Here is a 144,179-nt window from a genome sequence, read left to right as displayed (position 1 = left end):
GCCTTCCTCAAACACGATGGAATCGCCTTGACTTTCTCGCAAGAGGCTGTACGCCGATTGCCACTCTTTGTCCAGCAATGAGCATGTTAAAGGGATGGCGAAGATACAAAGCCTCCCAACTGGCACGATCTAAGTGTTCGTCGATGACTTTGACAGTGGAGGAAGAGGGAGCAGAGACAGCAGAGGTAGCCACAGTGTTAGGGATGTCACTTGTGACACGAAAACGGACAAGACGAGAGTTTATATTCAGGACACGTTTATTGACTGTTTCAAATATGAACAACACGAAAGACAAAAATACATAAAAGCCAAATAGTTATGTACAGCAATAAAAAACAAATCAAAACGATCAAAGTGGAATATAAACAAGTCTCTGTACAACATGTTTTGGGTAACCAAGATGTCCTAGGGACAGTGTGCAATGTTCTTACAGTCTCTACGTGAGGTATTGTCACACAAGTGTCCTCCCGGAATGACCTTCAGCAATGTCCATGACAGTCCTGTCCTGAAGCGAGTGGTTGTTCTCGGTGACGGGTTCTTCTGGCACTGTCACTAACACAGGTTGAAAAGTAACTTTTTTCCTTGAACAACTCTTGTGCATACTGGGCCATTTCTTGGGTCCAAGCCTCAAAACCCCCCTTTTTCCAGTCACGAACATCTGTCCAATGGGGGTGTAAGTCACTAGCTACACACACATCGTCATACACGTCTTCGGTAGCTAAAAGTTGATGAATCTTTTTTTCCTGTTGAGGCCGAGAAGTATCCAGATGAAAACACAAGGCTTTGAGCAAAAGGAGTCTTTCGTGACCATTTAAGGACATTTGGGTGGTAAGTACTGTTCGTAAAGAGTCCACAAAGAATCGGCTGGTAAACGAAATCCCAGAAAACAAGTCATTAAGACACACACTATGCGTCGTCCCAAATTGAACGGATACAGTTCTTGCAATAATTGATGGTAATGACCCACGGTTTGAATATGGTCATTGAGTTCCTTCCACGGAATCTGTTCAATCACATGTGATAAAAGTCGTGCCATGGATTCCTGTTTTTATAGTCTCTTTGTTTCGGAAGCAATACACGTACTTTCTAGCCAGAGATCTTCGTTCTCCAGTGGGGAATCTAAATCTTGCATACTGTAACCTAAACTTCAGAGTTCGTTTAGAAGTTTCCTCTTCCTCTAAGTAGATTCCACGTAATAGACCTTTGTAATCCTTTGTAATATTCGTCTTTCACAGGTTCGTTTCGATGCGGTTTGGGTGACATGGACAGGAGTTTGCTCAGGGCTGGATGACATCCGTAGGGAGGTAGACGCGAAGGTGGACATCCACATTTAAAACGAAACCCAGTAAAGTGTCCAAGAGGACGACCGGCATCGCTTTCGCATCCCTCAGGTTTGACACGCACAGCATCACTTTCCATGATAGGGGTAGTGAGAACAAAGTTCCCATGATGCTTTACGGCATCGCTAAGGTCACAACGTACAGCATCGTTCCCATCGCAAGGCTCACAATCGCATTCCACTTCAGAGGCCCCAAACTTGAATTGTGCCTGTCTGAACTTGTTTTGTGTTTCTCTGAAAGTATTCATCTTGTTCGCTTGGTCTTGGTAGTCACAATGAACTATCGATCTTGACCATAGTCCCTTTTTATACTAGTCGCAATGCAGTCTCAAGCTTGTACATCGTTCCTTTTTTATGTCTAGTTTTGGAAGGTACTGTCTCTAAGGTACCGTCATAATTGTAACGTAGTGTAATGGGTGGAAAGGCCATAGAAAGGTAAGGGCAGTGCGGAGACCATCGAGTATGTTCCAGAATAGCTGAATCTTTATAGATACATAGATCCATTCGTAACTTCAGTCCGCAAGCGAAACACTGTACTTCTTATCCCAATCCAGACTCAGGTCCCAAGTAGACAAATCCTGTTCTAGCTAAAACATTCGAAGAAGGTAATCCTTCCCTATTCGTAGGCCATGCATGAAACGTTTCCAATCGACGGGCACAATCACAATAGTCAGGTAAGAAGACCGGAAAATGGTAGGGTTTAAACTTTGAGTTCTCACTGGATTTCTCACTCGATTCTTGCTGTGGTGAAGTCATACTTCTGGTGGGTGGCTATCCTCTTACAGCCAATGTTTTATACCGACCTGTCCATACGGCAAAGTACAGTGATTGGGAAGCCGCACTAGCTTCTGGTACACGATTTGATAGACTTTTTCCAAGAGTCGACTGACGATGTGGTGAGTGGGTAAACGTACAATCTTGTTGGGATGATAGGTGGTCACTTTAAAGTGTTCATCCTCTCTAGACTGCAAGGCTTCTTTCAATACCCCAAAGTTGACCACTCGACTGGTGCGATAATTCAGAGTCAATCCTTTCACTTTACACTTCGTCAGCACTTCTCCTTGTTTGTCCCGATATTCTCACCCGTAATTTCTTGGACCACCACAGACGAAACTTAGAATCTTTTCGTCGGGGTGCTCGTCTGTCCAGGCTCCTAAACGGTCTCCTTCGATGTCAGGGTGCTGTTGACTCGGGTGATGGATGGTGATGGATGGAAATGCAACTGTCCGTGTCAAAGTACAGGACACGTTCCCCTAACAGTTCCAAAGCTTCGTACAGTTTTAAGCGAGCATGAGCTGTCACGTAAGCCGCAATGATGACATTTCCAAAGGGGTCGTCTTGTACAAAGTCCAGATCTTCTTCGTAATTGACCAAGATCAAATTCTCGCGAACGACGTCCACGTGTTTCATGAATTTGTTTTTGTCGTGAATCATCTGGAAATAGCGGGAAGGTTCAGTCAAATATTCCGTCTCGGGTAAACACGGTCGTTGTGCCATTTTGCCCCACAAGCAATTTAACATCACTTTGGCAAACGATCGCCTGCCTTCGTTTTTCTCGATGTAATCTAAAGTAATGCCTTCTTGTGCCCAGTATTTCCCTTTGAATTTTATTTGGTCTTCGGGAGTGTGACACCAGGACGGATAGCCACTGGCTTCTTGCTTCAGTTTCAAAAAGGCATCCACGTAGTCTGCGAAAATGCCTTTCTGACTGGGGTCACCCTTGTGGTATTGTTGTGTCTTGGGAAAGTGGCAAATCTCGTACACTTCTAACAGTTGGTAACCCATGTCCAAAGCTTTTAACAATTCTACGCTAACGCACGTCCCCGTCAAGGCCCGTTCTTCCTGGGTGTGCTGACAAGGTTGATCTTGGTTGCACGTTTCGCTACACGTACGGCACAAAGGAAACATCAGTTTGCCTTGGCAATGGTGAGGCAAGACGGGATGGAACAAGTCCGTGGGAGGCAAAACTTTGCACTTGATCAAGCCTTCGTATTGTCGAATGTTTTTCAGGTCGATGTGTTCCGTTAGCAATTGTGGGTGCCCTGCAGGAAAGCGACAATATTTGCACACGTAGGGATACAGCTAACACACGTCCAAGTATTTCATTTCTTCTCCTTTCTCTTTGTCGGCTTGGTACAGCAAGCAGGTGGCATTGGTCCTTCCTCCGTACAAACTATCCCTCGGGTTCAGGGGGTCCATGAACTGGTAACTTTCCACGAGGCGTTTAAACTCGGGATCGGTTTTCAAACGGTGATCGTATTCGTGTTCCCACATTTCCACCACTTGGTATCCTTCCTGTTCTAACTTTAGGCGTCGCTGACAAGTGTCCTGGTACAAGTCTTCCATGGTTCGTTGTAAAAACTGATTTTTAGTGCCACGGTCAGGATAACAGACGGGACATCCGTGAAATAAGCAGCCGTTAAACTCTACACGATCTTGGGGTTTTCTAAGTCCCAGCCATCGACCGAATGCGTTCCGATGGTCTTTTCGCCCCCTCCGTTGCGGGCATGCTGAATCCACTTTTCTTCCTAGTCGCACAAGTAATGTAACCAGCGTAGGGCTTTGACCGAGTATTGACGTTTGACATAGTTGGTCCTTTGAGGACTGATGACAGCCACGGTGTTTTCAGGCATGAATCGTTGGCGGTACACTAAGGAACATGCTTTGGCAATGGTGCAAGCGTCTTTCAAAGGATCGACCCCTCCGTGTTCCATGAACAGTTCTCGAAATTTTCCACAGCAACGCTGTAAAATGTCCACGTCGGAACGACAATACTTTAGCATTTCTTCCTGAAAGTCGAAAGGGTCTGAGGCGTGAGCCTGGTACCAAGCGTAGAAAGCTTCTCGTTGTTCGGTACGCATGTTGTCGGGGTCGTAATAGTAAGCCTCAGGCAAATGGGGTAGAACGGCTTGTTGATTGGCTTCCGTATTGAAAAAGTGTGGAAAGTACCCTTTAGCCATTTTTGTCATTCCAAACGTTTTAGGCATTCGACTCAAAGGCATGGCCAAGTAACTCATCGAATCTTTAAACTGCGCTTGTCCCACTTGCATGAAATTGATTTTGGCTCCGTTCAAAGTCACTTTAGGACGCTCGGTGCCATGTTCCGTATAGTATCTCAAAAGAAACTGTCCATCGTATCCGGAGAAATTGTGAGCCATCACCGTGGCATGGCGATGACAATCTCCGTAACGTTCGATGTCCTCTTGGCTCCACGTCTTGTCGATGGGGTCTAAGACCCATTGTGCGAAATCGGCTACCGTGTTCGGCCCTCGAAAGATTTTTTCACGCCCTCCAGGAATTTTGCTGCAGTGAGGGCAATGACTCACGATAGGTTCTTGAATGCACTTTTCGCACGCTCGATGAGCCACACAAAAATTAGGAATCTGAATGCCGGTCTCTTGCATGCATTCGAAATCGAAAAAGATGAAATTGCCTTTCTTCTTCTTCTTGTGACCATCCTCTTTCTCTGGTTGTGATTGGTACTTTTGCACGTAGCATTGGTGTTCCAAGTCCACGATGTGGTGGCAAATGTGACATTTTTGCTTTCCTGAACATACGTGTGCCTTGGTACTGTCGGTACGTAGACCTTGTCCACACGCGGGGCACAATCTCAGCAGTTATCAAGTGCATTTCTTCTGTGAACCATGTGTTTTCAAATGCTGTTGGTAACAGGCAGGGCTGACAAACGTACGCAGACAAGTTGAACAATGCACTGGTTCTTGCCCTTCGCTCAGACAGGGTGGAGAGGCCAAACATCCTGAGCATTTCGATCCACAATGCTTCTGTTGCTCTCGATTGTTATAACCATAGTCACATTTCTCACAGTAATAGCTGTATCCCAGGAATCCAGTGACAGTGGTAATGGTATCGAAATGGTCATCGTGATGATAAAGGTGAATGTATTTTCCATCCTTAAAGTCTTTCCCTCGAAACAACAAAGGCCCACGCACTTCTTGAGGGTGCACTTTCAAGGTGTAGCGTGGAGCTAGGATGTCTTGCAATTTTTGCATTTCAGGAATGCCACAGGGTTCGTCTTTGGGTAAACCGGCTTGTTGTAACAGAAGTTCTGCTTCACTTCGTTGTTTGGCTCGGTCCGATTGTTGAATAGTTTTCCAGGCTCTTTTCCATTCTACCGTGTCGTTTTTGTTGGCATAGGTTCGTCCCACCACAATAGCCCTGGCTAAACACATCTGGTCTTGAGAATTGTGAATTTGGACGAGGCTATGCTTAATGCTGCGAAGGTCGTTCACCAATAACATCTTTTTGCGTTGTCCGGTCCCTTGAGGAGGAGAGACGTGGGTCATGTCCAGTGTGGCTTTTCCATCGGTAATGTCAAACTGGTCATTAGATTGTTGCACGTGTTGAATCTTGTCCATAACTTTGGAAGCGGTCAATTCTGCAGGGGTGCTAAACTCAATCCAAACAGGGGATTTCAAACCGTCGTGTTGTATGGAAAGTCTCAAGCGATCGTCTTCTTTGGGTTCACATTGTCGCTTGAGTGTGGTGAGCACAAAATCCCACATCTCGGTGATGAACCCTTCTGCTTTCTCTAACGGTACTTCGGACTTGAAATCTTTAAACTTCACCGTGTATTTGTAAGCCGTGGTTCTAAATTTTCTAGAGGGACGCTTTTCCGTCTCTCGAATGTCATAGTACTTTTCAGGGTTGACTAAGGGTGGTGAACTTTGTTTACAGGGTTTGGATTCTGGTTCACTCATGTCCTCTTCAAAATCACTGGCATGAATTTGTGCCAAGACTTCAGCTCTGGTACGAGGCGATAGATCACGTTTCTGCCTCTTACTTTCTTCTTTCTTCTCAAATGAATTGGATCGTTTTATCCTGATAGCAAAATGTCAAATGACTAAAGTTTAAACACCATGGACTAATTTATAGTCATAGCAGACCAGCGTATATAAAAGGGTATGTGTCTTGTCCTTTCACTATTCATTTCACTCTCAAACCGAGCACAACGATGGAAGAGACCAGCCAGATTGAACGTTTCATCAGAGCTTTGCGAGGGGTCATCCGAAAATTCTCTTCAGACCAGTCGTCGGACTATTCACCTTCCTTGCGAGATAAAAGTCAAGATACTTGCTATATCTGTCAGAAGAAAGGGCATTGGTCTTCAGAGTGTCCAGACCGTCAAAAAAGAAAAAAAGGGGCTAGAAAAGACAAAAGTCAAGATACCTGTTATTATTGTCAAGAAAAAGGACACTGGTCTCCAGATTGCCCAAAAAAGAAACAAGAGGAGTCAGAAGAAGAGAGGGCTTCTTCAGAGGAGTCAGAAGAAGAGAGGGATTCTTCAGAGGAAGAAAGCAGCCAGGTAAAGAAAAAGAAACAGGAGAAGAAAAGAAGAAGGGAAGAAAGTGAGGAGGAAGAGGAGGAAAAGACTGTGACGGTGAAGAAATTTAAAAAACAGAGAGACTAAACAATGAAACAGAAGAAGTATATGAACTTTTTCAAGTGTTCTGTTGCGAATTGTGAATTGTGAATTGGATTTTAAATATTTATAAAAGAATAAATTAGGTATAAAAAGGTAAGTGTCTTTGGGTTTTGATTTTAAAATAAGAACGTACACTCACACACTCATACACACGTACTATAAGGGTAAAATGGGGCTTTTTTTAGTTTGAATGGATGTTGGCAATTGAAAGTCTATCTCTTTTCGAGAGACGTGGGTGGCCCTGAAAAGGGCCTTTTTGGTGCAGGGGTGAGTGTAAACAATCAACTTTAACTGTCTTAAGGCTTTGCCACGGCCAAGGCCTACTTTTGGACTGCGTACTGTTGATGATGATGATGATTTGGTTGAAATCACTAAGGGTGGTACGGTAGGCTTAGTCACAGGGTTGGAGTGTTTAGCTCGGGAAGGTCGTATTCTCTTCGGACGTAATAAAGAAGTCTGATACATTTGTTTCAGACTTCTTAACTCCGCTAAAATGTCTAACGGTACCGTGACCGTTTGATTTTCACACCCTTGTTTCTTTGCTGCTGCTTCTTCTTCTTCTTGTTTTTTTTCTTACATCTTCTTCTTGCTGTTGTTGCTGTAGGAGAAAAGCTTGTTCCGCTTCCTTTTGCTGTTGTATAAATTTCTCCAATTCTTCTTTCTGTCTCTGTCTCAAATTCTCCACGTGTGGTAATGAAGGAGAAGGTGACGAAGGTACAGTAACAAATTCCTGCGAGGTAAGAAAATCCACAAAATCCCAATTCACCTCTTCTGAAAGTAAGTCCGGGTTCCCTTGAGTGGTCTCCACTGCTGGTGCACCCAATTTATCGTTTTCTGAGTTTCCGTCATGTTGAAGAACTGTCGCATGAATTGACTGCGCACAGGCGCTAGCGAATCTATATAGACCACGTGACGTCACAGACTGCTATCTTCGGATTGGATGCGGGCTGACTGAATTATGTAACGCGTGTTTGGATTGGTCAACGAACTCAATCCGTTTCAATCCTTCCTCTCCTAATAAATAAGTGCAGTTCACTGCATTCCTTCACTTGTTCACGGCGCCTCAACATGTGGACCGACGTTCAATCTTCTACACTTGTGTCAACGATGATGTTCAGGACGGACATACCGATGTATGTCCGATCCGAGTGGACAATTGTCCATAGGACCGACACGAGCCTATGGATACGTATGATTTACGTGGAGAGGCAATGATGCCTCAAAAGAGTTTTAGTCTATAGACCTACAGTTAGACAAAGTTCAAGAAGAAGATGTCGCAGATGCCCTTTATGTTAAGGGCATATTAACATAAACCCAAAAGCCCTTTTCAGGGCCACTCCAATCTCTCGAAAAGACCTTGACTTTCATTGCCTACCCCATTTTTTTAAAAACAAAATAGAGACCCCTCCCTGTTTCAATTTTCTTCTGTTCCATTTCCATAGACCCATCAGATCGCGACCCTATTAAAATAGGGTCGCGACCCTGTTCCATTTCCCCGGTTGCTCAACAGGCCCAAGATTATTTTTTTTGCGTATGTTAAATTCCCTTGAGGCTCAACAGGCCCACGATTTTTTCCATGTTAATTTCCCTTGATGCTATATCCCCCCAGGGGTTTCCGTAATGTTAAATTTTCCATTGACGCTATATCCCCCCAGGGTGTTTTTAATGCTAATTCCCCTTGACGCTTTATCGCCCCCATACACTACTTACATTGAAATATGTACGGGGGGGGGGAACGAGTGGCCGAGTGGTCTAAAGCGCTCGCCGTTCCGGATCACTGCCATCTCACTGCTGTCTCCGGGGGTTCGAGTCTCAGGCTCGGCTAACGTTGGTACTTGAGAAAGCCTGCCAGTAGCTTCTCGTGAGTCGGTGGTTCTTCCCGTGGTTTTCCAGGGTTCTTCCTCCACCAGTTATACTGGCAGCCATGTATAGCCTATCTTGTGCTGAAATATGGCGTTAAACCCTACAACAACAACAACAACGTACCACCGGAAAAATACCGCTCTAAACTGGTATACCGGTAATACCGAGCACTCTGATAAGTAGTGTGCTGCCTGTTTACGTTGAGAGTTTCCTTTTGTTTTGAGCACCAACAAGCTGACAGTGTTGGTTACAAACAAACGGGATGGAGTGCGAATATGCTTTGAGAAGAACGGACTTTTTTCAAATGATAACTTTTGAAAAGAGTACTAGCAACAGGGAGTCTGGACAGACCTTTAGGTCTACAAATTAGAGAACCCAGTTAGAGTGGGAGACACAAATGGATATACAAGGTCGAGAAAGATAAATCGAGGCCTCTAACGTGTCAGGGAGGCTGTACCGTAGACTGTCCCTCCCTGCTGCTGTAGATGATCAGGGACCTACCGGTGGTAGATCGTCGTTGATTATCTGCGCTACTGTTTACAGAGGAGTGTTGGATCGTTAGCAAAAGAAACAGTAGCTGCCGGCGGCAGGTCTGTAATTATATCGTCGTTGTAATAATAATGAGTATTTCTGCGCTAACCACGGAATCTCGTACAGCTAAATTAGTTCGACAACGACAAGAAGCGATTGATAAATATCTCTCCGCCCGTGATTCTGTCCAACAGTAGCTGCAACAGCGTAAGGAGGCCAGTGAGGGATTTTCAGAAAGTGTAGCAGAGTTGTTTAAACCGGTCACGGAGGCTACTAAAGGTCTTCACACGTTAGAGCAAACTGGAAAAAATCACAGAAAGAACCAAGGCTACTAAAAAGATTCTACGAGAACTTCCAGCTGAATAGCTGCTGATCAGCCACAGTTACAAGAAGAACTACAAGTACTTGAGGGTACTGACAAAGTTCATGAGGAGATCGGCGACGCGAAGGATACTGCTGCATCAACACCAAAACCCAAACCATCAGCCCGATTCGCCGAAGAAGGTCCTAAACTACTTCCAGGTTTTCGACTAACGGTTTCTGGAATTTTTCAAGTTTAACAGTGCCACTATGAAATCGAAGTTAGCCGTATCCCTAATAGTCCGTCTCGCGGTTAAGTAAACGAATGCTTAATTAAAAATCTCTACCTCTATCGACCAGACATTAGAATCATTGCAGTATAGTGACTTAACAAGCGCCTGTCCCAATAAATCTAATTAATTGTTCTCTGGCCCAAACTAATGTGCTTTTCGTAGATCGACATAAATTTGCCCCCTCACGATCAGTAACGAGAAAATAATGGTCTTACATAATGCTCAACGTGGAGCTGGGATGGTCAGGGTGATAAATTCACGATTGCCAACATATAAAGTTTTCTACGGAGATGGACTCGGCGATGTTCTTCAAGGTCTATTCAGAAATGTAGCCCCAAATGCGATCCCGATTGCAAAGCAACTAGGAATGAAAGCCATTGACGTTATTCGTGACAAGGCTATGGGCACCATTGGTGATGTTGCTGGTAAAGCGTTCACAGCAAACAAACAAAGACTCGTACGATTCATACGCAGATCGCCAGCGGTCTGACTATAGCTAGTAAAACTGCAGGAAGTTAAACTTCCAAGAGCTAAAATGATGCCAGCAAGTGTCAGTAATATAATAAATCTGGCTGCAAATGAACTGTTAAAAGAATCAGTTGGTGTGTCGTCATAAAAAAAAACAAGCCGCGCTGAGAGAGAATAAAATATATTCTCAAGTCTAATAGCGGGAAGTGGTTTGACTTGACAATAATAACATGTTCAAACGTGTATCTGTTCCCGCATTTGACATAGGCGCGCTAGTCCTCAATGGTGAATCAGTACGTGATTATCATTATTTTTTCTTGTGATGCACGTGTATCCGACGCACTTGGACGGATAGAACTACAATTCCAAGATGCAAATAGATATTTCCTGCCCGCAAAGGCATTCATTGAGATCGAAGGTCAACTTTTAAAAGCAGATAATACAGCGTATGGAATTTGGAGATCGAGTTGGTTTTGTTAACAATGGAAGAAACATTGAATCATGTCTCGAGAATATTGATGTTGCCATAACAATACTGGATCTGACAAGATATTCCGATGATTATTTGCGGTCTGCTGGCCCATCGATGATGTTTACGATGGATACCGCATATAAGGTTGACCACAGACAATATATTGCAAGGCGACCAACGTGGGTTCGAGTCTCGGATTCAGCCAATGTCGGTATGTGAGAAAGCTTGCCAGTAGCTTCTCGTGGGTCGGTGGTTCTTTCCGGGGTTTTCCCGGGTTCTTTTTCCAACATTAATACTGGCCGCCACGTATAGCCTATCCTGTGCTGAAAAATGGCGTTAAACACTACAGCAACAACAACAAGGCTACCAACAAAAAAAAAAACACAAAAACAATGAGCCGCTGATGATGACGCCGATGTTGAATCGGTAGTTGTGTCTGTGAATAAAAAGTTCAACCTGGGATTCACAGCACGTCGATTGATGTTAAGCGTCGATAACTAATTTTCATGTGTAATTCCACTTTCTCACATCTTCGGATTCTGCAGACATGTTAAAAATGTCATCTTGGTGCTAGACACACTGTGGTATTTATGAGAAATGTCACCGACGACGATGCAACCTGGCGCTCAGTCGGAGATGCTGGTAAGGTGACAGTGACAAAACTTTCGTTATGGATGCCAATAATGACACCATCAATCGCTAAAGAACAACGACTGCTTTCTTTTATGAATGATGGATGTAAGTCAACACTGTCATGGTTGACAATGACTACATACAGTGTCCAGTACCACTAACGGTTTATTCACATGGCAAATATCATCACAACAAGGCGTCTCTGCGACACGACATATATTCATAGCGTTGCAGGATATCGCCCGAGTAGAGTCACAGACGGGAAACCCAATGGTGTTTGACAAGCTCGGGGTTAGTGAAGTTTCTCTGAGAAAACATGTACATCAAGAATCATCTGAAGAAGCGTTACTGGGTTTTGAGAATAATCAGGTTGCACGTATGTATCATCGTTTGATGAAATTTATGGGACGTTATCAGAATGTTGATTCTGGTTTGTATATATCTCAACTGGATTTCAAAACGCGATATCCATTCTATTACTTTTCGTTGGAACACTTGGGTCTGCTCATGCAGGCAGTCGTCGACGTCCACTCCCGAGCTCGTGTAACACGAAGAGCTATTGCTGAGTATAGAGTAATCGCTGTTATTCTGTCAGGCAAAATAATGTTGCTCGAAAGCGTTGGTGGACGAATGAGTCATTGATGTACCAGTAGAAAACATGTAACTGGATATGATCAGTAATTAAATCGTCCATGATATTATAAAGTCATATCATCACGTCAATGTTACTCTGACCACTTGTCAGATTAAAATAATGTAATCGGCATAGAAAAGAATTCTGGAATAATTTTTTTTGCTGAAATTAATGTCGTTACAAGGCCCAAATAAATTACCACTGACAGAAAGTCAACTCAGACACTCCAATGATGCTAAAAAATCAAAGACCGGCATCTGACTTGATTTTTCTGCGGGAGCCATTAAAGATTTAGAAAAAACAGGCGGTATATTTCCACTTCTTCCAGATATACCAGCGCTAATAGCCGCTGTAGCTCCAGTTATTAAAAAACAGATGCACTTGGTGTTGTTGGAACTGCTGCTGGAATGGCATTAAAGATAGAAACAGGACACGATCTAAGACCTCAAAAAAGACGGGGTCGAGGTCGACGACTACCAGGAACTCCAACATCATGGTACGGTCTATCCGCTCATGAATTGGGTCTAAGACTGCCAGGAACCCATCGTTTAACGATGGCGCTAAAACTGAAAGCAGATCGTTCCAATGTCTAATTTTGATTTGCTTGATGCTGCTCGTCGATTAAATATTAAAAACTTTAGAGGAGTTTCCATGCGTGATCATTTACCTGACAAACCAAATCGCGTTGAAACCGGTATCATTAACCTGGTTGGACTTTCTGGTCCAGGTACTCACTGGGTTGCATACACTGCTGATCCACGTGGTGTTGTTTATTTTGATTCATATGGATTTGCACCACCAAAGGAATTTTTAAAATATATCAGCAGAATCGCTAGCGATTCCGTCCGGTATTCATAGTTACCAACACAGACATTAACATATCCACCTATATGCGTTCCAGAAGCACTTCCTGTACTCGATTATATATCAAAGTCACCAGAACCACCGCATAAAGTCGTAAACGCATTCACTAGTGAACCGTATACCAGCACAGATCGCTACCGATCCATCGTTTAAGGATCTCTGATTTTGATAATGGTAGATAATTATGAAAGATCTTCTGTCGCTAGCTGTAGGGTTAAGAAATCTGGTTCCAGTGACGTTGATTTATCAAAATATGCAACTAAGGATGAGCTTGCCGAACTTATGAACGTCGTTGGGGTTGACCAGGTTGGGGTTGTTGTTTTTCAGGATCAGCATGGCCGGCTAAAGACGAAGAATCAAATGGGTTGACATTATCCTGCGAGTTTCAGGTAAGACCAATGATAACATCTTGGTATCTACTTGTGGCGGAAGAATCAAAGACTCAAGCGTATCAATCGGAGCGACCATAGGAGAAATCTTTGAACGTGTTGCTAATACCGGAAATACAATGACTGGTGAAGTCAACATGAACTGAAATAGAATTGCCAATTTGAGAGAACCAGAATCAAACGATGACGCAACAAAGAAGAAATACGTGGACAACAACATCGCGATAAGCTCCTCGTTAATAACAATCAGTGATGGATTGGCCATATTCGAATCTGAATATAATAATCATGTAACGGCGTTTACGAATTTCGCAGTAACATAAGCAGCGTCGCTACTGATTTCTTTGTAAATCGTATGGTCGCCGGCTCACAAAAATCAAAGAAAAAATAAATAAAAAGATTGAAGATAATGTCATTTATACGCATATCATTACCGAGGTGTACACAGTAGTGTCTGGATCATCAGCACGGTCACAACCAAACAACTCCATCAAACATAATGCTGTGCTCTCCGTGTTTAGGGCTGCGCGATTTAGCATATTTACGACGTATCCGTGGCGTCATTCCACTGATAACAGAGTAAGTAAAGGTTATTGACCGAGTATTTAAAAATATTGGTTCCGAGTTCATGTGGCAATGGATGCCCGGGCTTGCGACGCCACATGAATGAGGGACCAGCATGTTTCAATACTCGGTCAATACCCTTTTTGTTATATACTTAATAACAAGCAAAACAAACGTTCTTTTATATTAAAAGAATATCGCAATTGAAAAAAACAAAACCATTATTTTGATTTGGTTTATATTTTACATGATGTTCAATTTATTAATGAAACCCGAGCACCGCGCATTAATATACATTAATTCGGAACGTACGCGTCAGTAGTGAACAAAACATATCTTGCCAAACAGAATGTAATGTTATGTAGCCAAAGAAAAAAAACCACACGAATATTTTTATGAGGAATAATGACTAAATACATCAATGGAAACTGAAGGTACAATTATGAAAAGATTCGCCACAAAAATCCTCGAATGTGGTCTTTGTGGGCGACTTGGTCATCTTTCGATGATGCTGTCATAGCCGAAGTAGTACATGTGTGTGTGTGTGTGTGTGTGTGTGTGTGTGTTTGGAGTTTGGAACAGAGTGTGGTAAGGGGGCCAGGGTCGAACAACACTTTTTAATTATATACAAGAAAATGTTGTTTGAACAAGAACTAGGAGAGGCCCGGGTGTTTCTTACCACAGGACCCGTGATCGATATATACGGCCCTGGTCTTGGGCGATACCTCCAAATATGGACTGATATTCATTTTGAGGTCGCTGTGTTGCACGAGATTACAAGTATGGGATAAACAGTGTTATTCAGAGTGACTAAAAGTGCACCATTCATGCGAAACAGAACATCCGCATGCACCAGCTGATTGATACATTGTATCAAAGGTTAGTGTGACGTGCTCTACCCAACCCCCACCCCCCATGCTTTCTTCAATTTATTTTGGCGATGGCTACAGTAGGTATGTTTTTTCAAAGTTCATTTTCGATAAGAGCTATATCTAACCGTCACACCTGCAGATAGAAACAAAAGTTCACCAAGATGTTCATTCAATAAGTGTGGATGGGTGCTTTCTATTCTTCAAGGCTCTCTCTTCACATCCTATAAACATCACTGAACATTTTTTTTTACATCTCGTTGTGTCGCCGATTTGTCATTGTGTTCTTTTTCTGATTTTCAATGAACTTTTCCACGTAACCTGGATTTATGCATCGATCTCGTGCCTCTATATTTATTTATGTCCTCAAACAGATGAAGAAGCAATACGTTGGAAAGGTCAAACTTTTCGACGCGGTTAGCGTTCGTTGCCATTTTTATTTCGACGTTGACAAAATTAGTTCTTCAAACGCGGGCACGTAATTACCATATAATTAAGGAAGTGGTCAATAATTTTACTTAACTCTGGTCAATACCGCTGGGCATTGACCCGTAGAAAAAATGTTAAACTAACGGGACATTTTATGAAGTATATAATAAACATCCTTACTAGTTCCTGAAAACAAATAATCGCCGAGACGTATTGGTGGTGTCTGGAATTGGTCACAAAAAAGCCTCAGTTAATTACTTAGCATTAATATAATGAGCCCGGTCATCCCCTTGTGTGCTAACAAATCACTTATTAAAGAAATATTTGTATTATATAACGAATTACGAAAATATTAATGTGATTATTTATGCGATTGAAAAATTACGTAATATGGGTATACAAATGGCCGCTTTTGTCGACTTCGGACCGAATCAAAATAAATAAATGTTGGACAAAGTTTGCAACGCCAACGTGTGTTTCGGGACAGAACACAGGTCATGAATACTTTGTATGATCGAAGTTTTATGTTTAATTTCAAAATATCGCTTTCCAAGAGACATTTTTCTGCAGCTGACAGATTCTGTGTGATATGATAAACAGACCAACACTGAGAACTCATCTTATACCCGCACATATTTAGGTTTGTATTTTGCCTCATAATTTTTAATTTAAATATGTTACTGGCAAATACCCTGCTAAAAATAGTTTTACTTGCCCAATGAGAATCGATTAGGTGGCAGGGGGTTACGTGGGCTATTATTTTGGTGTTGAAAGAATACTCATTATGCATTGCGCGCGCGCGTGTGTGTGTGTATGTAATAAGAACAATAACTTAAAACTATTGAAACAACACAATTAGTAATATACAAAAAAAAAACATGTTTTTAATTAGCTTTTCATTTAACGTTGTATACAATTAAGTCTTTACAACTGTGCGTCTTGTGACTGGCAATGTATTGACTCCCCTACCAATATTCTTTCTTCAATGCACTAATTTAGTTGTACAACAATGGACCACATACATCTTCCCCTGCATTGCAAAACATAAATATGTGTCATTAAGGTGCATACAGATGTATCATAAATATCAAAGTAATAAATAGCAAGTTGAATTTTGTTGTATCTTTATTCATATGAACGTATAGCTTTGTTTCTTGTATTTATAGGTGTATCCATAAAAAAGGAAGGCACATACCCATCCAACCCAACCCCCCTTGTGAAGATTATCATAGCTGTCCTCAAACTGCACAACAAGGCCATTGATGAAAAGTTTCCTTATAGACTATGATAGTGATGACAATGAAGACAATGATGATGAAGTGATATTTAATAGAAATGGAAAGATTATCAGACCTATGCTAATGAGATGATTTTGAAACAATGTTTATAATTTGTGAATTACTTGCAAGGCAATGTTTAGTATAATAGTGATAATAGATTAATAGTGATCATAGAAAAATAAAATATATAAATTCCACACACAAATACACTTTATAATACAACTGATTTACAGAAAGCAAGTATCGAATTCCATTTGACTAATTATATCTTGCATAAAATATTGGGGGAGGGAGCACAGAGAAGTATTATGTCATGTCATCATACCTTTCTTTTTTTCATTTGGTACATTTTTTCAATAATTTACAATTGTCTTCCTTGTGAATGCAATTTCTCCACTTTAATCTCCATTAAGATGCTATGGTATGTACAAGTTGTCTGGGTATCTACACATGGCGCTAAATAATTTAATATTGATTGGTACAGTAATATAGAAGTGAACTAAATTCAAAAGAAAACTAACAATAAGATATTAATTATAAATTATATTAATCTAAATAAATCAAAGCACAAATATTATGTTTATATTCGATATTGGCATAAATGAACATAATTACAATGCTTATAACTTGGATGCTGATAAGGAAAAAGTGAACAATTGTTTTTCTTCAGACTATATATAAAATAAATTGTCTCTCATTTTGCTATTATTAATACATTGCTAACTGCATTTAATTCCCGCTGTTGTTAGTAACCTATTATATTTCTATGTCCATTGTTAGTTTTGTCTGTAATTTTCTCTGTAATTGTAGTGGTGTGGCTAGAATATAGCTTCTGATAGTTTGGCATAATTTCGTCTCTTTGGCACCAAATTTTCCCCTAAGATCATTTACTAGACCGTGAATCTGCCGCCGCTATTGTGGTCGTCAGATAAGATGGTTTTCTCGTCTGAGAAGCTGTCATTCGTGTCGGAAGTTTACATTACGAAGGACACATTTTTTGTCTCCTATCCCGAAAGAGTCAAATGATTAAATCTTGCGGCAGGTGCGCAAGTTGCGAAGATGTATCGGATTTACGTACTTTCGAGAAACGCTCACTTTGCATAAGTTACGGAGTGCGTAACTTCCTACGTTGTGCGTAAGTTATGCCAGTGTTAGTGAAACGATCCGCTGAGGACACGTGCCATGAAGGAACTTTGTATGCTAATTCTGTGTACCCGTGTACAGACACAATCAGAACAAGTTGGACTGCATGCATGCTTGATTTCTTTCTCATCAATTTCCTGGGATCCACATGCGTGGTTTGGAGATAATCGATGCCGTGCTGTTTAGTTTTAGCGGAGCTATTCCCCTTAAATACGCGATTTTGACTGCCTGTGATAATAGTGATAAATGGTGTCTTTGTAACATTTTAGCTTGATGAAAATTCTGCCTGCTTGTGAGTTTGTAATTAATATTCTGTACACAGAATCACGCTAAAATACAATATTTTTTTGTATTAAACTGCAATGATATATGATATATCGGCTAACAATGCTTATAGTCCCTACGTGGCGGCGAGATGTTGAAATCTTACTCGCTAATTATTCCTCGATCGTGTTGAATTAATTAAGCCTTCTGCGACACGTACTACTGAAGTTCATTAAATACCAAAATCTTTTCCAGCTATGTATAATGTTATGTATATTTGATTTAATTATATCTGATTTAATATATATTTATTTCGATTTATTTGTCAGTTAAAAAAATTAATATTTTTCATTATATGATTTTGTAATGTAAATTTATTCACTAGAGATGATACATATTTTCAGAAAATAATTTGACCTTGACTGTTTATAAATACCAGGTGTTGATCTAAATCCTGACCTTGTTTAAAAATTTGTAGCAACCATCGTAAACAAGTTCTGTTTTATTTTAAAATGATTGGTTGTTGTCGAGGTCATGATGGAACTTCGTCCTTAAGAAGTAAACAATTTTTTTTATTTTTTTATTTCTTAGAGTAAAATTATTGGTTTTTGTCAGGGTCACACTGAGTAGACGTGATCCTTAATAAGTACTTATTTTCTATAACCTTCAAGAAGATGATGACGTAACCCCTTGTTTACTTGTTGTTGTTGAGTTTAATTATAGTGGTGTGCGCACAATTGTGCATGTGCCACTTTTTTCTGACTGCACCGCAGTATGCTAGTTGTTCCTGGGGAAAGGGATGGTGCCACCTCCCCCAGGCTTTTATGGATTCAAGGAACCCTGATAATTTGGCCTCAATCTGTGGGTCCATAAAGGTCCCTACAGTTGAATGGTGGGCTGTTATTAGTGGAAAGGAGAGTTCGGGAACGGTCCTACTTGCTTTACATCGCTGGTTTCTTGTTGCATTTGCCTGGTGTTTCTTGCGATTTTTTTTTTTTTTTTTGATTTTTTTATTTTTTTTCGATTTTTTTTTTCTTCTTCAAAATGTTCTAAAAGGAGGGGGGATGTTCTATGCTGTTAATAGAGGTTCTTAGTAGAAATCACGTATGAAGAGAGATTTTCAAGGTTATTATGGTATTACTAGTCGAGGTGTTTAGGGTGTGTTTCCTACGTTATGTTATTTATAAGTTTTTAGATATTACCTCTTTAAGTTATTTATTAATTAATGTTTTTAGAGATTGAATGTTATTTATACTTTATTTAGCAAGAGACCGGAGTCCTAGCCGATTACACGGTTCGTTAAGGACATCTAGGACCGGAATCCTAGCTGATTACTCGGTTAAAGGACATCCGATTTTGCGGTTTCCTCAGTTTTTTATAGGTGCTTCGTAAGTGAATTATTTATTAATACTTTTATAAAATTGAATGATATGTTATGGGTTTTTATGTGGTGGCTTCTAAATTTATTTGGCTAGTTACTGGGTCTTTTGGTTTTGTGGGGACAGTAATTATATTTTGTTCCTAAGTCCTGCTGAGTCTATGAATTGATTTATATTTTTATATGCTGATTGTTTATTTTTATTACAGTCAATAAGTAACTCTGGGTATGTGTGTGGTGATCCAATCTCTTTTTGGTTTTTGATAAATATTTTCCGAGCGGGTTGATATTTTGGGCATATATTGAATACGTGGTGTAGATCTTCGGTGGTGTGGCAGTTAAAGCAGTTAATGGTTGCTGGTTTGGGTCCTATAAACCTTCCAAAACTGCTTGCTAGTTTAGTTTTTCCAGTTATTGTCCTGTTTATGGTTTTCTGTTCTAAATAGGTACCCTTAGGTAGCTGTATGTATCTAAACAAGACCATATAACCTCTGATTTGGAGAATTATTCTCAGTTGCAGCTGGGGCTTTTTCTTACACTAGAAGTTTTATGTTGTGCTGTTTGGAGTTGTTTCAAATTACTTATTTTCAAAAGGATTAATTCTGTTATTTTTCTGGAAAATACGTGTGCTCATGTAAAATTGTTCAACAAGGACAGTTTTTATATAAAAAAAATTATTCAGCTATCAGAAACCTGAATGATAATTCTTGTTTCTACACGGAACTGTATATTTCAACACTACAGATTTCACCATACGTAATCGCCTTCCATCCTGGATTCATCGTCGGGATTCGAACGTAAAATCAGTAGAACATTTTCTTATTAGGACTACTAAAATTTTATTCTTGGATTATTCTTGGAATATTTTTTGGATTTGATTCTATAAAACCGTTAGTTCATATTTTTTCATTTTTGCAGATTTTCTTTCAGGTAAATAAATTATTGTATTTTAGTAGCTTGATGTTTTCACTCTTGTGTTACTGTTTATTCGAGTCTAAACACGTGACATAATAAAACTGGGGGCTCGTCCGGGATTATTTTCAATTTTAGATAGAGTATTGCCGAAAACTTTGTTTTTTAAAATTAGAATTTGTCATGTTTTTGAAATCTTAGTGAAATTGGCAAGCTTTTTTTCTAAAATATCATCAAAAGTGGAAATCTTTCTTTCAAATCCTACCCAGGAACAATTAGATCTTTTCAAAAAAGATGTTTTGATTCAACTTGCCAGAAAGTACCATCTTTCTGAGGTAAAGTCTTCCTTAAAGAAACAGGAAATAAGAAATATTTTTGTTCAGTATTTGGTAGAAAAAAATGTTTTGGATAAAAATGCTTTGGTTTCGGTCACTAAGTCTGTATCAGACTCTGACACAAAAATGAAGGAATCAGAATTAAAATACAAGATGCATTTAGATATAAGGAAACTGGAGCTTCAGAAAGATAAAGAGGAAAAACAAATGCAAATGCAGTTGCAATTGGAAAAAGAAAAAGAACAAATGAAATTGGAGAAAGAAAAAGAACAAATGTTATTACAAAAAGAACAAACGAAATTGGAGAAAGAAAAAGAATAAATGTTATTACAAAGAGAACAAATAAAGTTGCAGTATGAGAAACAGAAGAGAGAGAGAGAGAGACAGGAAAGAGAGAAGGAAAAACAGATGCAAATAAGGAAGAAAGATAGAAAGAATACAACTGCAGTTACAAAAAGAACAAATGCATTTACAAAAGGGAGAAAGAGAGGGAGATGCAAACGCAAATGCAAAGAGAGAAGGAAGAGAGAGAATATCAATATAGAATGAAAGAAATGGAACTGGCAAGTGAAAAGCACAATAATACTTCAAATCCAAATTTAAGATTTTGATCTTGCAAAGAATAGTAGATTAGTGCCCCCTTTCAGAGAAAAAAAAGTCGACAAATATTTTCCTTATTTTGAAAAAGTTGCTGAATTTTGAAATGGCCAAGGGATCATTGGACTCAGTTATTACAACGTGAACTCACTGGTAAAGTTAGCGATATTTATCGTTCACTGTCATTTCAACAAAATGGTGACTATGATACGGTCAACGGGTGCATCTTACGGGATTATGAGTTAGTCCCTGAAGCTTATCGGCAAAAATAGAGAAACTATTGAAAAGAAGCTCGACAAACTCATGTCAAATTTGCTAGAGAAAAAGAGCAGTTATTGGATAGATGGTGCTTAGCCAAGAAAGTTGAACAAGATTATGAAAGTCTTGAACAACTTATATTACTTGAAGATTTCAAAAACTGTGTACATAGTGACATTAAGTCTTATCTTGGCGATCATCAGACTGAAACCTTGGAAAATGCTGCTCGTGCTGCTGATGAGTATTCTTTAACTCATAAAGTTCCTTTTCTAAATAAGACTCCTACACAACAGTCTTTTGGCAGAAAAGTATTTCAGCCTAATACAAGCACTTCTAAAACTCACACTGGCACAACTTCTAAAAAAATCAAACTTCAAAACTTGATTCAAGATCCTTGTCTCTCCTTACGTGTACCTACTGCAAGAAAAAAGGACACGTTGTTCGTGATTGCTACAAATTGAAAAATAGGCATCAGAATCAAGACAGACATATTCCAAATGTTCTTATTTCTAAGAGGTCAAGGTCACGGTTTTGTATTGAAAGCAATACATTTGTTGGGTCTAACAAAACCCAGTCTGATTTGATTATGTAGAATTATGAACCATTCATATCAAAGGGTTCTGTATCACTCTTGGGTGATTCGGTTAATCCTATCGCTATTAAAATTTTAGGGGACACATGAACTTCTCAGAGTCTTTTATTATCGGGTACTTTGCCTTTTTCTGAGAAGTCTTCTTCTAAAAATGAGAGTGTTCTTATTCAGGGAGTAGAGGGCGGCTTTGTTATGTTCCTCTCCATTATGTAAATTTGTCATCAGACTTAGTTTCAGGACTCGTGGCAGTCGGAATGGTCTCTGTTTTACCCGTTGAGGGCATTCATTTATTACTAGGCAATGACCTAGCTGGAGACAAGGTTGTGGCTAATCCACTTGTAACTGACAAACCTTGCTTGGATGAGAAAGTCGATCCAATTGAAAAAGAATTCCCTGATGTACTTACAGTCGTGCATTTACCAGAGCTATGTCAAAGAAAGCTCTTGAGAATGATGTTGATAAGGAAAGTATTCCTTTAGGTGACACATGTATTGGTCGCGCTCTTGATGAGGTCACGTTCATTCCTTATTTGGATCAGTCAGAAGGTATTGATCACAGTGATCCTCTTTTAACGACTCATTCTCTTTATTCTAATCAGGGTGATAAACGACAATCACTTGTCGTTGAATAGGAAAAAGATCCTGAGATCTCATGTTTGTTTCAGAAGGCCATTATTGAAACTGAAGCTACTGAAGTTCCTGTCTGTTATTTCATTAAAAATGGAATTCTTATGAGAAAATGGAGACCTCCCGAGGTACCTGCTGATGACAAATGATCAGTGAACTATCACATTATAGTTCCAATACCTTACAGACAGGAAATACTTAGTTTGGCCCATGAAACTTCATTGGCTGGTCAATTAGGGATCAATAAAACTTAATAGATCTTAACTCACTTCTGTTGGCCAAAACTCAAAAGTGATGTTGGTAAGTACTGTTGATCTTGTCATACCTGTCAAATGGCAGGAAAACCAAATCAGAAAATTCATAAGGCTTATCTACAACCTATTCCTGCCTTTGACGAAGTATTCAGTAGAATTATGGTAGATTGTGTTGGTCCCTTACCTGAGACCAAGTCAGGTAACCAATACATGTTGACCATTATGTGTGCGTCAACAAGGTTTCCAGAGGCAATTCCCTTGAGGAATATAAAATCCAAAACAATAGTTAAAGCTTTGATAAAGTGTTTTTAGACTCAGTTTGGCCTTCCCAAGTCCGTACAGTCTGATTAAGGCTCAAATTTCATGTCTGGAATTTTTTTCAGCAAGTTATGTACGAACTAGGCAGTCAACAATTCAAATATTCTGCCTATCACCCTGAGAGCCAAGGGGCATTAGAAAGATTCCATCAGACTGAAAAATATGATTCGATCATATTGTTTTGATACAGGTAAAGATTATGATGAAGGCATTCATTTACTATTGTTTGCTGTTTGGGAATCAGTTCAAGAATCGTTAGGTTTCAGTCCCTTTGAACTGGTTTTTGGACACTGTGCGTGGACCATTGAAGTTATTGAAAGAAAAACTTCTTCTTGATTATGTTCTAATTTTAAATACAAGTTGTGAAAGGCTTGTGAGGTCGCAAGAGCAAATCTGCGCTCTAATCATTTTCAAAATGAAGTTAAGATACGATAAAAACGCGAAGGAAATGAGCTTTCAGCTTGGTGATATAGTCCTGGCTCTCTTGTCAATACCACAAAATCCACTTCAGACCAAGTAGTATGGTCCCTACACAGTTGACAGGAAAATGAATGATTTAAATTACATCATAAATACTCCTGGGAGGCGTAAACAAAATCAACTCTGTCACATTAACATGCTAAAAGGGTATATTGAAAGAAATAGCCAAGTTAAACATGCAATTAATTTAGTTGTATCTTTCCCACTCAGTGAAGATTTAAGTGAAGGAATATCATCAGATTCTACTGACATTGGAGTGACAAATCTTCGGAATTCAAAAATTATGAAAGATCTGGACCTGAAACTTTCCCATTTTCAATAGCAAGAAAGAAATGGACTTAAACAGTTATTATTTGAATATGAGCACTTATTTCCAGATGTTCCTACAAGGACAAACAAAATTTTTCCATGACGTTGAAAATGTAAATTCCAAACCTGTCAAACAACACCCGTACAGGATGAACCCTCTCAAATAGGAATACTTGAAAAAGGAACTTCAATATTTGCTGCAGAATGATTTTATAGAGCCCAGTAAAAGTGACTGGAGTTCACCACACATACTTGTTTCAAACCCAGATAAAACTTTCCGTATATGTACTGATTATAGGAAGGTGAATAGTGTAACAAAAACAGATTCATTGCCATTACCAAGAATCGATGACTATTGATAAGATCGGGAATGCCAAGTATGTCACCAAATTTGACCTTCTGAAGGGATTTTGGCAGATTTCACTAACGGAAAGAGCGAAGGAAATTTCGGCATTCGTGACTCCAGATAGACTTTACCAATATAAAGTAATGTCGTTTGGGATGAAAGGGTCGCCAAGTACATTTCAACGCCTCTTGAATATGATTGCCTTTGGTCTAGACAATTGTGATGCTGATATCGATGATGTCATTATATACAACAACACCTGGAAAGAACATTTAGCAGCAATTCGGAAATTCTTTGACAGACTCACAGATGCATGTTTGACAATTAATTTATCTAAACGTGAGTTCTGCCGTGCTAGTGTTACATTTATGAGGCACATCGTGGGACATGGACAAGTTAAACCTATAGATGCTAAGGTCAAGGCTATCTCTGAATTTCCCGTGCCTGTTAATAAAAAGCAACTGATGCGATTTTAGGTATGGCCGGATACTATCGAAAAAAATTCCCAATTTTTCTATAATTGCTGAACCCCTGACAAATCTACTGAGTAAGAAAAACAAGTTCTTTTGGACTTAAAAATGTCAGGAGGCTTTTGACAAGTTGAAAGCCATACTTAAGAGTGCGCCGTTTTTTACAGCTCCAATTTTCAGCCAATCGTTTAAATTGTCTGTTGATGCAAGTGATGTTGGGGTTGGAGCAGTTTTGATTCAAGAAGATGAAAGTGGTATTGATCATCCAGTGTGCTATTTTTCCAAGAAATTAAATAAGCACTAACGGAATTATTCAACAATCGAGAAGGAATGTTTGGCTTTGATATTGGCATTACAACATTTTGAAGTTTACCTTGGTTCAGCATCGTCCTCGATTGTTGTATTTAGTGACCACAACCCCCTTACTTTCATCGGCAAGATGAAAAATAAAAATCAAAGACTACTAAGGTTGAGTTTTTTGTTACAGGAATATAATCTTGACATCAGGCACATCAAGGGAAAAGATAATTTAATAGCAGATGCACTTTCCCGTCTATAGAAATGTATTATTTCATGTACACTGTTTGTAATTCATAAGAGTACTGCTTATGTTTTTCTTAAAATTCATGTATGACTCTATGGTAAAAAGAAAGCTTTATCATATAAATCTTTCTTTTTTATTGGGGAAGTGTTTCATATATCGGATTTAATTTATATTTATTTTAATTTAGTTGTTTATCAGTTTTAAATTTGTTATTCTATTATAGTATAAATTTATTCACTGGAGATGATATTTTTCCAGAAAATTAGTTGACCTGAATCATCATTTCGTAAACATCAGGTGTTGATCTAAATCTTGACCTTGTTTCAGAGATTGTAGCAACCTTCATAAACAAATTCTATATTATTTTAAAGCGATTGGTTTTCGTCAGGGTCATTTTTTTGGTGTGCGTGACATAAACACAATCACGTGAATCCGCCCTTTTCGATTTCGCAATTCCGGTTTTTCCATTACTGCACATTTGTTAGTATTAATAGAGATGCTTAGATAGAGATTTCTCAGTTTTGTTTTATTTTACACTGATGTCAAGTTATTTTGTTGTAGCCAAATTTTAAGTTATAATTTTCTTCAGATCAGTTGGATTTCAAAAGGATTTATTCTTTCTTCTCTGGAAATATTTTGAGGAGTGCTCACACAGAAACTTTTGGAAAGACATTGTTTACAAATTCAATTTGGATTTCCAACACCGTAGTGCCATTATTTGTATTACTACAATGAACTGTAGATAAGCACAGTACTGACTATATCATACGTCATCGTCATCCATCTTGGATTTTCCATCAGGATTCGAACTTGAAATTATTAGAACATTTATTACTAGGACTTTTGCAATTTAATTCGTGGACTATTCTTAGATTATTTTTGGATTTGATTCTTGAAACCGTAAGTTCTTCTCCTTTTTTCATTTTTACAGAATTTTTCCAGGAAAATAAATTATTTGTAAAATTTTAAAAAGCTTGTTGTTTTCAATCTTTCTGTGTTACTGTTTATTCCAGCCTAAACACGTAATATTATTTTCTGGAAAAAAAGTATCATCTCCAGTGAATAAATTTACATTAAAATATCATTTAATAAAAAATATATAAAAAATTAAAAAGTTTAAAACTGACAAACAAACAATTAAATGGGAATAAATATATATTAAATCGGATATAATTAAATCAAATATACATAACAATTTAATTGTGAATAAGTTCTAGGTGTTCGCGGGAAGCTATAGCATCGTTGGCGGATTTCGTGATTGTATATGTTTATCGTGGTTGTTAACTTGCATTCACGTGAGGCACGTTCACGTTTAAGCCTACGCGATATTTGCTCGGCCCATCGGGCAAGCTCTTCTATGAAGACCCGAATACGTCAAAACATGGCTGATAGCTCGTGGATAGCAACGGATTCCAGACATAACAAAAACATTGGGGTTTTAATATATAACTGTACTGCTCTTTCACGAAGCTTTCTCACGGTCGAATGCGGCTTCTCTGGAGGAAGTCATAATAACGCAAGTATTCCTTCCTTTCCTGTACTTCTTTGTACCTCAAATTCCACGTTCTCAGCCGGAGTGTTGGACTTGATTTACAGTGTCTGCCTCATATCTAGCTGCGTTTCATCTGGGCGAAGTTTTCTGACAATCAGCCATGGCTAATCTGCGGGTCCTAATATTACAAGTATATCTGCCCTTGTCTTAAGCTTGATATCCCTATTCCACGGTCTCGTGCAAATTGCTTAAGTTGACCACAGCTGGACGTTTAGCTGTCTTCGCTCACCGGGGACTCGGTTATCGTTAGCGACTTAAAGATTTTTGTTCATTATCATACAATATCATACAACGAATTTGCTAGCGTTTTATTATATTCTTCTCCGAGTATCCGTCATTTTCACCCCAACTCAATTCCTAACATGATTAATTTATCAAGGTGCTCCGGGCATGTCTTTAAAGTTATTTGGCATCTTTTGGACCTCTTTGACTAATCGATATGTTGCATTCACGCTAAAAAAAAACGATTTGATTATTTTATGACGTTATAAGTGCACCATTGGTCCGGAATTTAATTCCTACATTAGCCGCAGAAGCGAAGTTTGTCTTAATACTATATGTGCCAAACTCGATGGTTCCTAATGGCATTATATAAAAGTTCACAGTAATTCTCTAATAGTAAATCCCTTATATATTGTTGGCCTATCTGTCTCAGTGAGTATAACATCATAATATGCTTGTATAAGCCCACATTTACCTAACACGGCTCCCAAACTCGTGAACAATTGATGGGACTTCCACGCTGACGCCATGTGTATAAAACAATCACCAGTGAGGAAAGGTCACTGAGAATTCCGAAGGGGTTCTGCGCTGACGAAATTGATCAGTCTGTCTCAAAGCCCCATTATCGCTCTACTGTTGCTGATGCAGTTATTTACTGTGAGTGATTTTGCCATCACGTGTTGATCGGAAGACCATTATTGATGGAAGCGGATGTGCTCTGTCAGAATAGCTAGTAAGAATTTTTATGAGGACTTACTGAATGGGGAAAAAAAAGAGCATGAGTGAAATGAAATGACAGGATTTTGGAAAGAAAAATAATCTTTCTATATGAATCGGTGTTGATCAGTATAAACAAACGTTGTGGTCCTGATGTCATTGAGAGATACGTTCTCTCGAGAGCTGGGAGTTTATGACACTGTGTTGAAACAGTACTATACTTCTCATCTTAGCTAGCCTATCTAAACCTTGGCATATTTTCATAGTTGCTTCCCTTGGTATATGTAATGTCAATCAACCAATAGCGTGTAATAGCGGTGCATTGTACATCAGCCGAAAATAGTGGAAGCAATTGACTTCAAAAGATACGTTGTACATTTAACATTGAAAATACGACTTCTTATCAGGGAGAAGCCATTGCAGGTTTATTTAAGGAAAACGATCTATTTGTACAAACATGGACCTGCAGTGAGTCCATTCCAGTTGTATGCTTCCCATCTCTCGATCATGTAGGAACAGTGTTCAAATTTGTTCAACTTGATTTTGATTGGATTCAGTGGCTTGCATCCATATCCAATGAAATGCACAGGCCAAAGCACTGAAATATCGTATCGATCCGCCAAGATGTAGATAGGGTAAACATATCGGAACCGCGGCTAGCAAAGATGCTTGTTCCTGTTAGGAAGTTATAACGAAATCGTGGCTAAAAATTTAAAAAATTTAAATGAGGAGTTGATTCTATATCTTGGATGGCGGAGTAGTTTTAAGTAGGACAAAATATGTAGCACAAATCCCTGCTTCTCTTCTTCAAATTTTTTGGAGATAACGATTTAGGAACGATAGATCTCAGAGTCATGACACATGAAACCAGAAGCATTTCTATCCTTTTCAAAATATTTTTTTATGTCCAGGAAAGTCTTTACCAGTTACAAAGATAGCATTACTCTCATGTACATGATTTGTGTGATACAAAATTTTCTTATTACATTTTATAGAGAATTAAAAAATGATATATAAAGATATAACTCTATACCAAACGCTTTCTACAGGGAAAAGAAAAATGATATATAAAGATTAACGGCATACCAAACGATTTCTACAGGGAAAATAAAAATGATATATAAAGATTAACGCTATACCAAACGCGTTCGAACTGTCAGAATACTTGATAGATATAATAAATGCATCAAATACATCAAATACGTAATAAAGAATCATTGTACCTCATTGTGTACATCATACACATAATGCAAAATCATTGTATCTCATTGTGTACATCGCACACAAAACACAAAATTATTGTATCTCATTGTGTTCATCATACACATAACACACAATTATTGCATCTCATTGTGTACATCATACACGTAATACAAAATCATTGTACCTCATTGTGTACATCACACACATAATGCAAAATTATTGCATCTCAGAAGAACATAGTACTGACAACATATTGCAGATCAATAGAATGAGATGGGGAAAACACGATAATTATTATACAACAATACATTTTGTTTCTTCCATAACAAAAAATTAGAATTGTTTTGCTTTTAAAATTACCGTCTACTTATACTTTACAGTGACTTTAATAGCAGAAGTTACAAAGTGAATTTGTTTGTGTTTTTTTAGTGTCTATCATAACAAAGAGTCACATGTATTACTTACGCCAACTGTCCTGCCTTGGATAGAATTAGATACTGCAAGATCACTAATATTTGCGTATCCAAATTGTTGCCAACTGGTAGGCAAAGACTTTTCTTGCATAACACTGACTGGACAGAATACAAACTATTAGTAAAAACATACATTTGGCGCACATGAGAAGATGTTAGTACAATATTTCCATAACTGACTGTTCTAGCTATTTTTATGGCCCATTCCTTCAATTTGTACACCTACACTTAGTAGTTTTCTTTGTCACCCAAGCAAACATCTGTATATAGATGTATGATGGGATTGTGGCCTATATTTCCCGTGTGAAACTGATAAGTTTTAACAGAGGATTCTTGCCAAGGAACATGAAATGTATGTTTAAGCAATCACTGCAGATATTTGTACCAAGATGATCTTTGACTGAAAAAAATATTGAAATTTTTCGTTTTTTGTGTATGCTTCTATTTCTTTTTCATGGGCAGCTAGTTTATACTGTAGATGTATTTAGTTTATATTATTGTTTGCATATGTATACGATTTAAAGTTTATTCCGAATCTCTGCAGATATCAATACCTGAATAACGAGCAAACTTGTAACTTGTAAACTTGTAAAGGGCAAATATGTATATTGCAAAATATGGGAGAAAAGATCAGTTACTCCGTCCGGTCTGTCTATATGCTCTTTTACAAGGCTGTATACAGGCCTATAAATTAGCCCCATGCCAGTGAAGACATTACCGGGAGTTTTAGGGACTGATATCGCCTATTAATTAAAACCTGCAAAAATCTGCAGAACATTTTGTCTGCACACATTGGTATACATTTTATATACTCACAGGTATTTCTCCGGCGGTTTAGCTACCGTGGGGTGAATGGTTCCTTTTGCGACATGTACATACTATTTCTGAATCAAATCGTATGTTTGGCAACTTGTAAATCCACGTGGAATAGCTCAACCCTCTGTCCCGTGGCCATTTTGAATTTTGCGCTAGATATGGATTGTACCAATACATTTAAGTGTCTAATCAGTATGTAGGTGTGTTCCGGAAAGATTTGCACATTTTAATAAATAGGTGAAATCATACCTACATATCGTCCATCAATATGAACACAGATTTGAGGGGTTGATCTATTGTACTAGGTTGTACGGCCCACTTAAATGCATTGTACTGATAGTCTAAATATTTTTTGTTATACTTTATTTGCATGAAGTGCGAGCTTTCGTTGTTCTTTTAACCTATTTCTATTATATTTAGAAATGTGTTGCAGTTGTCATGGGCAGATCATAAGGAGGGGTTTGTGGGTGTAGTAGAAAAAACCATAATGTTTCCTTAGAGTAAGTTTTTATTTACGTTTACGTGGTTAATATAATGCCCTGAAAACGATTTAAATGCAGGATCTTTAGATGGCTTCCACCCATGGGCCCTCACCAAGGGATCCATCCATCACACACACACACACACACACAGACACACACACACTCGCCAACTTGTTTATGTCCCATCCCCCGACGATATTTCTGGATCAGCCACTGGTTTTATATCATGTTGATTGCAAAAAAGCAGAATGTATGTTAGAATTAAAAATGTGACAGTTGTTGCAAGGGTACATATGAACAATATGACACAACCACCACACAGTAATACGTGCTTCACATAAAAAACCATGTCTCTCCCAGCCCCTCCTAAATGTAAGGGATCTTCCAATCTGATTAAAATTAGATCTCCACTGTTATGCATGAAGATCTGACACCGACCGCATAATGGTCATGTTCTGATAACCTATGTTATTACCATAATCGCAACTTTTATCAACCAATCAGATGAAGTCTTATATCTTCGAGTTCGGAGACTGAGCATTGTGAATAAAGAGCATGAATGTGTACCGAACGATTTGATTCACTTTCAGAGTTTTGAAAGCTGCATTTCCATTGGCTAATTCAAAGATCACCAGAACATGATCCTTAAGCGGTCGTCGTCAGATCCTCACGTTGGACAGTGGAGATCTGATTTGAATCAGACTGAAGGGTCTTCATAATTCAGTGAAAGATATAATCACCAAATTAGAGTTCGCGAACATAAATAGTACCATATATGGTATATCATTATGTGGTTGGAAAACCTTTAAAAGATACCAGGACCAGAACCATGCCACAATTTATAAAATACATGAAACACATAAAATATCTTCTATATTGACCACGATCCTGATGAAAAGAATGATGCAGGACTGATCCTAAACTGTAAGTTTTTTTTTTTATTGTATGCATCCATCCATTCATAAATCAGTCTATAGCTCTAATATGTTTGTATATTTCTTTTAAAACAATACGATTTAATAATGACTTTGAAATAGGTGTACGGTATGAGCATTTCAGATACTTGTGAAAACTGTAAATAATTTCTCAACTCTCCAGTAAAGCATGTAATGTATAGCTGTTACATGTTATGTCTGTTTACACCTATATTAGACCTGCATCATGCTTGATCTTAATATGTAACCTTCTCTTAACAAGTTTCGTTTATCTAATAGTTTTCCACCTTAATCATTTTTCAGGAAAATGTCCTTCTGGTAAATAAAAATATGGCGATATTTTACGTTATTTGTTCAAATGTTGTTACAAAAACTGCATCAAATTAAAGATATTTACGAATCTGGCACAATCCAGACCGTATGGGAGGTAACCCACAGTGAGACGTATCAATATGACTAGAGATTATTTCCCTTGTTTCATAAGCCAAAATTTTCATTGACACTTGTCAGTGTTTTGAACATATGACACAAATAATTGACAAGATAATCTGTGATTACTTGAATCCAAAAGAAAATATGATGATATTCATAATGTATAGTTCCTTGATTTTAATAACTCTCTTGTTGAAATTTTCGTTTATTTGGATTATTTTGTTTTCAGTCAGTCATCATGGCATGAAAATATTACTGCGTTCCTTCGAAAGAAGTTATCATTATGGGTCATACATTACCTTTTAACATAGTATGGTCAGGACATTGGAAACTGTTATTAGTGTGCATACAAATAAAGCATGCTTTTCCACAATGTGGGCATTCAGTAGATTAAATAAATATAGATCCGTTCACTTGTTATTTATTTTGAATAAATATATGCTCTTTCACACTATTATCATTCAGCAGGTCTAATTTATATATGCCTGCTGACAGTGTGATCATTCATTTGTTTTCATGAACTTTATTTAATGACAGTCAATCTATATCTTGTCCCCGATCATTATTTTGGTTAAATTAGCCTCCAACAGGCCTGGTGCCTAAGTCTATACTGCCTAGTGCTAAACAATTTGTGATGCCTCCTTTCCATTTCCCTTCATTTCATAACTTCCCCACACCCTTGTTTGACTTTCCATTCAGTATCAATGGAAGCCAAGACATGCTGGGCTATCCATGTTATTTTGTGGCCTGAGTCACGTGGCCTGACTCTGCTTTCATTGAAAGTCCAAAACAGGGCCTGGAGGAGAAAGAAACAAACATGAAAACAAGGGGCAAATTTGAGGCATTAGCATTGTGAGCATTAGCAAAGGAAAATTTTCAATTAAATTATATAAACAAAAAAGTCAGTTCACATCAAGGTTAAAAACAGTAAATTTATTTCAGGAAGAATAATGTAAAATTATTCATTTCAGGAAGAATAATGTAAAATTAACTTATTTATTGGCCAAATGTCATTTTTGATGTGATGTGCATTAAGACATCGTAGTGTTGATGTCAGCATACACCTAGGGGGTTAGATCAAAATATATCTTTTTGACATAAACGATTTGCATGGAGGTGCATATTTTTACCATATTTTCCTCAGACATCTGCACATTCACTCTCCTGATGTAGGCTGGAGAACCCCAGACTAACTATTTGTATATGTTGGATTTATCTCCCTTATACTAAATTTTTTTTAAGGAGTCAAGTTTAACATGGTCACATGTTTGTGCATAAACGGTGACTTGAACTAAAATATGAAATAAAACACCAAACACACCATGAAATTACAAGCTTAGTTGCAATTTTGCATAATTCTTTGTTTTAATCACCATCTTGATTATACTGTTTTTGTCTGTTCTTGAGAGTTTGGGGAGTATGTTCTTGATCTAGCCTGTATTTAGTCTAGTTGAGCTTGTTCATGTCAGTGTGTGCATAAACAGTTAATGAAACTAAACTGTTTAATAAAATGCCAATGACACAACATGATGAGCCGTTACATAGATCATTTCTCCTTCCATCTTGTTTAAATCACTTTCTTGTATGTTACAGAGAAAATGGCACATCTATGCAACCTGAGTGTTGCATTCTAGATTTTTAATTGGAAAACTTTTAACCCATTATTACAACTCTACATCAAATCAACTTTAACCTTGTGTTCCATTTCTGTCAAATCAACTTTAACCTAATATTACAACTCTGTCAAATCAACTGCAGTCCTTTAGTTTCTTGACATAGGATTCAATGGACAGTTTTAATGCACTAATTTAATACCACATCACCCTGCCTAATATGAAATTTTATATTAGACTATTTCAGTGAGGTAAAAAAATACCATAACTTGGATACTTACAATAAATGAAAGTGTAAGAATATAATTCATTTGAAATGACACGTCTGCACCAGCTCACGGTATAAAATGTGCTTGCATACCAGCTCAAAATTCACTTGTGCATTTTCATTCAAATGTTATTTTCTACACAAAGTGACCATCATGGTACAAATGCATGCCCTTTCCCCATATAATAATTGTGAAAAATGTTACCTGCCATAAATTTCAATACCCTGAATGATGAACAATGCAGCATTACCCAAGATTAACTTTAATATTTTTGTATAGCTTAAAAATATTCAAACTTTGGCACAGTTCACACCAGGAGAATTTATAGCTTATGTCTCTAGGTAAACAACACAGCTTTTCTTATATCACCCTCCCCCCAACCAAAAGAAATTGAGAAGTATAAAATGAAAATAAAAATAAAAAAACAGTCCAAGACTGATGTATGTGAAATTACTAATAGGTTTTGATGTTTCTCTCATGCACATGATATTCTTTTAGCATGGGGGATCACTCATTTATTGCACATGGCATTCTTTTAGCATGGGGGATCACTCATTTATTGCACATGGCATTCTTTTAGCATGGGGGATCACTCATTTATTGCACATGGTATTCTTTTAACATGGGGGATCACTCATTTATTGCACATGGCATTCTTTTAACATGGGGATCACTCATTTATTGCACATGGCATTCTTTTAACATGGGGGATCACTCATTTATTGCACATGGCATTCTTTTAGCATGGGGGATCACTCATTTATTGCACATGGCATTCTTTTAACATGGGGGATCACTCATTTAGATCCTATAGTAGATATTTCCTAATGTAAACTCTGCACACTTTAGATGGTCAGTGCCAGACTTTGAAGCATGGTGGTCATTTTCCTGCAGAAACTCATAGTCTGAATTAAAGGAAAATTTAAGCAACTCAGTTCATTGATGCTTTTGAATAGAAACTGAATGGGTGTCATCCATCTTTATTTTGTACAATATTACACAGTACAAAACTACCGTTTTGTAAAATATTACACAGTACAAAACTACCATTTTGTACAATATTACACAGTACAAAACTACCATTTTGTACAATATTACACAGTACAAAACTACCATTTCAGCATCAGACTGAAGTAGTTTTGCATTTCAGCCAAAATTTGGTATCTATATATCATGGTGCAGTACCATGTTCTGAAGGTAACCCTCAATGGTCCCTCTCAGCTTTAGCAACAACACGTTGACCAAGCTCAGTCAGCATAGATGTATCTCTGTCACGATTTCCTACACATTTACATGCAGTCTAATTTGTGGTAGCTTTGAAGATTAAAAATTTTATCAGAAAAAACGTATGAAACTATTGTGTGCTACCTTCAACTGCTGGCATTTAAACAATTAAATATGCTCAGACAAATCAGAAAATATCTACAATAAAAGAAAGACTGGCCATGTACAACTCTTTCATCATGGCAAACTTTAATTACTGTCCCGAAACTGGCATTTCAGCAGTGTCACCAATATGAACAAACATGAAAAACACCATGAAAGAGCTCTCAGATGGCTTTAGTAATTTAAGAAACCTTATTCTGAGCTCATTTATTTGGCAAATGTTTCAACTCTTCATATCCAAAGGATAAAGATCACGACACTTGAAGTATTCAAAACTTTAAACAAGAAATGGCTGGAATAATTAAATGATCTGATGGTCTTCAAAAATCTTCTTACTCTTTTTGGTATGTAAACAGTTTGGTATGAAAACAGTTTGGAGATCCCAAAAGTAAGTTGTTGTAGTTGTTGTAGGGTTTAATGCCATTTTTCAGCACAAGATAGGCTATACATGGTGGACAAAGAACCTGGGAAAACCCCGGAAAGAACCACCGACCCATGAGAAGCTACTGGCAAGCTTTCTCACATACCAACATAGGCCGAACTCGCGACTTGAACCCATGCAGACAGAGGTGAGAAGGCAGTGATCCGTAACAGTGAGCGCTTTAGACCACTCGGACACTCAAGCCCCCCCCTCCCCCAAGTAAGAACATCCACAAACGTTTTGTATGCAGCATTAAAACTGTGAAAAACTATGGAATTCACTACCCAGTAATATATGAACACCATTCAGATTTTATCATTTGAAATTCCTCTAAAAGACCTGGTCTGGGAGTTTATTGTATAAATGCTCCATATGTAAACACAATAAAGAAATTGCTGTTACTGTAACCTTAATTGGCTGCATGATTAGCATGTTAGTTTCTAGTCTCTCATTTATGCTTGTAACTATTGGTTTCCCTAAATGTTGGCTTGTGTCGCTTACACATAGTTTTAGAGTGATTTTCACCCCTTTGGATGATACCTTTAATAGCTACCATATATACTCCTCTAAAGGAAGACAAGTCCAACTGCAAACTGCACTGACCCTGATCTGCAGTTGCATAATGCTTTGGTAGATCATTGTCTGTACAGTTTGTAAGGAGTAGCCAGTTGAACAAACATCATGGATCCTGATCTGCAGGTGCATTATGCTATGGCAGATCAGGATCATTGTTGTTTGCAGTTTGACTTGACTTCTAAGTGAGTATATATGGTATTTGTTCCTGAGAAATTAAGAATATCATGTACCAGTATGTGTGCTTTTGTATGGTTTGCATATTCTTGTCCTTGTACATGTATATTTAAAACCAGTCTGCATGTAAAAGCTGTCTTAAGGTTGTAATTAAAAAGTCTGCATGTAAAAGCTGTCTTAAGGTTGTATTTAAAATCAGTCTGCGTGTAAAAGCTGTCTTAAAGTTGTGTTTAAAACCAGTCTGCATGTACAAAAAAGCTCTCTTAAGGTTGTATTTAAAATCAGTCTGTATGTAAAAGCTGTCTTAAAGTTGTGTTTAAAACCAGTCTGCATGTACAAAAAAACTGTCTTAAGGTTGTATTTAAAATCAGTCTGCATGTAAAAGCTGTCTTACTGTTGTATTTAAAATCAGTCTGCATGTAAAAAAAAAGCTGTCTTAAAGTTGTGTTTAAAACCAGTCTGCATGTAAAAGCTGTCTTAAGAATGTATTGTCCAGCTGTTATTTTAACAACTGAACAACTTTACAATTGAAGGAAGATGTATCGCTCTGTCACCATGGCAAACTTTTATTTCAACAGTCTCACTTAATATGAACAAAACTTGCATGTAAATGTAGAGTAATTCTATTCATGATAACTGACTTTGCTGCATTTAATTTTAAACAGAAATTTTAAATTGGGTGGAGGGGAGTACCTTAAGTCCTAATTCACAAATATATCCATATCTTTAATTATTAAACAATAGTCGCTTTATAAAAATCACAAAATAGCCTTAAATTAGGAATTTGACAAGAGGAAATTTTGTGTGAAAATACCCTCTGCAACTTGTAAGAGGTTCAGATATTGAAATTATTGAAATATCTTCAGTGATCTTCACAGTAAATCTTCTCATCTTTTTATAATTAGAAAATCTTCCATACTTTCAGAAGGGAAAACACAACAAAATTGCAAATCAGCAAAACATTACTTTAGAGGAATGACTAAACTGTCTAAAATGTGTTACATAATATTGAAAATAGCAGACCGTAGCCTTTATAGTGTTTGTCATCCTAAAACTACCAGTAAACTCACAAATTCTATGAAGTGAATGTCATCAAATGCTGATCTCATAACTGACAAAAAGTTACCTAACTACATCATTCTTTTAAATCAAATAATGCAAATATCTGGTCACAAAAACATTAATTCTATGAATCACTTAATCCCAATGAATGCAAACTAGCATCAGCCTACCACATTTAGAATTAGTACTGTAGAGGCATCCAGTGATGATCCTTTGACAGATATCAAACAAATTGAATGCTGTTTCTTCTGCCAAACCCAAACTGTGATGGGTGTCCATGGTGCAGCTGACACTCTTTCTGGTGGAAATGTTGCAGTCTGTCTCATTGACATCCATGTGTATGGTGCCTCAACATCTCCAGCTGACCTGAGTGAATGATGTGACATTGCACAGGAATTTCCATTGGAGATCCAGTGTTGTAAATTGATGATGTCCATGTTGAAAAAATTGTAATTTATATAAAAAAACATCTAAACATTATTGGTTACCAGTTTGTGCAATATTGCTTCACCTCATCTGGGACAAATTTATTTTCACTTAAAAGAATTGAAAAGTGCAGCATCTGAGCCTGAATTGCCAAAAGTCATTTATTGTTTTGTTTTTTTTTTTCTTCTGTCTAGACTCTTGTCTTTTTAAAAATGAAAATTATTTGATAAACAGAATATGAAATGGGGAATAATTCAATACCGAATTTATCAAAATCATTTAATTTTCAGCCTTTGCTCACAAAGTCTCACTAAAGATGGAAATTCAGCTCATTTCATAAATTCAGTATTAAATCAAAACTCCAATGAAGATCCTGTGTCTTGGGATGTTATACTCTTTAACTACCTTTGTAGGCATGAATGTTTTGATGTAAGTTGGAGAGAAAGAGAGACTGACAGAGAAAATACAATTTATTCCTGAATGCTGTAAAATCATTTATTTTCATATGTATCAATTTTTGCTATTTTCAAAAAATTACCTTTTCATTGGTACTTCATTCCACGGTTTTGTTAAGGGATTATGTATAGAAGGAGCAGTGTTTATTCGGTTGTTAAATTCATGGTTTGCAGAAACCATGAAATTTCACAAACATTGGTTCACCATGAAAATCAATGAATTCATAGCAGGTGCAAACAAGTTTTCATTCAACTAATGATATGGAAGAGCATTTATATGTCTGAAATAGTTTAAGTGGAATGTGATCAAAACTATTCCTAGGCAAGAGTGTTTATGTATGTGAAGTACATATGGGAATTATTGCAGAATGTGATCAACTATTCCTGTGGAAGAGTGTTTATGTGTGAATTAGGTTGGTAAGTTGTATGGAATGTGACCAAATATTTCTATGCAATAGTATTTATATGTGTGTAAATTAGATTTGGTAAGTTGTATGGAATGTGACCAAATATTCCTATGCAAGTGTATATATGTGTGTGAATTAGATTTGGGAAGTTGTATGGAATACAACCAAATATTCCTATGCAAGAGTATAAATGGGTGTGAATTAGATTTGGTAAGTTGTATGGAATGCAACCAAATATTTTTATGCAGTAGTATTTATATGTGTGTAAATTAGATTTGGGATGTTGTATGGAACGTGACCAAATATTCCTATGCAAGAGTATAAATGGGTGTGACATAGATTTGGGAAGTTGTGTGGAATGCAACCAAATATTATTATGCATTTATGTGTGAATTAGATTTGGGAAGTTGTATGGAATGTGACCAAATATTCCTATGCAAGACTTTAAATGTGTGTGAATTAGATTTGGTAAGTTGTATGGAATGTGACCAAATATTCCTATGCAAGACTTTAAATGTGTGTGAATTAGATTTGGTAAGTTCTATGGAATGTGACCAAATATTCTTATGCATTAATATGTGTAAATTAGATTTGGCAAGCTGTGTGGAATTCAATCAGCTATTCTTATACAAGAGTGTTTATGTGTATGAATTAGATTTAGGAAGCAGTGAAATGTGATCAACTATTACTTTGCAGTAGTGTTTTTATGTTTTAAATAGGTTTTTGAAGTTGTGTGGAATGTAATCAGCTGTTCCAGTATAAGAGTTTAAGTGTATGAATTAGATTTGGTGAGAAATGTGACAGCTATCTGCAAAAGTATTTATGTGTGTGAACTAGATTTGGGTATCAGTCTGGAACATGATCAACTATTCCTATGCAGTAGTGTTTGTGTGTGTGAAGTAGATTTTGTAAGTGGTGTGGAATGTAATCAACTGTCAATATGCAAGAGTGTTTATGAGTGTGAATTAGATTTGGGAAGAAGTGTGGAATGTGATCAACTCTCTGTGCAAGAGTATTTATGAGTGTGAATTAGATTTGGGAAGAAGTGTGGAATGTGATCAACTATCTGTGCAAGAGTGTTCTTGTCTGTGAAGTGGATTTGATTACTAATGTGGGATGTGATCAACTATTCATGTACAAGAGTATTTATATGGGTGAAAAAGACTTGGTATGTAGTGTGGAATATGATCAATGTTTCATATACATGAGTATTTATGTGTGTGAGTTAGATTTGGCAAGTAGTGTGGAATGTTATCAACCATTCCTATACAAAAGAGGTTATGTTTGTGAATGATATCTGGGAAGTAGTGTGGAATAGTATCAACTATTCATATACAAGACTGTTTGTGTGTGTGTGAAGTAGATTTGGCAACTAGTGCAGAATGTTGTCATCTGTTCCTATGCAAGACTGTTTATGTGTGTAAAGTAGATTTGGTAACTATTGTGGAATGTTGTCAACTGTCCCTTTGCAAGAGTATTTGTGTGTGTGAATTAGACTTGGGATGTAGTGTGGAATGTGATCAACTATTCCTATGCAAGAGTGTTTATGTGTGTAAATGTAGTGTGGAATGTGATCATCTGTTCCTATGCATGTAGAATGTGATCAGCTATTCCTATGCAAGAGTGTTTATGTGTGTAAATGTAGTGTGGAATGTGATCATCTGTTCCTATGCAAGAGTGTTTATGTGTGTAAATATAGTGTGGAATGTGATCAACTATTACTATGCAAGAACATTTATGTGTGTAAATGTAGTGTGGAATGTGATCATCTGTTCCTATGCAAGAATGTTTAAGTGTGCAAATGTAGTGTGGAACATGATCATCTGTTCCTATGCAAGAGTGTTTATGTGTGTAAATGTAGTGTGGAATGTGATCATTTAGTCTGATGATAAGTACTACAAATCATTTTAAAGTTTCACATTTTTATTACTTTTATCTTAAATCATAACATTATTTCATAACAATAAGGATTTCATGATCATTAAGTTATTTTCCATCTGAGAAGTCTGTAAATCTCTCAGAACATTTATAATAAAAAACACAACCAGGCTTTTTAACCGACACAACAAAACAGTAACATCAACAGATCTTTGCTAACTAACTTACACCTATATACCATAAATTTAACATGCCATACATACTTGCTTACAAGGATGGTCCAGCTATAAACTGGATAGACTCAGATCTGAGCTCACCAGCAGATCTGGGTCTATGCAGTTTGTTAGGAGTAATCTGTAGAACAAACAACATTGACCCTGATCTGCTGGTGCTTATGAGACAGCAGATTAAGGTCTGTGATGTATGTACTTGTAAGTGAGCATATATGGTTTACCATGCACTAAACAAATGGCAATGACGAAGTAATGATATTTAATATCACATTAAAATGCACATGTAATAATATTAACATATGCATTCATAATTATTTATATATGTAAGACTAACGAACCTGATGACCAGTACAAAGTTAAAAATAATATCAAGTATTATTATAATGGTTTTGTTGACAGGTGTTACATAGATGTACAAAGTGATTCTTGCATCAAGGTTTCAAAAGAATAATAAGATTGGCCAATGATAGTAGTATGTACACATACAAATAAAATATTAATAATTATTGGACTCAGTGAGAAATAAAGCTTCTGACTCATTATTGTTTGGTCTAGATCATAAACAGCGCATTTATTATAAAGTACATCCAACTATAAAAAGCAAAGACCCAAATCTACTACCACATGAAGCACCAGCAGTTCATGATCTATGCAGCATGATATTGTTGTTATATACTTATATATATCGCCACCATGGTGTATCATTCTTAGATTCAGCATCATGATGATATCGGCAAAATATAAAGATCAGTGACATCGTAAAGTGTTGAGATACCCCCTCCCACCATCTGTTCTCTACATGAAATACAGAGCAAAGAATACTATTTAGCATGTATCAGTTGATTTTTTCTGCAAGCTGTATAACCTTGGCCAGGGCATTTGGCCCAGCAGAGGTTTTAGTGCTATTTGTTGTTGTTGTTGTAGGGTTTAATGCCATTTTTCAGCACAAGATAGGCTATACATGGCGGCCAGTATTAATAGTGGAGGAAGAAACAGAGAAAACCCCGGAAAGAACAACTGACCCATGAGAAGCTACCGGCAAGCTTTCTCACATATCCACATTTTATTGCTATTTGAAGAGAATGGTGCATTGCTAATATAAACATCATACTGTCACAATGATATTGAAAAACAATTGTTGGTAATGTGAATCAACTTAAGGCTCATGACATCACCACTATGTAATCTGATTCAAACTGTAAGCAGGACCAACAGTGTAATTGCTGATGCATTATGGGATTTTATATCTGGGTCTACATTGTTCACAACTGGTACACAATAAACTAATAGAATAAACCCCAATGAAAACTATACGATCTTAAAAAATATAAATAGTTGGCCAGAGGAAGTGGGAAAAAAATGATAATGAACATTAGATTCACACATTATGCGTGCAATGTCTGTAATTTTTATCTTTAGAACTAGTTGAGATTGATAGTTTATTCGACTCATTTGTATTAGTCCTTTCCCAATTTTTCAGTGACGTTGATTAAAAAGTAAATGAATTTAAATCTAATTTAGTCTCATTTAATTTGAAAATGTCTCAATTACTTCAGTCTGTTCAGGGATTCCCAAACATGCAAACATCTGAGAATAACTGAAAACAATCAGAAGAAAATATATTAGTAATAACTCTGGGCTGTTTTGATCAACAAAGAAATGATTTCACCTCATTTTAAGGTATAATTTGTATCAAAGATAGAGTTGATAGTGATGCAAATATATGAATGTAGTAAGTTCATGTGAAAACACAACTTCACTAATTGGGCAGTCCCTGCCTTGTTAGCGGATAACCGGCTTCAGTATCAATACAGACTGCCAGCTTGTCACTGAAAATTTGTGAAACACTCTGTTTCATAGAATCCCAAGTAGCTGTATGAATTCAGCAAGAATATATAACAATAAAAAATACAGACATTGCAGTTTTAAGTTGAAAGGGTAATGTATTACATATAAGACATGTAAGAAAAGTTAAAAGGGCAATGCATTACATAAAGGGCAATGCATTACATAAAGGACACATAAGAAATGTTCCTTACCAAATATGAACAACAATATTGTTGAGGTAGTATGTGCTTTAACCACAGAGCAATCTGTCACCTGATTAAATATGTTTTGTATAAAACTAAGCAATTTTAAGTTATCCAAGATTCAAGCTTTTGCAACAAAAATGAAATTTACATCAAATGGCAATTTGTAGCATCATCTTAGTTCTGTAACTTAATGTGATATTTGAATTAGGTAAAATTTTAAATTAGCAAAATTTTAAATTAGCAAATTAGTTTTGCACATATTAGCTTATATATCTGTTGACTGCTTATTTCAAATAAAATAGAAGTGGATAATCATTGTGTATAAGAATACATTGTACATAGTTACACAAGTTTGTACATGACATATACTGACATAACAACCACTCCTACATAACATGGACACATCATATTGCCAATATTTTATTTTATAATTAAAAATGCACCATGACTTATCTGAGATTTTTTTCTCACAAATTTGTTTTTTTTATGTGAAAGAAAATGAAAAGAACTGGAAATTTGTTTATAGAACACAAATGCTCCCACCATAGTGCCTGAAACTGATATAAATGCAAAACTTATCCGCAGTGACCAATGGTCAGATAGACACAGGTAATGTTTTATGCCTCACCACTGTTAAGGTAAGTCAAGAAAACAATCTAGCAAAAGATTGTTGTATAAAGATGTTAATGGTAATATATACAACTAACTTTTGTGTGTGTGTGTGTGTGTGTGTGTGATTTGGATTTTTAATGTAGCTTTAACAATTTTTCAGACATATCACTACGATGTCTGCAGTGTGGCAGTTTATAGTGATGTCTAGCACTGGGGCATCATGCCGCAGACATGTGGCATGATGTCCCACCCAGTCACATTATCCTGACACTGGGCCGACCAGTCCTAACACTAACCTCTTAATGCTGAGTGCCAAGCGAGGCAGCTGTTAGTACCATGTTTTTTAAGTCTTTGGTATGACTCGGCCGGGGATCAAACCCACGACCTCCTGCATCCAAGATGGATGCTCTAACCACTTAGCATCCAACCATTAGTTAGAATGATCAGTTTACAAGCAACCATTTTTAACTAACTGATAGGTAAGTCTTTATTTCATAAAAGTTTCTATAAATCTAAACTTTATCGAAACATGATAACTTGATCTATTTTAGAAGAGAAATTTCCCCCTTCATATTAAAAAAGTGTGGAAATGATATAAATGGAGAATTTAATGATGAAAACCCAATGCATATTTTTCAACCATACTGATGATCTTTAGGGGCAAGATTCTTACTGACATGAATGAAAATCCATTAAGCATGCTTATCCAACTAGACCCTGTGCTAAAGAAATGTTCATCAGGCATCAATCTAGTATAATTTAATGCCCATTTTCACACCAGCATTCACAATAAACTGATATGTTATTATGTTTTTTTTTTGCTTTGTCTTCCTCAAGGAATGAAGAAACAATCAACTGATAAAGAACTGAGCACTAAAAAGTTGCTTGTAACTAGAAAAAGGAAGCTTAATCGGATACACTGCTTAATCTGACATACTGCCTGAAAAGAAACATGACAAGATTGTACATGTACACAACAGTTAGCACCTTTAACAAAACAGTTCATGCAAGAACAAGAAAAACTTGAGGAAAGCTTTAGTAAGGAAGAGGCTTACTGGAAGAGCTTTGTCCTTCAAGCAGTTAACTTTTTTTTCCATAAAACTAAAAATATTTTACAGGTCTTTTCTTTCATAAAACTAAATACCTCAATTATTTAAACATATTTTTCATGTAATCAATGTTTAGGATACTTTTCAAGATCAATTGCACATTTCAAATCTCTCTGATCATAGACTGGACCAATTTTATTTACAACACTGATTTCATGCCATATATACCCACTTATAAGCTGAGTTAAACTGCAAACAACAAAGATCCTGATCTGCCGTAACATAATGCACCTGCAGATAAGGGTCTATCTTGTTTGTTATACTGATTACTCCTAACAAACAGCTCAGACCTAGATATGTTGTGACAATATGCAATGGCAGATCTTGGTCTGTGCTGTTTGCAGTTGGACTTGTCTTATAATTGAGTCTATATGGTACATAATATAGTCTGGTAGCATTTGTTGGAACAAAAACATTCTTATGTATGATATGTCTTTTACATTTTTTTTAAAGAAAATGATTTAAAAAATTGTGTTCTCTTAAAATAACCTTTATATCAAACTGAAAATACCTTTATCTGTTTGTGGAATCTGATTCAGCAGAATATAAAATGTACATCAATAGTTACTGACTTGGTACACTTCATATACAAATATTTACAAATATACATATATACATAGCTTTATAAATACTTTCTATTTACACTGGCCATTCTAAACATCTATTTTGTTTTCTTTAAAAAAAGCTAAAACAGTATGTGTCCTGAAAAAACTATTGCAAATCTATTTAGTCTACCATATGCCACTTACAGATTGCTCAGACACACAATTTGTCCATGTAAACAAGGTAACCAGTCCTGGAATACATAACACCACAGACTAACCCAAACTGTCATTCTTTCATTGAATGAAAGATATTGGAACACATCCTCAGAGAGGGTCAAGTTCACAGTACTTGAACCAGTCAAGTAATAATGAAATATTATGCATATTCATATTTCAAGAAACATGTCTTCTATGAAAACATTTTCTCCTCTTGATGCATTCTTGGCACTGCTCAAACTACAGCGGCAGATTCCACTTTGAAAAAGTCCACTCCTGGTAAGCAAACTTTTCAGAGCTAATTGATTCCCCCACAAGGCGGTAAATTGTTGGCTGATCTGATTTGTACACAGAACTTATATAATATTTCAAATGCAGTGTTCTTTTCTTTCATCTGTATCCTAAGAACTCTGTTGCTATTTTTATAATAATTCAGCAACTCAACTGTTAATGAGAATGACATTTTTCCTCCTTTTATCTTCAGTGTTCTTCTCCCTCAGACCAAACCAGTCATTTTGGAGGATGTGAACACTGAAGGACATAGTCTGTTGTGGAAGTCAGGCTAACATGTATATTGTCTATTGAGCCGACACATGGCAGTGTTTGGCAGTTATATGAAGTGCTATGACCCTGTAATGGTCTAACCTATCTCTCTGTCCGGTTCAAATGTGTCAGAAGTATGTGTTGGTACACTGAAATGAAAAAAAAAAATACAGGTAGAATATTTATTTACTATGTCATGGAAGATGAGGTTTAAATTAACTTGCATTTATGAGTAGCCATTGGCTGCCACATCCTACAAAAAAATGTTTTGCAGGGGTCAATTGGTAGATGGTGGATTGGTTTTCTGCAGGAAAAGGTACCCATCTTAAAAACCCACCTCTGCAAAGAAGAAGAGGGGAGAGAGCTGCTTTCTAAACAGACCACATTCAAGATGTTAAACATATGATAAATTAACTTTAATGTAATGGATAATAAATCTTCAGTGATCATTTAAACTCAAGTTGGCTTGTAATAAAACAAACATAATTAAAAATAATGCTTACAGGTCATTCAATCAAACATTATGCATGTAAAAAAATTTGGTGTGCACAAAAAAATTTCAATATAAAGTTTGTTGTGTTCAAGAAAACAAAGAAATAATACCAGTCTGCTTGGTCATGGTAAAACAGGCAATAATAGAGGGTCTACTAACATAAGGTACATAAAATACACAGTCTTGTATTGATCTGAATTCCACTGCCTTCAGATTAACAAGGGAGATAATTCAGAATGAGACATGCATGACAACTTTGAACAAATTAAAGGAGTAATCAACTTACAGTGCTGACACGAAGATCCCCAGTGAGTAGGTGGGCATTTACACTTTCCTCGCCGACACCGCCCTCCATTTAAACAAGATTTGGTACAGATGTGCATCTCTTTTCGTCTGCAACCATCACCAGTATATCCAGGCAAACACTTGCACTTCCCGGGCTTTATGCACTGGGCTCGGTTCCCGCATGAAGGATTACATATTGCTGTTTAAAAAAACTTATAATATGAAGCTAGCTGAAGTACTAAAACTTAAGTAACACTGAATTATGAAACAATAATGACCTTACTTTTTCAGGATAATTTAATATTGACAGTTCTGTATTGATTTGTGAGCCATGGTCACAGGTTTTCATTGGTCACAGTATTGGACTTGTGACCAGAAGGGTGAAAGGTTACATTGGATCAGTCCCGACTGGCTTCTGTGGTGTGCGTTTGTTCAAATTACTTTACATTATATAACATTTATGTCTTACAGTGCAATAAAACATCAAGCCAATCTAAACTAAAACTGATAGGAAAAAGATGCATAATACTGCATTCAGTGAGTGCGGAAAATGTTCAATCTTGCCCCCAACCCAGTCACCAAAAACACTTTTTTAAAAGATTACAATATTTTGATTGGCTTTCTTTAAACTTATTACATAAAAAAGGTAGCCGAGTAAGATCATAGTGGTTTAGAATTATTAAACTTTCATCAATGTTTTCAGAAATTCACACAAATCTTCCCCAAAATATATGAAGAGAACTTACGATTCTGGCACATGGCACCCTTGTATCCTACAGAACAAAGACATTGGTTGTAACCAATACACACTCCTCCATTCTGACAGCCCTGCTCACACTGAGGTTTGCGTGCTGGATGCTCAAGACCTATCAGGTAGGAAAACATAAGAATCAATGGCCTGTCACTAAAACTGAATTCAATATTTGACTAGTTGGTGTTATACTTCAAATATTATCAAGAAGAGCAAAGTATTAAAACTTAAATGACAACTTTCAAGTCTTGTATTTCCTATTTTTATTATATTATACTTACATTACTCTTAAAATGAAATCATTATTCAAATATAATATATGCTACAAAAACTATAATGGGTTCCTTAAAGATTTGTTCTCTTTTAAAAGGAGTTCCCTGTCCACATACCATGTTTCTTCTTTTTATTTTTGCAGCAGAGAACCCCTGTGGTGAACCCTTCAGAGTAGTTGCATGCTTCCTCATCTGTTGGTTTCTTGCTTGGGCTGAAAACATCAATCCGTCCCTGTGACAGACAGGAAGAGCCAGAATAATGTACTCGTCCACATTCCCGGCCAATCCCGGCCAGATTACCCTTGTGACATCTGTAAAGTAGTGTAATAAAATCTAAGTAATTGACATTGGATATTTAAGTAACTGAGTGTTGTATCCTCTATGTTTTCAGCATAAACCTCAATTTCAAAATCCTTTATATGGATAAAATACTTAGGATGTACCTTCTTTGTTACAATTTTTTATGCTAGTAGAGGGACCAACATGCAGTGAGTGAAATTTATTTGGTGACTAAACAAGTTAGACAACTCTGTTGACCATGTTCTTATAGGCACAATCTGTGTTTCACTTCAAAAACTAGACAATTCTCTGCATAAGCACTTATCAAGGCTAGAGAATACTTTGTACATGAGGCAGTAAGATTTTTTAAAGGCCCAGATATATTATCTTATGGAGATGTTATCTTTACTGTAAACTACATTGTGTCCAAAAATTGTATTGACCATGCAACTTTTAAATTTTAAATAGAGTTAGTGATGGAAGTTTTAGTGTACAAGTTCAAAATTGTGAACAATAGGTCCAATGGCCAATTTCTGTTTGAAGAATATCAGTAAATATTACAATATGTATGTTATGCCATAGTATTTCTGTTTATAGCATTTACATTTACCTTTGTATGTTATGCCATAGTATTTCTGTTTATAGCATTTACATTTACCTTTGTATGTTATGCCATAGTATTTCTGTTTACAGCATTTACATTTACCTTTGTATGTTATGCCATAGTATTTCTGTTTATAGCATTTACATTTACCTTTGTATGTTATGCCATAGTATTTCTGTTTACAGCATTTACATTTACCTTTGACATTTTCCATTATGATTGGCTGCGTTATAAGCATAGCATCCCTTTAGATCAAAAATGTCCAGCCAGTTGAGTTCCTTCAAAGAACCTTCATCCTGTGTGCTGCAGACATGCCAGCCCTTTTGGCATAGTAGTTTTCCTCTCTTAACATGGCCCTTCCATACGCCACTACATGCATGGATGTCTGAATGTGAGTTGAGGCCTTCTGTTGACCCATCACGACATCCTGAGGATCGCTCTGCAAATAAATAAAAAGGTAAATATAAGAAATAAATGTTAGATTTTCATTCTAAAGATAATGGCAGTTGGTAGATGTATTGCAAACTGTATGTAGTTCTGACATAGTTATAAAACAAAATATCTGAAAAAATTTATCTTTTATATCTGTGGAAAGTTAGTCATAAATAGTAACTACTACAAGGAGCAAATAACATGAGAGGGAATTCTGGTTAGACATACTTAAGCATCATAATTAGTGTTAAAACCATTGCAAACTTGAATCAGCAAATAAAAAATATGATTTATAAATCTTTTTTAATTTCATCTTCATAACTTTTGTACTCTCTTTATAAAGTAAATTTAATTTAAATTTAAATATGAGGAACATGGTGTCAAATGGCTGCCTCTATTCATTTATCATTACATCTCCTTTTCTTGTTTGCAGACAGTAATGCAAAGAATAATTCAGTAATGTTTTCTCTCATTTTTTTAATAAACCATTTGAAGGGATACTAGTGAAGTTTGTCATTATGCTCTTTGATATACACAGGAACATTATCCAACTAATCAGATTTAAGTTTTCAAAGTCTGGGTAATCTTAGAATGTCCCAAGTTATGAAATTATCTTGAGATATGTCAATCAGATGCTAACCTTTAACAATGACATGTGAGCTGGCCATATCTATTCCCTCTTCATTAATGACTTCACAGCTGTAGAGTCCCGAGTCAGATTTGCGTGCTGAGGTAACTAACAGATCACCTGCAAAATAAATGAATAACCATTGATAATTTAAAAAAATAAATATTCTTGGCTAAAAGAGAAAGAATATGCATTATTGACATTTCCTATGAAGACAAATGCAAATGGTAATATGTAAGCTGTAAAAGCTTTAACAAATAGTTTAAATAAAGAACAAAAAGTGTCCATGATACTACCCATGGTATTGATTTTGTCATCTAGAAAACTCACTCATTACCAGGTCTAAAAGAAAAACTATCCTACAGTAAACTTTTACATGGAAAATGTTCTCATTTAAATTAAACAGTAAACTCTTATATGGAAAATGTTCTATTTTAAATCCTACTGTAAACTCTTATATGGAAAATGTTCTCATTTAAATCCTACAGTAAACTCTTATATGGAAAATGTTCTCATTTAAATCATATAGAAAACATTTTCTCCTTCAAACATTCTCAAATATAAACAAAATTTGTGATTGGATATATATATACAGGTTATCCATGTACAAATTTAGAGATTATATAGTGCAATAACCTGTTATGTGAGACCACCTGTCATGAGAGACCGTTATGTTTTGGCAGAAGGGGTGGTCTTTCAAGACAGGTTCCACTGTAGTAAGAATAAGGGATCAAAAGCTTGCCAAGATGACCAGAAGTCCAAATCTAGATGCCCCTGCTTCATTACAGTGAGAGCATATACAACTGATGAAAACTGATGGAAAAATACCTGAAGTGAGAACGGAGATTCTAGATTTACTGGTTGGTATTTTCCTGCCATCCTTGTACCACTGCTGGCGTGGTGGTGGGGATCCTATGGCTCCACAATTCAACATGAAGATGGAGCCACTGTACACCTCCATCCTTTCTCTAGGTGGTACAACAATTCTTGGTCTTTCAGCTGATGGGAATATATATATATATATATATATATATATATATATATATATGTATTGTAATAAATGTAATTACAGTGAGAGAAACCATTTATTAACTTTCATACTAAGATATGGCAACATAGAAAAATGGCAGCTGCAAAAAATCTCTTATGCATACTATACTTTCAAAAAAAATATAGAACACAGAAACATTTTGCTTCATACTCAACATAACAATATTCTCTATAGTTTGGAATGGCAGAAAATGTCTGTTCTTGTGATTATATCCAATAGTTGTTGTTTTCTATGGACAGGTAGCTTTTATGTAGAAGCTGCACATTATTATGAGATTCAGTAAGAAAAAGAGTTCCATAAATGCTGTTTTTCATGATAAGGTGTCCTTTTTATAGAGGTGTCAATTTAGGACAGGTTTCAGTGTACTAACCTGGCATTTTACAGCACATGACCCCGTCAATCCCAGGCTGCTGATGGCAGGCTCGTTGGAAGTGGGAATCTACGCAGCAACTGGCATCAATACGGCCCCCAGTAATACATGAAGTTTGACCCCAGTTCTGATGTGGACAGCCCCTTCCTATTCCAGCCATGTCATCCTGAAATTACACGTATTGTTGGTTGGTTGATTGGATGGTTGCACTGTTACGGCACTTTGAAGACATTATTAGTCATGTCATGGCCTGGAAATGAGAGCTAAGTACTTATCCCTGGAACACACTGAGGCAGCGTATTTGGACAGGTATCAAACCTGCAACCTTTGGTTTGCAATTCTGATGTGCTACCATCTGAGCTACTCACACAAAGACCAAAACAGTTAGTTATTACACATGACAAGTTAGGGAACTTTAAGGGCTTGTCAGGGGCCAAAATATAGGTTCCTAACCTGATGTAAATGAGCTCGTAATTCCAACCCAAAATGTTTTACATCATGCAGACTTCACAATTTCAGTGACTTGTTCTTGAAAATTATATCCCCAAGTGATCAAATTTTGTTGCCAAAATAAATCTCCCACTCTAATTTCTAATAACCATGATAGCCTTTATTCACTTCCGAGTTTGCTACAATGTACCAGGGAAGTCAAGTTTGCAGATTGCTGAAAAGGTTATTAGGTGTATGTTTATATTGACTTATTTTGCATTCTACTATGGCGACTGTTCGGTTGAAAGCAGATACATACTATTCAACTCCATGAAACAGCCAACAAAAACATGAATTATATATAAGCAGCAATTTTCATACACTATTGTAATAATTTATAACCACCAACAAAACAAAGCCAAGAGAAAAAGAATTTCCATTATTCTGAAACCTTATTATATACAATGTTGTTTAATTTCCAAATGTCTGTGTAGGATAAGCATGAATTGCAAAAACTAAATTGCACCGATATAATGTTGAACTGCAAAAGTTGTGTTTGAAGAGCAGGAGTAGTGTATCTTTGTATTGTTATTTAGTCATTCTTTGAAGTTTGTAAAAGGAAACATTTCAGCAAAGTCATGCTAAGGCATTGTACGAATTCTGATTGAATGCTTCTAACCTGAATAACCCACATAGTGCCACTGTATCCTCTAGTAAACTATATTCTTGTATTATAATATGCACCAGTTTCATTTATAGCATGTGCACTGCAACAAAAGCACGTCAAAAAATATTAAAAATAAAAGTACTGATTAGTTTTCATAATTACTCTCTTCTTCACTAGCCAAAATAACAAAAATTCACTGCCTCTAAGATTTATTTTGGCAACATTATTGGAATGAATAATAAACATATGGAGTTCCAAGGGACTGTGATGTATTTTGGTTCTTACTTTGAGAACAGGGTCTATAGCAAAAGTCATTATTTGCATTACGTAAGTATCCTATTTAAAGATAACTGGTAGCATTTGAGGCAGGACAAATATACAATATCAACAATGAGACAAATAAATGTAGACATCAAAAATATCATTTGATGAAAAAGCAGAATAAAAAATTCCTACTCAATAGGGCAATGAATACAAAGTGTGACAGGGTCACAGAGTACTCGGAACCAACGCCGCCCAGAATTACATTAAATAACTTAACTGAAGGCAATAACTTTGCAAACCCTGGAAGGTCAAAGAATCCATAAAGACACACCTATCTCATGATAATGATACATTTACTTATATATGATGACTGCTGGTATATGCTGGTTATGATAGAAAGAAAGAAAGAATGAATGAATGAATGAATGGACAAAAAAATTACAATAGCAGTTTGACAGAGAATTAATTGGTAACAACTTTGTGTTAGAGAAAGTTAAACAAAGAAACACCATATTTAAATTTATAAGAGAGTTCACATTCTCAATAAAGTAATATAATGTTCATTGTGGGGTATATACTATAGGTATCTATGCACAGGAAAGCTGATCACAGTTGAATGATCTTTAAGATATCATTTCCTTTTTCTAAAAATAATTCTTTAAAATGTTCATTATCAAACAGACAGCTGTAAATAGAGTCAGAAATAAATATGATAGCTAGATCTATGTGTAACAACTAGACATACAACCAGCTAGATGTACACCAGTTACAAACAAGTGATTATTGTACAGAATATTATGTATTGCATAAAATGGTACTTGTCATAACTGGCCTTTGTGGACAGGTAGTTGTTATAGGCAGGTGATGGCTATAGCAGTTTGGACTGCAGATAAAACTGTCAATGGGGACAAACAGTGACTTTTAACAATGCAAAGATATCAAATCATTCATAATTTTCTCACAAATGATCTGCAGGTGGAGGTAATACAGTTGTTATGTTAGTTATGTAGAATTTTTAAATTGGTGGATAAAATATGCTTTGTCACAGAGATTAGCTGAAGTTTGAGTGGATTATTGATGTATAAATACCTCATTTAACTTTTAAATTGGACAAATTGGTTGTTGGATTAACGATATTACTGACAGTGTCAATTGTGTTATGAAACAGATCCTCAGATTCATGGAATCATTTTCTATGAATGATATCCTGTATGTACTTGCTTATAAGTCATCAAACTGCAAACAATAAAGATCCTATTCTGCTGTAGCAGAATGTGTCTTCAGATCAGGGTCTATGCTGTTTATTCTACTGATTACTCCAATCAAACTGCACAGACCAGTGCATTATGTGACTGCAGATCTGGGTCTGTGCAGTTGACTGTTGGAGTTGACTTCTAAGTGAGTACATACAGTACTAAAAGCCCTGATTAAAATCAATTTGGTATTATCACTTTCCAATGTGTCAGCAATTATGTAATAATGCTCTACCAATTGGAAAGGTTGATAATCTTAGCTGACTTTAAGCCCAATATGACAAAATCTTATTTCAAGGACATTCCATAATAGTTCAAAACAGAAGAGAGGCGACTATACTCTGCGGGGTGCCGTAGATATCTGGCGCTTGGGTGAAGTGGTTAGCATGTTAAACAGATAGTATCAGTAAAATTAATAAGAGCTCAGTTACCACAAGTTTTCATTCCTGAATTTTGTGGCATAGTTTTGCTGATTGCTACCTGACCCATGTCAGTACACTTTACTTCTATACCTATACACTTTGATATGGCTCAAGTTTCAAGACACACGTGGAGACACAGTATCTCAATCACTTAATCCTTTGAAGGCAAAGTGTGGTCTAGCTATATGAACATCTTTACAGTGTATCTGGTATTTAACATGACATTACACTATACTGTTGAATCAAAAAACACTATCAAAAATCAGATTTTCCAGATGGTCTGAGAAAGAACAAAAGAACCATGGTGCAAATTGCTTATTTTTGGGGGAGGTTTATTATAGAAAAAACAATGAATTCTACATTTGTCCAATCAGGAAATAAGAATACAAACCAGAAGAACCAAAATGTACCTATACACAGGTATAATGATGTACCATACATACTCACTTATAAGTTGAGTCCAGCTGCAAAATGCACAGACAAAGATCTGCTGTTGCATAATGCACTGGCAGATCTAGGTCTATGCAGTTTGTTAGGAGTAATCAGTAGAACAAACAAAATAGATCCTGATCTGTAGGCACATTATGCTATGGCAGATCAGGATCTCTTCTTGTTTGCAGCTTGACTCAACTTATAAGCAAATATACTTAGTAGATAAACATACCTGATGACCCTTTTTTTAATATAAACAGTTATACTGTGTACATCAGGAAAATGATACCACTATGCTACCCACTAAAGTATTTCATAATCAACCAAGTACCTGAAGCCTCTCATTATTACCATTACTATTAATATAAATACTTAAGACAATATTGAGCAACCAATGAACAGGGGAATGTTATGTTTATGTACCTATTATCTTGTCAAGTTATAAAACAAAATGAGGGTTCTGTGCAATGTTGCTGCTGCTTATGAAGTGATGTAAAACCATTTTATCTGACTTAAGTAAACTTGAGACAAAAGTTCAATGACAAATCTTAGTGTTGAATAGGAAACTGTCACCTGAAAAATTAAACCTATGCTAATGTGACCATGACAAAAATCAACATATGTATTAAAGCTATACAATATGAGGATGTACTCAACTCAAAACTGTCTTTGACATATCTCTTATATTTCTGAAATACATTCATTGGAATCGGTCAGTTAAAATTGTTTGTGTGTTATTTATACAGAGGCAAATAGATCTGAGGAATATAAATGATTTCATCACACAGAAGCTTTTAATCACATCCTAGAACCATTTCAGAATCAAGACTCCATAAGATTTAAATACTAAAAGGATGCTAATTCATCCCTAATCGTTGATGGTTATCAATTTACATGTGAATCTTTGGTCCATTAATGTAAATATACTGGTTCAAAGCTATCTAGTTCTAGATAACACCAGCTAAAGGATGAATGGAGGATTTGTTTGAGAAATCTTAAAGAAATTTTAATAAAATAAGATTTCTTTGACCTGATAGGTACAGAAAGTTGAAGTAACAGCTATCCTGATCAGAGTTTTCAGAATGAATGCACATCGTGTAATCTTGCTCTATAAATGGCTTCTTGAAATAAAAATTCACTTAGCGTTGTCATAAGCAATGAGATAAGCTCACTTTGCAAATCTACAAAACCACTAAAATTTATGTTGATGATAAGCTGTAAATATCTCATTAACAAATATCATACACAACAGTAAAAGAAAAACACCTGACATTAGAAGCCTTGAATTGAAAGTATAAGCAGCCCATATCCATTAAAAATTGCAAATTGGGGTGGGGGGAAGGAGCAACCTGTTTATCTTCCAACAAAAATCCCATTTTCAACTGATGTGTCTCGGGCAACTGTGATGCAAAATTATAAGATTTTGAATGAACGGTTCCCAGTATTTAATTTTTTTTATACTTTTGAATTTGGCCCTTTGTGGATTAAATTGTTTTTTTCTCCCCTTAATATATTCATATTTTTATGTGTTTGACTAAATGATTGATTTCTTAATTTCCAAATGATCTCCATTTAAAATACTTTTCAGCCCTCACTAAAAGAAACCTTCCTTAAAAAAGGGATTTTCATCCATCAAATTAAAATTTCTTTGCATTTAAATCGACAAAACTGCTTGCACATAATTTATAATTTCATACAGAGTTACTTCTACATATTCTTGATACTCTTCAGGTTCAAAAGAGAAAGAATAGCATTACCCATGATACTGGTATCACCTGTTATTGCCATTCAAACTCTAATGAGATGGGTTTGAAAGTTCAGGGTCATAAATACAAAAAAACTAGATCAAACGTTTGATTATAGAAACCTTTCTACTAATATAATGCACTGTTAACAGCAGTCATGTCTTAAAATTCAATGAGTTGGTTTGTAAGGAAACATTGTTACTTAAACTCAATTTTAACTGCTCTGGTGGCCTAGTGGTTAGAGCATCTACCCTGGATGCGGGAGGTCATGGGTTCGAACCTCAGCTGAGTCATAACAAAGACTTACAAAAATGGTACTAACAGCTGCCTCTTGAGGCGCTCAGCATTAAGAGGTTAGTGTTAGGACTGGTTGGCCTGGTGTCAGGATAATGTGACTGGGTGGGACATCATGCTTCATGTCTGCAGCATGATGCCCCAGTGCTAGACATTACTTTAAACTGCCACACTGCAGACATCATAGCGATATGACTGGAAAATTGTTAAAGCTATGTTAGAAAACTAAATCACACACACACACAAACTTAATTTCATCTCATCCAAGTAATCCCAGCAATTACAATCTGTCTAAGTGATGCCATTGTTCTCAATCTGTCCCAGAGATCTATTTATAGGAAAGAGAGATTGAGACAAGAGAGGACTTTGAAAACAAAAAAGAACATTATGTTGTTTTTTTATAATAAACAAAACAGTTCACAAACATCTGCCTTGCTGTTATATTAAAATATCAGTGTAAACAAGTTTAAAGAAGGGCTAATTTATAAATGCTCTGAAAGAATTATTGTCAAAAATAGGGATAGATTTTACTACTCAGCATACGCCAGGATTGTGAATTTTAATTGTCAATAATTGTTTTATGGATGCTTTACATTATACTGTTGGGTTTCAAGTGATTTCACATTGTCTTCCCCTCTGCCAGTTCCACTTATTGAAGTTTTGCAAGAACATGCATGCTGTATCAGTGTTACCTTGAAACATCCCTCTCTGGGTAGCTTATATTAGTATATTTAAAATAGACTGCAGAACACAGTATATTTTTTGTACGGCAACTCACCTGCTCAAGATCATCTCTACACTCCCTGCATCTGCCACCATCATGTGCTGCATTGTAGGTGTAACATCCTTGTATAGAAAGGGCATCGTCCCAGGTGATTTTTCCAAGAAGGTCGTTATCATGCCACTGGCAGACTTGCCATCCTGGTGCACACAGTTGGCTTGCATTCCGTACATGCCCATACCAATTTCCTGTGCAGGCTGCAACTTGATTGTAGCTTAGCAAACCATTATGGGACCCATCTGCACAACCTGAACCTGGAAATAAAACACAGTGATAACCTATTGTAAAACTCATTCAACTTAAAGACCTTGATGTTGCTATAATGGTTCTCATAAAAGTCATTTTCTTCAGCAAGGTGTGAAATATTCTACAAACCCACCCACTTCAAAAAGATTAAAATATGACAGAAAAGGAAATTACAACACTGACTGAACTTTCCCTGACAGCTTATTAAACATTGTTATTAAATTTTGGTGTTGTTTTATAATGTCATTTTTTAAACCTTACTGGTTATATCATGCAGCAGAAATCAGAGTTAAGTGTCCCTCCTGAAGACAGACAGAGGCAGCTGACCTTGGCAGGAGTATTCAACCTGAGCTGGCCTGGGCAGGTATCAAACTCGTGACCATTAGATTACAAGTATTATGCTCCACCAAATGAGCTACCATGGTTCCAGAACATAGATATTAGGAGAATGAGGGGAAAAATGAACATTAAAACCTTGATGTATTGCCATCTGTGACTAAAATTACAGTTTACAAAATTCTTGCAACAAAATGTCCAACACTAAGCATATGCTAAGGTCTTGAAACATTACCATATGTACTCGCTTATTAGTCGGGTCAAACTGCAAACAACAAAAATCCTGATCCACCATAGCATAATGCACCTGCAGACTAGGGTACATGTTGTTTGCTCTGTTGATTACTCCTAACAAACTGCATAGACCCAAATCTGCTGGCACATTATGGGTCTGTGCATTGCAGTTGGACATGACTTGTAAGTGACAATATACAGTAAGTAAAATAAACTATTTGTCATGTGTCAAAACCAATCTCTTGGATATCTCGGATTAGCCAAGGGACTCTTCTCTTACTTGGGGGATTAAACCTTCCACATCTTGATACACATAATAAATTGACTCAAAAAGTAAGATGGTTTGTTTTTTGATGTTTTCTGATACCTGGTGTCATCATCTTATTTTAGGGCAGGAATGCCTATTATCTGTCTATAATTTGTGCCATAAAAATTAAAACTTAAGAAATAATATCTGTATGTTCGTAGAGAGATGCACCACTAAAAATCTCCCCTGCAATGAACCAGCAGTCTCCTGCATCGAAAACACTAATCTTCCTGCATTATCTTGAACTTGTCACATGTATGCATAAACATGTTGCCTGAAAGGTTAGCAGTGGTAATTTTAGTATATAGAGCGAATATTTGTTTTATGATAGAATTGCTGTAGTGCAAAGTGTATTCAAAAGTATGTGACAACCACTTATCCTTTGCACCACCTGAGCATAAATCACCTGACAGGTGTTTGAATATTTCATCTACACACCTGTGCTGAGGATAGACCTGTTGTGTGGGTCATAAGTCAACAGTAATTTTACATACTGTTCACAAGTTAACAAATCTCTTCAAAACCGTACCCATTCAAAAAGAGAAACATACAACGTTATTTTAAAACACCACATTTGTATGGTCACATATGCCTTTTGCAAGTATGTTCTTTTAATAAAATTGTGTACAAATTAAATACATTTTATAGGATCAGTTATTAGTGGAAAGGAAGAGTGGATTATCCATGAGTAGGCTGCAGATTTATATGTTGTATTCAGAAGAGGTACTCATTTTTAGAGGCACATAAGAGGGTAGATATGGTAGCCTAATGTCAATGAAATAAACTATCAGTTTGTAAACACTGAAATTTTCACCCCTACACTAAGCTCTTACCGCATTAATACCTGGTGCAACAGATATGAAATTCTGAGTCGAGTAGATACAAAAATGTTTGGATCCTCTTTCCCACTGCTGGCCAGGTGAATGGGAAAAGATTACCCCTGGCTTGTGTTTTATGGGGTAGTTTGTTATTAGGTCAATATCACTTACCTCTTAGGTCAAATTAATAAAATAGACTGGTGACCATCTGGGAGGTCACTGTTTATATGTGGTATAATTTAAACAAGTGCTATTCACAAATGATCTTATTTTTTTCCAATGTGGAAATGAATGAAACGCTCAACATTCCACTTTATTTTAAAGTTTTGGAATCTAAAATTATTTTGTGTAATTTAGATGCTAAGGCCTGACAGCCGAGAAAGCCAATACCCAAATGACACCATTACCAGGTCAGAGTATTCACAGCAATCCTGTACTACTGAAAGCGACTGAATTAAATTTCAGTAAATCTTACATCGCACCTTAACAGGTGCAAACTTATGTGTAAGTGGATGAAGACGACCTTAAAATAGATCAAGGTAACCAAGATTGCTAATTTAAATTATACAAGAAATTTCTGTGGAGCTGTAATGACAGTACAGTGTACTACAAATGACTTACATTGACTGGAAATTGCACAGACTGCAAAACCAATGTAAATAAGATGTAAAATCTACTCTTAATTATCAGGGAAACAATAGAAGTAATAACCACTAAATCTATCTGAAAAGGATTCATCTATGACAGGAGCTCAGGGATTATCTGATAAGGTAAGTTCATAATATTCAAGTGATTCATATAGTTACCTCACTGGGATGCCCTTACTATTCAACAATAATTTTCTTTAAAAAATATACATTTTTTTAATGAATGAAACGGAGAACAGGTAAATCTAAAATATCAGTATCTACAGTCAGTCAGATCATGGTAAAAATAGGAATGTCAAGAAAAGGTAAAAAAAAAGGTCAAATTCCATGTTGATTGGAAAAAATGACATAGATCTATGCCATATTTCACCTATTGAATTTCCACTATATTGTCACATAAACTAGTAACTGTTCAATATATATGTATGCATGTGTATGGCTAAATGGCACATAAGCACAATCCAGAGGTTATACAGTGCCAAGAGAGCTTGTGTATCCCAAAGAAACATACAGAACAAAGATAAAAACAAAAGAGGGAAAATCCTTCAAATACAATGTAATTTTTTTTATGTCAACTGCGCTCCTTTAAAATGTCCAAGACCATCTCAGCTAGAAACATATGACATTCTGCATCCCTGGGCAAAACAAATGCCTTTATAAGTAGCCTTTTACAACATGCATTAGGCACATCAGACCTATACTACACCCCTGAGCCTGCAGGGGTGGAGGAGTAACCCCGCAGAGACTTTTAAACATAGATACATTTTATCATTAAAGTATAATTTTCCAAAAAGAAAACAAAGCAAAGAGTTGTACCAAACTGCAAAGGCACAAATAACTTCAAAATTTGCACTTTATTTTTAACATTGTACATGTATTTAGAAAAATGAAATTGAAACCACAGTATCAATTTCTTGAAGAAACTTCAAGACCAAGTGCGAAACTTGAACTATATCTTACTGAATTGTCTTTGTCTTTAATTTAACGGTAACTGTAAACTGTTTACTTTCCTGTTTCTGACGTTATTAGTACTTCAACAGTATAAAGTAACCTCACTGGCAGACAAAGTCTACGTGAAAAAACATGATAAAAATTATCTTTTGTTCAAAGTACAAACTGTCAGCCACAATTCTAACATTGAAATTGATCTATATTTAACTTACCTGCAGATACTAATGAAATCCCAGTCAAGATAAAAAGAAGACAAAGTACATTACAAGAGTGAGACAATGCAGCTGCTTGCTGATTCTGTGATTCCATAGTGCTTCACAGTCACCTACAAAGAAAGGAATAGAAATTTAATAATATTAATGGCACCAGTTCCAAGATGGCTACCCACACAAAATAAATAAAATTCTTTACATAACTAATGGAAACAAAGATCATTTGTATATTACATTGAGGTTTTGGATAAATTCAACACAAAAGGATAACTTTCATAATTTACATTCATGCCAGGTCTTAATTACATTTAACATTAGTTGCAAGATTCTATTAAGAGGTAGCTTTTCAAAATCTATCATTTTTTTGTGCAGGTACAATTCATTTTTCCTGTCTCAAATGTCATACATTAACAATATATGACACAGGTGTTTTCAGCCTTACCCAACAGTCATCATTCAGGTTTTTGCTGACATTTCTTTTATGGTCCTTAATGTTAATAAATATTAAATACTTAGATTTATTACATTGCACTGATATATGAACATGGTTCTACTCCCAGATCATTATCTCAACCACTTCATGAAGTGGAAAAGCAATATTATGTACATATTTCATCCTGTACATGCCTTTTTCTTCCCAAATGACATGATGACATTTCTTTAAAGATGGCACCCCCCATGAAACTTTAAAATAATGTCATATCAAGTCAAGACCAATAGTACTTTGTTTACGTGTATATAAACTGATAAATCGTCATCTTTAGGTTTAAGTTGTTCTATTTAAAATACTAAGAGCTTAAGGCCTATCGCTCTACTTCAAAGAGAATGTTTTACAACGTAGTCATTGTGAAACTCTGAAACTATGCAATACATGCAGGATGCACTAATTTCATATAGAATGATTCACAATCATTAAGTTTCTAACATATTTCACAATATAAAATTACAACAGTGATCCATCTCCACAATTAAGAAGCCTCCAAATTTAATTCAGTTAAAATGATCGAAAACAAAGAAGCAATGGACCAGTCTGTCTGGTTCAATGCAACAGCTGTAATAGAAGATACTAATATGCCAGCAAATATGGCATGCTATTTTCTGTTACATAAAGGTTAGAGGCAAAGGAGGTACTTGAATGGCATTTGAAGAGATAACACATTTGACAAAGGTTTAGTATCACATAAATATTTCTGAAGGTAACAAATAATTTATCCAGTTTACAGAGATAAAGTGAGATTGAAAATAATAATAAAAAGTTGAAGGAATAAACCCCCACAAAATAACAAAAAAGACATAGACAAGCAGAAAGATTGATACTGGTCAGCAACACTGACAAATGGCTTTAAAAAAATATCTTTCTGAACCCTTTTAGTTAGAAATATTTTCTGGTTAAAAAGAATAATAATAATAATAAACTATCTTTAACGAGGATAACACATTTGGTCATGGCTAACCCATCTACCATGTGGTCCTCAGCTTTTGTAATCGGCTATGTAAAAAAAAAATTTAAAAAATTTTTTTTTTATACAAATTCCTAGAAATTTCACATATATCTAAAATACAAAACAAAAAACACAACTTTTGTAGAACATTGATTTAAAAATGTTTATCTGATTCACGAAAACCATTGAACCAATGTAGGCAATGACATTTATCACACACATACACAGAGAGAGTAGAAAAATGTCCAGTTGATAAGTTCTATACTGTACAATTCAAGTCAACCATACGATGACAGTTTCAACCCAAACCTGACTGTGCAGTATTTGATGTCAGATATAGGTGAATATTATTTGCAGAGCTCAACCTGTATGACACGGACAATCCCGATGCACCCAATCATCAATGCATCCAAAGAATGTAAGGTAGGGGGTATTATCAGCAAGTAGTACTTGAAATTCTTTATCCAGAATGGTACTGTCTGTACTTGCTTATAAGTCAAGTCAAACTGCAGAAAACAAAGACCCTGATCTGCCATAGCATAATGCACAAACAGATCCTTGTCTGTGTTGTTTGTTCTACTGGGTACTTCATACAAACTGCATGGACTCAGATCTGCCAGCCCATTATGTGACATCAGATCTGGGTCTGTGCAGTTTGCCGATGGACTTGCCTTATAAGCATGTACAGATGGTACTGTTTAAGGGTCAAATTAGTCACCATGATCTGAAAATGAGTGATACACTGATTATTCAGGGCCTAAAAAGTACCCTAAATATAGTATAGTATAGTACAATCTGTCTTGAGAGGCCAACCCTTCTGTCCAGATTATTGGTCTTTCATGAAAGTCAAGTCTGAGTATTAATAATCTTGTTTCTCAAGACAGGTTGTCCCTTATAGCAGTGGTCTTTCATGACAGGTTTTTATGTACCATAATCATGTTTCTCAAGACAGGTTGTCCCTTATAGCAGTGGTTTTTCATGACAGGTTTTATTGTACCTCATGCTGAAAAGGTGTTGGATAAACACCTGGTTTAAGCACATGCTTTGATGATATCATTTAAACCCTTTTAAAGACAAGAACTTTTCAGGTACTAAATGTTTAAGTTAGTACATCATGTTAAAAACAAAAGATATGTATGGAGACATACAACTTGATCAGTTTCCAAAGGCTGGGCCTGGTATTTTCAAAACATTCTGAGAAAGAAACTCTAGCTCAAGTTTAGATTTGAAAATGTTTGACAGTATATAATTATTATATTTTGAATAAAGCTAGAATCACAGAACTTTCAGGTATTTCTTTACTCTGGTCCTACTACTAAACTGCTGCACAAGGCACATCTCAAGTATCATGTGGGGAGTGGGTTTTGAACTTGAGCTTGCTAAACAGTTTATAATATATAGGATCTGAAGTACTAATTGTTATAGACTGGTGCCAATATTTTGTTATTTTCTGTTCTCAGAACAATAAAAAATACTGAATTCAAGATGAGAATGAATTGTGTGCTACATGTAATGTGCTAATTGCAGATACTTTCTTTTATTTAATACAGAAATATTTCAGATAATTCAAAATTCAATGACTTCAGCTGTTGCTAAACACTGTTACAAAGTTTGCATACTATATTCAATTGATTTCAACAAGTGTCAAAATAAAACACAATTAAATCAAAAATGATCTGGGAAATCTCTATATAATTTAAGTTACATTTTATGCACATTTAAAAAAACAGACAAAGAAATAGCACATTTAAAAATTATTCCAGGAAACATCAATGGAAAAGGAGACATTTTTTTCATCATTTAACAAGTGGATGTTTCTTTATTTCATGAAGAATGGCACTACAATAAATCTGAAAGTCATGGAACTGCAATCTGCTTTATTACAGGAGAAAATTTGCAAAAATAATACAGGTATGTACCAATTAATTAATAAATAAATTTAATTATAAAATAATGACATCACTCATTCACAAGAGTGCACATTAATGTAATGACAAATAATACCTGCACATGGTAATAAAATAAAAACTAGATCTTTCTTTTCAGTCCAAGCTTTTAACAATTGTAAAATAGCACTTCAAACCAGTGATTTGTTTAATTTATAAAATGAAATAAAGAGATTCTCCTGAAATTGAGAGACCTGACTTCATTTTGAACTGTTAATCTGTTGTTCAAATTTTCTTTGCATATTACATAGATTCATGAACTACTTAGCCAAATTCTACAACTGTCTGCTAAACTAGAGTATTCCCAAACTTGATAAAAGAGAAATCTGATATATCTATGTACTGTCTCTGAAGGCCTCTAGATTTACTAGAAAACAAATAAATACAATCTCAAATGCAATATTTACCTTGATGGTATCAGGAAAAATATTCCCAAATCCACATCAAAATCTGTGAAGATCAAAGGTCTAATGTGTGCACAAAGATTATCACGTAGGGGAAAAAAATCTGTTAAAATGCAGTATTCCACAGGCAAGAAGTTCTTATTCCACAGGTAAATATTGAAGAGATATTCCAGTCCAAATACACTTATTTCCCAAGTAAATGTTTAATTAGAATGAACAGCATAATGGGTAGCTAACACAGTGTTATACAGAAGTGATCCTCTCTCATTCTCCTTGTGTGTAGTGAATCTAGTTAACTGACAACAAGTGGTCGACTGACTGCTTGATAATAGATCCTCTCTGATAACAACCCATGTGAATAACGCCTCCTGATAGGTCTGTCAGAATGCTAAAGAATTCTCCACAAATAAATGGCTTGAGCCTATAGTAAAACACATTACACTGAATTCTCTCTGATCACAGAATGACTACTAGCTAACACACCTCTGTTAAAATTAAAGCTAGCTCCACAAAGTGCAGTGGAATCCAAGTTGAGAAAGGTTGGTATGCATGTGATGCAGAGGTTTTGTCATTGCTGGAATTTTCTGTGTTATGGATCATTTCAGGGAAATAATGGATAACTAATGAAGCAGCTGAGGTGTTCCAATTTAACCTGCCCACTTTCATCTACACATTATGTGAACAGTTTGTGCCAACCACAAATATCATGATGCCAAAAGCAAACATAGAAACTGACAGTCATTTACATACAGAGAAGAGCTAACAAACGGCAAACAAACCAAACAATTAGAAGAAGAAGAAAAAAATTGACTTGTGTTTTGCAAGTGCAGGTCAAATGTAAAGACCCTTTAGCTATTTGTCATTTTTTGAATTTTACAATTTGAAATTAAAATCTGTGCATGTAAAGATATATGTATTAACTGCAGGTGGATTATTACAATATACCACTCAAGTTACATATCACACGTTTACAGGTGTAACACAGAAAGTCACCTAAATTACAATCAGAGCTTTAAACGTATATGTGTATGTAGACAGTCGAGCATTATCATACATACAACTGCAGGAGTCTCCAAAAGTGGCCAGACACTTAAACAGGTGGCAAAAATAAACACTGCACGTTTATTTGTACTCTGACTGGCTTAAATGATTATTTCAGTGTTATATATATATATATATATATATATATATATATATATATATATATATATATATATATATATATATATATATATATATATATATATATATATATAGATAGATAGATAGATAGACAGACAGACATAGAGACAGAGAACAATATATGAAAATTAGATTGGTATTTTTTATAACAAAGGTAAAGTCCCTCTCTCTCTCTCTCTCTCTCTCCATAAAATGGATTCTTGTTGTTATTTAAAACCTTTGTCAAGTCAAAGAATACCATATATACCATCTTATAAGTTGAGTCAAACTGCAAACAACAAAGATCCTTCTCTGCCATTGCATAATGCACCTGGGGCCCTGAGTGGCCGAGTGGTCTAAAGCGCTCACCATTACGGATCACTGCCATCTCACCTCTGTCTGCGTGAGTTTGAGTCTCAGGCTCGGCTAGCGTGGGTACGTGAGAAAGCCTGCCAGTAGCTTCTCGTGGGTCGGTGGTTCTTCACAGGGTTTTCCAGGGTTCTTCCTCCACCAATTATACTGGCCGCCATGTATAGCCTATCTTGTGCTGAAAAATGGTGTTAAACCCTACAACAACAACAACAACAACAACATAATGCACCTGCACATCAGGGTCTATGTTGTTTATTCTACAGATTATTTCTCAAAAACTGCATAGACCTAGATTTATCAGCACTTTATGTGATGACAGATCTGGGTCTGTGCAGTTTGCAGATGGACCCAACTTATACATTAGTATATATGGTAATCAGCTGTAATTAATGACCACAACATACTGACAACATGAGTATAAAGTACATTACATACAATTAATTTCATATAGAAATGTTGACCTCTCCACATTAGGCCTGACTATCTTTCAAAGAAAATCTATAAAAACCATCAAATTTTTGTTTGAATTAAATAGTGGATAGTTCCCTTTACTGGATGTTTGAAGAGTGCATACAAAATCACAATAAAGCTTGACTCTAATAAGGAAAGAATTTTAAGTGTTAATATATTTACATCCAATAATATAAACAGGGTAGTGTTAAATTACCACACCAAACGAAATAAATACAGTTATTTACCTATTGAAAAAATAAACAAAAACAGGTACCAAAATAAATATTGACCCATCAAAATCTGACCTGGCATTTTTATCAAACAGCAAGGGACCATTGGCTCCACATCTCCATATCCTAGAACCACCTGCATAAAAGGAACACCTGTTGATAAAGACTTAGTTCCATAGGTCCCATTTCTATGTAAATCAAAGTTGTTTTTTATATATACTAATATATGAAGATGACCTACTTATAATGACCAATATTATATGCAAGGGCAGCCACATACATTTTTTCCAGGTGGGAGAAATGTGTATTGGTAGTGGTCAGCTATTAAGCTTTATGGATATAGGCCAAAATACTTTTAAAGGTGAAATCAGTGGGATGGGGGGGGGGTATCAGTACAAGTGCACTCCCCTTCCCCCATGTGCTGGCACTCATGGTTACATGGTTCCCAAGCCAGCTTTTGGATGGATGGATGGACGATTAGATAGACAGATAGATAGACAGATAGATGGATGGATGGATGGATAGATAGATACTCAATCCTGTCTTAAAGTCACCCATGTAAGCAATCAACTATTTTTTCAAGGTCCCATAAACTAATTTATTATAGAAATTAACAAAATGCATGTGATTATAAATGATTTTTGTCACTTCCCATAAGTGGTTATTTATGACATGCTTGACTGCATGTACTTATTCTGATACTGTTTCTGTCTCTTTTTTATCCCATGTCTAAAACTTTTGTACATTTTCAGTCTTTCAACGTTGTAAATAGTTACGATCTCTGCTTTTGTGTTTTTGTGGGGTTTTGCAAGTTGTTTATCACTGCAAAGTAAGAGAAAAAAACACAACTACAAAAATTACCACTACAACAAAGAGACATCTAGTAAATATCTATATAGTGTGTCCCTATTTTATTCCATTTCATGTATTTATTTATTCATTATTCTTTTAAAATTACATAAATAACAAAATTCCCCAATTAAAAAGTGATATATTTTATTCAGCTTTAATGTTTTGTGTTCTCTCACATGAATCCAAGAAAACGGGGGGAAAATTCAAGGAGTTTTCATGGCAACATCTCAAATTCAAGAACGTTTTTAAAGGATATACAGACCATGTGAGAAAAAATAGTTATTTCTAACTTCATACATTTTAGGCCAAAAGGGCTAAATGTTATAGTAGTGGAAAAAATGGATATGGGATAAAAATATGGAATAATTCTTTGTGTGATCAACATGGGATAAAAATATGGAATAATTCTTTGTGTGATCAATATGGGATAAAAATATGGAATAATTCTTTGTGTGATCAATATGGGATAAAAATACGGAATAATTCTTTGTGTGATCAATACGATCTATTCCTTTAATGATACTATTATACCGTGTCAAACTTTTATATCTCAAGTTTTATTTCCTGCTCAGTTTTGTTATCTGGTCTGTAACATTATCACATGGAATTTATGAAGCATTATGTCAGTCATAATTCTCATAGTAGTGTGAGATTAAATTATACATCTAATACATCCCACTGCATTAGTTATTATGTAAGGTGTGCAAGCACTTCAGGTGGTTGAGGGTGGCCAAGTTGCACACCTTTATATCTAATACATCCCACTGCATTAGTTACTATGTAAGGTGAGCAAGCACTTCAGGTGGTTGAGGGTGGCCAAGTTGCACACCTTTATATCTAATACATCCCACTGCATTAGTTACTATGTAAGGTGTGCAAGCACTTCAGGTGGTTGAGGGTGGCCAAGTTGCACACCTTTATATCTAATACATTCCACTGCATTAGTTACTATGTAAGGTGTGCAAGCACTTCAGGTGGTTGAGGGTGGCCAAGTTGCACACCTTTACATCTAATACATCCCACTGCATTAGTTATTATGTAAGGTGTGCAAGCACTTCAGATGGTTGAGGGTGGCCAAGTTGCACACATTTACAGATCGCTTTCATCAAGCCTCCATTTGTGTGCATTCAAGTTGCAGGTTTGGCCAGCATGGGTATGTGAGAAAGCTTGCCAGTAGTTTCCTGTGAGTTGGTGGTTCTTCCTGGGATTTCTCCACATTCTTCCTCCACCAGATATGCTGGCTGCCATGTATAGTCTATCATGTGCTGAAAATGGCATTAAACATAGAACAAAAACAACAAATTCAGGTGGCTGAATAGGTCCCACTGTATTAGATGCTCTGTGAGATATGCAAGAACTTCAGATAGTTGAAGGCATCAGTTCTTCCAATTCCAGACAATGGTTTGGACCCGAAAGGAGTATTCTTGTTGTATTATTTGAATTTTTTTGATTCAATTTTCTTTTCTTTCTTGACATTTCATATTTTTATTTCTTCTGTAAAATGTTGATTTTTGTTGTACATTATATGCTAATATGAACAAGCTTGTTATCTTTATGTTGTTTTCTTGTTCATATTTGCATAGACAATAGTGATATCAGCTAAATTTAGACATGATCAGGAATGATCATTAAATTTATTTTTAACTTTTTTCTTTTTACTCAGATTTTATAAAAATAAAACTGATACTCAATGAAAATGGTATAATTTAGTATTTGGAATTTTATGACTTACCTTCAGCTTCAATGTTTTCTATTCTTGGAATTTTATCTTTGTTTATTTAATTGTGAATCACTTATAAAATGATTTTTGATGAATTAAATGTGTGGCATTCAGGGGTTGAAATATGCAAAGTACTATGGTAAAAATCTATATACTCTAACGATGTTCTAGCATGCCATATTCAACAAAATTACTAAAGCATTTTATCTGCATTAAACAGATTTCTAAAATTGTTCATGTCTGTATATGCTTCCACCTTCTTGTTCATTTCTGGCCTATAGAGCCACATATTTAAATCTATTAAATTACTGGAATATATGAGAGACAAATTTCAAAGCATACACAAAGATTTACTTCAAGAAGGCATTGGTGCCTCTCCTCACTTCACAAAGATGTCATACAGAGCCTGTGTTGTATCCTTAGCTGATATTTAGAATCTCAGCAGGGATGGAAGTGGTGACTTATGGAAGATTAATGGTTTGGTGGAGGTGTATTAAATTTATGGTTGATTTATTTATATGCATGTCTAGCTGTTATTAAACAGGACTGCCGATCACACAAGACCTTCATACCCATTTGAAATGAAGGATCTCAAAAGAAAAATTATCTAGAAATTTATAGTTAGTGCATCTTTCCTTCTTCCTCACTGTTATTTCACTATGCATTATCTTATAGTCTGGAAAAAGAGTCTGATTGTGACTTTAATGTTATCAGTCAATTTTCCAGTCAGTTATTTTTTATACAGTTTCATACATGCAGTTTGAAGACCTTTTTATATTCAGATACCAAGAGAAAACATACATATAGATTCAGAATGTTAAAGAATATATATATATATATATATATATATATATATATATATATATATATATATATATATATATATATATATGCATTTTGTTTGCAGGAGAAGTTCTCTCCCATTTTAAGGTACCCCAGTATAAGGCATGCATCATAATCAATTCTATTACATTTAATATTATATATGAAATATCTTATATGGCATGCATCATGATGTATCTATTACATTATTTAATATTATATATGAAATACCTTATAATAAGGCATGCATCATAATCGATTCTATTGCATTTAATATTATATATGAAATTTCTTATATGGCATGCATCATAATGGATCTATTACATTATTTAATATTACATATGAAATACCTTATAATAAGTGTCACGTTTGCTAAGCCCCAGCTATAAAGTCATGTATAATCTGTAATCTACCTGTCTTGAATATTACTTCGGCATTGTGTTTGATCTCTAAACATTGCTGCGGGGTTAGTGTTGAACTTTTATGCAAGGTTATCACGACCAGCCAGAGACTGGAAACTTTAGTTGGAAAGGCGACCAATTGCATCACTTAACAAAGGCTTGCTGTTATCACACCTCTATGTTAAAAGTTAGTTATAGGATCAAAGGAAAGTCCACTGGGTGAACAGGGTGTGTTCTTGTCCATCCAAATGTTGACAGACAGCAAGAGGTACATTGTCTGCTAAGTTTGATTGGATCGGTCCACAGCAATATCAAATCAAAAATTGAGATAGATGGCATGATTACAATTCTGACCTGAATGATACCTTCCAAATTGGAAGAGAATACTTCACCTGAAAGGATTGCAGATCAATAGGGTTTACTCTGAGAAATGAAGCCACTCATAATTTGGTGACAGAACTTAGAAGTAGATTCTAAGGAAAGACAAAACTTCAGAAAGGAAGCTTTTTAAGTGACAGAGAACTTTCTGGTTCAATTGAGTCCCAAGTCTTCAAGAGTTGGAGACAGAAATTAAACTGTAGCCATGACAGTCGAAGTTGACAGAAAAGTAGTTGTGGGGGAAAAAGTGGAGGAGGAGGAGAAGGAATCTAGAGAAAGTCACAGAGGAGGAGGAGGAGAAGGAATTTAGAGAAAGGTCGGGGAGTAAGAGAAGGAATTGTGAGAAAAAAAAGAGAGAGAAATGATACAACAGATGAGTAGAAATACAAGGACAGGTGGAAATCAATCTTACACTGCTAATCAAGTGATGCAATAGGCTTATTAAAGGGTCAATCGGAAAGAGTGTAATTGGAAATTTGAGTCATTTGATTATTGAATTGTTATCAAATTGTTATTCATTGAATTTCAACATTTTTATATATTCAACCATCTAACCATCGGCAATGCTGACTTGTGGTTTGGAGCTTTACATCTTTCTTTCACTAAATTTAGCTTCCAACAAACTCAGGCCTGGGTGGGACTTCTATAATAGTTTAAATAAAATATTGGGAGCACGCCACCCCAACCATGACAATCATCACAATAAGGCATGGATCATAATGGATTATATTACATTATTTAATATTATTTATGAAATACCTTATTATAAGGCATGCATCATAATGGATTCTATTACATTATTTGATATCATGTATGAAATACCTCAATAACGGGCAACCTCACCTATCAGGTAATCTACTTTTAGGGCTCCCATGAATAGTGAGGGAATAATGTACATTATAAAGAGGTAAACTATTGAAGTAAAGATAAGAAAAGGCATCCATTAATGTTCTCCTATATAAACAGCTTTCCACTGTATGCAGGTTTCTGCTAAGGCAAGTTTCACTGTAAAAGTTGTGGAGTTTCTTGTGTTTAAATTTACAAGAGAGTAAGAGATAAAAGAATCCCTTTACAGTCCAAAATATAGATGGAAATATCAACAGGACTAAATCTGACAATGACAAAAGTTTCAAGGTCTCTCTGAAGTAAGGAGAACCAGATAAGTGTTGGATGGCATATCAAAGAATAATGTAAGTGTGATGAATATAAATAACGTCTGACCGAACTCTTTTGGAGTATCATATGCACTTCCTTGAGTGTGTTTTTACCTCTTGATCACAAAACAAGCCCATGGATTCCCTTAGTCCCTCACAGCACATTAACTCTATTTTGTGAGTTATCCCGGATTAGACATCCATTTGCTGGCATTCCCACTCTATTGTTATTCTAATCTCACAAGTACAGCGACACCATATTTTACCTGAATTTTCAAAATATTCATATCACAAGTCAGACGCTTGGAGCCAGGGTAGAATTGTGGGACAAATTTCTTTTGTACATGAGAACTGAGCGACCTGTCTTTATTGAGTGGCTGGGTACGGACTCTCGATCACAAATTATCTGGGTAGATAATGCCTGCCCTATAAGCATATGTTTCTTCTCTCAGTCTGAATGAATTATTATCATAATGCTTGAATTAAAATAAATGGAGGGAGGAATATTTCATCCATGTTTAACACTCCATGTGAAAAAGTGTTCAGTGTCAGGTAGGTAGCTTCTACAAAACATTACACATTCAAATCAAGTCAAAATTCAGTGTTACAGAAGGTAGCCATTATAAATAAAACATATTACACACTTTCCTCTTTTTAAACACATGTTTAAAGGGATAGTTTTAAGAATCAATGTTGTCACTTTATTCCAAAACAGATCTATGACAGTAAAAATGGAATCGATCTAGACTTAACTATTATCAATTATCAATTAATTAACTAATTACAGCTTATTAGATAGATTTTATATGGAACTTAATTCCAACAAAAATCTGTGATAAAATCAGAAGGGCGAGGTTAACACTGAATTAGCATTTGCATTTATCTTCCTTTAACTAAAATGCAAGGTTTTCATTTCAAAACATTCACTAAAATATGTATTTAAATGAAGTCAAATGGAAATAAATGTCATTCATTGAGCTGATCATGGAGCAGTTGATAAAATATATAGTTAGATAAGTTTTCAAGGATCTTTTCACTTTTGACATGTTTATGACTAAGATCCACTATTATGAAGAATTGCTGAATATTATACATTAATTTCTATCATTCATGCAAAGGCAAAATAGGTGTACTTGGACCTGAATTCTGATGGTTATGATGGCCATTTTTAATCCTGCTAGTATGATCTTTATTACCATGACAGTCTACCTCCATGACAGTCTACCTCCATGACTGTCTGCCTCCATGACAGTCTACCTCCATGACAGTCTACCTCCATGACTGTCTGCCTCCATGACAGTCTACCTCCATGACTGTCTGCCTCCATGACAGTCTACCTCCATGACTGTCTGCCTCCATGACTGTCTACCTCCATGACTGTCTGCCTCCATGAAGATGATATTCTAATACCATTCTGTCCATCCATCCGTCTGCCTCCATGAATTTGATGTACAATTTGATGGAGTCCTCAACTTTTTTCAAAAAGTCCTCAAAGGTATATAAATTTAAGTGATTGTTTTAAATCTTTACATTGTTTTACCTCCAACAAAATCTCGGTGTTGTCAGAAATATTATAAATAAAATAATGCAAAACCCCAATCTGAGACAATTTAACAGCTAAATTTAACAGTACTGACATCTGCAAGTCAAATGATATACATTAATTAACATAAGCCTCAGTTGAATTTATATAATCCAATAAAAAAATTTGTGTTCTGTTGTCAGCTTCATAAACACTTTTGATAAAAGATCTTATTCCTCTGCCATATGTACTAGCATATAGGCTGAGTCCAAATGCAAACTGCACAGACCTAGATCTGCCAGCAGATCTGGGTCTATGCAGTTTGTTAGGAGTAATCAGTAGAACAAACAATATAGACCCTGATCTGCAGGTGTATTATGATATGGCAGATGAGGATCTTTGTTGTTTGCAGTTTGACTCCACTAATAAGCGAGTACATGTGGTATGTACTTCTCACCCTCCCCATAATGGCCCTCATTATATTGAAATTCTCGATATAATGTGGTACCACAATGTAGCCTATGACCAAAATTATCAAAATTAAATAATGCAATACAAATTTAGAATTTTTTATATCCATTAGGTCAAGAATATATACAAAATTCTTTGTACTTTAACTTGTCTGTCAAATATACGACAATATGGATTGAAAGAACACAACATGAAGCTTTGTAGTATATCTATATCCCTCTTTTTAACACATTATTATTTTGAAAAATTTTAATGCACAAAAAAAAACAACTTAAAGAATATAATTTTTCCAATTGTTGAACATTCTTTCAATACTTTAATACATAATGCTGTCTGCAGTTATGGATCCTAACTAGTGTTAAAATGAACCATATTCTTTCAACTCATTGCAATCTTAAGACATGCATGCATGCGATTTTAGGAACCAAGGGCTTTGCACCTGTACAACAACAGGATATGCATGCAATACATGCCTAATGTAAGTGTAATGGAACAATATATCTGGGTTTTTTTCTTCTCTATCACACAGAAATTAAATACCATCTAAACTCAAATATAAGTCCAAGTGCAAGAACATAGATACTGATCTGTTATTGCATAATGTGCCAGCAGGTCTGGGTCTATGCTATTTGTTTTACTGATTACCTTTAACAAACTGCATAGACCCAGACCTGCCAGCATATTATGTGATTGCAGCTCTGGGTCTATGCATTTTGCAGCTGGACTCAACCTGTAAGCAGGTATAATTGGTAGACAAGTTTTTCTTTGACAAACTTTTCTTTGACAAAAACAATCATAAAGAATAAAGCTTTTGTTTCAAATGTGGGGGACTTTAAAACTTGTTTGATATAGTTCCAGACATAGTATTGTCTATATAAAAAAAATCATTCTTTTCAAAATATTATTAAAAATTGGGGAGTTATTGATAGACTTACTGAGCAGAATGATAATTACACCTGTACATTTCTGACCCAATTCCTCCATTGTATTAAGTGAAAATTATCACCGCCTACAACTTCATGATTGATTATCTTTACTGACTGATGGATCAACAATTTGATATATATAAAAAACTGTACATATGGTATGCATTACCTGTAGATATGGTATGCATTACCTGTACTCACAGCATCTACTCCAATCAATCTACATAATAAGAACACAGTTAAGACTGCTTGACTTTATGGGGTGTCATTACAAGCCCTAGCTGCAAAGGTCTCTATTTTACCACTTGCATATCAGAAACTCTCAGATCTGCCACATAATTTCTGCCAACTTCCAAATTTAATAATTTGTTGAGAGATCACCTTTACAGAGCAATCACTTTTCTTAAAGATATGACTAAACTAAATGAGCCAAGCAAATATTACAAAAATAATGCTTTTTTAGCCCCTAACAAAACATATTTTTTATCAGATTTTCTGAATGAAAATGACTGAATCTTGACCAGTGTCCACCAACAGTGGAACACATTCCTGTCAAGTGCATCGACTTCCATCCTGTCCATCCTTCCATCGACTTCCATCCTGTGAGGCTCAAGTTGCTCATGTGAACTCAATTCATGAGCTTCATGATGAAAGACCACAAGAGAAAATCTGGTCTTTTGATGGAATGATGTTTATATAATACATTTTTGGGAACATGAACATTTTTTTTATGTTGAACTTAAATTTTCTGAAACATTTTATTGAAAATTTTGATCACCAACACTTGCATTTATACTATATCTAATTGCTTAGGAGTTGAGTCAAACTTCAAATAATGCCGAGTTCAAAATGCCTGGACTCCCATTTAAACAAATAATGCAGACCCTGATCTGCCAGCACATAATGCAGATCAGGGTCGACCGCTACGGTGGCCTAGTGGTTAGAGTGTCTGCCTCAGAAGTGGGAGGTCGTGGGTTTGAACTCTGGCCGAGTCAAACCAAAGACTTACACAAATGTTACTAACAGCTGCCTCGCTAGGTGCTCAGCATTAAGAGGTTAGTGTTAGGACTGGTCAGTCTGGTGTCAGGATGATGTGACTGGGTGGGACATCATGCTAGATGTCTGTGGCATGATGCCCCAGTGCTAGACATCACTATAAACTGCCACATTGCAGACATCATAGTGATATGATTGAAATTTTTTAAAGCTACCTTAAAAATCCAATTCACTCACTCACTAGAACAAACAACATAGACCCTGATCTGCAGGTGCATTATGCTATGGAAGATCAGGCTCTTTGTTGTTTGCAGCTTGACATGACTTATAAGTGAGTACATACTGTATTTATGCAATAAAAATATCATGGTGGCATGGTACCCTGACTAGACACATATCACCACAACTAAGTGAGAAGCTCTATAAAGTTCTTCCTTACAATTAATTACAAAGCCCTTTCAACTTTTTTTCTCCCCTCTGAGATTTTGCAATATCATTTTGCACTACATTGTGTACTTACAAAACAATGTTCATGGTAAATATTACATTCTTTTTCATAAATGACATTGTGAACATTTTCATACCTTACATAGATGATAAGTAACAGAGTTGTATTGCTACATTTTTGTTGTGTAAGAGACCAGAGTGAATTCCAATATCATTAACTATATGTCTTTTAAGCTTGCTGATTGAGCCTATTCATAATAATTTTTCTCCTTAGGAAGAAATATATATGCTTTATAATTATTTTTTGCCCCCCAGAATGGTTTAAGTTTGACTACTCTCAGTATCCAATACACGTTGGTCTCTGTAAGATTTCCTGGGGAAGTTGTATGTTTGCGTTTCTTCATGGCCAAATATTGTCATCAAAAATAGCCATTATAAAAAATATGTGTCATTCAGTGCGCTCAATCTCAAGATGAAATATGTTGTTCTTGGGGCCCCCCCACAGCCTAATGTGACAGATTCAATCAACTATATTTCCAGCAGTCAGGAGAGTAAACAGAGGAACAAAACATGGCTACCATCATAGGGTAAAGAGGTAAAAAATTGATAGATATATCAATATCTCTCCCATCCTCTTGTGTATTTGCTTAAGGGGAAAGCTAAAGACATGTTAGCACTGTGTGAAAGTGACTGAGCACCTAAACTATTGTACACATGTTTCACCTGATAAAAAGTACCAGTCTGTTAGAAGGTAATCTAGATGACATGACCCAGATGTTCATCAACACACACAATTTATATAAATTCCTGAAGGTCCATCAAGTATATTCACATACACATTCAAAAACTACTCATATAATAGTCGTACCCTATAAACTGAGTTGATTTTGATATGTGTAGAAAGGGCTCTATTACAAGATTTCTTAGGTAAAGCCTTACATCCCTATCCACCGGACCCATTTAAAAGGTGCAACATTGTAAAGAATGATACTGTTTTATGTGTGTATTAATTTTCAATTAACTTGTTTTATCACATGTCTCTAAACAATTTCATTCAAGTTTTTCATAGTATCAATTGTTGGAAACAAGTTCAAATTTCAAGATGGTTCACAAGTTTAAGCTAACCAACAGCTGATCAATTATTAATCAATTAATTTGCTGCCATACCCTCTTGTGAAAGGTGGCGTATTTAAAGAAGCCTGAGTTTATTGTATACTATGTGAATGGCATGGAATTTAATTTTGACCCCGAAATTGATTACACAAACCATAATTGATTACTTATGATTGTATGCTGACAGTGAATGATGCTCATCAAATCTATTAATTGCAACATTACGATGTCAGCAAAATACAAGTTTCTCTATGGCTCTTCCTGTAAACAAAACTTGCAAGAAAAAAACAACAAAAACAATAACATAAGAAACACAAGAATTTGTCTTACATCTAGAATGTGGAGATGAAAGACAAGTGGTAAAATCTAATCACCATTCGTCAACTGCCTTTTTTTGATCCCAATTTTATTGAGATGACTACCAAACACAGGTTTGACTAAGATACAATATGTGGTATCTACCTTTATCAGCCACAATTTCCATACTGTGCATGGTCTGTGATTGCAACACCAACTGTAGATCACTCCTATATACTGGTAGGTATAGACACAGAATTGTGTTTACATGTGCTTGTATTTAAAGTATGGTAGGAATCTATAGTGGCTTAGTTTGTAAACAAGCACGAACTTGCCCTTTTGCTGTGCATTCTCCAGATTGATAAATATATGGCATAATTGTGACATACAAAGCAATTTCATTCTTCTTACCTTCATTGAGAAGTTTGTATAAATACAATACATCTTGCTAAATACAGTTTTGCGTACTGATGTTTGATTCACAAACTCATATTATGAAAAAACCTCTATGAGACAGCTGAGGTGATCTCTATACACATGTGGCTGCACAATGAGGTTCTCTCTAAAAGTAGGCAGTATGTTATGTAATAAGGTGATCTCTAAAAACAGCTGACTGAATAATGAAGTGATCTCTAAAAGTAAGTCATAAGTTATACAATGAGGCAATCTCTAAAAGCAGGCTGTTGGTATAATGAAGTGATCTCTATAAGCAGGTGGTTATATAATGAGATGATCTTTAAAAACAGGTAATGTGTTTCATAATGAGGTGATCTCTATAAAATCATATGTTGTATAATGCGGTGATCTTTATAAGCACATAGTTATATAATGAAGTGATCTCTAAAAGCAAGTGATTGTAGAATGAAATGATCTCTAAAAGCAGGTCATGTGTCGTATAATGAGGTGAGCTCTTAAAGCAGGTAATGTTATGTGTAAGAAAGTGATCTCTAAAAGCAGGTGGTGTTATAATGATGTGATCTCTAAAAGCAGGCCATGGGTAATGAGATGATCTCTAGAAGGAGGTGACTATATAATGAGGTGATCTCTAAAAGCAGGTTGCTATATTAATGAGTACTGTGAATTCATTCATTATTGTGGTAATCAATTTTAATAGTTTCAATACAAATTACATATTTGCATGCATTTCCATTTGTGGATTTGGGAAATAATCTTATATTGCTTGTACAGTAGAATTCTGCTCAATACATTTTTAAATTCATGGTTTGTAGCAGCCACCAATGATACAAAAATGAGTAAAATGTCATGACCCTCTCTACTTTCTCTCTGCTAAGGACAATAAGGGAATACCACATATAATCACTTATAAGTTGAGTCCAACTGCACACTGCATAAGCCCAGCTCTGCCATTGAGCAATGCACCAGCAGATCTGGGTCTGCTAGGATTAATCAGTAAAATATACAGCATTAACACTGATCTGTGGATGCATGTTAGAATGGTAGATCAGGGTAAATACTGTTTGCAGTTGGACTTGACTTATGAACAACTATTGATGGTGGTTGGTCAAGGATGGTCACTGCTTAACAACAGATGGTGTTTCCCACAGAATCTGACACACTTATTCTGTGATCCCCAAACAATGCATTTTTATTATAAAAAAAAGGTGGCAAAGTGCAATCCTGCCAATGGGTGTAGGCATGAAATGCTATTTCCAAACGCAACTTCACAAAATACATGATATAAACAAGATTACAATGTATGGCACATAATATGTCTGCCCAAGTTCAATAGCTCTCTAATCTTAATGTTCAGAAACCATTAATTTTTAAGTAGACTTAACATGAACATGACCTCTGACCTTGAGACTCCAAAATCTATAGGTTTCATTGTTACCCAAAGTGTAAGGCATTCATAAAGTTTGGTCAAGGAACTTGCTACAAAAAGACCAGAAATTTTTCTACACAACCCATTTCTTCATTGAGGCACAATGACTTTAACCTTTGACCTTTTGACCTGCTAATAATTAGGCCTTTTTCATACGTCAAGTGGAAGCCTACCACAAATTTTGGTGAAGGTAGTTGGTTAGGAACTAAAGTTATTATGAAATGACTTTATTTTTTTACTCTAAAATCAATAGAACACTTTCTTACCTAACATACAAGTAATTAACTATCTATGATGACAGTGCATGACCAATAACTCAGCCTTTTGTGCAGAAACCATTTTCTTCTTTAAGTCACAGTGATTGAGACTTCTGACCTTTGGATCAGTGCAAGCCATCCACTAAATTTGTTCCAGGTGTATGATGCAGAACTAATTTAACTGTTTGGGAAACAATTTTCATTTTTCAGTCAGTGACCTCGACCTTTGATGTTTGGACTCTAAAACAAATAGACCTTTTCCTTACCTCAAGTGCAATCCATCCACTAAATTTGGTCCAGATGAATCATACAGAATTAATGTAATTGTACACAAACCACTTCTATTTCAGTCCCACTGACCCTGACCTTAGATTTTTGACCCAAAATTGATAGGCTTCTTCCTTATTCCAAATGTATGCTATCCAGAGTTCAGTAAATGCTGATGACTGGAGAACTCAGTTATTGTGTCGAAACCTTTTCCTTCTTTCAGCTAACCCAGTTATCAAAAATTAATAGGGTTCATCTGTACCAACAGTGCAAAATTGATATCTGTCTACAAAGGATGGTAGCTGTAGATGGTAGACAACTTGGATAGAGAGACATAATAACATAGTATACTCTGCTTTATAGCCATCATATACAAACACAACTCTGAGACATAACTGGACAATTAACATTGAGTAGCATTCCTCTGTTACAAAGTTTAAGTTTTTATCATGAAAAAGATTCTGTAGTAGTTCATATTTTCTTCATTGATACTAAGTTATTTCCAGGAATTCAAGAACAGACCATTTCTTTTAACTGTAAAGTCTTTAAACCATCTCTGATATTATTTTTCTTTAGCAATAACAACATCTGCAAATTGGCAGCCAAAGTGAATGCAAGATTGGCACCATTTTCATTTGGGACCAGCCTGACACCATTAAAAGTCTTCTAGTTAAAACCCAATGTTGATATAACTTTCTATTCAAAAGAAGTAGTGATATCTAGATTTTTAAGACAGCAGTCATGGTGGATGTCAGACTGGCACCATTTTCACTATGGTCCAGCTAGAGATTTTGGCAAATAAAATATACCAATATGACCAATGTAACCAATGTAACCAATATGACTAATATGACCAATATGACCAATGTAACCAATATACCAATATACCAGTATGACCAGTATGACCAATGTAACAAATATGACCAATATGACAATGTAACCAATATGACCAATGTGACCAATATGATATTCCATCCAGGAGGAGTAGCAATAATGTGATTTTCTAAATGTATTAATGGGCGTCCATATTATGGGTCATATCAGCATTTTGCTTAGAACCAACTAGATATGATAATAAGTTGTTGGGAGAAAACCAAATTTTAATAGGACATTCTGTTCAGACACAGCAATAACAAGATTTTTTAGAAAGCAACCATGGCAGCCATAGTGAATATCAGATTGGCACCATTTTCATTTTGGTTCAACTCAAACCATGGAATGAACTTATTTTCAGTTCTGTTAACATTTCAATGGTTATAATGTTTTTAACCTGCAAAAAGCTGTCCATTTACAATGTCCACTAGCATGTTTAGTAGTTTTAGTAATGTGAAAATGACAAAATATAATTAGCAAGAAACCTCTTGTTCATTTTTTTTCTGCAATCAATGTCAGAATCTTAACTTGCTAGTATCAATTTTTAGCCCTGCAACTAGGCATTTAGAGAAGTCATTTAGTGAAAACTCCACATTTGTATTACCAATCATTCAGGAGAAATAGCAATGACAAGATTTTCAACAAGGTCAATGTGTCTGCCATACTGGATGTCGAAGTGGCACAATTCTCATTCAGGACAAACGAGACATTACATGAATTCTTCTGGATAAAATCCCATGGCAATTTGACCTTTATTCAGCAGAAGCAAATAATTAAAAAAAATTAAAGATGGCCACCCAATGTATTAAATTCTTTTCTAGACTGGAGGCTGGACTATAAATTTCTGTATATGACTGTGAGTCATTGCTGGCAAAGTGATTATACTTCTCTTCTTATAAGATTGACTACTCACTGTTCATAAACTTATTTATCAAATATTTGCTTATTATGCACAACCTAATAACTCTATCCCTTTTATTGCTATGGTGCCTTGAAATCCACACTACTATTAGCATTTATTATCAAAAAATGGACTAGTTACATTCACTTTACTTCATGATGGATATTACAGCTCAAAAATATACTGACTTTATTTCATTAGCATCTAAATATAAACAGAAAATCTATTCTTTCTTACCAAATATAACAAAACAACTACAACATTGCTCCTGAATACATCCAAACCTGAATTTCCTTTAGATACAAATATCCCTTTAGAACTCATGGGGTTCAGTGAATGCTATAATAGAAGAGGTTCCCTAACTAATTTTGTCTGGTAAAGTGGTGGGCCACCCAATATGTTGGGGGTGTTAGTCTACGTTGGAGAACAGTAACCCTTTATTTGCCACTTAGAGCACTTGATTAGCCATTCCAACTTTAATTAAAATCCTGCCACATAGAAATTTATAAGAGCAGACTGTTGATAGCCAATTGATGCCTTTTGAAATGGGCATCAACAGCTTCATGACAAATCTGTAACCTCTTCTGTTAGGTTGTTCCAGGTCTTACCCAATCAAGCATTGAGAGATTATGTAATAGACTTACCCTCTGAGAGGTGTCTTGACCCAAACTGAAATTCTGATTCTGCTTCTTCTGTATTGATAACTTCCAATATCACAACTGATCAAAATACTTCTGAAAAGTAAACAAAAAAAAAAAACATGACCTATATCTTGAAAGTAATTTTATTATTTGGTGATACTGTTTGTTTTCAATACATCCAAAGATGCACATAAACATGTGTGGAAGAAACTGCTTTCATTACTTTTTATAACAGGTGTTTTCATAAGCTTACTTTCATTTAGGAAGTGAAATATTAAATACCCATATAACCTGATCATCCAACTTCACTTTCAGACAGCCATTGTTCTCATCCAGCATGAATTCCCCACCCCCATTACCTTTTGTACTCAGTTAACCAAGCTGTCTTCTGAGAATGTGTACTCAGTTAACCAAGCTGTCTTCTGTGATTTGAGACATTTGTGATATCTTGCACATACTATCTGACCCCCATGACTTTGGCAAAATAGGCAACTTACATCACGTTTCTACGTTTCTGTGTCCATATATGGTACTACTACATCTTGTTGCTGTGTCCATATATGGCATTACTACATCATGTTGCTGTGTCCATATATGGCATTACTATATCATGTTGCTGTGTCCATATATGGCATTACTACATCATGTTGATGTGTCCATATATGGCATTACTACATCATGTTGCTGTGTCCATATATGGTACTACTACATCATGTTGCTGTGTCCATATATGGCATTACTACATCATGTTGATGTGTCCATATATGGCATTAATATATCATGTTGCTGTGTCCATATATGGCATTACTACATCATGTTGCTGTGTCCATATATGGTACTACTACATCACGTTGCTGTGTCCATATATGGCATTACTACATCATGTTGATGTGGCCATATATGGCATTTGTGCATGATGTTGCTCAGTCAATATATGGCTAGAGTACCACGATCAGAGCACACCTACCCCTGCTCTGTACCCTACACTGGCTATCCATTCGATCCAAAATCAAACACAAAATTTTTTCTCTGTGTTATATTTCACTGACAGACTCCAGTCAAACATACCTATCCGACCTCACCCATGTGTACACACCAGCAAGATACTTATACTCCTCTTCTGACAATCGTATACTCATTATTCCCACTATGAAAACAAAGTCATATGGATAACGTGTTTGTGCATACCAGGAACCAGCAACGTGGAATGAATTTCCCACTGAACTTAGACATAAAGACACAGTGATCCCATTCAAGAGTGCCCTTAAAAATCACCTATTTCAACTGCAAGAACAAACCTAATAATGTTTCCTACATTTTCAGCATGTTTTTTATGTTTTCTAATTTCATGGTGTTTGTTTTTTGTAATCATATCATTATACGAGATTTTTTATGTTATAGGTGTTGTCTAATGTTATAAAGTGCTTAGAGCATCTAAAGATTAGGCACTATACAAAGTCCTCATTGTTATTATTCTCCCTTTTCATGTTGTTCAGTCCATATATAGCAGTCCTATATCACATTGCTGAGTCTATATTTGGGACTCCTACAATGTTGGTCAGTCCACATTTGGCACTCCTGCATTACATTGCTGAGTTCATTCTATATTTGGCATTCCTACATAATGTTCTTCAGTTCAAATATGGCAATCCTACATCATGTTGCTGAGGCCATACAGTATATGGCACTTGCACATCATGTTGCTGTGTCCATATTTGGCACTCCTACAACAATGTTGCTCAGTCCATATTTGGCACTCCTACATCATGCTGCTGTGTCCATATATGGTCCTCCTACATCATGTTTCTCTGTCCATACATGGTACTCCTACATCATGTTTCTCTGTCCATACATGGTACTCCTACATCATGTTGCTGTGTCCATATATTGCACTCCTACATCATGCTGCTGTGTCCATATATGGTCCTCCTACATCATGTTTCTCTGTCCATACATGGTACTCCTACATCATGTTGCTGTGTCCATATATTGTACTCCTACATCATGCTGCTGTGTCCATATATGGTCCTCCTACATCATGTTTCTCTGTCCATACATGGTACTCCTACATCATGCTGCTGTGTCCATATATTGTACTCCTACATCATGCTGCTGTATCCATATATTGCACTCCTACATCATGCTGCTGTGTCCATACATGGTACTCCTACATCATGTTTCTCTGTCCATACATGGTACTCCTACATCATGCTGCTGTGTCCATATATTGTACTCCTACATCATGCTGCTGTGTCCATATATGGTCCTCCTACATCATGTTTCTCTGTCCATACATGGTACTCCTACATCATGCTGCTCTGTCCATATATTGCAATCCTACATCATGCTGCTGTATCCATATATTGCACTCCTACATCATGCTGCTGTGTCCATACATGGTACTCCTACATCATGTTTCTCTGTCCATACATGGTACTCCTACATCATGCTGCTGTGTCCATATATTGTACTCCTACATCATGCTGCTGTATCCATATATTGCACTCCTACATCATGCTGCTGTGTCCATACATGGTACTCCTACATCATGTTTCTCTGTCCATACATGGTACTCCTACATCATGCTGCTGTGTCCATATATTGTACTCCTACATCATGCTGCTGTGTCCATACATGGTACTCCTACATCATGTTTCTCTGTCCATACATGGTACTCCTACATCATGTTTCTCTGTCCATACATGGTACTCCTACATCATGCTGCTGTGTCCATATATTGTACTCCTACATCATGCTGCTGTATCCATATATTGCACTCCTACATCATGCTGCTGTGTCCATACATGGTACTCCTACATCATGTTTCTCTGTCCATACATGGTACTCCTACATCATGCTGCTGTGTCCATATATTGTACTCCTACATTATGCTGCTGTGTCCATACATGGTACTCCTACATCATGTTTCTCTGTCCATACATGGTACTCCTACATCATGTTTCTCTGTCCATACATGGTACTCCTACATCATGCTGCTGTATCCATATATTGCACTCCTACATCATGCTGCTGTGTCCATACATGGTACTCCTACATCATGTTTCTCTGTCCATACATGGTACTCCTACATCATGCTGCTGTGTCCATATATTGTACTCCTACATCATGCTGCTGTGTCCATACATGGTACTCCTACATCATGCTGCTGTATCCATATATTGCACTCCTACATCATGCTGCTGTATCCATATATTGCACTCCTACATCATGCTGCTGTGTCCATACATGGTACTCCTACATCATGTTTCTCTGTCCATACATGGTACTCCTACATCATGCTGCTGTGTCCATATATTGTACTCCTACATCATGCTGCTGTGTCCATACATGGTACTCCTACATCATGTTTCTCTGTCCATACATGGTACTCCTACATCATGTTTCTCTGTCCATACATGGTACTCCTACATCATGCTGCTGTGTCCATATATTGTACTCCTACATCATGCTGCTGTATCCATATATTGCACTCCTACATCATGCTGCTGTGTCCATACATGGTACTCCTACATCATGTTTCTCTGTCCATACATGGTACTCCTACATCATGCTGCTGTGTCCATATATTGTACTCCTACATTATGCTGCTGTGTCCATACATGGTACTCCTACATCATGTTTCTCTGTCCATACATGGTACTCCTACATCATGTTTCTCTGTCCATACATGGTACTCCTACATCATGCTGCTGTATCCATATATTGCACTCCTACATCATGCTGCTGTGTCCATACATGGTACTCCTACATCATGTTTCTCTGTCCATACATGGTACTCCTACATCATGCTGCTGTGTCCATATATTGTACTCCTACATCATGCTGCTGTGTCCATACATGGTACTCCTACATCATGCTGCTGTATCCATATATTGCACTCCTACATCATGCTGCTGTATCCATATATTGCACTCCTACATCATGCTGCTGTGTCCATACATGGTACTCCTACATCATGTTTCTCTGTCCATACATGGTACTCCTACATCATGCTGCTGTGTCCATATATTGTACTCCTACATCATGCTGCTGTGTCCATACATGGTACTCCTACATCATGCTGCTGTGTCTATATATTGTACTCCTACATCATGCTGCTGTATCCATATATTGTACTCCTACATCATGCTGCTGTGTCCATACATGGTACTCCTACATCATGTTTCTCTGTCCATACATGGTACTCCTACATCATGTTTCTCTGTCCATACATGGTACTCCTACATCATGCTGCTGTGTCCATATATTGTACTCCTACATCATGCTGCTGTGTCCATACATGGTACTCCTACATCATGCTGCTGTGTCCATATATTGTACTCCTACATCATGCTGCTGTGTCCATACATGGTACTCCTACATCATGCTGCTGTGTCCATATATTGTACTCCTACATCATGCTGCTGTGTCCATACATGGTACTCCTACATCATGTTTCTCTGTCCATACATGGTACTCCTACATCATGTTTCTCTGTCCATACATGGTACTCCTACATCATGCTGCTGTGTCCATATATTGTACTCCTACATCATGCTGCTGTATCCATATATTGCACTCCTACATCATGCTGCTGTATCCATATATTGCACTCCTACATCATGCTGCTGTGTCCATACATGGTACTCCTACATCATGTTTCTCTGTCCATACATGGTACTCCTACATCATGCTGCTGTGTCCATATATTGTACTCCTACATCATGCTGCTGTGTCCATACATGGTACTCCTACATCATGCTGCTGTGTCCATATATTGTACTCCTACATCATGTTTCTCTGTCCATACATGGTACTCCTACATCATGCTGCTGTGTCCATATATTGTACTCCTACATCATGCTGCTGTGTCCATATATTGTACTCCTACATCATGCTGCTGTGTCCATACATGGTACTCCTACATCATGCTGCTGTGTCCATATATTGTACTCCTACATCATGCTGCTGTGTCCATACATGGTACTCCTACATCATGTTTCTCTGTCCATACATGGTACTCCTACATCATGTTTCTCTGTCCATACATGGTACTCCTACATCATGCTGCTGTGTCCATATATTGTACTCCTACATCATGCTGCTGTGTCCATACATGGTACTCCTACATCATGTTTCTCTGTCCATACATGGTACTCCTACATCATGTTTCTCTGTCCATACATGGTACTCCTACATCATGCTGCTGTGTCCATATATTGTACTCCTACATCATGCTGCTGTGTCCATACATGGTACTCCTACATCATGTTTCTCTGTCCATACATGGTACTCCTACATCATGTTTCTCTGTCCATACATGGTACTCCTACATCATGCTGCTGTGTCCATATATTGTACTCCTACATCATGCTGCTGTGTCCATATATTGTACTCCTACATCATGCTGCTGTGTCCATACATGGTACTCCTACATCATGCTGCTGTGTCCATATATTGTACTCCTACACCATGTTGCTGTGTCCATATATGGCACTTATACATCGTGTTGCTCAGTCTATATATGGTTCTCCTACATTATGTTGTTCAGTTCAAATATGGTTCTCCTACATCATGTTGTTCAGTTCAAATATGGCACTCCTACATTATGTTGTTCAGTTCAAATATGGTTCTCCTACATTATGTTGTTCAGTTCAAATATGGCACTCCTACATCATGTTGTTCAGTTCAAGTATGGCACTCCTACATCATGTTGCTGAGCCCATATATGGTACTCCTATGAATATTTGTTTACTGTGACCTATTTTTCAGATTTTGCAACATGGATACTTTAAACTAATATACACCTTTTTATGAAGAGAAACAGAAGAAGAAAAAATTCAGAGTAATATCAAAGAATACAGTAGAGATTTTTGCCACACTTTGATTAATGAAATAAATGTCATGATTTAAAAGTGAAAGTAAACATGTAAAAATGAGGCCAACACACAAGTGGGCTATATAGTGCTGTGACTACCCTATATATTTAGACACCAAATACAATTCTCATATTTGGATAAGTGTCATATATTCAGTGAGTAATGCAACCAAAGTTGCCAAATATGGCCTAGGTCTATGGGGTCAAAGAGCACAACTTGGAAAACAACTTGGGTAACCAAGAAAAGCAACGTGCAAAAACTATCCTTGGGCAGTTTATACAGCAGATTGTCATAGAGTGAATTAAAAGGCAACAAGGTCAGGTATAAACAAACATCATTTCACCTATTACCTAACTGGTTAACAATAACTAGGGTGATGTGTTAACTCATTTGAAAATTGCTGTGGTAGAGTCCATTATGCTAATTTGCATAAGTAAAGTTCACAAAGTGGAACAACCCAACCCAATCCATTTTAAGTCATAGGTAAATCAAAGAGATGCTAGATATATGTTGAAGAAGTTATTACACATCATTGCCTTGAAGGAGAATTTTTAAGCCCTTGATATCAAAGATTTTTTGCAAGTTTGGGAGCAGTGCCAATGTTTCTTTGAAATTGGATTTTCATTGCATACATTGACATAAGTCATTTTGGAATGTGTGATGTCTGTCAATAAAGTAGCAGCAATGAAATATATTTCACAGACATTCAGACTGGTTCTCTGTATTATTATTCAATATCTTAATGTGTAAAATACTAACTATCAATTGGCCCATTCTTTTCAAGATGATTTTAGCCCAAAAATAGATTGATTGAAAGACAATAATAAGCACATGTTCATGTTTCACAGTTGATCTTTGTTGATAAAGCTTTAAAACCAATACTGGTCAGATGTGTTTATTACTGCTGTATTGCCTGTAAAGCCCCCAGTAAACTTTAAAATATTATGTACCTCTCACCCCTTGCCAAATGAAATGGGCAGTCTGAAATGTGGCGAATATTAAGTTTTTGTGAAGACAAGATAATCTTGTGGTCAAACTGCATCTGACAATGCTAACATTATGGTTGTCAAGAACAACTCACTTCTGACCAGAATTTGATCAGATAATCCAGCAGGGAAATTTTAAAAACTGTACCATCCAGTCTCTGGTGAGTGCAAAGATGAACACAAATGACACTTGCATTACCTTCAAACCCCCAAATGAACTGCTGAGAGCAGCAAAGACTGCATCTAATTAAGCACACATTTTGCCATCCAATGGTTATTCAACACAATACTTGGTTATGTTTTAATTTAGTTTTGCTGTGATTATGCGAGTGTTTGCACATATGTATATGTCTGTGGTGATGATATTTGATAATGCTAAGTCTGTCAACTATTTTTTTCTTTGTAAGTGTTAAATGCTTTAAAGAGAACAGACAAGTCATTTTCTTTAATACAGATTTGAATCTGCAATCAATTTCTACAGGCTTATATGAGAAAAAGAAGCTTGTTCTCAATTGGATGACAGTGCTATTTTTGGTCACACACAATGACCTACATGGGACATCAAAACACACTTTTCTGAGTCTCATAAACCCCAAATACTGTCTGGGAGTATGGCTGATATGCCAAAATTTCATGATGAACTGGAACTGTCTGAAAATGATAATGGATAACGAGGTTACAGGCATGCTTCCTAAAATCGGGTTATCATATATATCCATTTAAAAGTTAGGTCCAACTTCAAACAACAAAATACCCTGATCTGCTGTTGCAAACTGTACTGGCAAACCAAGGTCTATGTTGTTTTGTTCTACCAGTAACACCTAGGAAACTGCATAGACTCAGATCTGCTGGACCATTATGCAACTGCAGCTATGAGTTGATTCAGTTTGGACCTGACTCATAAGGGAGTATATATGGTCAACCCTTAAAAACACATGCTGGCAAATTTTATTTTTCTCTGTACATGATTTATGTGCATTATGCTCTGTCAAGGAAATAGTTAGAATTAAAAAATAAAATGATTTCTAAGAGAAACTCAGTCTAAAATAAAGACATACATCCCATCTGTAAGTTTTAGGTCTGTACTGGTATTCTCAAGTATTAACAGACTAATGGTGATTATAGATAGATTTCCTCAGTAGAAACCTGTATATTATTAACAACTGCTCATAAAGAACAATTGTCATAAGTTAACCAACATTTCTAACCTTTACACAAAATGCCTGTCCATAAAAAAATACTCACAATTTTTTGTGGTCAGGTGAGTATCCTTTACAGTTTTACACACATGTGATAATACATTTTTTTAAGCCATATATATATATATATATATATATATATATATATATATATATATATATATATATATATATATATATATATATATATATATATATATATACACATATACATACATGTATATATATACATATACATACATGTATATATATACTTTGTTTAATTAATATGGCTAAGTAAGGATCATTACAATAAAAAGTATTTTGTTAGTAACTGCCATAAATTAATAACTGTACAAATAAGACAAGGCAAACTGCAAATTGCATAGACCCAGATTGGCCCTGGTATAAAATACACAGACAGATCTAGGTCTGTGCATTTTGTTAGGAGTAATCAGTACAACAAACATAGACCCTGATCTGCAAGCACATTATGATATGAATGATCTGGATATTAGTTGTTTGCAGTTTAACTCTACTTATAAGCGAGTATAGATGGTACAAGTTGTTCAATACGACACAATTATCAGATCTGTACTGCAACAGAAGGTCTATTTGACTGATTTATGGTGGGTTATAAATCATAAAAGATTTCCAAATGTCTCATATTCTTTCCATTGACTGCATCATTTTTTTGGAACATGACTGCTATGGTGATTATTAAAACTAAAGAGAAATTTTCTTTCCACTATATAGTAACAGGCAAAAGTTGCAACCACACCATTTCACAACAAATCTCATACTGAGTTCAAAGTGCTACACTACATGCAGATTAAAATCTACATCATAATGGTGATATCATAACTTAATGATCACATTTTTTAGTTGGACAGGAAGGGTTAATTTTACACAACCAGTCTACTTTAAGGCCCTTTAATACAGGATTTCATCTGCATTTACAGCATTAGCTACTGAATCTAAATTTGTTGTGCCTTAATTAAAACAGCTGATCTCAAAGACTGGGTGACTTTACTACAAGTACGTTTTTGGGTAAAACGTGAAAAAACTAAAAAGATATGGTCATGGAGCAAAGGGTTATTTGTATTAGCGGTGAACTCACCTTAAATTTTACTACCAAGAAGACTGAGTATCCTAGAAATTCCTTTGAATCATGACCTTGTACTTCAAGTCCAATTAAGTCAGTTTTTGAGTTGCATAATTGCACAATACAGTTCTGATTACACTAGACGACACTATGAGCACATATCACACAACCACATGCCACAATCCACGGGTCCATCCTAAATTCAGGCACTAATTCTAATAACAGGCTTAGTTTCAGTTCTTACTTCTCAATTGCTGCAATTAAGGCTACCTTAATTTGAAATGCATCTCTGTGACTGACATGGCTCATAATTAAAATCTGCAACAAATTGAAGGGAAAGTGCCCTCTAAACCCCTCCTCACTCTATATGTCATTGGCTTTCCTGTTCGCTGTTCACTGTTAAATCCCCACTGTCACAAATGTGAGTGGATCAAAGTCATCTACAATTTAAAAAAGTCAATGCCATCCATTCTCCTTACATCTAAGGTATCCATCAGCAATAAGGTAATATAGATTTTTAAGAAACTCTAACGTCAGGTGGAGCGACTGTCACACTCGCTGGTTTATCTTGAAACCTATAATAAAAAATCAACTTAAACTCCTACTAATAAACTAAAGGAATTGAAGCTGTGATGTAATGCTTCCCATGGATTTCTTTGAATGAGGCCATAAAGAAAATTTCTAAAAGGTAATGAAGCACTTGAATTCTTAAGCATAACACTCTCTCCAGCTGTTATATCCCACTGGTTGAGTCCATGACTAAGTTAATCTATGAGACCCTAGTTTCAATACTAACAGTAAATTGAAAGTGGATACTGGGGCACACATTTTACTAACATCCCTTCTGGATTTCACAGGTGAAAACACCTAGGCTTAGACTCATCAAGCATGACTTATAGTGTATTGGCAATTCAATCAGGTGTGTTTGTGTCAAAAGGAGCAATGGAGTGTTCAATACATTAATTTATATAGTTTACAAGACACAAGTGCCCATAGGTCTGGGAGTTTGTGAATTATCTATAGTTTATTATTTTTTTATGAAATTTATGTATGTCTGTATGTATATCTGTCTGTCTGTCTGTCTGTATGTATGTATGTATGTATGTATGTATGTATGTATGTATGTATGTATGTATGTATGTATGTATGTATGTATGTATATAGAGTTTAATAATATATTTGCACACAACTGGCTACACAGTACCAAACAGGTTTACACATTTATGGTAATCAGTATTTGTAGCTTCCATACATGGGATACATCTTCATAAAGGACATTTTTTATGTATGTATGTCTGTATGTAGAGTTTAATAATACATCTGAACACTCCTGGCTACACAGTACCAAATGGGCTTACTTATTTATTTTAATCATTTGTGGCTTTCTTATATGGGGAACCTCTTCATAAAGGACATTTTTAGTCTCCATATTTATTGCAATTATTATTTCTAACCAGCATTATACATAACACACCTGTTATTAAGGAACATTTTTAGAGTCTCTGTACTTATTCAGATTTTAGCTTGTATATATATTGCATATGTTCAAAAGGAAAATGTTTTGTCATCAAGTGAGTCTCCTTTATATAAAGATTTCACTTTAGAAAATATTGTTGTTAAAGAGGACAACTATTAACTATGGTGTAGATGAAGCATTGTTGTGGACAAGATTACCATACAAGGAACCTTGTGTTTAGTAGTCTTTTGTGTAAATAACTGAAATCTGTTTTCAAAAATTTCTTTTTTCTTGCCATTTTAGTGATTTTAACTTTGCCCTTTTTAACTCAAAGTCAAGAGGCGTCTTCATTACCCACAGTGTCTCCAACAAGTATGGTCCAGGTCTGTGATGTAAAACTAATGTTATTGGGTGCAATCAAGTTTTCTTTATAAACTCACCATTTCAACTAATACCTAATTTGGTGACAATAGCAAGATAATGTGTTAAGTCATTTGAGAAAATTGCTGTGGCAGAATCCATTATGCTAATTTACATAGGCAAAGTTCACAAAGTGGGACAACACAGTTCATTTTAAGTTAATGGTAAATCAAAGAGATGTTAGATGCATGTTGAGCAACAAAGTTACTACACATTATTGTTAGTGACCTTGACCTTTTACATTTTGTTCTCAGAATAAGCAGGCTTCCTCATTGCCCCAGGTGGAAGTCAAACACAAAGTTTGTGCTGGTATGTGATGTGGAAGTAATGTTATTCTCTGGAAATTGTTTTTATTCTTTTAGTTACAGTGATCTTGACAATGGACCTTTTTATCCTGAAAATGAGCGAGTTCTGCCTTACGTCAAGTGCAAGCCATTTACAGACTTTGTTAAATGAAAGTGATAAAGAACTCAAATTACTGTATGGTAATAATTGTTTTTCTTTCAGTGACCTTGACCTTGAAGCATTTCACCCTGAATTTGATATGTTTCATCCTGACCAAAAATGCAAGCCATCCACAAAGTTTGTAACTGTAAGCGATGGTGAACTTAAGATATAATGCAGAAACCATTTTTGTTCTTTCAGTCATAAGAACCTTGACCTTTGGGCTTTTGACCCCAAATCAGCATTGCTCTTCCTTACCTGAAATGCAAGTTCCAAAAAGTTTGTGAACTGTTTTGTTGATGGTTGACAAATCATGTTATTGTGTATAAAAGAAACCAGTAGCAGAGAGTTTGACAAATGAATGACTGAATGGACAACAGCATAACACAATATGTTCCACCTTTATAGCTGGCATATAAAAATTACTCTTTGGAAAAATTATATAACACCCTATGAAAACTGTAATGGGGAAGTAATGACTTCACTACCACTGAGGAACTGTTGTTATTCCAGAATGATTTATTGGAGTGGTCCCACATTTAATAGCCTACTTGTGTATTTCATACACAGCAAATAGATGGGTGCACACACTAATCACATAATCCACTATTTAAAATGTTTAATCATGCAAAAAGAATTTTAAAGAAACTCCTACTGTTTTAATATGTTTTCTGAGTACTGGGCATGGTTAGAAAAAAGTGTCTCCATTCTTTAAATAGCAATTAAACAAGCACTTACAAACTTTTCACTGTCAATTTTTTTAATAGAGGCAGGGGTACATATGAATCCTAATGTTTCTCTATGCATTCTTCTGTCCTGCAAACAGTCTTACTAGTGCAACTACCATCCAGTCATTTGTTATTAAAAAGCAAATGATGTTTTTACTGTTCAGGTAGTTTGTGTGCAAATGAAAAATAATTTTTTTCCAAACATTGTGTCTGGAAAATTAATCAATATATCTTTGATGTACTGATATTTGTTTAATGCCACCCTTAAGTAAGCTTGGTACACTATCGGTAGGCTGAATTATATCCTTACTTGCAAGCAAAGAACACTTACATCACAATGATCAGTGTTTTGTTTTACGTATAAGAATATTGATCTATTGCTATTGTCAGTGTGCACAAATAACTAGTTGTGTTAGATATGTTTCAAAATGAGTTGGGTTTTCTTTTATGTATAAGAATATTGATCTATTGCTATTGTCAGTGTGCACAAATAACTAGCTGTGTTAGATATGTTTCAAAATGATCAGTGTTTTGTTTAATGTATAAGAACATTGATCTATTGCTATTGTCAGTGTGCACAAATAACTAGCTGTGTTAGATATGTTTCAAAATGATCAATGTTTGGTCTAATGTATAAGAATATTGATCTATTGCTATTGTCAGTGTGCACAAATAACTAGCTGTGTTAGATATGTTTCAAACTGAGCTGGTTTTTTTTTTATAGTAAGAGTGACACCTCCTTTCTTGAGCATGTGACCACCGAGTCAAAACAATAGTGATGGTAAACAGGACCAATAGTCATGTGATGAAAATCTGATGACCTATACACAGGAAATGAAGTATGGTTAGATACTTAATGTAGTATGTACTAAAAGTAAAATAATTTTGGCTCTCCTGACATACTAATTAATGACCAGACATTGCTTAAGTAAGGCAACAAAGTGGCAAGAATATGGCAGTCCCTCAAAGAAATATAACTCTTTGGATTTGGTTACCAAAGAAATAGAAGTCTTTGGATTTGGTTACCTAAGAAATAGAAGTCTTTAGATTTGATTACCTAAGAAATAGAAGTCTTTGGATTTGGTTATCTAAGAAATAGAAATCTTTGGATTTGGTTACCTAAGAAATAGAAGTCTTTGGATTTGGTTACCTAAGAAATAGAAGTCTTTGGATTTGGTTACCTAAGAAATAGAAATCTTTAGATCTGGTTATCTGCTGGTCTCTGTCCCTCTCTGACAGTAAAATATAAAAAACTGGAAGGGCCAGAGTAAGATGAAACCTGAATACAATTTGTACAATCAAAGCACTTCAATGTCTATTCACACATCAGTTTTAGAGTATGGGTACAACATTCTTTAGTTTATGTTCAACTTGATTTTTCTGCCAACTGGCCTCAAAGAATGCAACTGGTTTCCATAAATTGTATGCACTATTGAAAATTATTGATAATTTTGAAAATATAGTGTCTGGAAAATTGGTGGAACTTGTTACATACAGCAATGATGATAGACAGAGCTTTTTTGATTGCCTTGCAACATGGTAAATGTTACAGTCAGCATATCTACAAATCACTTTGCTTCCCCAATTTTTGCAACAGTAATTACCATTTTGTCTTGCACATTAAAAGCAGTGTATAAAAAAAAATTGTGAATGTATTTTGTCTCAAGTTTATCAAGAAAATGGAAAGATATGGTGATAAACCATGGACCTTACTAATTGAGCTGCTATGGTTCCTGAGCCATTGTGAAGCTCAGTACATATCCTAGTCATCATCTAAAGAAGTACATACTAATAAAACATTGGTCATGCTTTTGTGTTAGACACTGCTCTTTTACATGGATCTGGATGTGGTGTACATTTTTCAAAGTATCGCCATGAAACTTTGCACATGTTACAGTCATCATCCATAAGTGTATATATCTATAAATCACTTGCTCTCTCGATTTTTTGTTAGAGTTATTGCCCATTTTATCCTGGAGCTGAAATCAAATGTAAGACAGAATCTTCTGAATGCAACGTATCCTGAAGTTTTTAATGGATTGCTGTGAAACTTGTCCCCCACTGTTTATGGATTGCTGTGAAACTTGTCCCCCACTTCTTATGGATTCATGTGAAACTTGTCCCCAACTTTTTATGGATTTCTGTGAAACTTATCTGCAGTTTTGAATGGATTGCTGTGAAACTTATCTGCAGATTTTATTAGATTGCTGTGAAACTTTTCCTGAATTTGTTTTATGAATTTATGTGAAACTTGTCATGCAGGTTATATAGATTGCTGTAAAACTTGTCATACATGTTGGTTTTTGTTAATAGATTCCTGTGAAACTTGGCAGGCAGATTTTTGTGTGAATTGCTATATGACTTGGGTTGATAATCATTTACTGATAAACACACCAACAAATCTTTGTGTTCCCATGACTTTTTCAAAAAGATATTGCACCTTACTTTTACAGATTTTAGGAGGCTTCCTTGAACCACAGACAAAAACACAAGATACTGCCCAAGGAAATTGGAGCAGTAGTGTTTTGACTTTGTTTTTTTATGCATAATTTGGCTCTAAATCACATGTAAATAATGCAGTCATCTCATATACATATTTTATATAATTATTATTTCTGCTGAGTGGACCCATGTTCTGTCATGTTCACACTCCCTCCAATATGCTGGCTTCACACATTACTGTGTTCAGTGTGTTCTGTTATATGCATGCTTCCTGCTAGAGACTGTCTTCACTCATTACTGTGTTTAGTGTGTTCTGTCATATGCACACTTCCTCTAAGAGACAAGCTTCGCTCATTACTGTGTTCAGTGTGTTCTATCATGTGCACACTTCCTCCAATATGCTGGCTTCACTCATTACTGTGTTCAGTGTGTTCTGTCATATGCATGCTTCCTGCTAGAGACTGGCTTCGCTGAATACTGTGTTTACTGTGTTCTACAGATATGTTACTCAATTTGTATTTTCTGAATAACTCCTATTGGTACTTAATGAATATCAGATAGACATTTCACTTGCATTTACAAAAATCACAATTTTCATTGCAAGATAGACCTTGCAATTTTGGCACCTTCAAATTTAAAACCCCTTAAAATGCATCATTACATGTCCCTTAAAATAGAAAAGAACTTAAAAGGGCATCTAAATTGTAATTATGGTATCATGGTCATCAACAGAAGGGCATCTAAATTAGAATTACACTGTTATGGTCATCAACAGAAAATATGCATGTTGACCAATCATTTGAAATATGCCATTTCTGGAGGAGTTAGGCATTTATGTTTTTGCCAAATCTCCATTATGGGCATTGGTGTGGGATGCAGAAGATGTGATAGCATAATTACATGAACAAAATCCTCACCATTTCTATAGTGTTTTAATTAACTTTTTAAGAAAGGAATACAAATAGGGACTTATTATATTTTTTATCATAATGGATTTTAAAATGACACCACTTTGTCCCTGATTAGTTTTGCTTTCAACTGCTATTCAAATAGATCATTGGTAACTGAGAAACTGTGACCTTCAAGTGACATTCAGACAGATCACTGGTAATTGAGAAACTGTGACCATTAAATGCCATTCAAATAGATCACTGGCAACCAAAAAACTGTAATCTTCAAAGCTGGATTTTAGTACTACTCAGATTTATACTGTATAAATAGTGATCATAGTAAATAAGCCAGGAAATCTTTGGATTAAAACAAAATATCACATTGTCCTATTGTTTTGTTTCTTTTTATGTTTTTGGTCATGCTGGAATCATGACTGCAAGGGAGATGGTTTAAACTGTACCAATAAAATAGCCTGGGTTGGCCATCGTGTTGTGTCCATGGGCAAGGCCCTTTGATCCAATTACTTCAACACTGAATAACCTACCTGTGTTGCTGTGTTGTTTAAAAACCAAATCAACAACAGTTAAATCAAGTACAATTTAATTCAGTGTGTATCATTGTTTTCAGGCAAATAGACCAATTTCATCATACACAAGTATAGAATGACGAAGACATTCCCCTTGTCACATAGTGAACAACAAAGAATAATTATTCTGAGTGCATTTTTTTTTCTTGTCAAAATTTTCATACAAAGCTGGATATCTGCATAGAGGCAGCCACACACCTGATTTTCATAATTTTGCAAAACATGTCAATGCAGTCAGCACTTTAACTTGTAAATATGTAAATGGTGAAAGATGTATCCTATCTTCTTCACAGGCAGATCCTTTCTTCTTGGAGCTAATAAATGAATGCTGTGTAGCAACCACAAAAATGGCTCCCCAGTGAATAATAGTCAATTCATTCTGGTCACCCGTGAATGAAAGTCAATTCATACTGGTCACCCATGTACAGAAGCCAATTCATACTGGTCGCCCATGTACAGAAGCCAATTCATACTGGTCCCCCATGTACAGAAGCCAATTCATACTGGTCCCCCATGTACAGAAGCCAATTCATACTGGTCCCCCATGTACAGAAGCCAATTCATACTGGTCCCCCATGAATAAAGGCCAACTCATACTGGTGCCCCATGAATAAAAGTGAATTTATACTAATCCACCATGAGTAAAAGTAAATACATGCATACTGGTAAATCTACGTAAAATAAACTTTCCCCATTTTTTTTTCATCTTAAATGTGATTTGCTGAAATTAAGATTATATACACTCTTCATCATGTTTAAGTTATCAATCATCTGCTAATATGATCTTTAATAAAATAAAATACATTGCATGTTATATTAATTTAGAAGCGTCAAATACACAGCCTGATAAAATCTTTATGTATGAACTATATTTAATTTCTCTTTGCCAGGTTTTTATTCAATTGAAAATCAGACCATTTGATCTAAGCCAACCAAATCAATGATTTTATAGAAATGGGCAAGCAAGCGGAAATGATGAGTGCTATCATAATTTATTACTGAATGAAAGTGTTTGTTGGGGCCAGATTTTTTCAAGCCAACAAATGCACAGTTACATAGGACTAGAAAAATGTCATACAGGAAACATTATTCTTCCCTTACATGTCCATTATCATCTTATTTAACTTTTTGATCAATAGTTTACTTCCTTGTTCAAGCAAAAACCATTTAGGAAGGTTGCTGAAGATGCGTGGAATTAAACTCATCTGATCAAACACACATAAATTTCATCTTAAGTTCTAAGTGAACTTGACCTTGATCTTTTAAATACAAAAACTGTTCCTTCTGTGCACCAGAACATATCATCCCAGAAAATATCATCCCAGAATATATCATCCATGATGTTTGGAGAAAACATATTGATTTAAGTTATGATGCAGAAATATTTTGTTTTTAGGATTACTACTACATTAACCTTTGACCCTCTTATCAACACATTTTAGCATATTCCTTGCTATAAAGCAAGCATCAACATTGTTCAATTGTACAGTCATGTGGTTTGTAATTAAAATTATATTTTCTTTGTTTTATGTCAAAGTGACCAAAATCTTTAACATTTTGATCCAATTTTTTAAAATCTTTTTAACTCTTGTCCCCAAGTGCAAGCATTAATTAGTTTTTTTTCTTCTCCAAACACAAAGTAAATAAGTGTATTTCTTCGTTACTCAAAGTGCAAGCCATTTACAAAGCTTGGTCAAGGTATATACTGGTAGTTTAAGACTGACCATAAAGTATTATCAAAGTACCATTTTAATGTCAAGAAGAGTGCAAGTTTAAGGTAGATCTTACCAGGTCCAATTTTGTGAGTGCAAACTTCACAGGTTTCAGCTTTCAGAGATTGACAAGTGTAAAACTGAAAATGGTCTGAAAAAAAGTTATAAACATTTCTCCCAAATAACTGATCAGAATGGTATTTTCAATACTACATCTCTCATGTTTGTTGCTAATATCGTGTTCATTCATTTGCTTCTGCAAAAGTTTCATTTGTGGCCCAGTAAACTCATCCACATTGTTCACTTTATCATCTCTATTTTCAAACTGACAAAACTGCTTCTTTAGTTCATTCACTAGCAAATCCAATAAATTAACACCTAAAGCATCTACTACATGAGTGTACATGTTTTGTTTACAAATTAGTTCCTAATACAATATACTATTTTAGGTACACATCTCATGCAGTATTAATATGTCCAGTATTGCAAAATACTGAATGATTCTGACAATGTAAAGTTAATGGAGATAATAATTAAAAAGTATATGATAAAAAAACATATTGACAGTGATTTTGAGGTTTTCATTTATTTATGAATTTACTGCTCATGTCAATGCAATCAAAACTATGCCATCGACATTTTTATCATGATAGTATTGTGACAGTGTTTTTTACTACTTGCTACACTGGCAACAGATTCTCTTAGCTTCATTTGATGGACAATTACAATCATTTTGTATTTCATTTTCATGGTGGCTACTTTAAATCACTCAAGGGTATCTTCTTTCCATGTAAAAAGGTGGCTCCTTTGAATCACTCAAGGGTATTTACTTTCAATGTACACAGGTGGCACTTTAAATGGCTCAAAAACCTGAGGGTATTTGCCTTGCATGTACATGGGTGGCTACTCTGAATCAATCACTCAAGAATATGTTCTTTCTGTGTACACAAGGTAGCTCATTTTTAATCAAATGAGGGTATTTACTTTCCATGTACACAGGGTGGCTACTTTGTTGTTGTTGTTGTTATTGTTGTTTTTATCATTTTGGATTTAATGCCATTTATCAGCACATGATAGGCTATACATAGTGGCCTGTATAACTGGTGGAGGAATAACCTGGGAAAACCCTGGTATGAACCTCTGACCAATGAGAAGCCTGAGACTCGAATTCACACAGACAAAAGGTGAGATGGCAAATTAGTAAATGATTAGTAAATGCAAGCACTTTAGACCTCTTGACCACCTTGGGCCTGATGGCCACTTTCAGACCTCTTGGCCACCTGGGGCCTGATGGCTACTTTTAGACCTCTTGGCTACCTTGGGCCTGATGGACACTTTTAGACCTCATGGCCACCTTGGGCCTGATAGCTACTTTTAGACCTCTTGGCCACCTTGGGCCTGATGGCTACTTAGAATCACTCAAGTGTATTTACTTTCCATGTACATGGGATGGCTACTTTGAATCACTCAAGTGTATTTACTTTCCATGTGCATGGGATGGCTATTTTGAATCACTCAAGTGTTTTTACTTTCCATGTACATGGGATGGCTACTTTGAATCACTCAAGTGTATTTACTTTCCATGTGCATGGGATGGCTATTTTGAATCACTCAAGTGTTTTTACTTTCCATGTGCATGGGATGTGCATGGGATGGCTATTTTGAATCACTCAAGTGTATTTACTTTCCATGTGCATGGGATGGCTATTTTGAATCACTCAAGTGTTTTTACCTTCCATGTACATGGGATGGCTACTTAGAATCACTCAAGTGTATTTACTTTCCATTTACATGGGATGGCTACTTAGAATCACTCAAGTGTTTTTACTTTCCATGTGCATAGGATGGCTACTTTGAATCACTCAAGTGTATTTACTTTCCATGTACATGGGATGGCTATTTTGAATCACTCAAGTGTTTTTACCTTCCATGTACATGGGATGGCTATTTTGAATCACTCAGGTGTTTTTACCTTCCATGTACATGGGATGGCTACTTAGAATCACTCAAGTGTTTTTACTTTCCATGTACATGGGATGGCTATTTTGAATCACTCAAGTGTTTTTACTTTCCATGTACATGGGATGGCTATTTTGAATCACTCAAGTGTTTTTACTTTCCATGTACATGGGATGGCTACTTTGAATCACTCAAGTGTTTTTACTTTCCATGTACATGGGATGGCTACTTTGAATCACTCAAGTGTTTTTACCTTCCATGTACATGGGATGGCTACTTAGAATCACTCAAGTGTTTTTACTTTCCATGTGCATGGGATGGCTACTTAGAATCACTCAAGTGTATTTACTTTCCATGTGCATGGGATGGCTACCTAGAATCACTCAAGTGTTTTTACCTTCCATGTTCATGGGATGGCTACTTTGAATCACTCAAGTATTTTTACTTTCCATGTGCATGGGATGGCTACTTTGAATCACTCAAGTGTTTTTACTTTCCATGTACATGGGATGGCTACTTTGAATCACTCAAGTGTTTTTACTTTCCATGTACATGGGATGGCTACTTTGAATCACTCACGTGTTTTTACTTTCCATGTCCATGGGATGGCTTCTTTGAATCACTCAAGTGTATTTACTTTCCATGTGCATGGGATGGCTACTTTGAATCACTCAAGTGTTTTTACCTTCCATGTACATGGGATGGCTATTTTGAATCACTCAAGTGTTTTTACCTTCCATGTTCATGGGATGGCTACTTTGAATCACTCAAGTGTTTTTACTTTCCATGTACATGGGATGGCTACTTAGAATCACTCAAGTGTTTTTACCTTCCATGTACATGGGATGGCTACTTAGAATCACTCAAGTGTATTTACTTTCCATGTGCATGGGATGGCTACTTTGAATCACTCAAGTGTTTTTACTTTCCATGTACATGGGATGGCTACTTAGAATCACTCAAGTGTTTTTACTTTCCATGTGCATGGGATGGCTACTTAGAATCACTCAAGTGTTTTTACCTTCCATGTTCATGGGATGGCTACTTTGAATCACTCAAGTGTTTTTACTTTCCATGTGCATGGGATGGCTACTTTGAATCACTCAAGTATTTTTACCTTCCATGTGCATGGGATGGCTACTTTGAATCACTCAAGTGTATTTACTTTCCATGTACATGGGATGGCTACTTTGAATCACTCAAGTGTTTTTACCTTCCATGTACATGGGATGGCTACTTAGAATCACTCAAGTGTTTTTACCTTCCATGTACATGGGATGGCTACTTAGAATCACTCAAGTGTTTTTACTTTCCATGTACATGGGATGGCTATTTTGAATCACTCAAGTGTTTTTACTTTCCATGTACATGGGATGGCTATTTTGAATCACTCAAGTGTTTTTACTTTCCATGTATATGGGATGGCTACTTTGAATCACTCAAGTGTTTTTACTTTCCATGTACATGGGATGGCTACTTTGAATCACTCAAGTGTTTTTACCTTCCATGTACATGGGATGGCTATTTTGAATCACTCAAGTGTTTTTACCTTCCATGTACATGGGATGGCTACTTAGAATCACTCAAGTGTTTTTACTTTCCATGTACATGGGATGGCTATTTTGAATCACTCAAGTGTTTTTACTTTCCATGTACATGGGATGGCTATTTTGAATCACTCAAGTGTTTTTACTTTCCATGTACATGGGATGGCTACTTAGAATCACTCAAGTGTTTTTACTTTCCATGTGCATGGGACGGCTACTTAGAATCACTCAAGTGTTTTTACTTTCCATGTGCATGGGATGTGCATGGGATGGCTATTTTGAATCACTCAAGTGTATTTACTTTCCATGTGCATGGGATGGCTATTTTGAATCACTCAAGTGTTTTTACCTTCCATGTACATGGGATGGCTACTTAGAATCACTCAAGTGTATTTACTTTCCATTTACATGGGATGGCTACTTAGAATCACTCAAGTGTTTTTACTTTCCATGTACATGGGATGGCTATTTTGAATCACTCAAGTGTTTTTACTTTCCATGTACATGGGATGGCTATTTTGAATCACTCAAGTGTTTTTACTTTCCATGTACATGGGATGGCTATTTTGAATCACTCAAGTGTTTTTACTTTCCATGTACATGGGATGGCTACTTTGAATCACTCAAGTGTTTTTACTTTCCATGTACATGGGATGGCTACTTTGAATCACTCAAGTGTTTTTACCTTCCATGTACATGGGATGGCTACTTAGAATCACTCAAGTGTTTTTACTTTCCATGTACATGGGATGGCTACTTTGAATCACTCAAGTGTTTTTACCTTCCATGTACATGGGATGGCTACTTAGAATCACTCAAGTGTTTTTACTTTCCATGTGCATGGGATGGCTACTTAGAATCACTCAAGTGTATTTACTTTCCATGTGCATGGGATGGCTACCTAGAATCACTCAAGTGTTTTTACCTTCCATGTTCATGGGATGGCTACTTTGAATCACTCAAGTATTTTTACTTTCCATGTGCATGGGATGGCTACTTTGAATCACTCAAGTGTTTTTACTTTCCATGTACATGGGATGGCTACTTTGAATCACTCAAGTGTTTTTACTTTCCATGTACATGGGATGGCTACTTTGAATCACTCAAGTGTATTTACTTTCCATGTCCATGGGATGGCTTCTTTGAATCACTCAAGTGTATTTACTTTCCATGTGCATGGGATGGCTACTTTGAATCACTCAAGTGTTTTTACCTTCCATGTACATGGGATGGCTATTTTGAATCACTCAAGTGTTTTTACCTTCCATGTACATGAGATGGCTACTTTGAATCACTCAAGTGTTTTTACCTTCCATGTTCATGGGATGGCTACTTTGAATCACTCAAGTGTTTTTACTTTCCATGTACATGGGATGGCTACTTAGAATCACTCAAGTGTATTTACTTTCCATATGCATGGGATGGCTACTTTGAATCACTCAAGTGTTTTTACTTTCCATGTACATGGGATGGCTACTTAGAATCACTCAAGTGTCACTCAAGTGTTTTTACTTTCCATGTGCATGGGATGGCTACTTAGAATCACTCAAGTGTTTTTACCTTCCATGTTCATGGGATGGCTACTTTGAATCACTCAAGTGTTTTTACTTTCCATGTACATGGGATGGCTACTTAGAATCACTCAAGTGTCACTCAAGTGTTTTTACTTTCCATGTGCATGGGATGGCTACTTAGAATCACTCAAGTGTTTTTACCTTCCATGTGCATGGGATGGCTACTTTGAATCACTCAAGTGTATTTACTTTCCATGTACATGGGATGGCTACTTTGAATCACTCAAGTATTTTTACCTTCCATGTACATGGGATGGCTTCTTTGAATCACTCAAGTGTATTTACTTTCCATGTGCATGGGATGGCTACTTTGAATCACTCAAGTGTTTTTACCTTCCATGTACATGGGATGGCTATTTTGAATCACTCAAGTATTTTTACCTTCCATGTACATGGGATGGCTACTTTGAATCACTCAAGTGTTTTTACCTTCCATGTACATGGGATGGCTACTTTGAATCACTCAAGTGTTTTTACTTTCCATGTGCATGGGATGGCTATTTTGAATCACTCAAGTATTTTTACCTTCCATGTACATGGGATGGCTACTTTGAATCACTCAAGTGTTTTTACCTTCCATGTACATGGGATGGCTACTTTGAATCACTCAAGTATTTTTACCTTCCATGTACATGGGATGGCTACTTTGAATCACTCAAGTGTTGTTACTTTCCATGCACATGGAATGGCTATTTTGAATCACTCAAGACTGTATTTACTTTCAATGTACACACACCACTTTACAGAATTCACGTTATAAGACTTCAGGCCAGTCTAAAAAATGGTTAGGAAAAGGTTAGATATTGTTAAGCTGGCTGGTATCAAATAAGGCATCAAGCAAATTGCTTCAAAATTCCTATTTCAGTACTAGTAATTATAAGATAACATAAAATAAATACAAAATCTATTTTTCTTTTGTTTTTAAATATGTGTCTAATATTTTCATTGATCTGGGTTTTTTTGTCCATGACAGGTGCATAACTTGCAACATTGCTTTTTAGGCTCTAAATTACTAGGAAACTGTGCTGACATACAAAGCTGAAATGGTATTTCTTCAGAGTAAAATGTTACCTGTTAAATGTTCCTTTGAAGAAAATGTTATTTCTAAGGTAAATAGTGTATTTTAAAGAAAATATCATTAGCATTGTATGTCAATTGACCTGATTTGCTGTGAAGTGTTGAGAACACATAATTCACATCATCTGCTTTTTCTGCCACATTCAAATTGTGAAAATGGCCAATCCTTCCTAAGTGCCTTGTCCAGAGACATTGTATGGGCCAATTTGGCCTAAGTGCCTTTTCCAGAGACACTTTATAGGCCAATCTGGCCTAAGTGCCATGTTCATGGACACTGTGTGGGCTGATTTTGGTCTAATTGCCTTTTCCAGAGACACTTTATGGGCCAATCCTTCCTAACTGCCTTGTCCAGAGACACTGTATGGGCCAGTTTGGCCTAATTGCCTTTTCCAGAGACACTATATGGGCTAATCTGGCATAAGTGCCTAGTCCAGAGACAATGTGTGGACCAATCCAGTCTAAGTGCCTTGTCCAGAGACACTGTATGGGCTGATTTGGCCTAACTGCCTTGTCTATAGACAATTTATGGGCTGATTTGGCCTGGTCTTGGCAGGATTCCAATCCACACTCTTTTGGTTGCATGTCTTGTATGCTACCCATTGAGTCAATGCAGACAAATAGATAGACCACATTATAACACAATATTCTCTGCCTGAAAGCTGACATATAAAAAATACTCAGGGAACCAGTTAAAATTAATTAGTTCAAAGGGTGGGGTTAAAGAGGCTTATAAAAGAAAATTAGTGACATTCTATGCTCAATTCTTTGCATAGGTCTGCACTAAACTAAAAGAATTTGAATTTACTGTCTTCATTCTGCCAGTGCCCCCCGAAAATCACATATATTTCTATTAACATTAATAGCACATTGACCCATCTTACCTGTAAGAAAAATAACACAGAAAAACAAAACTACAGAGAGGTTAGCAAATGATATCCTAATATAGAATGTTATCACAAAACATACCTATTACATTACTGAACAAGCACATTTCTATCATTTCAAAATATGAACTCAAAAGACCTTGTGATTAGCATTTGTGTATTCTGTGTTTGATTACTTAATCATATTTACACTGTCCATAGTGTTGGGTGTAACTTTTATTTTCTTTGTTCAATGAAATCTTATTTTGTTTTCAAAACAGCAATTAACTCCTGATTGAAATCTGTGGCTAATTATCTAATATTTAATAAGTGAATTACAACATAAAGTTTCCTCAGGAAAAGGGAGGCACCACACCTAATTAATAAAATGGATGGCTTCAGCAGTACTTAGTGAAGACCTTTTTGCTGCCGTAGGGTTTTCAACTTGGAATAATTATCATGTAACCTCTGAAGTATTCATTTTCTCATAAGATGAATGCTGCAACATTTACACATTTACATTGGTATAGTTTCGTTTACTGCCTAGAATAAGCATTAGCAAACTTGGTAACAAACATGTACATGGCTGTTGGTGAATTTCCCATTCGTAACAAAATATATATTTCCACAACTCTGTTTAAGAGGATTGCTTAATTGGAGTTTCTGTTAATTCTTTTTTTAAAGAATGTATGATTTTTACATTGAATGTGGCTTTACCAGGAATAAGCTAGAATTTATAACAATTGAATTTATAATGTTTTGTACACATTCAATTATGTTAAATGTTATGGTTTTTATAATTCAATGCAATTATTCTTGTTGGAAACATATTTATGTATGAACATGGTTATTACAAAATTAATAATTTCATTCATACAATAGTTCCTTTGAAAGAATTTAATGTGTAACAAATATATGTGTATATATATATATATATATATATATATATATATATATATATATATATATATATATATATATATATATATATATATATATATATATATTATATATATATATATATATATATATATATATATATATATATATATATATATATATATCAATTGTTTCATAATGAATATGATTGTATTTGGAGGAATAACATCATGGGGATCCTATCGAGGTTATATTTACATTGTTAGATATATTTATCTAAGGCATGTTTTACAAGCGGAATCCTGTAATGATAAGAGGTGAATGATGTCAGTGAAACAATCACAAGTTGAGTTAGGTAAGGCATGAACATTAACTGTTCATTATGTCCAAGTAAACATGGGGAAAGGTTGAGTTTCTAATTGTTTCAAATAAATAGCATCATTTCAGTTATTATAAGCGGTGTACACATTTAGAAATGTTTTTGAATGTTGCAGCCATTTACAAGATGTTATAGTTGCCTGACAATCTTCTCATTTCAGACAATTTTTATCTACATTTTATGTCAATTTACCCGCACAGCAAAAATATGATTCAATACCTCTGATAATTAAGTCTATTTCCCCAATACTGGATGATGTCCTACACCCCCTAAATCTGGATGATGTCCTACATCCCCCAATACTGGATGACATCCTACACCCCCTAAATCTGGATGATGTCCTACATCCCCCAATATGGGATGACGTCCTACACCCCTTAAATCTGGATAATGTCCTACATCCCCCAATACTGGATGACGTCCTACACCCCCTAAATCTGGATGATGTCCTACATCCCCCAATACTGGATGACATCCTACACCCCCTAAATCTGGATGATGTCCTACATCCCCCAATACGGGATGACATCCTACACCCCCTAAATCTGGATGATGTCCTACATCCCCCAATATGATGTCCTACATCCCCCAATACTGGATGACATCCTACACCCCCTAAATCTGGATGATGTCCTACATCCCCCAATATGGGATGACATCCTACACCCCCTAAATCTGGATGACATGCCTTAACATTGTTGTCATCTTAAAGAGCAATTCCTTTTGGAGTATGCCAGACATTATAAATATATCCCACCCAATATTCACAGAATGTCTTTCAAATGTTTTATCATTATTATTATTATTATTATTGTCATTATTGTAATTTATTATTGTAATTATTGTTGTTGTTATTGTTATTGTTACTATTATTATTATTATTACTGGGGCTCTATGTCCTGATTATGAAACATATTTTAAAACTTGAGCAATCCTCCTGCTTTTATTGTAAAGTTTTTCATTTTCTTTCATCGTGTAAAAATTTAAATTAGGAACAATCTTTCAATCTTGCCAGATCAAAAGAATCGAATCATGTTTTTCACTTGGTGCTGCGGAAGTAGTGGAGTCTGGCATTCCTTAATTATGTGAAGGAAAACTTATAGCAGGTTTGGGGTCATTTGAAGGCTATTGTTTTCCTGCAGTGCTTCCATGGCATACAGTAATATTTGTTTCATCTCTATGAATGCTATGTGGTGCATATGCCTAACCATATATTGTAAAACCATATATTTTTTGAGTCAGTAAATTTTGGTGAATTATGTAATGATGCATATTTCCGACATAAAAATTGTGCAAATTATTGCTCAACAAAAGATAACTGCATGCCACTAACTGGCATCATGGTTTTTTTCATGAAATCTTTTTAAAATTCAGTCACCTCAATTAATGTTTTAAAAATTCTATGCACATGTGAATCTTTTTGCAAAACTAGTTTCTCAGGACAGTTTGAGGACCAGTCTGATGTCTAATGGTACATTAACACATGCAAGGTTATACTGTGCCATACATGGATATCTGCAGGGGGAGGCAAAACTTCCCCCATGATTTTTTAAAAATTCATTGTGAATTATATAAATATATCCCTTTTAATTTGGCCTTACCCACCATCCAAGAAAAATTCCTGCAGATGCCCATGGTGCTGAAGCAAATGCCTGCCCAGAGATGTACCATGGCAGCCAACCACACCTCAGTCTGGCCAAGATCTTAAGCCACGAATCTGTTATTACAAGTCTGGCACGCCAATCGCTGAACTACTGCATCTTATGTAGGAATCTAGAAATTTGTCCATAGGTTAAGCTCCTCCAGATTATGATGAAATTAAAAGGCCAAGTTCTAGGAATACAAAAGTGCCATAACTCCATACAATTTTGCCAGAAAACATTCGCAGCAGTATTGGAAACAACGCACACATCGCCTGTCTGATTACCTTTTCCTTACGAATGATTTTGATTTTTGTGCTAGGGACTTTACTACTATATGTTAAGGTGTAGACTTGGGTCTAGTGTCTACAAAAAATATCTGAAATGAATAAAAAGTAAGGGCTGGAGAAGGAAACATTCCACTAACTGAATTATCCTTTATCGTGATCTTGACCTTGACGCAGCATGTACAAATGAACACTGTTAAATCAAGATCTATAGCAGGCTAAATTTTTACTAAATAACCTTTACTTATTCAAAAGAAATTGCCATCCATGGATAGAGATCACGGATGTATATTTCTCTATGACACTGACCTAGAGGCAGTTGGCATGGCAATGGTACGTGACACTCCTGACAAAGTATCTATATCAGGGCTACCCTTTCTCTTGCTATGACCTTTACCTAGCAATAGAGGGCATGGCTATTGTACTTGAGATGCTGACAAGTTATGATATATAACTGGTTAGAGTTTTATTTTATTGAAATATCTTTAGTCACTGAAACATTATCACACAGTCATGCTGTCCTTTGCTGTGACCTCTGACCTGAGAAAAGGGGACATGTTCATAAGACTAACTAGTTATGATAAATAATTGGTCCCAGTTTCATTTGCTGATTGAAATTTTTCCTTGTTGTGACTCTGACCTTGCGGCAGGTGGCATGACCTTGATAAGTGACACTGGCAAGTCATGATATATAACTGTTTACAGCTTCATTAAATTATATTTAGTGGTTCAAAAGTTATACAACAAACAATGATACAAGTTAAAGAATTATATTTTCCCTTGCCAAGACCTTGATGTTGTGTCAGGGGTTTGGCTACAGAATGCAAATACACTATCTAGTCATGATAAATAGTTATGCAATTATTTTTAGTTACATTAAAATATCTTCACTGGTTCAACAGTTATAATCAATATTGATAAAAGTCACTAGGTTTGAGGATTTTCATTTACATAATGACAAAAGGTGTGACAACAAAAAAGTTATGTCTATATCTATGCCATTTTCCCTTGTTTTTTTATTTTATCTTGCTCATTATTATTCTTGCTTTCTTAATAATGCAATATCTGTAAGGATTTTATTCACTCTTTTAGTTTATTTAATTCCTAAAAGAAATATACCAAAATTCTAGAATGTGATATCAAATCCAGATTATTTTTTTCTGTGATCTTCCCTTTTTCCTGATCAGCAATTTGCAACATGTTCAAAACTACAATGCATAGTTATTTCCACAGCAAACTGTACCTGTTTCTCAACTGGATGTGATTTCAATGGTACCTACTTTGATTTCTACTGTGTAAAATTGACAATATAACCTGATAATTACTTGTTGCTAATTGACAATATAACCTGGTAATTACTTGTTGCCAATTGACAATATAACCTGGTAATTACTTGTTGCTAATTGACAATAAAGTGTGGTAATTACTTGTTGCTAATTGACAATATAACCTGATAATTATTTGTTGCTAATTGACAATAAAGCCTGGTAATTACTTGTTGCTAATTGACATTATAACCTGCTAATTACTTGTTGCTAAAGACATTAATAAGCTTCAGACATTTTCCTCAGTCATGATTCTCTTTCAAAGAGGACTGTATCTTGGTAGTGTTTGTAAGTCCTGCAACACCACCCCAGGACATTTGTTATGGAGAATTCTTGTTTTGCAAATTATGATCATGTCAGTGTATTTGACTGACAGTTTAAAGTATAAAAAAAAATTCTTTACATGATTTGGCAGGTAAGTGCAACCATTGCATTGTCTAGCACAATCACCTGCTCTCCCCCCCCCCCCCTTCACTCTGGGTGACAATAAGAACTAGATTTGTCATTTAGCTAATGATTATGGAATAAATTCCATGATCCCCTGCACTATATCCCATGGAAATACAATTTTCCCAAAATGGAGAAATAACTATAAAGTATTAAACTGACAGCTGTATTCTAAATGGGACACACACACTGTCTTGTGATAATGTAACTGGATACCAAATTTCATGAAAATATCTCAAATATATATTCACAAGACAAGAGTGTGACAGTTGGCTGGACAGACTTATTAAACATGAGCATGTGTAATAAAAATTAAGATAAGCACTTAAAATGCTGATCAGACTATTTTCTACTTACACAGTGTCTACTCATACAACATTTCATGAAGATATGTGAGAAGGCTCAGGAAAATCTAAGTAAAACAAAAGTGTGATGGATGGACAGGAAAGCAGACTCCTATATACCACCAGACTTCATTTGCATGGATGGACAGGGAAGCAGACTCCTATATACCACCAGACTTCATTTGCATGGATGGACAGAAGCAGGCTCCTGTATTCCCCCAGACTTCATCTGCAAATGGGTGTTGGGGATAAAATAAAAGGCCTTAAAAAAATGACACAACTGAAGGCCAATGATCTAAGTCAAACAGAAGCCATGTAAAACTTAGAATCAAATTTGGTTTCAATCCATAAGTCCATAGAAAGGTTATTGAGCAGAAATTATGACATTCACAACAGATGAGTCATCATATGTGGACAGGATGGACATGGTCAACAATGCATCATATAGCAGGGGTAAGAAATGAGGTAAATTTTCATACGCAGTCAATAATAATACTCCTATCATAAACACATAATTGCATGGTGTGTGATTTGCTTGTCTGGTGGGAATCTGGGCAATGTATGCAACTTTGGAACAGATATAGCAGTAGACGGCACACTTCCGCAGTGCACTGAAGGGTATATAAAATATAATTAGGTCAGACCCATATTGTTTCCCCAGGTGATATATACCATAACTTCCTCTAATAATGAGAATCTGACAATACTGCATCTGTGTTACAGTGTTTAACCACACTGTACTAGGAACAAGCTTGACTAACAGTCTCTGTTATTTATGCCATTTGTATTTGCTTATAAGTCAAGTCAAACTGCAAACAAGAAAGATCCGGATCTGCAGGAGCAGAACATGGTATATGTTGCTTGTTTCTCTGATTACTCCTTACAAACTGCACAGACCCAGACCTGCTGGCACATTATGTGATGGCAGCTCTGGGTCAGTGCAGTTTGCTGTTGGACTTGTCTTATAAATGAGTAAATATGGAACATGTCTAAATTATTCTCTAATCCAAACTTTTCCACTTGTCTTGCACAAATTGTAGATTTTCAGTGATGGAATGTGAACCCAGAAAAGGACCAATATGAAGCATGAATGGCACAGTATACACTGGACTGGCTTTAAATATTTTTTTTTGGAATAAAATGTAAGGTAAAATTGATTTTAGAGATTATCCACTAATGGACCTCAATGACCATGGTATATGATATTTAACTAAACCTACTGTACATAAACTATTTTTTTTTTTATTGGACTCACCATGACCATTAAGCATCTTTCTTACTTTAAAATGTGTGCCAGTTACAGTGAATGTGACCTTTGACCTTTTGACCCCAGATTCAGTTGGCTTCTTTCTCAGCTTATGTACAAACCCTCCACAAACTTTGGTCAAGACATATGGTCAAGCACTTAAGTTATTATGCAAAATCCATTCTTCTTTTTCTAGTTACAGTGACCTTAATCTTTGACTTTTTAACCCCCAAATAAATTGTTGCTCAGATATTAAGCCATCCATAAACCAAAGAAAACTGAATAGTTCCTTCTTTTTTCAGAGACTCTGAGCTTGATAACCCTAAAGTCAACTGATTTCTATTTTACTCCAAGTACAAGCCATCCACAAAGATTGTTCCAGGTCCAAGAGTTTTTTTTTTAGATTCCTGAAATTAACTGGATAGATATTAAAGTCCAGTGAATATGACATTTAATTCTTTTATTTTATGACCAGTTGCCAGTAATTGGGAGGCAAAGTCATGACCACTTTATATCACTCCAAACCCTAGGAGAGGTGTACTGTTTATACTCACTTATAAGTCAAGTCCAAATGCAAACTGATCAGACTCAGATCACACAATGTGCTGGCAGATCTGGGTCTATATAGTTTGTTATGCATAATCAGTAGAACAAACAACACAGACCCCAATCCGTTGGTGTATTATGAGACAGCAGATCAAGGTCTTCCATCTCTACTTGCCTATAAGTAAAGTCCAACTGCAAACTGCACAGACCCAGACCTCCCATCGCATAATGTGCCAGTAGATCTGGGTCTGTGCAACTTGGTAGGAGTAATCGGTGGAACAAACAACATATACCTTGGTCTGCAGGTGCATTTTGTTATAGCAGATCAGGATTTTTGTTTGCAGTTTAACTCAACTTATAAGTGAGCATAGATGGTATTTTCTTGTAGCTGTACTTGACTTATCAGCATGTATATATGGTACAAGATCAACACAGTTTTCAAAGACTCTTACTGATGTCATATAATTATTTCTATTATTTAATGTGAATGTATACTAGGATCAAAATATCCAGCCACATTTTGCATTGCGGTTCTCACAATATAATGCAGCAACTCTTTAAGAATGTGCTTTTCATTTTGTTGGTTTTATTGACAATTTCAACATTGTTGGCGATATCATGCCAAGGTAATGGGAGCTACCCTAAATGCATTTCCCAAGAACATATTGAGGCAACCAACCCTGGTTGGCCAAGGTTGGTATCAGACCTATGATCTTTGCATTAGGAGTCACAATACTCTTTCAATGATCTCTTTCACTTACAGAGTAAGAAAGAATATGCATGAATTAAGGAGGAAAAAGGAAAAACAACTTACGTGCCTTACATTTCTCTAAAAATGGTATTATAGCTTTTTGCCAGTTTAATTTCTTTTTACCTCAGGGGAACCCCACTATAATCCCAGTTTCATTTTTTTTACCTTAGTGGAACCCTGCTATAATGCACTTTGTTATAACATGAATTAAGATATAACATGGTCACACCTTGGCGCTGGATTTCCTCTCTTCATTGTCCCTTTATTCCCATATGCTACTCAAAAAATCAGCCAAAATGATAAATGTATAATAATAATTTAGGTATGTTAAGAAACCTGTAATCTACAGATTATATTTTTTGTTCTTACACAGCAATAATAAATTTTCATTTTCATTCCGCATGGGGCTATCTTAATTTCAGGTGTTATATTAATTAGTAGGAAGTAAAAATATTACTATATGTTTGACGGGCTTTTCATTTATCCCCCCGGCCACATTATAATGGGTGTCACATTTATTATTATCCCATCTGCTAGCTGATATTGGACTGGTTCTCCAACTTGGCAAGAGAAAACTTATGTCTCTGTGATGAAAACCAGGATCATTTCTAGTCAGATATGATTAAATGTAAAATGACAAATGAATGCTATGCTAAGCAATTCTATTTTTTAATTTACATATACAATGATGAAAATTTATTTGTTAATATAAATGTTAGCACAAAACAGTAATTGTGTACCATGAATGGTCCATTGTATGTCTGCCCCATGTTGAATTGTCCTCTCTGTTGCAACTAGTAGGGCATGGTGACCTTTGGTCAAGGTATGCAGCCTTGAACTCAAGTTACTGTGTAGAAATAATCAGACTTTCCATGATCATGACCTCTGACCTCTAGACCTGCTTTATTTACCTGAAGTGTAAGCCATCTACATAATCTGGTCAAGGAACTTTCTCCAGAACCAATGATTTTCTGCAAAATGTAATCTTCTTTGAATCACAATGACTGTGACCTTTGACATCTTACCTTAGAATCAAGTGACATTTACCATATCATTAGTATAACCTTTGGGGTTGAAAATAAGACAAGAACCAATGGGACCAGCTTTAGCATCAAGTTCTGACTTGTTGTGGCAGGTCTTGTAACTGTAAGCCATCCATCTTTTTAATTATCCATTTTCAGACATGTATATAATGTGAAATGTACCCATATATCATTATGCATTGTGAATTATTCAGATCATAGTGATTGTTATATACAAATAAAAAAATGAACACCAACCTACGAGTTTGTAATTTTTAGTACAAAGCATGATGGTGGACCACATCACTGCTTTTCAACTCTGCTGTTATTTACTCTCAATGGTTGGCATATGTTAGATGTTGAAAACCAAACTGAATAGATTCAATGACACATCAAATTTCTTGCCATACATTGAACCACATGAGATGATTAAAGCAGACTGGTTCATCAAATATTGCAACCTTTTGGAATGTGTTCAAGTGCTCTATTTTAGAAACTGATTGACTGTGTACTCATTCAACACGTGATTGTCTACATTCTGTCGAATAATGATCCATTGATTGGAACTCTGAAAGTTTACATTTTTTGGATTTGGGCTACATTGCATTATGTTATGCCAAAAATGTTCTCAACTGGCTGGTCCAACGAACTACAGACAAAATGACAGGTCTATGTCAGAAATTACGTTTCCTGACCTTGAACCTTTGCTATTTGCAGTACCTTGAGCCCTCCACAAACTCTGCTCAAGTTCATGGTTTAAAACTAAACTTATTGTTCAAAGACCATTTTCTTTCATTCTTTCAGTCAATAGCTTTGACCTTTGACCTTCAGACCCAAAATTCAACAGTCTTCTTTCTTACTACAACTGCATACCATCTGCAGTGTTCAGTCCAAGTCTACAATGTAGAACTTTAAGTTCTTACTGACCATATAGTGCCATTATAAGTTTCAAAACTGTTCATTTAACAGGTTTAACTGAGACATACTTATAGAAAAGTTAAACATTAAATGGGAATGAATTTACTAAAATATTTAGCACAGACTGAGATATCCTCACATTACACAATAAATAAATTTAGCCTGAATTTATAGTAGTCAACCTGTACACAATCAATTCAATCTGATTAAAATCAAATCTCTACTGTTACAGATGAAGGTCTGACAGCGACTGCTTAGGGGTCATGTTCTGGTAACCTATGTTGTTACCATAATTGCTGATTTTATCAACCAATCAGATGAAGTCTAATATCTTCATGTTTGGAGACAGAGAACTGTGGATGAAGAACATGAACAAGTACTGAAGAATTTGATTAACTTATAGATTTTTGAAAGATGAATTTCCATTGGCTAATTTAAAGGTCACCAGAACTTGACCCTTAAGCGGTCATCATCAGATCTTCATAATTAGGAGAGTGGAGATCTGATTTTAATTAGATTGGCAATCAATCAGAAACATCAAGACTGAAATGTTTAGTTTGCAATGAAGACAAATTTAAACTGAAGATCTATAGCAAATATAAATGTTATTGCACTGTTTTCATGACATAGCTCATTACTAAGTCTGAAACAGTTGTTAATGAAAAATTCTGATTATGGTCACCACTACTGTAAGTTAATGCATGAAAATGATGCATTTCAACATAACTCCGATAATGGACATCACTGTGGTAAGTTAACAAAATTTGTCTTTGTAAAACATGTATGCAAAAAGGTCCACGTCCAGAAAGTTCAGGAATCCAATAATTGATATAATGGCATGGAAATGTAATTGGGTCATCTACATATGCAAACAAACTTGCCTACCAAATTATATTTGTCAGGTCCAAAAAGTTTTCAAACATGTAAAAAAAGAACTTGAACCAAAACGTTTCTTTTACAGCCTGAAAATTTGATCAGGTCCAAAATTGTTTACCATAATGTTCATATTTTTTGTTGAGAAATCGCTGTTATGACCTGAAAATCTAATCAGATGTGCTAGAAACATTCATCAGATGGACTTACTGGGCACACACATAACTAGATTTTTAACTTTACAGTTTGTTTCTTATTTGTTTCGTTGCACATCAACACATTAAATACTATAGCAGAGATCGACCGACACTGTTAATTGCCAAAAATAGCATGCCTATTTATAGCTTGCAGACTCAGCTGCAGAATGTAGGACAAATAAACTGGATTTTGTACTACAATATAAATGGCTGAACACACTGAACAGATTGCATTTATCCCTGAAAAGCAAAAAAGTCGCAGTGCTTCAAGACATTGTTGCTTTGGGCTTTATAACAGCGATAGTAGATATTCAGATCGTGAACATATGACGTGTGTATTTTGGATTCCATTTCCAAAACCAAAAAAATCTCAAGAAGTGCGGGCATTAGGTGCATGCTTGTGGAAAGGAACTTTTACTACTGACAAAATCACAAGATGGACATGTATCTGCAGTAAACATTTTGTAGGTGTGAATAGACCAATGACAGATCATCCTGACCCTTTCCCAGCAACACTTACACCAAATCAGGTTCATCATTTACATCTAATTAGAAACTAGAACATGTTCAATTAACATCAGGGCTGGGGGATGTTTTTAATTAATAGATGTGTTAGTAATGCAAAGCCTTTCAGTTCCATGATACAGGAGTGGATCCAAGAATGAAACAGAGGGGGGTCTAGATAAATAAATAAATAAATAAAAACGAACACAAGAACTCAAACTTTAAAGAGGATATATATATACAACAAAAATAAGAAAACACGCTTAAGATTTATTGAACTGAGTAACTTTATTGCATAGTTTAGAATAGACCAGTTTTGTATATACATATATATATATTTATATGGAGTCCTGCCTCCTCACTCATTTGTATACTTCAGAATTATATACAGGCCTGCTTAGTGCTGGTGGAGGGGGGGGTACTTAGGGTCCCGCCATCAACTCAGCTATCAGAAGAAGAAAAAATATTTTAAAATTTTTTTTCAAATGTTATCTTTGCAGGTGTCTAAATAATGGTAGATTATTGCAGGCTTGATATACAAAACTGTACAAAGATGTTTATATACAAAATAATAAACTAGCAGTGGGACCCATGGGGCATAATTTATGTATTACCAAAATCTGCAGTTTATATATTACATAGTAAGACAATGTTACTGTTTAAATGGCAGCTTATTTAATATGTTGGAAACTTTATTCAGATATTTCTTTTTAAGGGTAAAAATAAAAACACGAGTAAACAAACTTATAAATCTCACACATTCAAAATTCAACTGTGAATCATGCAACATATTTGCTTCTGTCTTCTGGTTCATTTTGTAGATACCAGAAGAGGCCATTATGTATAGAGCAACCCCTGTTTGTGATGCTGGGACACAAACTACCTAATATGGCAGTGATGTGGTTGCCAATAAAAAATGATTCCAAAATGGTGGAAACTTCCTTAAAAAAAGACAAAAGTTGCATCACCAATAGATTTTATTTTGATATTCTATCTAAAAGTAAAATGATTCATGAATATTTCAGGATGGCATGTTATTTACTAAATGATAAACATTTCTACATTGTCATCAGTTTTAAATCTTCTTGTGTGTACAAGTACTGTATTATCACTAAAAGAATAAACAACTTTCTTATTTTGAAATGATACATGTATATTAACTCTTCAAAATGTTCTGTGGATACAAATTTTCCATTGTTGAAGGCTGTAAGATAAAAGCAGCAATAAAAATGCAGTTCCATGCCACTGTTTTGTATTTCCTTACACATGCTATATTATTAGCCGCTGTCATTGTTTGTCCTACATTTTCACTTTTGTGTATCATCTGATACACATAACACATTTACATGATGTATCGCCGATCTCTGCTATAACCTGTGCTGAGGAAACTGGACCAAATTTCTTTGCCCAGATAGACACAAAGGTGGCTGGGGCCCTGAATGGCTGAGTGGTCTAAAGCGCTCTCCGTTACGGATCGCTGCCATCTCACCTCTGTCTGCATGGGTTCGAATCTACTGGTCAATGTGGGTATGTGAGAAAGTTTGTCAGTAGCTTCTCATGGGTCAGTGGTTCTTCCTGGGGTTTTCCCAGGTTCTTCCTCTACCATTAATACTGGCCACCATGCATAGCCTATCGTGTGCTGAAAAATGGTGTTAAACCCCACAACAACAACAACAACACAAAGGTGGCCTACCCAACCTGGCCTGCACATGGTCTGAATCCAAATATTTTTTTTTTGTTGCATGTCCTATATGCTAGCAATGAGTCACTATGACTCTTCTCTCAATATTAAAGATAGAGAGGTGTTAAGTCACGTTTAGGCTGATTGCATCACCCACAATCCCTGCCAGGAAGCAGTTGAATATGACCTTTAGGTTGAATCTCCTGCCTATAAATTCTTAAATGCACATAAAACACCTGCCTTGAGTTTTAGCAATGAAATGAACCACTCATTTAGGGACTGGTATGGTAAATTATTATTTTTTTTATCTTAACCCACTTTTCCACAGTCAATTTCCAGTGGGCACACTCCTGCCTTGGGTTACAAGGAAATAATTAGTGGAGGCAGTTGGGCCATGTTGGCTATCTGTTCCAGTTATCAGCAGTGGCTTGAGAGGAGTGTGGTGAGAAATGGGTGGTCCTGAAGCCTGATGGTTGTATCAGTGAAACAATGAAAATTAATTTCAGTGTAATTGAAACACTAATTGATGTTGTTAAGTTGTTTTCTGTTTTTCTAATTGGTTAGTATTGATACTCAAATATTTTTCTTTGCTCAGTCTTTCTTCAACAGTCACTTTTTATATGGGGAAGGGTCTACTGATAATGTACATACACTTAGGAAATGGCAGGGGGTGGGTGAAACCTCAATAATAATTTGTCTAACACATAACCTGTTCAACTGGGTTCAGTTAGCATTTGAATTTTAGCAGACAGTAGACAAACTTTTTAAAGTTATGCAGCTTGTTTCTTTGATGCAGCCAGACATTCAATGGTGGAGTATCTGTTTTATTAAACATGTTAATATTATTAATCCTTGATCATTTCTGCATGGATTAAATATAGGCCATTCTATAGAATTGGGGGTGCGTCAAGCATACATATGCAGGGGGTGTAAAAAGTATGCATGTGTACAGGGATGGAAGGGAGGGGTCAAGCTTTGCCAGATTTTTGTGTACGTACTAAATGGATGGCCCCTAATGCCGAGGGATCTGACAACAAGACCATGTCCTAACAGAGCAAGAAAACACAAAAAGGTATTAAATGATGAAAAATCACTTTATAAATGGTTCTTATGAGCCAAGTAAATAAAGTCAAACAAAATAAGTTAGCAATGACAAAACAAAATGTGACCAGTTTAATGGGATCTATGACCATATTTCCATTATATGAGGGACAGTTTTAAAGTGAAGGGCTTTTTGTGAGGATTACTGTATACCAATCATGTGGTATAATGAAGCCCAGTGGTATACTAGAGACATTATAGTATGGAACTACTTTATACCATACCTGTTATAAGAATAGCAGTGGTATACTAGAGACATTTTAGTATGGAACTACCTTATACCATACCTGTTATAAGAATAGCAGTGGTATAATGAGGGACATTATAGTATGGAACTATTTTATACCATACCTGATATAAGAATAGCAGTGCTATAATGAGGGACTTTATTATAGGGACCATTGTATACCATGCATGTGTTCTAAGAGGTATAGTGGTATACTGAGGGGCTTTTTGTGCGGACCAGTATATACCATACCCAAGTTATAAGAGAGACAGTGGTATACTGAGGGGCTTTTTTGTAAGGGACCCTTGTTTTCTGTGGTTTGTTTATTCTCTCATTAGGTATGTTTATCAAATATCACACACACACACACATATATATATATATATATATATATATATATATATATATATATATATATATATATATATACACACACACACATAGAATTTGGGTGGATGGGTGGAGTGCATCATTGCATCATATATATATATATATATATACACATACCAGAATTTCTATGCTTTAATAACCATTTGTTCCGGAGCCAAAACTGTAAAAAAAAGACAATAATCGACACCTTCCATTTCAAGTTAATTGGCAATAATGGTAAAGCATTTACTTTCTTTTTTCTGTGTTTTTGGCATCTAAATATACTGTCAGAATGAAAAATGGTTTCATTCCTTTTGTCTGTGACAATAATACAATTACTCCTCTCCTGGCAGCACAAAGCACTCCTGAATCTCTAGCTAGTGACTCATTTTAATGTCCAAAGAACCACATCAATGGCGCAACAGGGTGCAGTAATAGTGATATGATACTTCCCTTTTTCATTCAATTAAAATTCTTTTGATAGGCACAAGGTTTAATGAAATAATGTCAAGACACTAGACACACACCATATGTCATTAACATTTTAGTGAGTGGGTGTGAAAATGGGTGGTCATGTGGTTGTATGACTGGGTGGAAAGGAGTCCACAGTAGATGAGAGGGCCCAAAAGAGCTGCCAACACAACTATATTCAGCATGGTGGGTGGAGCAATGTCTGGAATAAACTTACTTTCCGAGTTAAAATTAATTATCATGCAGGTGCTTGTTTATTTTTAACACCTATGCTACTAGGTTCTGTTGTCTTGTTTTATGAATGCATCATCATTACTGTATTTACCTGTATCTTGTCCCTACATAAGTAGACATCAGAATAAATGTCTGATTAAATTTGTCATATATAATTTACAATTTGGATGAAACATGATACTTTAAGAATTATAAAATACACATAGAAAGGGAACAAACAATTATCACAAACACAGTATATAAAATCAGGCATAAGTTGCTTGTTTAATTTATAACTTCTTTAAGAAACTATACACAGCCAGCAGAGGTATTCCCTATCAAACTGACCTAGACTACCTATAAGCAAAGCTTAAGTAAATATCTGCCAGGTGTTTGCGATATACAAATCAAGTCAGTTTTCTGTTCCATAATGAATGAGCATCAGAAATCACAGTGGCCTTTTTGTTACCTATAGCATGCCAGATTGTGAACCATAAGGGTGTCAGTTCCAATCCTGCTAATATCATTTTAGTTGCAATGGCATTTTCTGTGCAAGACATTGTATTACAATCATCTCAGCATGATATAACCTTTCTTGTACTGATGTGCTGTTATATACCAATCAATCCAAACAGAATAATTGCCATTTTTAAAAATTATTTTAGTGTACAAGTGTATGACAGAAAAATGGCATTTGACCTATGTCCACCCAGTGAATAGTTTTCATTCACCAGATGATGTGTATCTTACCTCATTTGACCAAGAGGGTCAATGGATATAAACGAATGGCATCTTGACCATTTATGGTCAGTCCGGTTTTTTGCATAACTATTTGGTTGACTCATTCAAATGCAATGCAACAAGAGTCATTGACTAAAACAACATGGACATTCAGCAGTCAAATTACATTATTTTCTTGACATCTTGGTTGAATGCAAAACTTTAAAATGCTGTCAAACTTGCATTTCCATCCTAATCCAAATTACAGTACTGCAGACCAAATTTTTTTTTTTTTTGCAGTTCTCCATTTTACAGATCTGCATAAAGCAATTTCAATTCAAATTATTAGTGGGTTTTTTGGGATTGATTTGGTGCTTTAAGGCACAGCAACACAAGTAGGTTATTTAGTGCTGAGTCAATTGGATTAAATTACCTAGCTCACACAGGCTGATCTTAGTAGGATTTAAACCTGGCCCCTTTTGGTCACAAGTCTGGCATGGTAACCATTGAGCCACATGCCTCCAGATCATTAATAGAAGCTATCAACCCAATCCCCCCCTTCTTAAGGACATGTGATGAATCCTGTAGCAATTACAAATAAGAAACACACATATTCCTCTCCTGTTCATCCCAAGCATGACTGAGTAAGAATGAAATCATTTGCCATGCCGATAGCCATTCATGATCTGAAAACAAACATTAAAGAAGATTAATATCCCAGATAAAAACAAGGTATTTACCTTTGGGCTTCCTTTTACATGGCAAATTATTTGCTTTTTCATTTAACTTTTCGAGACTGATAGAAATCAATAATTCCTTTATAATTTTTCTTTAAGTATTGTAATCAGCTTGCCATGAGAGACATGCTATAAGAGGGTGGAACTGCATGACAACTTTCACATGACAAATATTTTCCTTTTATCTTATCTCAAAGGGAAAGCTGTCTCTTATCGCACCAGTCTTCTTTATAAATGGGTGTTCTTTGCAATTTTTGGTATTACAAGGATGCCAGTTTAAATTCCAAAGTGAGACTTATTTGCATTGTATGTGATCTAAACATTTGCCCATTTTGTTAAAAGAGCTTTTCAAGTTATATATATATATATATATATATATATATATATATATATATATATATATATATATATATATATATATATATATATATATATATATATATATATATATATATATATATATATATATATATATATATATATATTGTGTGTGTGTGTGTCTGTTTGTGCAAAGGGTTTAATGACACCTAAACACAATTCAAACAAATAGTGTAAATCTGGTAGAACTGATGGAAAAAAACAAAACCAGTAGGTAAATAAACTCTTTGACAGAAATGCAGATATGATGTTCAACAAGATGCAATGTAAAAATGTTCAAATTTAAAAGAATTAAATAAAATAAAAGATAAGGGAAAAAAGTCCAAAGTGTTCTCTGCTAGTACATGGGTTTCAATAAGAAATAAAGTACCAGGGGAAGTAGGAAAAGTGGCAAACCCTTCCAGTTGTTGAAGGGGCAATGCCCCTGGTGAAGGGTGTGGATGGCCAATTTATTATTAAATGAAATGAAAGAATATGCTAATTCTATCTGGATGAATCATCTTCAGAGGATACTGGTGATGAATCATAAAATATTTAAAATTAAGTTTTTCAAAACTCTGGAACTGTTGGCAGTGATTCCTGTGCAATTAAATGGTGAAAAGTTACTGGCTATTGATTTCTTTTGAAACCCATAATGGTGATACATCATCAATATCATAATGGTTCTTAAGCTGATATTCTTGACAAGAATATGTACCACTGTAAGTGGACACTGACATGTATGTACTGTAGGTGAGGGTGACCCTTTGGGAGGTGTGCATGGGTCAGTTTTATGTATTCTATCTGCATGGGTCAGTTTTATGTATTATAAATGCATGTGTCATTTGTATATATTCTATATGCATGGGTTAGTTGTATGTATTCTATCTGCATGGGTCAGTTTTATGTATTCTATATGCATGGGTCAGTTTTATGTATTCTATATGCATGGGTCAGTTTTATGTATTATAAATGCATGGGTCAGTTGTATATATTCTATATGCATGGGTCAGTTGTATGTATTCTATCTGCATGGGTCAGTTTTATGTATTCTATATGCATGGGTCAGTTTTATGTATTATAAATGCATGGGTCAGTTGTATATATTCTATATGCATGGGTCAGTTTTATGTATTCTATGTGCATGGGTCAGTTTTATGTATTGTATATGCATGGGTCAGTTTTATGTATTCTATATGCATGGGTCAGTTGTATATAATTTCTATATGCATGGGTCAGTTGTATATATTCTATATGCATGGGTCAGTTCTATGTATTCTATATGCATGGATCAGTTTTATGTAGTCTACATGCATGGGTCAGTTATATAATTTCTATATGCATGGGTCAGTTGTATATATTCTATATGCATGGGTCAGTTCTATGCATTCTATATGCATGGGTCAATTTTATGTAGTCTAAATGCATGGGTCAGTTTTATTTATTCTATCTGCATGGGTCAGTTTATGTATTCCATGTGCATGGGTCAGTTGTATGTATTCTATATGCATGGGTCAGTTGTATGTATTCTATGTGCATGGGTCCGTTTTATGTATTATATGTGCATGGGTCAGTTTTATGTATTCTACATGCATGGGTCAGTTTTATGCATTCTATATGCATGTAAAACAGTACCACCTCATCTCTATGATTTGATCTGTTAACAAGGACTTGAAAAACCATGTAATTTTCTTTAATAAAAGTTACAAAATCTGACTGAGATCTAAAGAAAGAGAGAATGCATGAGCTGTACAAATTTGTTATACAACAATGTTGGAGTGTTTGTCATACGTATACCTACATGTGTTCACATGCATTAACTAAAAGTTTGTTTCTCATGGTCCCCAACCAAAATCTTAAAACCTGTAACACTTTACTCCAAAATTTAAACTGTAATGCTGTTAAAAATCATCCATTATTTTGCGTAGCATGAAAATCTTGTTAGGACAAGATTCAAAGAACTTTACTATAGTTTTATAAGCCTTCTGATTGTACGCATTTTAATTATAAAATAACTTGATACAATTGCACATTAATTATAAAATAATAACCGTATACAAGTACATAATGCACCTGTAGATCTGGTCTATGCAATGTTAGGAGTAATCTGCAGAAAAAAACATAAACCCTGATCTACTGGGACATTATACAACAGCAGATCAGGGTCTGTGTTGTTTGCAGTTGGACTGGACTTGTATGTGAGTAAATATGGTAGTAGACATTATTCATTATTACAGTTTATATGACTTGATCTAAGAAACTCAGCATCTATTCAAATTTTCACTTATTTTAAAAATGTTCAGAAAAATATCACTTGCATTCACCTTCAGGTTATGTAGTTTACAGGCAGTACACATTAATTAAATGTATTCTTACAGTGTACATTATTATTAGATAATAATAATGAGGACTTTGTATAGCGCCTAATCTTTAGAAGCTCTAAGTGCTTTACAACATTAGACAACACCTATAAGATAAGAAATATAATAATATTATTACAAAAAAACAACACGAAATTAGAAAAAAATTAAAAAATAAAAAACATGCTGAGAATATTTCAGGTAGGAAACATTATTAGGTCTTTAAGTTTGTTCTTGCAGTTGAAATAAGTGAGTTTTGAGAGCCCTCTTGAATGTGATCACTGTGTCTTTGTGACTAAGTTCAGTGGGCAATTCATTTCCACGTTGCTGGGATCATTTATACCTGCAGCAACAACCTGTTTTCTAAATGAAACTGAAGAAACATTGATAGCTAAACAAGTCTTGAAAATGTTTATATTGAAAAACAAAGTCACTTTGACCAACTCATCTTTCAGGCATTCACACATTCACCTGTTAATAATGCAGCTTTTTTTCCCAATTCATTCTCTGTTTTGCCTATCCTTCCATTATCTTAATGGATCAGACATGTTTTTAATAATGGTTCATTCTTTTAGACAAAGATTTATAACAATGCTCTAACAAGAAAAGAATTACATAGAAAAGTGCACAGGAGTTGCAAATATTTCCAGCAGGAGCTGCAAGTATTTCTAAAGACCATCCATTACATTATCATTTATTGTGTATAAATGTTATGATTGGCTTACACAGATTTCACCACCTTCTTTCACTGGGGCAATTTTTCCCTCATCAATTTGTCTATCTGTGCCATAGCAGCAGCTTGATCAATTACTTCCTCCTGCAGATGTTTGTTTCCATACTGAGTGGTTATTATGATGTTCATTACAGGGTAAAATAGACACAAAATAGACATTTGCCAACTGGTCTAGCTTCTTGCAGCCTGTAATGACTACCTTATACACCCATGTAATAGAACTCTTTATCAAAAGATGAGCATTTCACAATTTGGAATATATGTAGTATTTTCAGCTTCATTCCTCATTCCTGATCCTATATTTTTATTTCAATGAAAACATTCTGCTTCATCATGTACTATGTATGACTGGGCTGGACAAATCAGCAGATTTTCTTTTACCAGCATGGAGTCAAAGTTTATTTCAAATTCATAAAACTATCAACTTTTTTTTAAGAATTCTAGGCAAATATAGAAAATTATGATTTACTTGCACAGCAGAATTTGTAACATGTCCACATCTATAGACAAGGAATTCTTCCAGCTATAATATGCAAGAAATCTTAACTCTGAATAAGTTATCTTAAATTATAAGCTTTGAAATACAGGGTATTTGTCTAAATTTCTGTATGTTATGACAACTTACTTCTTCAACAGCCCTTGACTGAACACCACTTATAAAAAGTTTGAATTGATCCGTTCATTATGAATTTATATTAGTGACCATAAAGAAGGCTTCCCATTCCTTTTAAAAATAAATTAATTAAATGGGATTTTTACAGTTGATTACAACATTTGTAAGTACTTTAGGGGGTTTGGTTGGTGGAGATTCATTCTGCTATTACAAGGGTCATGGGTACCATACTTCCTAGGCCAGCCCTGGTGAACTGCCTCAGTGTGTTCTTGGAAAAGACACTTAGTTCCCATTTCCTCAGCATGAGATATAGCCAAAAATGTGCTAACGGTGCATCCCCCCACATTAGACACTATTGCATTGAAATAATAATTTAAACAGATCCAGTCCAATACTGACATTTCTCTCTTCATTGAAATAATTAACGTGAAAAATAAAAGGGTAAAAAAAAATAGCGATTTATCTAAAATATAGGAATGTCTGGGATTTAGTAAAGCAACACAGAAGGAGCAATATTGTGTCATGGAATCACCTCTTAATTAATAAAATTGACAAAAGTTGAAAAATAATAGCCTTTTCTCAAAAAAGTTAAAACTATTAGTGTCCCCTCTTATGAGGATGTTCACCATATGGTACCACGGTATAAGTAAGCTTCTTTTATAAGAAAGGTATGGTCACAGATTCCATTTTCTTATTTAATAGTACCTATAAACTACCTCGGTATAAAGCAACCTCATCTACAAGGTGGTACATATGAATTTAGCTTTTAATGGAGACCAAATGCGTAATCCTTAGGAATACAAAAGATGATGTGGAACTTCCTTCTGCTATAATCTTTTGTGAGTAGTCATTTACTACATGATGAAAACTTAAAAATCTAGAACATATTATATATATGCAATAATTGTCAAGTCTATTATGGCTTTTGTAAGAGGGAGGGAATTTGTATTTGTCTGTATATGGTACATAATGAAGCTCTTATTGGTACTGTAGACAGCAGTTTGTTTATCACACATTCAGTATTGGCTAAGGTGGATAACAACAACTCACCAATAAATGATGCAAAAAGTAAATTCAAGATTGCTAGAGAGGACTTCATGAAGAATCAATAATAGCCTCAACTGGACACTTATATGGATAGTCTAAATTTTCAATAGCAGCCATCTATGGGTAATGGCAAAGCTTGCCATTTTACATAGTTCACCTCTGAATAGAGGTTCATCTTAAAGAATTGTCTTTTGAACAAATAGCAATGCATTGAATATCATCATCATCATCATCATCATCATCATCATCATTATTATTATTATTGTTATTATTATTATTATTATTATTATCTTCATCATCATCATCATCATCATCATCATCATCACCATCATCATCATTATTATTATTATTATTATTATTATTATTATTATTATTATTAAGACATCAAAAGAAATCATATATGGCTATTCTTTGTGACCCATGAACCAAAACTTTGTCTGCCTTTACAGACAAGTTTAAAATATTTAATGATCCTAATGAAATCTCTTCTCAGAGATGAACTTTTTTATATTGAGAGATAGCTCTTATTCATAGGCAAATAGATGAAGATATCTAACAATACCTGGCACACTGGGAAAAAGGCAACTTCCTTTCTGCAGCAATAACACAACTACCTTTCCCACCATCCAGCAAACAAACAGCTTTGACCATCTAACCTAATGATAAAAACCGCCTTGCTTTTAAATATGACATTTATTTTGTAATCTTACCATAAATGACAGTCCTTCCTTCCTGGGAAGCTTTCCTCCCTGTAAATCATTTACTATAATGACTGGATGTTTGTTATAAGCTGGTATTCTGATTATAAATGGGGCCTGAGTGGACAAGTGGTTTAAAGGGCTTGCCATTACTGATCACTGCCATTTCACTTCTTGTGGGTTTGAGTCTCTGGCTTGCCCAATATGGATGTGTGATAAAGCTTACCAGTAGCTTTCAGTGGGTCAGTGGTTCTTACTGGGGTTTCCTGGTTTCTTCCTCCACCAGCGTGGCCAATGTGGATATGTGAGAAAGCTTGCCAGTAGCTTCTCGTGGGTTGGTGGTTATTTCCTATTTCCAGGGTTTTCATGGGTTCTTCCTACACCATTTATACTGGCTACCATGTATACCCTATCATGCGCTGAAAAATGGCATTAAACCCTACAACAACAAAATCCTCCACCAGTTATACTGGCTGCTATGTATAGCCTATCATGTGCTGATTAATGGTGTTATATATATATAAAGACAACCTGTTCACTGAGACTACATTGTAACCAACTAGTCAGTATACATAGGTTTGACTATTGGGAATTTACATTATTTTTTTGAACATTTTATGGCTCTTCAGAACAGTAACATTGTATTGAGGAATCATTTTATCAAGTTAAAATTAATGGAAGATTTTTGTCCCCATGTACATGTACTTTAGATTTCAAGCTATATGTACAACACAGCACTCCCTCACCATAAGACCCTTTATTATAATACAGTTCTTGTTATAAGGTTATGGATCCATTTCAAGTGGTAATATTATGTGTTATGTACCTCATTTTGTGGCAGTTTCACTGTAAGGCAGTATGCACTGACTCAAACTGACATCATTATTTTGAGCAAATACTGTATTGTCTAGACCTGATCTAAAACCATTACTTGGCATGTGAACACAGATTTTGAATATTTACATTTTTTATAACTCTACTGTGATGGCTTGTATTTCATAAACATCTTCAACAAGCTAAATATTTCTAAAGAACAGGTGACGACAGGGTTTGATAGGAATAATTTTTCACTCTATTTTTGTCTTTCTTCTTTAGAATAGTGATGAAAGAGGACCTTCATGACTTATAAGTACAAGTTTGTCTACAGATAAAACAGGATATGTTATTCAGTGCAAAATTTGTTTTTGAACATAATGAAATTAGTTGTCTAACTAGATGCATCTGAACATTTAACATCAAAGAAAAAAAATCATTTTAGGAAGCAAGTGTTACCAGAAAACAGACATCCTGTTGCTTGAGTTGCTGAGCAATAGATTTATTCCAAGTCATATCTAATTATTGAAAATCTTCCTGTAACCATTAGTACAATGCTGGGAGACAAACTAAGCCATGGAACTTTGGTTTTGAGATCTGTAGTGAAACCTGTCTTATTGGACATCTTCATATCAAGGACACTTATTCATACAGGAAAACTTTTATCAGTCCCTTTCTATATTTCGTTGTAATTTTTAACTCCAAATAATACAAAAATATCTACAAAGAAGAAGTTTTGTGGTTCCTAATTTAAGTAGCCAGCTTTTGTGAAATAAATACTGTCTGAGTGGCTTGAAACGCAGTGATCATTAAATTTTGATGTCATCAACAAGGTGACACACTTTACGTAGGTGTTACATCCTGGTATCATGAACACTGTGAGATTCGACATAAAATGGCATAATTGCAACTTCTGTTTCTTATTGAATAATTAAAAAAACTTCTAATATAATTGTGTCAACCACAATAGCAGTCCTGTGAAATAAAATCATAAAACCAATGAAAACTACACAATAACACTGGAAATCTTCATAGATATATGACTATACATAATTTGGCAGCACAGGCCTTCTATTGTGAAAAACCAAGCTGATCTCAATAATTGTACCATACTGAAAAACTCCTAGCAAAAATATATTTTTCCTTTGTGTATTTGATAAGAGAATTCGATGATGTTCAACATGTACAAATTTGTAAATACTTATTCAGCTGTTATTTTATAAATACACCTGGTAACTGGGTATCTTTTTCCCTGTACTAAATTTCTTTCTAAAGACCCTTACTCGCAGACAGGTAATCAACTAACCTGGGCAAAAAGGACGCCATCAAATTTTAAAGTGATTTTGGATTGCTTGAACCCTTAGCTAAGAAAAGACATCAGGTTTTTTTTACAAGGTCAAACACTCCAAACATTTGACAAGCAAACATCATTTTTTGTCAGTTAGAGACAGGTTTCTCTGTATATGAACCTGTGCTCTAATGAATATTCAATTATAAGACAACTGAGCCACGGGTCAGCATTGATGAAATTTATACTAGACAAAACACTTTTGAGGGTCAAAATTTAAACAGTGAATAACTACAATTATATTGACATAAATTATGCCTACCCCCCAAAAGCCACTAAAATTTCAATTCCGAAATGTATTAAATACAACTCTAAAAAAATGCATTGCTATTTAGACTCATCTTTTAAAAGCAGCAGTCCGCTACTTGTTGTACCTAATTTTGGACTATGTACACTTAAAGATGTTTTCAGTATATTGGTGGGTATCACACCTAAGACTTGAAATACAAATCCAATGTTTAGTCAAATGAACTACTGTGGCACCTGTGAAATTGTGAATAAACAACTTTGCAACAAAAAAAAAACCCACTGAAGCAATGAAACCAGCAATTTTACTGATACTAATTGGTGAAATAAAATAGCTCAGTTAATATCATACAGTGCCAACCTCCCTGATTTTGTTGGGTTCCTCTTGGAGACTCAAAAAGTGTGTTTTGTGCTCCAAAGTGGGGTTAGTGTGTATGTGTGCAAAAAAGTGACAGGATACAATCAAGAATAAGTTATCTATTCATATATGCATGCAGAAAATGACTGCAAATTCAAATCCAAATAAAAGAAAATAACAAGTTTCCTTTGAAGCCTTTAATACACTTACAAAGAAGAAAAAGAGTTGGTAGATTTGGCATTTTCAGATATCATCACCACACAGATATGTGACCACATTCACATAAACACAACTGCAATGACATTAAATAAAAAAAAATTATACTACGTTTCTGTCTTCAAAATCCACTGGATGTACAGTCTTAATTAGATACAGTTTTTGCTGCTTTCACTAGTTTAGTAGGGGATTTTAAGGGAATGTAAGTGTCATTTGTTTCCATCTTTGCACTCAATAATAATAATAATAATAATAATAATAATAATAATAATAATAAATATTTTACCTTGTATACTTGGTTATGAGACAAGCCCAACTTTAAACTGCACAGACCCAGATCTGCCATCGCATAATGCACCAGAAGATCTGGATCTTGTAGTTTATTAAAGGTAATGAGTATAACAAACAAGGTAGATACTTATCTGCAGGTGCGTTATACTATGGCAGATCAGGATCTTTGTTATTTGCAGTTTTACTTGGCTTATAATTGGTAATTTATGAAGGTAACTCAGTTATAATTGACTAATTTACCAGAGGTCCTCAGGATGAACAAACTATTGTAAATACCAAAATTTTACATAAAGCATGCTTAAGTACATTAAATATGAAAGCACACAAAGTGTATATGACAGGCATTTAAGGATAATTTTGGAGTCTATGTATTTCAATATTAATATTTTAAACTGTCTTGAAATAAATCTCTTATGATACATTTAGATTTGTTTCTTATCCATTGGTTTTGGGGAGTGCATTCCACAGAATAGTACCATAGTTAAAGCAAATGAAATCTTATAAGTATTCGTGTTTTTGGAAATGATGCTTTGCATTGATCAATGTAGGTCTTGGAACTGTTTTTCTGACTTAAAAGAAACATACCATTCAAATATTGAAGACAAAATCCATTCTTTACATTGAACAATAATATGGACTCTTGTTAGGCTAATATGTATTCAGATTTCAACCAATTCAATTTTGAGAATTAATTTTTGGATGGTACCAGTATGTCAAATGGTATTTTTAGGATACTTTCAGCTGCCCAAGTTTATGGATTGTTTCTGTATTACTATAAATTGTATTTCCCCAAAATGTGCAGCAGTAGTCCAAAAAACAAGAAAATTAATGCATTTAAACTAATTCCTGATAGTTGAGTGGTACATAATTTTGTATCCTCTGTAAAAGATATTTTGTTGAGTTTGGTACAAAACAAACATGCTTCACTTGCTTATGCCAGTCTTGATTCTTACCAACATGAAGTTTTTCTGCGTCAACATTTTCAGTTAGATTGCTAAAAATATACAGCTCAAGATTTGGATTTTGGATTTCTGCTCACTGAAAATCATTGTCAAGTTCCAAGAAACACTGCTTTGGTTTTTAGGGTATCAATAAACCTATTATTCAGTAAACTAAATAATCAACTTGATGTAAACTCCCCCCACCCAATTCTTTGTTTCAAAGTGATACCATTAGAATCAGACTTATGAACAGTAGTATCATATGTAATATAGATCAGTTTTTGAATGTTGTACATACAGGGGCAACACAATTATAACTTATATGAATAATACAGGCCCTAAAAAAGATCCCTGTGGAATTCCTTTCTTGTTGGACATCAGCTCTGATTTAACGTTACCAGTAACAACTTGTTGGATTCTGGCAAATAAGTAGCATTTGAACCATGAGAGTGATAAGTGAGAACATTTGTACTTAATGAAGTTTCAGATCAAGAATATGTATGTCAACTAAGTCAAAAACATTCTTAAAAACAAGGTATATAATTCCAAGGAATTCTCCATTGTCTAATGTCCAACTTAGTTATCAAAGAGTTTGGTTAGCACAGACTGACAGGAGTGGTTCTGTCTAAATCCAGATTTGGATGGGTGAATTAAATGGTACTTGGGTAACCATGGAGGTGTTTGGAAATATGTATTTCAAACAGTTTGGATATGGTTGTCAGAATAGATATTGGCCTATAATTATCTGGATTTGATTTTGAACACTTTTTATAACCAGGCATTCAGCAGTGATATCTAAGATTCTCTTATTTCATTAATTTATGTAGGTAAAAGATGGAAAAATAATGTCACTACATTTTTCAAGAAGAATGGACCTATCTGACCCAGTCCAGATGAATTTAACTTTTTTAGTCCACTTACTACATCTACACATAACATATAAATGGAATGGTGAATTGTACATTTTCAGGAATTTTTTATTTTTCGTTACTGTACTGAGATGTGCCACACTAAGCCCTTTCCTTACCAGTCCTAGAGAAAAAGCAGTAGTACTTTGAGGATTTGTTACTACACTGAGATGTGCCACACTAAGCCCTTTTGTTACTATACTGAGATGTGCCACACTAAGCCCTTTCATTACTATACTGAGATGTGTCACACAAAGCCCTTTCATTACTATACTGACATGTGACACACAAAGCCCTTTCATTACTATACTGAGATGTGTCACACAAAGCCCTTTCATTACTATACTGACATGTGCCACACAAAGCCCTTTTGTTATTATACTGAGATGTGCCACACAAAGCCCTTTCATTACTATACTGAGATGTGTCACACTAAGCACTTTCGTTACTATACTGAGATGTGTCACACAAAGCCCTTTCGTTACTATACTGACACGTGACACACAAAGCCCTTTCATTACTATACTGAGATGTGTCACACAAAGCCCTTTCATTACTATACTGACATGTGCCACACAAAGCCCTTTCGTTACTATACTGAGATGTGCCACACAGCCCTTTCATTACTATACTGAGATGTGCCACACAAAGCCCTTTCCTTACCAGCCCTAGTGAAAAAGCAGTAGTACTTTGAGGATTCACTTATAATGTGTATAATAGAACTTACATTTGTATTCAAATCAATGCTAGTACAAGAATTAAAAGTATTTACCTTTCTGCAAGGTCTGTAAGCTAACTTGTGCAACTGCATGGCCTCAGGGGAGGTTTCAGTGAAATAACATTTGTGCATATCTTCAAGCGTTGATTATACCAGCGACTCATCAAATGTTTCAGCAAAATATGCATATTTGGATATTTATGCAATAAACTTAGTACTTGAATTGCTGCCTTATTTTTCATTCAGGATAATAAATTGGTTTTTGACAATTAAAACAGCAGATTGATGTTGTGCATTTGGTTGTAGTTTCATTGTATTCACTGCATTTCTGATAAAACATTAAACTTGCGCTTTTGCATTTCTTAATGGACCTGATCAAAGTAGTATTCAGACATGAAATACTGTTGGCATTCTCTTCCCATACCCCTAAACATTTTTTATTTCTTTAACTGAGCTTTTGCTTATGGCCAAGTCCATTGCAAATACAGCACATGATGGCCTTGCCATGGCAACAGGTTTCTGTTAATGTCCTGTTCCACCACAAAAACAATATAATTGGATGTTTTCATCTAAAAAGAGGTTTATATTTATTAGCAATAAAGTGGTTCCATTTGCATTTACATGAATTTTGTCCTTAGAATTCTATTTAGGTTCACTTTATTAATAATGTTTTGCAAAAAAGAATGTAAGATACCAGTACATGTATGTATAATGAAAATGAAACTGTTCACATAGATCAATAGGTATGTCATTACTTGGGTCACTTGCGTATTAATACGAGGAGGTATCCTCAACACTATGTTGCTTGTACACTGAAAACCGAATACCAGACATTTGTAATTGTCCTTGATTTCATTCCAGGCTATGACCATCTCTAGCATCATTTTCACCTATGTGAATTACTACGGTTTTGCAAGGTGTGAGGCCCATGTTCAATACTGTATCTAATTTAGTGTCTTAACATTTGTTTTTGGTAGCCATTTCATTTTCATTCCTGGTAATTTAGAGGAACCAATATTTAAATTCCTTTCTGGATTTGTGTTTGCAGATATATCAACTGCTTGTACCATGTCTTGGTCATCTTCCAGTTGTGAGTGGTCTTAATAATTCTTCTTCAGTGGGATCATGTAATGTGCAAGCATGATGAAACAACTCCTTGCTTCATGAACCATTTTGTCACCACCATTGTCATGTGTATTGGCTTACTGGATGCTTCCTTTTGGCAGGCATTAGAGTGGTAAGGATATATACACTTGACATTTTAAGCCTCATGTTTGTGTAGCCATATCATGGGTTAAAGTGACCCTCTTTTCCTGTGTAGCCTCTAACTGAACTCTGATTCAGTTTTTCTATTTGTGCCATCAGGTCAGGTAACATTTGTTAGGTGTTTATCATTGTGTTATTCTTGACAATGATAACTGAGGGTTTCATTTAATACACTTTGCTCAATAATCTCCATGCATGATTCTTCAATCTGGATTGGGACATATGGAGATGTAAAGAATTTAGGCATTGATTGACTTATCTCCATCCATGCAAGAAGAGGTGTGAAAAACTTGAGTATTGCTTGTTTGGCACATCCTGGGGTAGAGGTTGTGGGCCTAGTGGACACATCCTGGGGTAGAGGTTGTGGGTCTAGTGGGTACATCCTGGGGTACAGGTTGTGGGCCTAGTGGGCACATCCTGGAGTAGAGGTTGTGGGCCTAGTGGGCACATCCTGGGGTAGAGGTTGTGGGTCTAGTGGGTACATCCTAGAGCAGATGTTGTGGGTATTATGGGCACATCCTGTGGTAGCAGTTATGGGTCTAGTGGGCACATCATCGGGTATTGGCTTTGGGTCAAGTGGGCACATCCTGGGGTAGCGGTTGTGTGTTTAATGGGCATATTCTGAGGTAACGGTTGTGGGTCTAATGGGCACATAATGGGTTGAGGCTGTGGGTCTAGTGGGTACATCCTGACATAGAGGTTGTGGGTCAAGTGGGCACATTGTGTTATGGCAGGTATGTAATATATACCCAAGTTCTTGCACCAATCCATTCTCTCTCTCTCTTTGCATAAACATGCAGTAATCAAATGATGAAAAATTGTTTTACTCCTCAAACAATAGGTGTTATTCTTTTCGTTACCAAGAGTAATTTAATGGTACATGTTACACCCACCATATATTTCACAGTTCTATATCAAGATGCTAGCATCTTATTTTTAACTTTTGTATGCAGTCTAGAACTTTGGAATGCAATCTAGAATGTTAGTATATATCTAGAATGATACTTACATGCAAAAACTCTGAGCTCTGACCTTTACACCTCAGAATTGATATTTCTTTATAATCTTAGGTGAAAATGACCAACAGTTTGGTCAAGGAACTTACTCTAAAGTATAGTTGTTCTGTCAAACCAATTTTTCTATGACCAACAATGATCTTGGCCTTTTGACCTCAAAAGAAATAGGCATGTTCCATTCTTGAAGTGTAAGCCATCCACAAACTCGATTTAACGCATTAAAATTATTATGCATGAACCATATATCTTCATTAAAATGACCTTGACCTCTACCTTCTGACTCCAAAATCAATACCTGATAAGTTTCTTCCTTACTAATACTGTAAGTACCCAAAGTGTAAGTCATCCCCAAACAAATCAATAACTGCACTTTGTGTGCAGAAATCATTTTCTTCTTTTGGTCTTTTAGTCAGTCACCATTGAACTGAATATCAATACATTTCTTCTCATCAGAAGTGCACACCATCCACACAGTTCAGTCCAGGTCTGAAATGCAGAACAATTTTCTTGTATGGAAGCTATTATATGCCTTGAATCACAGTGACCTTGACCTCTGACCTTTTAATGGCAAAATTGACAGACTGTGGTCACTAAATACAGTGGACGAGTAAAGTAATTGTGCAGATACAATTTTTTTTCTTCCAGCCAAGGATGTTGACCTTTGACCTTTTGACCCCAAATACAAAAGGGTTTTAACTTAACATAAATGTAAACCCTGTAAAAAGGTTTGTAGAGCTATATGGTGGAGAACCTGCATTATTGTGTGGCTAACATTTTTCTCCTTGCAGTCAAAGTGACCTTTACTTTTGACCTTTTGATTCCCAGATCACTAGGTTTGTAGCCCCAAGTGCCATACATAAAGTTTAGTAACTGCAGATGATGGGCAACTTGACTTATTATTCAAAAATGAAGTCATGTGGTATGTATCTCATGTTGTTCAAACACAGAATCTGCTTCAATGGTGAGTTGTTTAATTGTCAGGCAAGAAGTGACAAATAGTAATGTAGCTATTTTATCTTCCTTTTATCTTTTACAACAACAAAAAAAACAACTACTACTACTTCTACTACTACTACTACTACTACTACTACTACTACTACTACTACGACTAATAATAATAATGATAATAATAATAATAATAATAATAATAATAATAATAATAATAATATTGAAATGTGAAAATGTTTGCTGAGGTTTCTTTTAAATGGGTGAAATGATTTTCCACTATAAGCTAAACTGTCTGACACTGCAGCTAGGGCATTGCAATTAGCATTGTTATTTTATCTGACTATAGCTCTTTGACTAATCAGTAACACCATCAACAACTATTTTACTACATAATTATCAACTTTGTCATTTCTGAATAGTTTCTTGAAATATCTCTTCCTTCCATGACAGAGAGTAATTTGTAAATGTTAAAGTTTCAATTAGTCCACTCCATGGCACCTTGCACTAGCATGTACTGTAACTGGTGGAGCATAATATATCACCTTACAGTTTTCAATTTGTTTAATTTCTAAAGATCCTGTCACAAGAATGGATTTTTCACATTAATACTAATAGATTAAGAATACAGGCACTGAAAGGAACAGTTGGTTGGTTGTCTTTTTACAGCACAGCAACATTAGGATGTCATTTAGTGCCAAACTAGATGGATCCAGTGGTACAATTCTAACCCGCATCGTTTTGGTTGTTGTACAACCATGGCCCTGCCCCTATCATGATTGGGCTTTGTAATACCTGGATCATGCTAGTACTAAGAAATTAATTCCTTGTTTTGCATGTTTGTGATATTTTGCAAATTTTGTGAAGGGACATGAAGATTGTTGTAAATAAGGCTGGATATATGACTGTTTGGGCAACAAAAGTGATATGTGAACCTGGTACTCAGGTTTGATGATGTATTGTACTTGTGTGATATCTAATGATCTAGAAAACATCCACACATCATTTGATGCATGTACCACATACCACTGATAATAATCCTTATACGTCCCATGACAATGGTTGCAAAATATCACAAAACTGCCAGATCAAGAGTTCATTTCTTGGTGCTAGCTTGAGCCAGGTAGTGCAGATGTGTTACTAATAGCAATCAAATAATGAAGATCAGAATTACGATCAAATTCACAAAAATAAATTTGGATATATTTCACACTCAAGGTCCCATTATCTGATATTTTCTCTCTCTTTATGGAATGAAAAGTATCTTTCTGTAAAATAATTAACTAAATTGCTTCCATTGTGTTTACAATTGTTCACCGAACATCAATCAAATTTATGAAATGAAAGAATGTGAGAAAAGAATGTCATCTGCATCTCTATCAGCATTTAAAATGTCAAGTATGTTGACACCAAGTTAAATTGATTAATCTATCTGTTTCTGATAACTACATACCCTATAAGGTCACAGAAAGAATTTTATCTCAATGGTATGTGATGCTGTTGTAATATTTTAGAGTTTGAACCTTGTACAAAATAAATGAAAACATTAAATTCAACAAAAGAAAGAAAACGTAATCCTGAAATTACTAGTTGCCATTTAATAGGACAGTCCTTATTGAAGGTTAATTACAGCATAAATGATGTACAGATTCAGTGAAAAATAAAAAATAAAATCAACAAATAAACAGGAAACAAACAAAGTGTAGCTGTTTTGTGCATTGCAAAAGACACAAAAACTGTAAGCTTTTCCTTCCAAGTAATACTGGGTACATGATAATAATGGGTACATGGTAATACTGGGTACATGGTAATACTGGGTACATGGTTCATGGTGAGCAGCAATGTTAAATCTGAGAAGAGTGAGAAGATAGAAACTGCTGCATTGTCATTGTTAAATACCTATTTCTATTTACACAGTATTAATGCACATGGAATTTGATTTATTTGTATCCTATCCGCCATGGCTTATAATCTGACAGTGAATTTTGCTTTAAATTGAATTCTCTGTTAGCTGATGAATGAAAAGATGGATCATGATACAAAAATTCTAGTAATATGAATCATGAATTAGTCATCATTACTGTCTATATTTTGATAGGCCTGTGCTTGATGATATACCATTGATAGGCCTGTGCTTGATGATATACCATTGATAGGCCTGTGCTTGATGATATAACATTGATAGGCCTGTGATTGATGATATACCATTGATAGGCCTGTGCTTCATGATATACCATTGATAGGCCTGTGCTTCATGATATACCATTGATAGGCCTGTGCTTCATGATATACCATTGATAGGCCTGTGCTTCATGATATACCATTGATAGGCCTGTGCTTCATGACATACCACTGATAGGCCTGTGCTTCATGATATACCATTGATAGGCCTGTGCTTCATGATATACCATTGATAGGCCTGTGCTTCATGATATACCATTGATAGGCCTGTGCTTCATGATATACCATTGATAGGCCTGTGCTTCATGATATACCATTGATAGGCCTGTGCTTCATGATATACCATTGATAGGCCTGTGCTTCATGACATACCACTGATAGGCCTGTGCTTCATGATATACCATTGAAAGGCCTGTGCTTCATGATATACCATTGATAGGCCTGTGCTTCATGATATACCATTTCTATTATCTAATTTTTTTATACTAATATTCATTAACGATATGTTCATCTGATAATATTCCCACACCTGACTTTTAACAAAAATATTACACTGTTCCCCCTGGTCCTTACCATGGAAAAACTGACATTCCCTATGTTCCTTACCATGGAAAACTAACATTGCCCCAAGTCTTACCAAGGCAGAAATAATGTAAATCCATTCATGAGTGGTGTGATTTCATATTTACTTTTGACTCTGCCAAAGTTGACACCTTACTATCTCTATAGACACAGATTTATTAATATATTTTCACTTTGTATACTTCAGAAATTTTTGGTGTAATACTGTACGCACCCAAATGTACTATCCATACTTCTCATTGCCAAAACAACCCAGAAAAATAATAGTTAAATGTGAGTAAAATAAAATAATAAACAAGAATTCTTGGAAGGGTCTGACACTCTACTGGCTGAAAAGAATTTTCATGAATTCAAGATAAGACCATTTCTTCTTTATAACTGCAAGGTGCTGAAACCATGTGTGATATTTCTGAACAAAATCAAGATTTTCCAATTAACCTCATGAGCATATGGTGATCCTTTCAGAAAAAGCAGCAATAACAAAAATTCAAGATGGCTGCCATGACAGCCATGTTGGATGTCAGATCATCACCATTTTCATTTTTGGCCAGCTAAACATCATAGAAAAACTTTGGCGAAAATCCCATGTTGATTTGACCATCTATCCAGGAGAAACAGCAATAAAGATTTTCAAAATGGCCACTATAATGGAAATCAGATCGGTACTATTTTAGAAACCACATGTCAATATCAGTCTCCATTGAGAAGTAGCAATAACAAGATTTTCAAGATGTCTCCTGTGATGGCCATATTAGACATCAGATTGGAACCGTTTTCAATTATGACAACTAGACATCATAAGAAATCTTTTAATGACTTTCCATTTTGGAGAACTAGTGATAAGACTTTCAAGATGGCCACTGTGGTGGCCATATTGGATGTCTGATCAACACCACTTTCATTTCAAAACAACTAGACCAGGAGAAGAGTGTGTGTAAAGTTTTACTGCAAATCTTTCAAGCACTTTTTGTATATCAATAACAGACTTGTGCTGATAGACATAGACATATATCAGACAATGGACAACTGTCAATCTTCTGGTCAATGACCATTACAGCTAAAACTGTATGTGCCTCAATTTAAATAACACCTTAATGATACTGAGAATAAGAGTCCTGTAAATAATACATTATATCCCTGCCAGTGGTAAATAGTATTATTAAACTACGTTTTGTAAAACCCTCTTTCAATGGTCATATACCTAGATACTAAGGATGAACCATATATACTTGCTTTTAAGTCAAGACAAATGACAAACAACAAAAATTCTGATCTTTCCTAGTATAATGCACTGGCAGATCAGGGTCTATATTGTTAGTTTTACTAATTAATCCTAACAAACTTCACAGACCCAAATCTCATATCACATAATGCACCAGCAGATCTGGGTCTGTGCTGTTTGCAGTTGGACTCGACTTATAACCAAGTATATAAGGTTGTACCTATTTGTATGTGATTTGGATTTTATACATAGCTTTAACAATTTTTCAGTCATATCGCTATGATGTCTGCAGTGTGGCAATTTATAGTGATGTCAAGCAGTGAGTCATCATGCTGCAGATTTGTAGCATCGTGTCCCACCCTGACAGATTATCCTGACACCAAGCCAACCAGTCCTAACACTAACATTGTAATGCTAAGTGCCTATCAGGGCAGCTGTTAGTAACATTTTTATAAGTCTTTGGTATGACTTGGCCAGGGTTCAAACCCACAACCTCCTGCATCCAAGGCAGATAAGCA

General features: G+C 35.6%; 1 protein-coding gene across 2 annotated transcripts; it reads right to left on the bottom strand.

Annotated features, from left to right (window-relative positions):
• Window positions 1-40,723: 40,723 nt before the first annotated feature.
• On the bottom strand, window positions 40,724-92,781 carry LOC149795761 (uncharacterized). Of its 2 annotated transcripts, XM_089965667.1 has the most exons (12): window positions 92,243-92,781; window positions 83,083-83,172; window positions 61,191-61,303; window positions 57,437-57,693; window positions 51,153-51,318; window positions 50,560-50,730; window positions 49,744-49,851; window positions 48,870-49,110; window positions 47,906-48,099; window positions 47,512-47,631; window positions 46,767-46,964; window positions 40,724-46,136 (listed from the first exon to the last, which is right to left on the bottom strand). In XM_089965667.1, the coding sequence occupies exons 3-12, from the start codon at window positions 61,285-61,287 to the stop codon at window positions 46,090-46,092; spliced, it is 1,599 nt and encodes a 532-aa protein (XP_089821793.1). In that variant the 5' UTR covers window positions 61,288-61,303; window positions 83,083-83,172; window positions 92,243-92,781; the 3' UTR covers window positions 40,724-46,089. The 2 variants fall into 2 exon arrangements, with proteins under 2 accessions (XP_089821793.1, XP_089821792.1); XM_089965666.1 differs by lacking the exons at window positions 83,083-83,172; window positions 92,243-92,781 and adding an exon at window positions 64,986-65,381.
• Between the last annotated feature and the right edge of the window lie 51,398 nt (window positions 92,782-144,179).

The sequence above is a fragment of the Sinohyriopsis cumingii genome, chromosome 7 (assembly GCF_028554795.1).
Source record: "Sinohyriopsis cumingii isolate HCF-2022 chromosome 7, ASM2855479v2, whole genome shotgun sequence".
In the NCBI taxonomy this organism is placed as follows: Eukaryota; Metazoa; Mollusca; class Bivalvia; order Unionida; family Unionidae; genus Sinohyriopsis; species Sinohyriopsis cumingii.
This window is presented reverse-complemented; position numbering and strand designations above follow the sequence as displayed.

Coding starts and splice junctions, on each gene's coding strand:
- LOC149795761 (XM_089965667.1), bottom strand. CDS start 61,287: ATGGAATCACAGAATCAGCAAGCAGCTGCATTGTCTCACTCTTGTAAT. Junction 50,731..51,152: donor CATGTGCTGTAAAATGCCAG/GTTAGTACACTG, acceptor TATTCCCATCAG/CTGAAAGACCAAGAATTGTT. Junction 46,137..46,766: donor GGGATCTTCGTGTCAGCACT/GTAAGTTGATTA, acceptor TTTTCATTTCAG/TGTACCAACACATACTTCTG.